Source organism: Ostrinia furnacalis, unplaced genomic scaffold (genome assembly GCF_004193835.3).
Source record: "Ostrinia furnacalis isolate ACB-3 unplaced genomic scaffold, ASM419383v2 OfSCF1848, whole genome shotgun sequence".
NCBI classification, from domain to species: Eukaryota; Metazoa; Arthropoda; class Insecta; order Lepidoptera; family Crambidae; genus Ostrinia; species Ostrinia furnacalis.
Window position 1 is genome coordinate 6,456 of NW_021132087.1, and position 144,179 is coordinate 150,634.

The 144,179-nt window shown below is 38.8% G+C and overlaps 8 protein-coding genes across 9 annotated transcripts in view; 4 read left to right on the plus strand and 4 right to left on the minus strand.

Annotated features, from left to right (window-relative positions):
* Positions 1-7,506, minus strand: part of LOC114353849 (uncharacterized) — an 8,160-nt gene extending 654 nt beyond the window's left edge. The window contains exons 1-5 of the mRNA XM_028305973.1: positions 4,351-7,506; positions 4,201-4,263; positions 3,786-4,116; positions 2,499-3,152; positions 605-759 (exon numbers count right to left, since the gene is read on the minus strand). Coding sequence (XP_028161774.1) covers positions 605-759; positions 2,499-3,152; positions 3,786-4,116; positions 4,201-4,263; positions 4,351-7,031 — 3,884 coding nt within the window. The 5' untranslated portion in view covers positions 7,032-7,506. The remainder of the gene's footprint in view (positions 1-604; positions 760-2,498; positions 3,153-3,785; positions 4,117-4,200; positions 4,264-4,350) is intronic.
* Positions 7,507-10,534: 3,028 nt separating this feature from the next.
* On the plus strand, positions 10,535-12,035 carry LOC114353848 (dentin sialophosphoprotein-like). Its single transcript, XM_028305972.1, has 3 exons — positions 10,535-10,935; positions 11,018-11,408; positions 11,760-12,035. The coding sequence occupies exons 1-3, from the start codon at positions 10,818-10,820 to the stop codon at positions 11,962-11,964; spliced, it is 714 nt and encodes a 237-aa protein (XP_028161773.1). The 5' UTR covers positions 10,535-10,817; the 3' UTR covers positions 11,965-12,035.
* An 11,641-nt stretch (positions 12,036-23,676) lies between these two features.
* On the plus strand, positions 23,677-78,739 carry LOC114353858 (protein I'm not dead yet-like). The gene is made up of 7 exons (XM_028305983.1): positions 23,677-23,960; positions 72,655-72,782; positions 74,039-74,186; positions 74,956-75,105; positions 76,329-76,444; positions 77,467-77,581; positions 78,644-78,739. The coding sequence occupies exons 2-7, from the start codon at positions 72,736-72,738 to the stop codon at positions 78,737-78,739; spliced, it is 672 nt and encodes a 223-aa protein (XP_028161784.1). The 5' UTR covers positions 23,677-23,960; positions 72,655-72,735.
* Positions 78,740-83,114: 4,375 nt separating this feature from the next.
* On the minus strand, positions 83,115-107,624 carry LOC114353847 (dipeptidase 1-like). The gene is made up of 4 exons (XM_028305971.1): positions 107,604-107,624; positions 107,131-107,307; positions 105,102-105,186; positions 83,115-83,194 (listed from the first exon to the last, which is right to left on the minus strand). The coding sequence occupies exons 1-4, from the start codon at positions 107,622-107,624 to the stop codon at positions 83,115-83,117; spliced, it is 363 nt and encodes a 120-aa protein (XP_028161772.1).
* Positions 107,625-112,321: 4,697 nt separating this feature from the next.
* Positions 112,322-118,490, minus strand: LOC114353866 (phenoloxidase-activating factor 2-like). Its single transcript, XM_028305994.1, has 9 exons — positions 118,438-118,490; positions 117,548-117,610; positions 117,119-117,239; positions 116,465-116,540; positions 115,536-115,663; positions 115,127-115,332; positions 113,933-114,114; positions 113,050-113,217; positions 112,322-112,541 (listed from the first exon to the last, which is right to left on the minus strand). Exons 2-9 carry the CDS (start codon positions 117,606-117,608, stop codon positions 112,389-112,391), a joined length of 1,095 nt encoding a protein of 364 aa, XP_028161795.1. The 5' UTR covers positions 117,609-117,610; positions 118,438-118,490; the 3' UTR covers positions 112,322-112,388.
* Positions 118,491-119,779: 1,289 nt separating this feature from the next.
* LOC114353865 (phenoloxidase-activating factor 2-like) lies at positions 119,780-129,418 on the plus strand. 2 transcript variants are annotated; one of them, XM_028305993.1, is made up of 9 exons: positions 119,780-119,874; positions 120,238-120,337; positions 121,015-121,138; positions 121,677-121,824; positions 123,752-123,855; positions 124,394-124,605; positions 124,816-124,994; positions 126,703-126,864; positions 129,233-129,418. In XM_028305993.1, exons 1-9 carry the CDS (start codon positions 119,863-119,865, stop codon positions 129,386-129,388), a joined length of 1,197 nt encoding a protein of 398 aa, XP_028161794.1. In that variant the 5' UTR covers positions 119,780-119,862; the 3' UTR covers positions 129,389-129,418. The 2 variants fall into 2 exon arrangements, with proteins under 2 accessions (XP_028161794.1, XP_028161793.1); XM_028305992.1 differs by lacking the exon at positions 129,233-129,418 and adding an exon at positions 127,751-127,933.
* Positions 129,419-130,631: 1,213 nt separating this feature from the next.
* Positions 130,632-134,309, plus strand: LOC114353860 (phenoloxidase-activating factor 2-like). Its single transcript, XM_028305985.1, has 3 exons — positions 130,632-130,873; positions 133,079-133,240; positions 134,127-134,309. The coding sequence occupies exons 1-3, from the start codon at positions 130,853-130,855 to the stop codon at positions 134,280-134,282; spliced, it is 339 nt and encodes a 112-aa protein (XP_028161786.1). The 5' UTR covers positions 130,632-130,852; the 3' UTR covers positions 134,283-134,309.
* Positions 134,310-135,429: 1,120 nt separating this feature from the next.
* LOC114353859 (phenoloxidase-activating factor 2-like) overlaps positions 135,430-144,179 on the minus strand; it is a 9,960-nt gene continuing 1,210 nt past the window's right edge. The window contains exons 2-8 of the mRNA XM_028305984.1: positions 144,009-144,132; positions 141,973-142,007; positions 141,540-141,634; positions 139,606-139,811; positions 138,784-138,968; positions 136,278-136,439; positions 135,430-135,691 (exon numbers count right to left, since the gene is read on the minus strand). Of these exons, the coding sequence (XP_028161785.1) occupies positions 135,524-135,691; positions 136,278-136,439; positions 138,784-138,968; positions 139,606-139,811; positions 141,540-141,634; positions 141,973-142,007; positions 144,009-144,132 (975 nt within the window). The 3' untranslated portion in view covers positions 135,430-135,523. The remainder of the gene's footprint in view (positions 135,692-136,277; positions 136,440-138,783; positions 138,969-139,605; positions 139,812-141,539; positions 141,635-141,972; positions 142,008-144,008; positions 144,133-144,179) is intronic.

Consider the following 144,179-nt stretch of genomic DNA (forward strand, 5'->3'; position numbering starts at 1 on the left):
GACAGTTTTAAAAAGTACGTCAATTGATTGGTAGTGTCAACATGTCTATAGTTCCAAAATACTGGACTGTCCTGTCGATGACATTGACAGTGGGGCGCCACCGTCAATACCGGATCGCTGGTTCAGATTTTTGCCATGTTGGAAACCATATAGTTGAACGATGGTAGCGCCCCCCTGTCATTGAGTTTGGCGGGACAGTTAAGCGTGGGTCATCTATATTTGTGGGATCTTCTGTCAGCCATGGTTTGCTCATAAACTCCCAGAATTGTTTTGGTCCTGAGTACCTAAAAGCCACTGGAGCTTTTTCAGTCATACCTGGGGCTTTCTGGTGAGTACCCCAAAACTTTTTGGTCTACCGAATATTTTGCATTGGAGCATACATTGTCAACCACTGGAGCTCTTTCAACTATATTACCTAAGTTTTTAATTTTCATACAAATCGGATTTTATTTATTTTGTATGAAAATTAAAAACTAAATTTTATTCTGACTTCACCATACCATTTATACGACTATGTTAACATGGGCTAGTGTCGGCTCATATACCCATTTACCTAACACCCTGTATAGTAGGATATAGTAGTATAATAAGGATAAATAAATACCTGAGCCCCTGGAACTGCTTGTCCTGCAGATGCCGCAGGCTGTCCACGACGTAGGCTTCCACGCCGAACACTTCCCCGGTGCGCGCCATGCCGCCCAAGTTGGGTAGCTTGTCGATCAGAGACGCCACAACTATCAGCCGGCTGGGGCTCTCTTTCTGGAATTATTTACATTGTGATTTTAATAGTGAATCGTGTTTCTACATATAACGAAAGTAGTATGTAGTTTTTTCCAACTAATGGTTTTTTTACAAACATTTATTTATTTATTTTAAACTTGTATGTGTTACAGGAAATGTATGAATTCTAGGAATTGTATACTATTCCTAGGAAATGTATACAATAGGCTAGTTGCCTTAAAAAATTTTTGTAGTCCGTAATGTTTAATATCAAAAAATATTGGACACATATATTTTTATTTGTCAATCTAACAAATAATTACAAAGTTATGGTGCGTTGAAGTTGCGCACGACGTCACAACGTGCGGCATTTTTAAGCAAGCGTTGACGTCACGGGCCTCTTCTTATGAACTTTGGGGCGCTTTATCTCTTTAAATTTTCATTAGTTTGAAAAAGTGAAAAATACGTGTAGAGTATTTTTTGATAAGTTAACTGACGGACTAATTAAAACTCTTGCTTTTTGACCCAGGCAACATCCCCATTCCGAAGCTATTTAGGAAATGTATAAAATATTGCTTCAGAGATTTTTTAATACGCACATATCCTAGGAAATGTATACTTTTCCTAGGAATTTTATAGAATTCCAATATTGTATTAGGAAATGTATAAAACAAAGCGGCATAAGCGCGGTCGCGTGGGCCGATAGGTACTTTTAACTCATAATTATTATTGTTTAGCCTGACAGTTGTTTTCGCACTATTCTGGATAACAAAGTCTCGGTTAAGTTAGGTTAGACTTGCGACCTTACTACATCGCTGCCGCGGCGCGGTAGCGCCATTTAAGTTTCGGAGAAAAAAAAGTGGCGTGATAAAAATATTTTTGTGTAAAATTTTAGGCTTAAAATTGATGCCCTAAACAATCCAAACCTATGCCTGCTGCTGCCCAGTGAAGCTTAAAAGATAAGTCTTTTAAAATTTAAAAGAGAGTTCGATGCTTACCAATTTAATAGATTCAGCTCAAAGATTTATTTATTTATTTATTTATATTAGGGAAACAAACAATTTTGATATACAGACAAATAATCACACAAAAAAATAGGACAGAAATCAGCAAAGTTTCCACAGTTAAAATTAATACAGAGTGCAGACTAAAAATTAATTAAATAGTAATAAATTATACATTAATTTCTAAATGTCAAATAAATACAATGTCAATTTTATAAAATGTCAAACAGTTAAATTTAATAAAAATTATAAGATGTCAAAAAGTTAAATATTAATAAAATTATATAAATTAAAAACACAATAATTATGTAGGTCAAAATTAAAATCAAGTTATATATTCAAACATTCTCTCAATTGTTTTTTATAAGATGGTAAGGAAGAATTAAAAATGTCAATCGTGTTAAACCTATTATTATATTCCTTACAAGATCTAGGTACAAAACTGTTGCTAGCATAATTAGTCCTAGTGAGAGAAATAGAGAAAAGTTTTGTAGAACGCGAACTCGTCCGAGGGCACCTAAAACTAATATTACTTAACAAAAAAGAGGAGTCAACATGGTTATTTAAAACTTTGTAGAGAAAGACTTGGTCTTTCTCAATGCGACGGTCTAAAAGAGATGGTACATTAGGAAGTGTTCCGCCTTGGTCTTTTTCAATGCGACGGTCTAAAAGAGATGGTACATTAGTAAGTGTTCCGCCAAACTTATCAGCTAGATAAGATAGACGATTTTACGAAAGATCGCAAGTAAATTATAATTAATTTTATCGTCTCACCTTCTTTCCAGATTCATACACGTTCACGTCGCTCATATTTTTCCATGGAATATATTTTTTCTGTATCGTCCCCGACGCTTCGATGTCGTCACTAACTTTGCCCTTGGTGTCTTTCGCTATACTAATCCCAAATATTTCTTCATCAGATCTTTTCCTATAATTCTTGAAAAAGTCGCATTTGGAAATATTTTCATTAATAACTTTCATAGTATCCCTAATATAAGCGACATCAACATTTTCGTTGTTATTTATTTCGCAGTACCGTGGCAAGAAATAATAAAGGAAGAGTGGAGTGAAATCATTCACAATGTCAAATGCATTGACGAAATAGTCCTGCTGTAACTTCAAGAAGTTTTTGTCTTTAGCGCTTTCCAGAAATGTTCTTTCAATTACTTGTATAGTATAAGCGTATTTCATTGAACTGTCTGTATAAATACCATGAAGCATGACAGCTAAGTACTGGGCGTGTAGTCGGATATTGAACATTTGACCCATAGTGTGGGACAGTAAAATTTCCATTACAAACTCATATTCTTCATTTGGACACTGCTTGGTGAGAATTTTATGTTTGATAGTCCAGTACAAAATCATGAATTGTGAAGTAAGTGGTATGTTTTTCAGGTACCCCAGAATTTCTTCATTTATGGCTGCTTTCTGAAAACAAGTTTATTTTTCTTAGATATAAAATTTTACAGATATTAGTTAGTCACGCCAAGATATTCAAAGGTTTGGTACCCTAATCGATTCGCCAAGATATCACCAGAGGGTGTTACTCAGGACGGGATATTACTAAAAATGGCACCGTATTTTCGCTCATAAGTAGTTAAATAGTATAAGATAGTGGCTCAGAAGCGGTAGGAGGGCTCACATTTGCATTTGCCAGGCAATTGCTATTGGCACTTGCCACTGGAGTCAACTATAGTCTGGTCTGTGAGCACATAGAATTCTGTCCAATGAGCCCAAGATACCCATCCTTATCGCTCGCGCGTAATCATATTGCTGTCGCGACTGTGCGACTGGCACCCGCAGTGAGTGTACGACCGCGATAGCAACATAATTACGCGCGAGCGATAAGGATGGGTATCTTGGGCTCATTGGACAGAATTCTATGTGCTCACAGACCAGACTATAGTTGACTCCAGTGGCAAGTGCCAATAGAAACGACAGAACCTTAATCGCCAGTGGCGCCATCTTGTGAGCGCAGAACTCATTAGCAAGAAATATCGAATGGACCTAAACGCAAGTGAAGTCCTTTGAGGACAAATAAAACAAGTATCAAAGTATTACCTTCAAAAAGATGTGCAGAGCAATGTACCATTCCAGACAAATTCTCACGCTGGGTTGATGGGGCAGCCTTCCCAGCAACTCGACGCACCAGTCTGCATTCTTCTCACCAGCACCAGGCTTCAGCACAGATATTAGCAGCAAATGCTGCAGAGCAGTCAGCATCAGTCTATGGGCCTGGGAGTGGCCATGATACCTCTGTTTATTTCTGAAAGCCTCATCCACTTTGTGCCTTATCATTGCCTCAATATTTTCAAGAATATCACTGTCTTGAATTTTGCTCAGGACCAATAGGGACAGGCATTGAATTTGATAGTCGAAGTGAATGTCAACACTGAAAGCAAATGATACAAAGTGATGTTACATGGTACTTTTTTTTTTAATTTTCCTAAATTATTTGATAAAATATAAAACTCACTTCAGCTTATCAAATCCATATTCAGGCTGCTGTAATATTTCAACAACAAGGTTCTCTGCAATCCTGCAATGAGAAATAAATTATTCAAAATACGTAAGTTTTTTTTGTAAGTAAGGCTTTTGATTTTGAGTGCTAAGCACTCACTCTTACCTTTGATCCTTCCTGGGTACTGGAGAGTGGAGTAAAACCGCACATAGAATGTATATAATTTGGCCATAGCTTTCATTAATTATAAGACTATTGAGTTTCTTTACTAAGTAGAACATAGGTGTTGTTTTTGCAGCACCATTTTCTATGATTCTACTGCAGTATAAAATAATAACATTGTTGTACATTGGCCTTTTCAGTAAAACATCTTGAGTGATCAAGTTCACAAACTCCTCAATGCATGGATTATACTGATTATTTGATTTAAGCTCTTCTATTTCCTTCCACATCCTGGATATAAAATGGGTAACATCAAATGTCCTCTTCTCTCCTTTAAGAAGGCATGGTAATATGATATTCATGATCTTAAGGCACCATCTCAAGCAACCATAACCACCACATTCTATTACTTTTTCTATATACTCTGCTATGTCTTTTGCATATCTATCTAAAGTTGATTCTTCACATAGTAAAGAATATAATGTTTCACAAGATTTCTCATAAAACGTGTTTCTAAGTCTGCCAATACTGTTCTTGTTATCAAGGTCAGAAGTAAATATATTCATGTCTTTCAGACCAATCATCTCATGTTTATGATTTGCAAGTAGTATTGGGTTACTTGATAAAACATTAATTATAAACATGCTTAAGATCTTACTCTCCAAAATAGTGTTTTTATCATTGACAAATAGTACAGATGTTTTATACAATTGTAATAGAATATCCTTGACTTCTAAATCGGTAATTGAAGTGCTCATGGAACTGAAACCATTTGATAGAATGCTCATTTCCTCAATGGACAGTATGGTGTTGTTAGATAATAGACTGAGCATATAGTGTAATATAGTCTTATATTCTCTGGCTACCATCATATTTATATGTTCTATTAAATTACTAGTTTTTTTATAGAGATGTGTTAAGTAAACAACATCCTTCAGACACTCTGCTTTATCCGAGTACTGTCTTGAAACTATATCCTGAGTCTTTTTTATTTTACATAGTAGTACATCATTGAACACTGCCATATCTCCAGGGTGTTGTTGTAAGTATAGTAAACAGAAGTCAATATGAAAATATTCAATTAGTTGAAAGAATTCCACCTTCTCTTCATCTTTTACAGTCAATTTAGCAATCAATGAATTCAATGGGCTATTTAAATCAGATTCTTTTAACTCAGTTTGAAGAATGCAATATATGCTCAAATGATCTTTCCAGTGTAAGCCATAACAATTGTTGCTAATGAAGTGGGTAACATTTATAAAAATTGCTTTTCTTATGGCAACAATATTGCATGGCAATTTTAAAATTTCTATTAGCAGTTTTGTCATATCTATATCATTTATTTCAGACATAAAATCTTTGAAAATGTGTCCTGATATTACATTGCTAATGTGGTACAATGGTACAGGAGACCATTTTACCAGAGGTATTGCAGTGAACATATTGATAAATATTTGTTTATCAGATAAAAATGCACTAAGTCTTTTCTTCAAATCTTCACATTCAGAAACATTGTCATAAATGTTGATATCATTTAAGGCCTCCAACAGGACTGCTGCTTCAGCTTGGCTCTTTATCTTAGTTTCCAGTCTGTACTGTATGCATTTAAGTCGGACTTGTGTATTATCATGTTTGAGACCAATATTGAAAGCACAGTCTAACCAATGCCTTAGGGACTTCAGAGATTCAAATAACTTTAATGATGGCAAAACAATATTGCTCTGTTTTTCTTCCAGACTATCCATCAGTATAAAGAAGTTATCCCATAATGTTCTTTCATTGTTTCTTTTTGAGTGATCCCATGTAAATATAATATCATTTGCATTTTTGACACAAATATCTTTTTTCAAAGCCATAACACAGTCTAATGCTCTTTTAGCTAGATAAATTGATATTCTTCTCATTGATGGATCAGTTGATGATAAACCATACAGTATATTGTACCAGAGCTCATATTTGTATATAATTTCCGACTGATATAACACCTCATTTTTACCATCATTAACAGGCAAATAAAAGCCAGATAGAACACTTAGAACTTTGAGAGTTACTTCTCTTTTATCATTTTCAAGTTGCTTTATAAAGTCCCAAATTTGGTCCAACACACTGAAACCTGACACCCCTTCAAACAACTTTGGAACTGTACTGGTCAAAAAGTGAATTTTAAGTTGTTCATTTGTGCCCAGTAACAAACTCTCATATGGCAGTTCTAAAAATGGTAGTATACATCTATCTTTGCTTGCTATAACAGCTTCAAGTATGCTATCTGATACTCTAAAGTTTAGTAAGTCTTTGTTGGGTTCAGGCGAATCAGAATTTTCTCTGATTTCTGTCGGCGAATCTGTAGCGGATAGGAACTGCTGAAGTATGTGTTCAGATTTCATTACAATGCTTGAAGTATCCAATGAAAGGACACAAGCTACTATTTTACATACATTGTCTACGTTTTCTTTACTTACTTCTTTGATAAGTTTCACCGCAAAGTCGTACTCCACTTCATTGTCGCAACAATCATCGTCTTGAGTATTTATCAAAAGTTTATATCTGAGAAGGTGAATCACATTTGAAAGGTGCTTATTAGTAAGTTTATGCTTAGCCATTAAAGATCTTAATCGTTCATCTACAACAGATTCTTCTAAATCTAGAAAATCCATGAAGGACAGAACATCTTCGTGAGAATTCATTTTCTTGCAGATAAAATGTGTTGTCAACACAAATCTGTGTACTAGACAACTTTGTTAAATGTTTACAATTCTTCACAAACAATATACGGAGTTATTTACATGATACACTATGCAGAAACACACAATTCTTTTATTTTTATTTGAATTTATAGATTATTTACTTTCTGCGAACACGCGACCATTATTTGACATTGACGTGGTCGACTCATTGACATGTGTCAATTTATCAGCTGATGCGTTTTGTTCTTTAAAAAATATATATGGCAACACTACGATACAGCCTGGCCGGAGTATGAGTATTCTTTGGCCTGGCCGTTCGGTCGGTCTTCCTAAGTTCTCCTGCTGTTGGTGCTATCCAAAGTGCTTTTGTTTTCCGAGACAGAACGCACATGTGTCTGTCAGAAACACAAATCTTTGCTTGTGTCCTTCAGACCAAGAATAAAATTGTGTCCTCACTCAACCATGCACTCAACACGGTAATCACTTACCATAGAGAAAAGTAATACATAGGAAATAGAGAACCCTCTCTGTCAAATTTTTGAGCCTACTAATTGACAGCCTGGTGTTAAATTCGCTGTACTTAACCTACGTACGTAACGCTCACATACACACATAGTACACGCACACATACATACATAAAGTCCACGCACACATACACACAGTTCACGCACACATAGGCCCTCATAACCTTCAAAGAATTATTGTTTTTTTGATGTACAATGTAGAATTTTTTCAAATCCATTATTTTGAAAGTATTTATCTTTATGGTGTACGTATTGTATTATTTTCAAAACAATGGATTTGGAAAAATTCTACATTGCACATGGAAATGCAAATAAACAAAAACTTTTCAATTTAATAATTTTACTTTATTTATGAACACACATAATATTATACACCAAAAGCGTCTTTTCGCAAAGTTTTCAACAACACTAAAAAAGCATTTGCACTTTGAGAAAACTCAGATCACTTGTTAACATAACAGAAAGTTTCTTCGCGATTCACGAAGGAACGAACAAAACTCCGATGAACCAGAACAGCAGCAGGTACGAAGGAATGAACTTGAATTTGACTCGACTCTTCAATACTTTAATAGGGCCACAGAACTCATAAACGATGGCTAAGAAAACAAGAATGCATTCAACCTAACAAAAACAACACCGGCCATTTTGGAGGAAAAACAAAGTTGCCATATGTTAAATAGTAATTTCTACTACTCTATTAAGTAAATTATAACAAAAAATGTCACCGTTCAGTTTTAAATTAAAACAAATTAATTTCATTTTAAAAAAAGTTTTCACATTGTAATTAACAATATTCTGAAATATATTTTAATTAAGAAAAAAATGAAAATATGAAGGAAACAGGAGCAGCGACATGCGTTTTAGGGTAGTTAAAAAGTATTGCTTCCTCATTGTTTGTTATAGCATTGCTGCAAAATCTGAAAAGCTTTTAAATATTTTAAGATGTGTTTCTGGAGTCTGGTGGGGTGCTCACCCAGCGTCATTAAGACTTTTATACAATGCTATTATAAGAAGTGTACTTGACTATGGCAGTTTCTATCTAGAGCCTTGTAATTTAGTTGGTTTAAGTAAATTGGATGCGATTCAATCTAAAGCGCTAAGGATTATAGCTGGTGCTATGAAATCGAGTCCAATTAATGCCTTGCAAGCTGAATGTGTTGAGCCCCCAGTGAAATTACGCCGCCAATATTTATGTGACAAGTATCTTTTCCGTGTACTTCAATTTGCTGACCATCATAAATATAGCAAACTCAACAGACTTAATGATTTAATTGATACTTCCTCTTATTGGTCACGTAAATCTCCTCCTTGTGTGATTATTAGTTTTCGTAAATTTATATCAATCCAAGCCCCAGTCTACAGAACCTCCTTTCTTCCGATCATCATCAACAGCCCTTTACAGTCCACTGCTGGACTATGAGCCTCCTCCACTATGGTGGAGGGATTTGCCATAATCTCCACGCTTGGCAGGCGGGTTGGAGATCGCAGTTTAAAAGATTGATGTTTTTCAGAGAGCGCTGCTGCCCATTCTCTGTTTGTTGTGTAGTCCCTAAGTCGCCTCTTACGACACCCGCGGGAAGAGTAGGGGTTGGTGACAAATGTATTCTACTCTGCCGTCACCACACGGCGATTCTTCCGATATTTTCTGTTGAATCCCTTATTCTTACTCCGACAATTCATTTCAACCTAGACATACATAAGGATGACTACAATGCTAACATTAAGTTCAATCAGATCGTAGACGAACACTGGGGCGATTGGCATCATATCTATTGCGATGCATCTAAGCACTCTCCAACGGGTCATGTTGGCGTTGGCGCATACCATAAACAATATCATATTGTCCAGAAAATAAAACTCCCTCCAGAATCATCAGTCTTTACAGGAGAATGTTTTGGACTGTTTAAGGCTTTAGAGTATGCTCTCCTTATGAAATTAAACAAAACTGTAAATTTTGTGACTCTAAAAGTGCTTTGCAGGCATTACATAAATTTCCATTTAAGAACAATACTAATTATCCTATTATTACAGAATGCAGGAAATTACTTCACAAATGTAGTCTTAACAGTCATTTAATTAATTTTGCGTGGATTCCTAGTCATACCAATATTCCAGGAAATAATAAAGCTGATAAGCTGGCCAATGAAGCGGTTGAGTGTGGAGATATACATCCGTACACAAATTATTGCCATGACTTAACGGCAGCCCTTCCCAAAGCTTATCTCAAATCTGCCTGGGATGAGAATTGGGAGTTCACTAGCCAATCTAAGGGGAAACATTACAAGCTCATTCAACCATCCATCCTTTGTAAACCATGGTTTGTTAAAATGAATCTTTCCAAAACAGTTACTACCATTTTAACTAGAATGCGACTTGGTCACGTGTAGAGATGGGTTTCCACCCGGGTAAAAACCCACATGAGGGTAAAAACCCAATAAAAACCTGTTTCATTCCACCCGTGGGTGTTTACACCGGGTGAAAACAAATAATTTTATAATTATTTCAATTGATATCTTTTCTTTATTTTTATTGAATTTTTCTCATTTAAGTTTATTGATTAATAAGTAATAAATCAAATTTAACACTAATATGCATTTATATCGTGGCCAAATCGTAAAATTGATCACGTTATGATGATGTGACCAATTATTTTATAAAATGGTGTTATTTTAAGAATCGNCGTAGTATGGAAGTTTCCGTACCCTGTCACTTACCATCAGGTGATCCGTTTGCTCGTTTGCCTCCTATCACATAAAAAAAAAAAAAAAAAACCCACCTCAACCTCAACTCTTGTTGCATCGTTGCATGAACTATAAAACGGGCTGTGGCATTTCTTGTTATTAAATGATATTAATTTGGCCATTTAAGAAATACAGCCAATCTTTTGGGAATTATATTTTAGTAAATCAAAAACATAATTAAACTTTTGAAATAAAATGAGCATTTAAAACTTAATTTAAAAATATACCGTGCTAAACGTAGGCACTAGGCACTAGGCTAGCTAGGCAGGCCTAAGAGCATAGGGCCTAGGGCCTAAGACCAAAAACTAGGCAGGCAGTTTGATAAAAAATATGGCAACATTTTTTAACCTGCCAAATTTCATCACAAAAATCTGTAAAAATAAAAATTCTTCTTCGCAAAGCAAATCTTCATTTTTGCCTAGTTAGTCGTAAATTCTTATCGTAAGTAAATCAATTTTTTTAGTTAAATAACGCTGCATTGCTCTCGTTACTTTTTCGTCCCGGAGTAGGTTTTTACTACAATGGAAGATAATAGTTCGAGTGATGATGATATCAAAGACTCTCCTGTGAGCCCTAAAATGGGAGGAAAGAAGTTTAAATTCAACGATGGGAGCTCCCAAGAAAGTTTTAAAGAGGCTGGTAAGTGTTCAAAGCAAGTTTCTGGCCCTGAAAAAAAATGTGACGTAAATTATTTTCGGGTACGTTTTGGTTGTTTTTATAGTGGCATCTTCGAGTAAAGATGAGAATGTGGACAGCGGAGTGTCAGCTGATAAATCTGAGAGTACCAGTAGCGATGATCGGGCCGCTAGGACCTCGGGTGGTCCATCAAATGAGGTTATAAATGCTGCGCCTTCGAGCAGCAACGTGCGGGCGATTCTGCTGAACATACGTCGTCCAAAGCGTGCTAGGAACTACAGAAAGCGTAAAACGCCTGACAGAGACTCCGATAGTAATGAGTCATCTAGGGATTCAGATGATCTGTCCCCCGAAGAGAGCCCCGTAGAAGTGAGCATGAATAGGAGAAACAGTAAAGACAATAACAGCAACTCTGAGCCTGAGAGTGATGATTTGCAGAGGTTCATGGCTTCTTTATCAGAGGCATCTGGCACTGGGTGAGTATCATGTAAAAATTAAATTTACAAATTTAAAAAAAAATCCTATTTGGCTATAATACTTCATATTATGCTCTGTAACAGACTGTGTTATAACTGTCTTGCTCAGGCAATCTTAAGAAGGTAGTTGGATGAAAAATGGGGAGAATATCTATGCAGATATAAAATCACTCATACCTATTTATTATATCTTTTCTAAATATTGTTATATGAGACAAAAAATATATAAATAGTAATTAATTTAGTACAATGTATTTGAATGACCGACAGGAAATAAAATTAATTGAGATATTATGTTGGCTCTAATTTCTCCATAACTTAATTTATAATTTTCCATGATAAAACCTACAGATCAAGTTCATCGGACAGTAATGACACATCCGGCACTGATGACATGGTCCACATCCAGACTGACGACAGCGAGACAGACGATGACGAGCCATGGGGTGATCGGAATAATGCTCAAAACGAAGAAGAAGAAGACCGAGGAACCCCACCAACTGCACTTCTTAAAGCAAGACCTACACATAATTATTTTATGTTAAGAGGTAAATAATCAACTAAGAAGAAAGTTAATTTTTTGATAAATCAGTCAGAATTTTTTTAAACTGTTATTGGTAGGTATAGATGACCCACGCTGAACTGTCCCGCCAAACTCAATGACAGGGGGGCGCTACCATCGTTCAACTTTATGGTTTCCAACATGGCAAAAATCGGAACCAGCGATTCGATATTGACGGTGGCGCCCCGCTGTCAATGTCATCGATAGGACAGTTCAGTATTTTGGAACTATAAATATGCCTACTAGATGTTTCTTTCAATAACAACTTTTTTAATGACAAATTCATGTAATAACTCTATACTTGACTTCTAAACTTCTAACAATGACAAATTAGCATAAGGTCATCTTGTAACAATGTCAATTTCTTATAATGATACATTCCATGATGACAACTCTGCATAATACTCTCACAAGCTAATTTAAATGTTAGCATAAAACATTAAAATACACAATATAAAACATTTGTAACGGAAATTTTTTGAAAAAATAAAAATCTGCATGTAAAAACAATACAACAATAATTCTCCTGCTGGGTTATAAATGTGGCCCCATTTTTTTGCATGTCACACAAATAGGAGCAATATTCTTTATTATATCTTGTATTATGTGATATTATGATGAAGTTTGGGACTTCATTCAAGCATAACTCTTACAACCCCAGGCTTGAATGTATTGCTCATTACAACTGAACTTTGAACCGACAGTTTTATTATCATTAAGAGACATAGCTGAAGAATGAGGTAAAAAAATATATTTATTTTTATAGTTCTTACTTAATTTATTCATCGGAAGTTAGTGAGGTAACACTTGCGCTATTACCTATCGTTTTTATTTAGCTGGCATCAGGTTAGCCACTATAAAATCAACTAGATGCCGCCCGCGACTTCATACGCGTGGACCGCGTTTTATCCCCTCTGGAGTTTCGAAAAATCTGTTCTTAGTGGTTAAGGTTTTTTTTTTTTTTTTTTTTTNACTATGAGAGGACAGCAAGGCGGTGTCATCAGCGTATGTCGCTGTAATCGTTTGGTCATCTGTTGGAACATCTGCAGTGAAGATGAGGTACAGGACAGGTCCTAATAAAATCAAAATCAAAATTATCTTTATTTGTTTAGACTAATTAAATTAGTTCTTGCAAATCGTCAAATGCTCTTAAGGAGCCTATACATGTCTCATTCTTTTTTTGCCCTACCAGCGCTTCGAGACAAACATTTGGCAAGTGCTGAGAAGAAGCGCCGCAACAAACTCAGTCACCACTGTCTGCCGGTTTAAAAATAAAAAAGTAGGAAGTTACATACATTATGTATGTTATTATTTAATTTATTAATTACATACATATAATATGCTACCTTGGGGGACGCCCGAGTTGATTTCGTAGAGCTCAGAGCTGTCATCGTTGCATTTTACTTGGAAGCTTCTCTTGTCAAGGTATGATTTTAGTATCTGAAGAAAACAGTGCGGCAGTGAGTTTTTGATTTTGAAGATAAGGCCCTCATGCCATACCTTGTCGAAAGCCTGGCTGACGTCTAAAAATACTGCAGAGCAGTATAATTTGTTCTCTAAGCATCTACTGATAATGTCAACAATACGGTGAACCTGTTCAATAGTCCCATGGCTTTCACGGAATCCAAATTGGTGCTGTGGTAGAACGGTATTTAAGTGTACTTTTATTCTGTTGAGGAGTATCCGTTCAAACATTTTTCCAATTACTGGCAGCAGGCTGATGGGTCTGTATGAGTTTGTTTGTTCTAAAGGTTTACCAGGCTTGGGAATCATTATTACCTGTGCTATCTTCCACTGTCCGGGAAAGTGTTCCAATCTTAGGCAAGCATTAAATATGTGGACAAGTTTCATTACTGCCTTGAACGGAAATTTCTTTATAAGTGTTGCATCTATATGATCATACCCGGGCGCTTTTCCTTCCTTCAGATTCTTAATCTCTTGGACAATTTCTTTAGGGCTAGTACTTCGCAATGGTAAGCACATTTGGTTTGGTGATTCTAAGTAGATTTTTATTTCTTCTGTATGTTCAGGACAGCTATCTGGGTGTGGATTAAATACGTTGCTCAAGTGTTCCGCGAATGTTGTCGCTCTCTCTAGGTCAGACCTTGCCCATCCTCCTTTATTATTATTGATGACAGGTATGTGTGTTTTTGGGCGCTTCATGTTTTTGGTGACCTTCCATAGCGAGTAGTTTGTATCAGCTGTCGGATCGAGGTTTGAGAGCATGTTTTGGATTTTGTCATTCTCTACCTTGTTGATGAGATTTTTAAGCTCGTCAGAGAACTTATTGAATGCAGTTTTATCTTTTGGGTATCCCGTATTTTGCCAGATCTTTCTAAGTTGCNAGGTGGTAGTAAATAATATTTATTTCCTTTATTAATTTTCTTTCTTATTTTTAATTTTTTCTTTTTACAATGTAATTATCAAAAAATAAAAATACATTATAAAAACAAAAATCTTAAAAATAGTTAACTAACTTTATTTTATTATTAAAATTGAATATTTTGATATTGATAAAATTGAATATATCTTTCGATTCAAATACCGAATATTTTTCAATCGATAATAATTATCGAGAATTGTTAATAATATTCAATTAAAAGTTGTTCAATCCCTAGTCATGCATAGACTAAGACGGTAACCATGGAGATAGTTAGTTTGGTAAGTCACGTGTTAAATGTCAAGAGTGGAAAGTAAACATAGGATTCATGTTATAGGAACGCCGAGCTATTTCCAAAACCCGTCCAATATTATAATACAATTTGGCTGCGACAACTACAATACAGAACATCTCCCAAATCGATGTGCATAAAATAATATAATACAATACTAGTAAGTAAGAGGTTATGATAACAATATTGCTATCAATAAGTTTATAGAATTGGTCCGCCAGGAATAATGGACAACACGCATAAGTTGTAATATTAAGTTAAATTATGACTTAATTTAAAGTTTAGATCACACACATTACACTAGTTTTTATTTCACCTCAATCCATCCAGTATTACCAAAGATAGAGCCTCGAGAAGTTTACGGACTTTTTAAAATTTTCAAAAATTTCCAATATTCGCGCGTGACGTCACAACATGATTTTGCAGCCCCCGCACGTTAACCCATTTACCACTTTTTGTCTTTTTCCAACTAAAATAAAATTTTACCAAACTGACAACTGTTGGTAGTTGTCATCATTCAATCACATTTCAAACTAGGCGCTAAAAAGTAACCATTATTATGCCACCTATTGCCAATTTTGTGCACTATGAAGCCATTTTTACATTTATGCACTTAAATATACATTTTCTGGAAAAATAACCAAGTTTGTGTCTTTGTGCTCAATAACAAGTAAATAGTCCAGTTATTTNCTCTCTAGGTCAGACCTTGCCCATCCTCCTTTATTATTATTGATGACAGGTATGTGTGTTTTTGGGCGCTTCATGTTTTTGGTGACCTTCCATAGCGAGTAGTTTGTATCAGCTGTCGGATCGAGGTTTGAGAGCATGTTTTGGATTTTGTCATTCTCTACCTTGTTGATGAGATTTTTAAGCTCGTCAGAGAACTTATTGAATGCAGTTTTATCTTTTGGGTATCCCGTATTTTGCCAGATCTTTCTAAGTTGCCNAATAATGAACCTCGACAGTAACAGAATTGATAATGCCAAAACTCAACATCTATTTCAACAAACAAACCCAAAAAAGACCTATGCTGAAATGGCTAAAACAAGACCACAAACTATACCTGCACAAAGGAATAACGATTTAAATAACACGACAAACAACGATTTCAATAACTTCACTAATACTATGGAGACTATGCTGGAAAAACTACAACATACAATGATTACAATAGTGGAAAAAATGATGGACAAAATGATGGACCGAATGGTCCAGTTAGTCAGCAGTCTTATTAAAAAATGATCCTGAACCTCCGAGTAGTTACTTGGAACGCCAACGGCTTGACAGACAGACGTCAAGAATTAGAAACTTTCCTTGAAATGGAGAAGATTGACATAGCACTAGTCTCTGAAACTAGACTCACATCTAAGTCTCACATCGCTTTTAATTACTACAAAATCTATACTACAAACCATCCCTCCGGATTTTTTAAATTAACACAAAATATAATCATCCAATATTATATCCTCGTTTATGCATGGCATTTTTTTTTATTAGTACAAAATATAATAAATTAATCAACAAATATAAAATCCAGCGGTTAGGAAGCTTCTTAGTCTAATTATTGTTGCCACTTTTGTGGGCCCATTCATACTTGTCAGATGTTCCCGCTTTACGGAGCAACTCTTTTTGGGACTTCACGTACTTGTAAAACTCAATGCATGTCATCTTGTAGTTGTATATGCACTGAATTATACTCTCAACTGTCCCCACAGCGAGCTGGTTCCTCTCTTTAGTCCACTGCGAGGTTATCAATGAAAATACCCGCTCCACATGTGCATTATGGCCAGGGATTGCAAAGAGATATTGGCACACTTTGAGTAAATTAGTTTTTCTTTCTCTTTCATCTGTCATTTGAAAAAAAAATATCCATCTATCTTGTACGTTTTCACATTTCCATTCATCAGACATTTCAGTTTGTAGGAACGATTGTAAGTACATAAATTCCTCATACATAGAATCACTAATTTGTATAGATTTCTCGTTTAAATAACTTGTCATTTCTTCAATTTGTTGCCACTGTGGAATCTCGTTCAACATCATCCAATCAAAAATCTCGAATTTTTTCATAGGCTCAGACCACTGTTCGAGATATTCAATAGCAGCGTGGAAATAATCACTTGTGTCTTTGTCAAATGTCTCTGTTTGCTGTGCACCAAGAGTACCTTCATTCTTGAGTTTTGTATATAATTGTTTTGTTTGATTACCTAAGTAGCTATTTATTGACCGGTCGTTCAGTTGTTTCGTTGTATCATTTAAAACATTTTTCACTTCAATAACAGTAATCATTGATTTTTCTATCCTTTTAATTTGCTTCTCAATTAAAGCTGATTGACTGTGCACAAAAAGAGTGTACAATTCAGATAAAGGGTTCTCAAAAAAATCGGTTATTGCTTTCGGGGCTCTTGCTTCAGCTGCGAAAAAATCTTTCAATGGCACCCAAAGCTTTAATATGCGTTCTACAGCTGGAAGAAGTGACAGCCATCGTGTTCTCGAGTGTGACAGTATGTTATTATATGTTACTTCTGCTAGCTCACAAAATTCCTTGAGGCGCTCAACTCTCACAGTAAATATTGAAAAATATTTGTAAATTTTTAGTACCATGGACTCCACATCGATGGACATTACATCAGCGGCAGTGGAGGCTGTATTATGAAGAATGTGCGCAGGGCAACCGATTCCTTCCAACTCTTTGTTCAAAATGTCTTTTAATTTAAAGTACACATTATTTGTCCCGTGCCTTTCTCTTCCTCCAAAGTTGGTGTTTGTATTATCCGCGCTAAAAGCCACCATGTTTTCCGTCGGTATATTCAGATTTTGCAATGTTTTTAGGCAAAATGAAGTTATGGTATCGGATGTTTCATTCGGTAATATGTCTAACTTGAGAAGTTTGATTTGTAATCCCTCTTTTTCACTGAAATACTGTATCAGCAGGGGAAACATCTTGTCAGATTTATGGTTGCTGGAATCTGTGGACACGCCGTAGAAAGGCACATTTTCAATTTCTGCTTTGACTTGCTCAATGGAGTGTGGAGCTAAAACATTTTTTATAATAGCGGTGGCCTTTGTTCTCGCTGTGGATTGTTTTGACGCTATATTTGAGTCAGGATACATTACAGAATTCAGTTTTGTGGTGCAGTCTAAAGAGTTGAATGATTCGTGATGCTTCACAACTCGATACGCAGTGGTTAGCTCAGCAGCGCGTATCAATATATCTTCGGGGGTTTCTTGTTTGATCATGAATGTTGAAATATCTTTTGATGTCGAAGCAACCGTTAATTTCGTCGCATGAACTCCCGTTCGAATATGGTCCTTCACAGCTGACTTACCCCCATTTCCAATAGATAAGTACAATCCACAAACTGAACAGAAAGCTTCCTTATCATGCCTACCTCTTTTAATAAACGACCACTCTTTTGTATAGTCGTCCGAAAACGAACATTTCCTTTTTCCCATATTGTATTATCACAATTTCGAATTACTTGAAGAACTAGGTACCTTATAAACTGCATTAATCATTGATAAAAGTTAAACTAATAATTGTTTGAATTACCATTAATCATTAATGGTAATTCAAACAATTATTAGTTTAACTTTTAAACACAACGACGTTGAAACACCAAACAGAAAGCGCGCCAAAGCGAAGCCGCGCGCGGCACGCATAAAACAAGTTTATTTCGTTTATTCACTTGGTTTGAATTATCTGTCCAAACCTCAAAATACACGCACAGCACAACATAGAAAATAACTGCCAACGTTCAGATAGAAAACATGCTTTTTCTACGAAATATATTATAACGCAGCTTAGATAAACTTAAGAGCACAACTTAACTTGTAGAATGTTTTTTCTATAAAAAATAAACACTTCAAAAATCGGACGTGTGACGGCTCATGTCAAACTGAGAGTGTTCCATTTCAACAATTTTTCACTTCGCTCACAAAACGCTTACAGATTAAAGAAATATCACAGATATCGCTAAATTTATCAACGTTGATGTCAAAAATAGCAAATCTCCATACATGTAAAGGAACACGCCCAAATTGACATAGGCGTTTATTTCTACGTAGGTATATTACTGTTTACCAAATCCAGCCCTCTATTAAATAACTATGATTTTTAAACGGGGACAAATTGCTTATCGGCCGGGACGCCAGGACACCATGCTTCAAACGGGGACATGTCCCGGCGTACGGGGACGTATGGCAACCCTAGTCTAAAGTCTAAATATGGCGGATCGGCTTTCTCAATGGATCCACACCGATGTTTTAGCATGAAATTATATCTAATCCAAGTATAGATTGGACCACCTATTTAGAAAAAGACGATGTCTATTTCGTTCGTTTCAGCCAAATGACGTCCACTGCTGGACAGAGGTCTCCCCCAAGGATTTCCATAGCGGCTGGTACTGCACTGCCTGCATCCAGGTTCTTCGAGTGACCTTCACCAGATCGTCGGTCCACCTAGTGGGCCTGCCCACGCAACGCCACGTTCCTGTCCTCTAATGAGGAGTTATTATTAGTTCTAACTGAAATTCGTCTACTGCTGGATTAAGTCCTTCCTGGATTTCCACAACGAACAGTCCTGTGTGTTTACCATGAGTTTACGTTAAGTGTGCTCGATAGCGACTGCGTAAAAAAATGACATTAAATGTATGACATATTGTGCAGCGCCCCTAGAGGCTACTTTCAAGAAATAAAATCTTCATAGATTTTTTTGACGTACGAGCACACCTAGCGTAAACTCATGGTAAGCACACTGTTCTGTCTGATTCCAAGCGCTTCAAGCGACCCTTTTCGGTGCGAGTAGAAGTTACCTACACTTCTTTTTGGTCTGTGATTTCAAATCAATAGTCATCAAGATTTGCGCGCTATGTGTCTCGCCAACTGCTACTTAAGTTTGGCAATTCTTCTGACTATGTTAACCACTTTAGTTAGGGGACGATGGTATATGATGTACCTAAGTATAGCCCAAGTTAATATCCCTGGGATGAGTCCTATGAGACTGCTTGGAAAATGCATAGAGCATAATTTTGTTATTTTTTCATGCAGACATTGTTTTATAGTAGTTAAGAAATAAGTAATATATTTTTATTTAACTAATTCAAATTCAAGGCTCATATTTCCGTTAACGTATACTTGTTGCTTAGAAACTGATGTCAAAGATCAATGTTGTTGTATTTCTACATATACTCATGTGTTTCTAAACTACTCAAGGATATAAATACATAGGTGGCTGAATTTCAAAGGCCTGTAGATTGAAACGTTCTTTTTCCTTTTTACGAAATGGCAAATAAGAAAAATGAAAGATTTGGAACGACCAACCCAAGAACTGTCTCGCCGTCTTATAACAGTAGCCACAGTAGGGCAGACACTAAAATGAAATAGGAAAAGTCATAGAAAAAGAAGACGAAATTGAATGAAAAATTAGATTAGATAGCAGAGTGCATTGTCTAGTTAGTTTAAGGTTTCAATTTGATCTTCTTCTTGTCGTGTCGATAACAAACCTACTCAGTGTCAGCCCGAAACTGCTACAAGAGTGGCAGTGGCATTGTCAGTAGCATTCATTAAATCTTCCTGCGAGCAGTTGTTGTTTGATAATACATATAACATGCGACCAAAACCTTCAGTAAACTATTTGGTTACATAAAAAAACAGTTATGTTTTAAGTATTTGATTCTGGTTTTAAAAAAAGTCTAGATAAAATGTACATCGTGAATTTGCACAAATTAATATGTATCAGCTAAGTCGATTTTATTGCAACTGTGTAGCTCATAGTCGTGTAGAAGAGACACTTGATAAGTAAGCTTAAGCTACACAACACAGCTGTATGTGTTAAGGTCTCTAATAAAAAGAAATTCTATGACTAAAGCACAGTAGATAAAGGTCGTCTGTGAATTTAAGGCTAAAGAGTCACCTGACAAGAGACTCAAGAGTATCACTGAGAGGGAACTAAAAGAAGGGGTTTCACTGCAAACAATTAATAGGGGTGATAATGTAGAGACCCATTTCTGCAGCACAGATGGAACATGGAAGTAGAGACACAGTATTAATTTACCTATGTAATTGCAAAACGGTCACCCATCTACATTCACGCCGATCTCAAGGTACCTTCAACATTGTAGAGCTGTACCAGTGTTTACAATAAACAAAAATAAATATTTGAGAGTGAAATACCAATGGTTGTGCGTTACAGAGTGGCTACTCCGAAGCCAGGTTTACGTAGTTTCGTTTCTCTCTGTCACCGTCTTTCATGCTGGCATTTCGCTTTGCGTGACAGGGATGGCAACATTCGAAACTTCGGATAACGTTTTTCGGAGTAACCCCGCTGAGTGGCCAGCATAAAAACGAGTGTCAATGTCAACCGCCGACGTAAACTTCCGCGTTTGACGTGACATTGCGCTCATTATGCCTATCTACTGGGATTAAAATTCAACTATAGTTCCAAAATACTGAACTGTCCTATCGATGACATTGACAGCGGGGCGCCACCGTCAATACCGAATCGCTGGTTCCGATTTTTGCCATATTGGAAACCATTAAGTTGAACGATGGTAGCGCCCCCCTGTCATTGAGTTTGGCGGGACAGTTCAGCGTGGGTCATCTATAAACTCTAATTTCAGCAGTTTTGTTTTAATTTGAGCCTTCCGCCACTTCTCAGCACCAGCCTATCGCCCGTATTCACAAACATTACAATTTCAATGTATCGCTATTGGTTTCTATAAATAAATAAATAAATAAATTACTATGAGATCTCACAGTGCGCGTGGACGCACAGAGTGACATACGAGTATGAACCAATCACAGAGCTCTATTCCACGCTGTGCGTTCGATTTGCTGCTTCACATAGGCAAGCATCGTTTGTGAATACGGGCGTAAATGTTGTCTCGAAATGATGGTAGAGCAAGCTATATTTGGGAGGTGTATAAGTGCCCTGAAAAGGGCTAAAAAACTATTAAAGAATTTAAGATCAGAATAAGAATCAGTTTCAGTATAAGAAGTTGAAGTTTATTTGACAGATTTTAAAAGGCTTTCAGCGAATCAACAAGCGAAACGGGACGGCAAAAAATAACGTGGTCAAATAACGTTTTCTCAATACGCTTATATGTATTTGAATGTGCTCAGCAAATGGTTCACTATGCTCCAGCGATCACAATGGCATACCTACGGTAAAGTTTAACTGGTATTAAAAAAATTAAATACTGAATTTTACCATTTTTTATTCTAAAACATTTCGCAGCCAGCAAGCGCAAACGCGTCATAGCTTGACGTAGTAAAGTACAAAGGTGCTGAGGACACGACAAACCGCGATTGTCGAAGTGTTATCGACACTGCCATTGTCAACACCTTCCGCGTCAAAACCACAACTATAGATTATAGTGCAGTGGTTGTTTAATTTAAAAAAATACTTTTCATCATCGTCATCTTCATCAGCCATATAGGACGTCTACTACTGAACATAGGCCTCCCCCAATGACTTCCACAATGGATCCAGTCTTCCTGCTATCTTTAAGAGGTCGTCAGTGCTATGGACAGGGCTATCTATGCTCGGTGTTCCTTTACAAGGTCGAAACAGAAATGAGGAGATCCGTAAACTAACTAAAAGTCGCTGACATAGCCCGACGGATTTTAATTTTATTTTATTGGATTAGCAAGCTGAAGTGGCAATGGGCAGGGCACATAGTACGCAGAAAATACTTTTAATACCAACCCCTCTGGATGGTGTAGTTTTTTTTCAAATCGAAGCGATTTCCGAAGTTTTTGTAAACAAACAGGTACCTATATGACGCTCAATGACGCGATTTCGTAGTTGAATCTGTCACGAAGGTAGGTAGGGTCATCTTCAACAATATCTTCAAATCTTAAAAAAAAAAATATTGCTTTTGCATAGCAGATATTCGGTATATGGAACCATTATTTCAATGGTTATAGATTTTGTATTTCTATGGCAAAATACGTATTTTCATCATGATTCATCAGAAGAATAAGTCTCCATATTTACTATCATTATAAACACAAAATTATGTATAATTCTGACAGATTATAAATCGACAGCATCAATTTCACTGCTGGCTTTGCCGGTTATCTTTCTACCGTACCTAATAGGCGCAGGCGCAGTAAGATTGGAAAAAAGTTACTTTACATGTGGAACTTAAAAATCAGAGCGGGAGTTGATAAAGTCGTATGTAAGTTCTGTGCATGGTCCTTCGAGCCTTCCTTCCTTTTTATTGCAGCAACAAAAAGGAGCTGTTTTAAACAGAACATCAGCTCTTAAAGTGTGCCCAGTCATCATGACGACATCTTCTCAAGAGGTATACAGGGCTACTGCAAGCGTTTTGGAGTATTTTCAGCTCTATCTGACACCGTCGCTCCTTCTGGCATCTCGCTTTGCGTGAGAGGGATGGCAACATTCGAAACTTCGGATAACGTTTTTAGGAGTAAACCCAGTGGACCCACTGCATCTACTTTTATTATAATTCTACTAACCCATTATCGTAACGGTGACCGACGAAGGTCATGCGTGGCTAACGGCGTGATATCAGGCTCTGTGGGCTACTGATACTGATTTCGGACACCCTGTATTTCCCCGAAGTGTTCATTGTTTCTTGGAAGATCCAGGAGCTGATTGGAAGTTTAATTTGCTTTAATATTGGGGGCTTTTCGAAGTGTTGTTGTAGAATTTCGTTTTTCTGAAATATGGAGAGACCCATCACTAAATGCTTTATGGACATTTCTGCAAGAGCACCTCTTTAACGCGTTGCCAAGCTTTCTATGGGTTTAAGTTTTATTTATTCTATACAATAATTCTTTACCTACACGATAAGATATTTGAGAGTAAACACCTAAATAAAGCTCCTTTATCACATGAGGATATATGTTATAGAGTCAGTAAGACGAGGGATTAAGCGATTGAGGTTACTCCAACAGCGCAATCCGCGGCGCATCTGTTGACTCTACCAGTGTTCTGTTAACCTCCCTAGGCGCGAATCACGCTACCTGCACCACCACAGATAAAAAAGCACACACCAACCTGCCGCCATCACGTGGCCTTATCTCCGCACTGGCAGGTTCACGCACTTTGACAGGAATTTAAAATAAGAACGGCACGCGACGCGCTTGATTCGCCGCCACACACCTTCGTACTGGTGAAGGAAAACGCGCGCGACCGGTCAGTCGGTGCGCAACAACGAACACGGTCGGACGTGCGCCCGGCGGTCTCCGCCCGCCAAAACATTTCGTGTGTACATAAACGTGTGTGTTATTTTCGACACCGGTGACTGTACCTCCTTGTGAAGATACAAAGGATTTGCTTCCATACCGGTACGTGGCTTGCAACTTTTCAGTAAATGTGTTTGTATGTTTACGTTTTGAATCTGAAGGAGAAAATATTTTCAGCTTGGCCAAATGGGGCTACGACAAATTTACACGTTACCACGTGTTACAAAACATTATCAGAAATTTTCACATTATTAAATTCAGGTCTTAAATAACGGAACATAAGTTCTAATTTCCAAAGTAAGTATTGTCTAAAAAAACTTACGCAAGTTTGTTAGCAAGAAAGAATTGCAAAACAAAATTTCTCGAAGTTAATTTCGTATCAAACGCACTGCCCATATCTCTGCATTTCTAAAATTGCAAGAATGTTTGTGGCTATAAAGCAGCTAGAAACAATCATTAATATCTGTCTGAATCTGAATGAAATTATAGACTCGTTTATAATCTAGCCTACCATCTAGGATATAGTTTCAAACAACCAGGCAACCAGTATAATCATAGTATAGAAATACATAAATGTTGCAGCTATTTTAGTAAACAAAATTTAAGTACGAAATCCATTTTCCCGGAACAGATAGTCATTTATATTTTTCCAATTACGCTTTCAAAAAGCTCTCTTACAAGAAAAAATCCTTATCAAAATCTGTCAAACTCCATACAAAAAACACCGGTTATCGTTAAAGTTACGGTCAAAGGTAGGTGGTGCAACTCAGCCTAAGAAATCCCAGAAAAATTGACCAATAAGAAATGAGTAAAAATTGTGCACGCAGCAATTGATTACCAATCTAGTAATAAATAAACCACACTACCTACCTGTGTGTAAAAATTTTCATCACCATCTTCCGCTAGAAATTTACACAAAGACTAAAAACGTAACCGACCGTAATTTGGCTCGTCTCCGTTTCGTTCGCGTACATCATCTCCAAAACTGAGTAGTTGACAGTACACCATTCAAATAACTAGGAAAATTTTCTTTAAAAACAATCTATTTCAGGCCAACACAATTACTTTTCATTCGCTGTAAAATTAGATTCAGTTGCTTTGAAATTGAAATAGTGAACTGAGCGGGCATAACTGTTGTCATAGATTCCTATTGCTATGCAGTCTACAGGGTAGAAACGATAAGTGATTTCACTCGATTATTTCCTAACTGTACAAGATATCGAAAAACTGTTTACTGATCCTGAAAGTGCTTCACGAGCTCTATCAAACGGTATCAATAAGTACAAAATAAACTGGATCTATCCAAAAATTCAATGCTTCTACCCTGTTCTAACTAAACTCTCTTTAATTTAGATTCTGCTGCGCAATAATTCTGTCCCCGTGTCTAGAAAGAATTCATGAAATGTTCACGAAATTAAAAAAAAAGAACTAAAATAAGTAGTTACCTATACTGTTTTTGTCTCGTTTCAGCAAATCAATAATTATCAGAAAGTGATTGCTTAAAATTTTGTAGCACTGTTTTGATTATTTAAAAAAATAAAAGGGTACATGTTAAACCAAAACCTATCTTGAAACCATGAATCGATAAGTTTCAAAAGAATGCAACCAAGTAATGATATCTACGAGCTTAAAGAAACCAATGAACCAAAGCTAGCGTCTAATGAATCTGACATATAGCAAGTTATATAAGTTAAGTATCACAGCTACTTTACATACAATGACTTCATGATTCTGATGACTTTTATTTTTACCTTCTGAAAGCAGACGTCACTCTTTTGTATTCTGAAAGGTTAAAGTATCAACGATTTCAGCGGTGTTAATGGATAATGTGTGTTCTAAGACTCAAAAAGATATGTTCCATGGAGTAGACAATAAAATTGTAGCCTAACACCTGTATGAGATCGAAGAAGAATTTTGGGAACAGTTCTAAGAGGGCGTGCATCTCTGAAAAATATTACTCTAATGTAACATGAACATTAGAATTCGTATATTCTATTTTAAATTGCATAAAATCCAGCGTTATTACAAATTCTACGAATCATAGAACAGCTAGGCCATGTCAGTTTAACTTGTGAATTACACGTTTCTTTAAAAAACGGACATATTAGAAAACCTACTGGAATAGTGAACGAAGACTATTATTAAAAGTGATATATGGATAATAATGGTGATAAACCTTTACCTACTTTCAACGTGATATAATTTAACACTTAATTACGTCATTGAGTGTCTTAGAGTGACTAACGACTGCACTTTCGTACTACATAATTGCTTGTTAAAACTACCCTTGCCGTGTCCAGTTCATCTTGACACAGTAATTAGGCACGTGCCTTTTATTGTCACTTAAACCAACGAAGCATTAATCGCTTTTGAATTAAGCTTGATTCAGTTTTTCTCACAATAGGAACCACTTAATTGCTTCTTTCAGCGATCTTCAATTATAGTTTTTCCACTATCAAGGATTTTATCGCGGAGCTTGTAGTCAATAATTTTACGGTAGAGTAGTTGTGTAATATTGTGTAACTTCTCTACTAGATTTTTATTTAAACATGGTATTAATGTTAGTGTCGAATGATATTTCTGTTGTTTGAGAAACCTGTATTTGGTAAACGACATTTTTGTTTTAAAAGCGATCTTTAGAGGTTCATTTCGAACCCCTTGGGCCCACCAGCCCAAATATTGTTGTTATTACTGGCTAACATTAAAAAATGTTTTCAAATCTGCAACATCGGATATTTAAACTGCATGACGCATAACGCCTTTCGTTTCAAACATGCCCGACAGGTTGTAAACTGAGCTGATCGTAAACATTCTTATCTTGAAGACTTAAATGGCATTTTGGCAACATGACATGTTTAGATTTCTTACTGCTGCAGTTTTTGAATCCTGTCAGTCTGGGAAAACAGATCGATGATTGATAGGTGCTATCATTATGCATAATGACTTCATGATGATACTGCGTAATCTAGAGTTGATAACGGTTATGATAGATAACCTTTTTTGTCCACGGACCCTTGGGAAATCAAGCACAATTTTAAGGACCCCTTTAAAAAAGCAGCAATAAATTTCGTTCACGAGACTTTTGATTAACTTACGATTGTTAAATGGTCCATAGATAAGACTGCGGACCCCCATACACATATGTATATGCCCGTGGACCCCCAGGGGTTCGCGGACCACAGTTTAAGAAACACTGGTTTAGAGGATAAATCTGACTACTTCAAGTCAGGAAAGTGTTAATAACTGATTTCGGGGGTCCTCCAAGGCTCATACTTAGATCCAGTTCGGACTTTTGAATAACTTGGATAACCTTTTGAAGGGGAACAATAAACTGTTTATGCATGAAGTTGCAAGTCACTGAACTTCCTGAAAACAAACTATTTGTCCATTAACCTATTTTTATACTTGTTTTCCCCAAGTTAGGAAAGGGGAAGAAAACAAAGAATACATACATATTATGAGTTGTTTTGGAAGTGGCTTTAGTAAATAGTCCAATTCTTCCTTTTCTTGTTTGTGTAAAGATGTGTTGTTCGTTGTTGGTAGATCTTTGTCAATAAATAAATTTGCATGTGGCAAATTGTGGAGGGTGGTGCTCTAGTAGTGTAGCCTAAATGACCTGATGATGATGAAAATGATAAAATAATAAAAAATCCTGATTTTATGGCACTTATGGAGGAACCGATCGGTTTATGGCATCTATGGTGTAAATAACTCACAAATATGGCACCAACTTTACAATCTTCGATCACGGATGATGTAGGAATTGTTTTGCAATATAGGCTTTAATAAAATTGACGTACATCGACTATCGATAAATTAAGAGGCAAACAATTTGATCACTGGCCTGATAAACACAATGAAATGCCTGAATGAACGATGTAGTAGATAGGTAGTTTGTACGCACACAAAACAATTGAAGGTTCATCGACTTCAGAAAGTTTCATTGGTTTATTATTCAAATCTATGCGATAATTACTCGTTGATTGGTAACTTTAAAGTTTGTCCGCCTGAGAAGATGACCCAAATATTCTTGATCGTTGTCTTCAACAAGTTTCAAGAATATTGAGCGACTTAGACTAATACAATGCATTCCATTCAGACTAATTTTAAATTATGTTCATTTTCTTTTCAATCCGAAATAAAGACGATTCGTTACGTTTTTATATTGCTGAAAAATAAATCATGAAAACAGTACTGTTACTAATTAGCACTTTTTGTATAATTATGCTTGCAACAATGAAAAAACATACATATTTAAATTGGAATTAAAAACTTAACACGAAGGAAGATAACCTAAGTCTATCACAAAGCCTAAATTAACATTTAGACTTCAAATCGAAACATACTCTTACTTGTTTTAAGTTTAAAACTACTCTTCCTAGGTTGTCTGGAAGAGATTGCTTTATAGCGATAATACCGCTTAAATTCTATCTCTTTTCCCTTTTGTGTATTTCCTTCTTTCTTGTTTTGTGTGGGGTACAATAAATTGTTTATTATTACTATTAAAACAAGTGCAAACATAATCCTTCTATCTGCAGTCGGTTAAAAAATGACAAGGTTGTACAATTACGTTCAGTCATAGACGCCTCTGTAACGAGGTGCGCCCGCGCAGTGGGTGTGTCAAGTTGGACAAAGGTCAATGAGGAACGTTGCTCTCGTTTCAATGCATTTATAATGCACTTTTGTTTTGAGTCTATTACGTTGATGGTAGAAAATGAAAGTGAAAAACAGGTGCCAATCGTTTACTTGTAATTTTGTTCGGTTTTAAGTAAGTGGACTTAGAATGTCCTCGACAAAAGGTCTGGTATTGTCGCTTACGCTATTTTGATAGATATACTTAAAAAATAGCTTGTAATAAAATAAGATGAAGCGTCAGTTGACGCTTAGGTAGATCCTATAATATCTAACACTAAAGGTACCTTGGTAGGTAGCGACCTATCCTACTGTGTACGATCGGAAATATTGAAGATTATTATAGATACTAAAGATTGTGTAATTGAACAACTACACATGTACAACATGTTCTTTTAAGCTAGAAAAAACAATCAAGCCATAAAATTCAAGTTCAATATCGACGAAGGACATGTACAATGCTAATGACAAAAATGATGAGCCCTTTATGGGTCCGGAACTATTAAAAAGGAAACAATAACAAACAGGTCGAGAGCCGAATTATGGCGTTAGAAGCAGGATAAAAGGTGGAGGTGACACCTGCAGCTGTCGAAAATGTCGAATTCCAAAGTCTTTATTATTGGATGCCTCAAGGGTCGTTATTGGGTCCGATTTTCTTCTTTTTTGGTCGGACTAATCGCTGGTAGATGTAGAAGGCTTTTGCGACTTAACCGCATAACAGATGACGGCACAGAACTCTCAACCTTAAGAGTTAAGCAATAAGACACTAGCTTATAGGCGCACCCCGAGTGAGGCTCAAAAGTATTTTCAATTAGTGACCGACCGAATATTCGTTTTCGTTTTCGTTTTCGGCCATTTTCGGCCAAAAAATGGACATTCGGCCATATTTTCGTTTTCGGCCAAAAACCAGCCGAAGCTTCGGCCAAACCGAATATCAGAAATACGTGAATAAGATGGTGACGTTAATCGTTCCGATATCTTCGGGAGTGAATCTGATGCACTCATGGTTCCAATCAGACTTGAACGCACGCGGTATTGTCACACTCTTTTGAAGTTTTGAAGTGAGGTTACGTTGTGAAGGGTGTCCAGCGAAAAATTTCCAAGTTCAAAATTGAATACAAATAAAACCAAAGAGTTTTCATTAAGTTTAATTGTTTCAAAATAGAGTCTAATGCGGATTTGAAATACGCCATGAGTCACTGGTCGGGAGCCTACAGAGCGTTCGCAGTTGAGCAATAAGTATTTGAAATGTATTGTCGAATGATCGATGAATGTCTGATACCACAACTGCAACTGCATCCCGGTCAACTACGTAACTCTATTTCAGCAAGAAGGTGTCTCACCACACACGGAGAGTACCTCGATGGAGACACTGAGGACTATTTTTTTTTTTTAAATAAATGATCAGCAAGTACAGGGACATACCCTAGCTGCCTCGGTCACCAGATCTCACACCATGCGACTTTTTCTTGTGGGGATATCTCAAGTCAAAAGTTTACAGCAAACAATCCTTAAATAATTCAGGTTCTGTAAGAAAATATCCGCCGTGAAGTTGCAGGAAAATTATTAGCGCGATTTGCTCTCGCATAGTTGCGAATGTAAGGGTCCGGCTGTGAGAGTGCCTATAGTAAAACGGGCATCATTTAAAAGACATTGCCTATAAAAAAATAAATCCGCATTGTTAAACTCCAGTTTGCATTAGTAATAAATAATAAAAAATCATTAATTTATTTGTATGAATCATTTTTGAAGTTGAAAAATACCCACTGGACACTTAACTTTATTTCTTCTTCACTTCCCAATATTTCAATATACACCGGGAATAATATTCTACTAAGAATTCATAATTCAATTTTTTGTGTTTTAATGCCGGTTTTCTTTAATCAATCCTTATCAAAAACAACTGTCAAACGTCATTATATTTTTGGTCAAAACATTAAATATAAATAAATAAATATCCTTGGACATTTTACACTGCGCTTCTAGTCCCAAACTAAGCAAAGCTTGTACTATGGATACTAGACAACGGATATAGACATACTTAAATACTTTTTTTTTTGTAAATACATACATATTATACATAGAAAACACCCAGTCCAATACAAACAAATACGTTCATACACACAAATGTTTGTACTGTGCGGGAATGGAACCCGCAACCTCCGGAATAGTAGTCCGTTTCACATTAACGGTTTTCAAAGTTTTTACATAATTTCAGATTGAAATTTGAGAGTTGAAGGTCATTTTCGTTTTCGTTTTCGTTTTCGGCCGAAAATGAGACTGCAGCCGAAGCTTCGTTTTCGTTTCCGTTTTCGGCTGAAAATCCATATTCGGTCGGACACTATTTTCAATTAATGTAATGTTTATCCCGTATACATACACAATCGGTTAACATTATAATAATAGCCAATTAAGCCATTTCAAACTTCAAAAATAGAGTCAAGGTGTAGCCTGATAGAAAACTACTTATATTGAATTGTTATCATTAACAAGTTAGAAAAGTAGCTCACATACTTAATTGTTTAATTGTTATCATTACGCAGTTTCTTTCTAGAAAGACCTCTTCTTAGAAGTGGCTTTTACAATGGTAACTGTTTTGAAAACTGCACGCTGGGAAGTCATAACATGGAGTTTTTATCTGCAGGAATAATGCAGTTTGACTTTGTCGCACAGAAAACTTGTACAATGTATAGTAGAAAACATACACTTCAAGGTAATAAATAAATATCTAGTTAGTACCTTCAAGTTACTTAACTTGAAGGTACTAAACCTTCAAGTTAAGTACGACAAAGCGTTTAACTCAAGGTAACAACAATATACGATACGATACGATACGATACAGGATTAATTTTTAACCACTTTCCAATTAAGTTATGGTTCTACTCATAATTTTAGTATGAACAACTTTTACTATGGGACCAATGCAATGACGACAGAAATAATTCACTGTCACAGTGTCACCATTAGACATTGGTCATGCTGAAGTTAAAATTTGCTCTTCCGTGCATTTTGATTGAATCAAGGGCAGCTTTTGTATGGCATTGCAGATTATAATTGTCTTGACAGATGAGCTGGCAGGAATATTATTACCTTAAACAACTAGTTGAACAAAGATAAATTTGCCTTTTGTTCCATACAAAGAAATCTACAAAAAGACGGACAGTCAGCGTCAAATAGTTAGTGACATCCAAAGTAGCCAAAAAGTTCGCAACACGTCTTTGTTACAACTGGAATAAGGTTATTTTGTTTAGGTTAATAATGAGGAAATAACTAACAGTTAAACTAGCGAGTACCAACCCCGAATATTTCCTGATATTGCCTAATCCCGTTCACGAATATTTTGGTTAAAATATAACCTTGATCAGTTCAAAACAGGAAGATATGAAGTTTATTGTGGCACCATTTCAATTCAGTTGCGAATCCAGTTCCATCTGCGTTAAATATACCTTCTGATTCATTTTATGTATTCGCGAAGTAGGACGATGCCCTGACCAGGGACAAAAGCATTTGCATTGGGACAAAGATCTTGAAGGTTTTAGCCATGTTTGAAGAATGTGTAGGTATTATTTGGGAAATGGTGGGTGACCATCAGGATTCAACAGGATAGGACAGGTCAAACTAATCTTGGAAAAGTTTGATAAGGGGAATTCAGCTCTGGTGCGTACTTTTAGCACCTACTGTGGTTTGATCGAAAAAAAGGATTTCTGATATAAAGTATTAAACATTAATTAAAGAAAGAGTTAAGGAGCAATGCATAATTATAGCTCTACTATTCATTGTTCTAAGAAGATAAAACGAATATTTATCAGACACAAGTTTCAAATATTGTCTATGAAGACTTCATATTGAATAGCCTCTTCATATTACATACAATGTAAAACGTAATTCAATAGCAAACAGACACAATAAATAGGCAAACATTATATCAGCTTTGTGCAAATATTATCTTTCTATTAACATGTTGTTTTAAGTAGTTTTCAAGGCAAACAACTGGTTTTATACTATGTTGTTAATTGGATGTTGGAAATCTAGGACTTCAGGGTCTACCATTAGGACATAGTTCCCTTATTGATAACACTCATTTCATGAATACTACAGCCTATAATCCGGGAAAAACTTGACCTTCGCTAGCTATAGATCAGTGGTTCTTAACCGGTGGTCCGCGGACCACTGGTGGTCCCTGGAGGCATTCCAAGTGGTCCACGATGTGCACTTGCACACCTTGGTCAAAACCACTTTTAACTGATTTTTGCAGTCAAACCGGTTTTGACCGATTATGAGGTGGTCCCTGAAGAGACAGAAATTTGGTAAAATGGTCCCTCATGACTTAAAGGTTAAGAACCACTGCTATAGATCCTGGCTACACAGGAGTTGCAGTGGTGGGAACGAGAGGTGGGAATGGTCCCGTACCCTTTATACTAGCAAGCAATGGGTGATACAATAGGCCAATTCCACCATGCTACCATTTACATTATGACCTTTTATTTCTACCAGCTCAGAGAAGGTAAGATCACCCGAAAGAGTCTCACTATGATGAAAGTATACAGACATTGTTACAGTATTGAATGTCACTCTCAAAGGCATACTGATAAGAATGACGAGCGTGGGAACCGATACGGTGATGCGTGCTGATTGTGAACTGTGGCTAATGACTCGGCTTTCGACCTGATAAGTGACCTTAAGAGGAAGGCATCAAAGTTGGTTATTATAAATTCTTATAAAATGTATACTCACGAGCTATTGAAAAACCTAGCCTAGTAATAGTAGTAGGTCGCGGGAAGCACCTGGATGCGGACCGCACAGGACTGGTCGTTTGGAAATCTTAGGGAGGCATTTGTCCAGCAGTGGAGGTCTTTTGGCTGAAATGGACGAATGGGGCAAATGGGGTAGGATGAGTTCTGCTGACTCGGTAAGCGAAGTATAGGAGGTTGCCTTCCCGCTAGATGGAAGGGTAACTATAATTCTTATCGGGGAATCAACCTATGAACTGCTAATGCTGATGATCATGACAGTCCAGCAGCTGTATTGGCTACACAGGAGTTGCAGCGGTGAGAATGAGAGGTGGGAATAGTCCCGATAGTCCAGCAGTCGTAACGCCTTTCGAAGATCAAAGATAATATTTTTAATGCAGCAGAAAGATTACGTCACTTTTTGGTTTTTGTTTTCTTCTTCCATGAGAAATTTTCCAAAACAAAATGAGTAATATGTTACTCGTACTCCACTCCAATCCGATTCATCCTTAATTGTGAAATTCAAAATTTAAAAATACCCTCAATTTCTTAAAATAGTTTCAATAACATATCCAATTTTAAATTATACATGCGCAATTGCGCATCCATGTCGTGAACCAGTTCAAACCAGTTTCGCGCCATTATCTTTGACAGTTATTTTATCGGCCATGTTTATATGGGAATTAAGTATTATAACGATATTTAATCAGTTTAATGCTTGTCATCGTTTACGGATGAGTTTAATGATTACCAATTTTCATTAATGAAATGATGTTATCTTTATTATTATGGTTATTTTATAGGCCCACTATTACCATTTTAATAACTGAAGAAAATGAATGAATGATGAAATTAAAATAAGAGCATGTGCCTTAACAAATCACGCTGCTATTAAATAATTTAACGTTTAATTTGTAATGTCAAATGTCAATTAACACTTTCAAGAAACATCACCTGATAATTTTAATTAACGAATTATCTTGACTTTTGTTCAAGGTTTTGTAGAGATAAACTTTTAGGTTTATTTTATATTTTGAACTCACAGCGTTGTGCATTGACTTATTGTCATTATACAAAAGAAATAATGTTTTTTTTCTATCATTTTCATTTGCTTTGGTCGGATTTTGGAATTGTTCTGATTGACTCTACATTCAAGGTCATCCAATCAGCTGCAAGAATGGCCTCTAAAGTAGGTAACTTTTATACTAGCTACATTAAAAAAATAAGGAAAAAAATCGTGAAAAAGAAAAAATATGATAAAACAACAAAAATAAAAGAAAATACAGTCCCAATGAGCTCGAAAAGAAGTCGGTGAACTGTATTTTTAAACTTCCTCGTGGCGATTCTGCGCATAACATGCGCGCGCGTCGAAATAGATCATTCAGTGTGTCTCGGCCATTTTTATTTCTATCCCGTTGTCACCTTGACGACTTTATAATGTCCTTCAAAACATATAGCTGTCTCGACACATTGTCGGAAACTTATGGGATTTGAATATTTTTGTATTCATTGCTGTTTTTTGTTTGTATTTTATTTTGGAACAGGTTGATTTGGAAGTTTCTGTGACAGTAAAATCTTTTCTGAATGTACAGACGACGGCACATCAAAGTAACCACTTTAAAAGTTGTAATAAGTGCGATTTTGCTACAGAAATGTATATTATACTCTATGATCTATGTGCTGTCGCTCCTAATGCTGTACATAAAAATTTTCCATTAATTTTCCAAAAGTAAGTAGGTCCAACGCCTTCATTTTTGCTCTCGCCGCGCTCTCATTAAATCATTGGTTCCCAAACTTATTTGAGACGCACCCCCTTTCGACAATACAAAAAATTCCACGCCCCCCCTCCTCCAGTCAAGATTATTTATATCAGTCGTATCGAACAGTCTGGAATGCATTCTTTCAGCCAGCGGTCGCAGGTTTTTTATACTCAAGTACGTACATATTGCGCCCCCCTTTAAAGGTTTAACCTTTTATTTATCATTTAAAACCCCCACCACGCCATGCTGCAACACAGTTACATTTGCATCATAATATTGCACTTTAGAGTACAAAGGTGGCCTGGGTAAACAGGCATCCATTGTAAGTAAATATGCAGCTAGTAACGTAACGCTAACGCATGTTGCTCACGCGCATGCAATTGAGGAGCCACTTAAAAGGGCTGGAGTGCACTTTAGTACTTCTTCACGTGTCAATTTACTCGTATATCAGACATGCTTTTGATTTATATGATAAACATCAAAAGTATAGCATAAAAAGTCATGTGCGTAGTAACTAAATCATATCGGATCTTTCATAATTTTACTGCCAACATGAGTGATAGGACAGTGTAATCCAGTGATTTGGTAGTTTTACTACAAAACATATCAAAATTTGAATCATTACCAATTACCAATTATCAAAACTCCCGGAATTTTTTCTAGGTAACCATTATTTCGAACCAAAAGACTGGACTAGGGCAGAAAGTTGAAGTTGTATTAAAAAGACTTCCATATTCTAAAATTTAGTTTTATTAGTCCATCTCCATGATACTCATTACGAAATTAAGATTTTGACACTACAGCACAATATTTCACAAACGGTAATTTAAACAAGGCAAAAACTTATTGAAATCCCCTTTTATAGCCATATCTTCGTAACACCAAACCAATGTTTCCCTAATTGCATTTTAATATCTGATATTTGCAGGCCCATGTAATTAGGTACATGCAGTTGCAATGGCAATGAAATTGCATGTCTTTAAAAGCTTTCAATTACCACCCGTACATACAGAAATGATGCAATTTGAAGATGATTTTATATAAATTTCCTGATGCAAATAAAGGCGTCAAAATAGTCCATTGTAAAAATCTATAGTTTTTATAAAATTGGGTATATTTTATAAAAACTAAAGATTTTTACGGGTCTCAATTGGTTATGTCATGTTAGTTAGTCAATCTTCTACTATCGTCTGTAGCACCTCCAACCCCTCTGGCAAAGTTACAAACGTGTCTCTCTTTTTTAATTAAATTATTTTTTTTCTGCAGCTTGAAGCCATTTCTAAAATAAAACTGCCACTAAGTATCTTGGCCATCTCAGTACTTATTTGTTATAGCATTTCGTCTGTTCAAGTTTCTACTAACGTCACTCAAAGTGGCCAAAAAGTTGACAACACAACCTTATTCCACCTGTAACAAAAACGTGTTGCGAACATTTGTCTACTTTGGGTGTCACGAACTATTTGGCGCTGACTGTACGTTCCTAGTCTGTAAATAAAGTGCAATCTATGCACTTTAGCTAAGGTATAGGTAACCGGTGCAATACTGCATATACTTAGTAAGAATGCCCTATTCACCTGAAGCATGGGAAACTGGCGGCGGTCTTGTTCTCAGAGATTATCTTTGCAACGCGGAATATGTGCGTACGCGCTGCTAAATGTAGGTATAGTTTCAGCCTGGAAATAAACTGCAAGTCTATCTTAATATCGAAATAGAAACTGAATTGGTTGGGAACAGAGTTTCTGACTTTATTTTTCTGTATGTTCATTGGTTTTTGACTGTGACAACATATTATTTTTGATAGGTTCAAGATTGATAAAATCAAAATAGAAACTCAAAATTAGCTCTGCTGTGTGCCTACCATGAGTTTACGTTAGGTGAGCTCGCTAGCGAATACGTCAAAAGATTCTATGAAGATTTTATTTCTTGAAAGTAGCCGCTAGGGGCGCTGCACAATATGTCATACATTTAAATGTCATTTTTTTACGCAGTCGCTAGCGAGCACACCTAACGTAAACTCATGGTAGGCACACTGATAATAAGCAGAAAAAATACTAACGTTGTGAAGTCTTTTTTCTACCATGAAATTGAAAAACGAATTTAAAAGTAACCAGTCTCTTCTTACTTTATGTTCTTACCGCTGCAACTCCTGAGTAGCCAGGATTTAGGATTTACGAACAGCTCATAGAGCTGAAGGTTGAGTTAATCCAAGGAAAAGGTGTAAAGTTAATGTATATGACCATGAACAATTAAAAGCTAAAAATAATTCCTTTATTAAAAAATACGCATTCTGCAATCTAGAGCTGGTAGGCTGATAAACATAAGAGATCAAAAGAAAGAAACAACAAAACGAAATGACAAGGAAAAGAGAGGCTCGAGGACATACATAATGTCAGATTGGAATTGAATGTTAACGGTATGAACTAGGAAATGAAGGAACATTGCTGTTACTGTAATAGGGTCTCTGCAGGAAGTCTGAAATCTAATTTCAGATTTATCTTATTAATTTACAGAACAATCTTCGTGTCTCGACGACGTCATAAAGGTGAAATGAAGGCCCTGGACGCAGGCCGCTACCAACCGGTCATAATGGAAATAATTATAATTGGGGGAGGCCTATGTTCAGCAGTGGACGTCCTATGGCTGAAATGATAATGATGATGATTCGTGTCTCTTTTTAGCTTGATTTTAGGACGATTTGAGCACATACGTTTAATAGTGAGTAGTTTTAGAAGTTTTTGTCTGTGTGTGTATCTTGTGCCTATGTAAGCGTATATAATTTCTGGTCTATTCCACTTTGATCACCTGGCTTTGATCACCCAAGTGATCAAAGTGGACTTCCAGCGACAATTTAGTGTCCTTTGATCACCCACGCATACAATGCCTTGGGTGATCAAAATGGAATAGACCTAATTTCTATTCAGAAATCAACGTCATGCAGCAGTGGAAATTTAAAATTTGTTATACAGTTTTGAATACGATATACTGCGGGAACGTGTAAGACATAAAAAACCGATTTGCAAGTCATATTAACATACAAAACTATACGACTTGAATTTATTGTAACAAATACATAGTAACTTATTAGTATGTTGAGATACAAGTTGTCGAGTGACTATTTTATTTAGTGTTTGTAAACAAAAAACCGGTGCCTCAAAAACATAAAAAAAGCCTTCTAGTTTTCTTACATATTTCTTACATTCATTTTAAATTAGTAAAATATTTATGATCGCAAAATCGCCAGTTATGCATTGGTATTTTAAATCAAAAGGCTATTGTGATCTCAAAGACATCAAGATCCTAGTCTTCCCGAAGCTGCCGTAAAAGTAAGGGACAAACATGTGAACATCAGGTCTTCCCAACAAGTCTGGCCAGCGTAGGGGTGTAGGCCAAATGCTCCATTTGCACTGGTAAATTAGAGTGTAGTGCTCCTGTAGTGGAAACTAAATGATCTGATGATGAAGCTGCATAAACCACAACAGTTTTAACCCATTTGACAAGTTTACCGCCTGTTAAAACACTAAAATAACGTTTAATTACTTTCAATCCCAACTTGGAGTGCTCATCCGCATTGCAAGCCCATTAGCATGCGAACAAGACAAACAGAACGCCACGCATACTAAATGTGTAGACCACTAGACCAGGGATGGCGAACCTTTATGTATCGACGTGTCACTTTTCTAAAAAAAACTTAGCACTTAATGCTATCAATGAGGGGTACAAGTGGCGCCATTGGCGAGTCACATTTAGGCCTATATTTCACCGAGACACCATGGGCGGTGCAACCAGTCACCGCTACCAACAAAATGTATACAACTCTATAGAGAGTTACTCACCTGGTGTCCGTTTGGTTGCGCAAAGCTGTATACATTTTATTGGTAGCGGCGACTGGTTGCGCCGCCATGGTGTCCCGGTGAAATATAGCCCTTACGTGAGTACTTAGCCTAGGCGCAGACCACCGACTTAGTTGGCTGATAGTTGGGCCCGATTTTAATTATGAAGAATCGGCCGATACCAAGTCGGTGTAATGTGCGCACTCTCATACATCTCCATACTAATTGACAGCTCGACTCAACTATCGGCCAACTAAAAATCGGTGGCCTGCGCCAGAGGTACCACTCTAATGATTACAATTATGACAGTCTTCCTACGCATTCAGCGATCACCAGTTGACTTTATCGTCTTAGCCAGTAGCGATTGACAGGACCATACTCTACAGTGGCCCAACTGACTAGAGCAAATGCTATCGCATTTGCTCCTAACGTAGCCCCCATTCAATCAAAACACATTATTAACTATTTTATTTCAAAGTGAATTTTGTGATAATTGGTTGCGTACTAAATATTGTACCATTGATGACACGTGTGCCATTGGTTCGCCATCTCTGCACTAGACACTAGACGGTATGGCTAGACGTATATCGAAACTATAAATACGATTCAGGTTTCGACAATAATAATACGGCAAAAGTAACGCGCAATAAAGTAGAAAAACTAGAAATGGTAATGGATTTCAGTGTTTAAACTATGCAAGACAGGTTTTGATTATATCATAGCTAATTTAAATCTGGGGGCACGGCAGTGCCCCCACTAAGTCGAGCAAAATAGCGGCACGGCCGTACCATCCTTTTCTCGAAGCAATTCAGGCCATTTTCGACCGCCTGTAACTTCGTTGTGGATAAAACTAGAAGGCTGAATTTTCATTAGCTATGCAGGCATTGTAAAGACACGGTATATTTAAAATTTCATTCAATTTGAACCAGTAGTTTAAGAATTATAACGGGTCAAAGTTACTTAATTTTGTCACTCACTGACTGACTCACTGACTCACTGACAATTGCAAGCTAAATAAAAGCTTGTAATAAAGTCGGGTTTGTTCAAATTTCGAGAACGACTGAACCGACAAAAGCATTAGAAAATTTACAAAAAATAAAATAAAATTTTATCCCGCACAAAATGTTCATGGATTTTGTTATTTTTATTAAATACCTTTACGCCTGAGTTAAATCACACCGACATCAAGGTTCATCAATTTAAGTTTAAAATAATAGGCAGTAATGTATGAAGAAAGAGCTTCTATTCTGTATCTGCCTATGCCCGTGTATTTTTGATCGGTGTCAAATCGGAGTTTTTGGTGCGGGGTGCGCGGGTGTTGCTCGCGGCGTGAAGGTCAAACGCCCAAGGTTATTGAGGACTCTAATCGCCTTAAGTCTGCTATAGTTCCAATATACTAAACTGTCCTATCCATGACATTGACAGCGGGGCGCCACCGTCAATACCAGATCGCTGTACAGTTGAACAATATGGTAGCGCCCCCCTGTCATTGAGTTTGGTGGGACAGTTCAGCGTGGGTCATCTATATGACCTTCATGCGCCGCCCATTTGCTTCTGTCTTGAACGTCTAGTCTTGTTCATGGAGTCCCAAGACTTTAATGTCCTTTTGAACATGCGTCAATCGTGGTTTGTTAAGAATTCTTTCGTTAATTTCTTTAAGAATTGATACGATAAAATTGCATGTTCCTTCAAAGGGTACTATTGCTAAAACTAGTTTCATACGTTACACTTTCAATACTGTGATTGGTTGGATCAACAAACCTAACATTTAGAAACCAATCAGCCTTGTTGGAACTGGTTTAGTAGTTTTCAGTGCACTAAATGAATCAATTACTAAATACTAGACTGATTGTAGTAAACTTCAAGTTAGAGATTCCTGTCTGTGATTAGTTTATTATCGAAGAACTTGTCTTCTTAGCTATAATTATTAGAATGCTTGTCAGTTTTCTGGTAAACGTACATACTTCGTTTGCCAGAATTGGCAAAACGGTCGAAATTACGAAAAATCTACGTTTTTGAATGTCAAAATTCAGCTAATTCGCTAGATTCGCAACCAGATTTTATCATATCTAGAGACAGAAATCTTCAAGACATTAAAATAGGAGACTAAAATGTTGTTCAAATTGCATACAGTTTTAATTTAAAATGTTCTCATAACTCCAGAAATGTTTGTCTTTAGAAAATACGAAGAGGAATTCCAGGCCAATAACCTAACAATGCTTATTCCTAACAATTAACAGCACATCACACTATACATTATTGTCACAAAATAGCCTCTATCACCACTGGATAAGACTGTTTAGCTTCACATGCCGTACCTTGAGGAAAGAAGAAAGTTTATAAAGGATCAAGTAGTCAACGACACAATGATCAAAGAGGATGCAGATAAGAATGGTCTGTGTGTCTGACCATTATTTAATTTGCCCCAATCTGTCTTGCTGAGTGACATGAGACTATCTTTTCCTACAGTGCAATGTGCATACCACAGATTGACAAAGCCTAGATAGATAGTAAGCGCACGAAATGTAAGGCGACTTTTAGTGCAACATTGTGGTCCATCTGAAACTTGAAACTTTTTTGTTTTAAAAAAGTCGCCATAATTTTAACATTTTTAACACCGTTCTGACAGTAATGACAAAAAATCTGACGGCATATAACATTTTTGCCTCACTTTTGACAAAGCCTTTGTATGAAGACTAATCCATCTAGGCTTTAATAAAATCTTAGGCATATGAATGATTTTGATTGTTGATCTCGAAAACTCTATTTTCGTTAGATACGAAAACGAAAGGAGTTGTCCCAAAATGTATGGAGCCTAGGCCCACAACCTGTACACCTACCAAAAAGAAGGGCTTTTAAATGTACAACAGTTTCTTATTATTCAATTTCTTTTAAATAGCTTAGTTTATTCGCTTAAAACAAAAGATTGTTAAGAAAATAGCAATACTCAACCACAAAAACCATCATGGTGGACGAATGTCATTTTGATGACATCTGTCACTTTTGACATCAAGTCGTATCTTGGTGGAGAGTGACAGATGAAATCTGATAGTCTATGGTTCATCTTTTTTTTTATCTGACGCCATACGCCATCTTGTGTATGCATTTGAGAATGATAATTCATGAATAGTTTTTGATTTTGAGCGGCTAAATTATATGCTAGATATAGTTATTTATATTTTTCCCTTAATAAGTAGATTTTTCTTGATTTTTGATATGGCGTACAACCTCCGGGCCGAAATTGGGACAACTCCTTTCTACTTTTGAGGAATCTCACGACTATAATTTGCACATATTATCACCTCTTACCCTATGCTTATAATTATAATTTATCTCTGTCAGAGTTCCGACTGACTATGACCAGATGAATCATGATTATGATTTAATAATTGCTTCCAAGGGAAAGCTCATAAATGGGAAATGTGGACAGGTTTGATATGGAATAATATTAGCAAAGGACAGTGGTAGTGGTCAAACCGGAGCATGGACCAAGACTTTTCACTTATACTATGCTTCAAATGGCATTCAAACTCGGGAGTCGGGATATTTGTCCATAATTCGTTGGATTTAATATTTAGGCCTCCTCAAACTGGGAGTGTAGACAAATTCCTCCATTTGCCTATAGTAAATTAAAGAGAGTTGTGCTCCTGCAGTAAAGACTAAATAATAGTCTGATCATGATGATGAAATATTTAGTCCACGTAGATACGTCATTCATTACTTTAAATTGAACCCAAGCTTGTTGTGGCCATCGTCACATTCTGACAAAAGTAAAAAAAACCTCACTGAAAATGTTGAAGCTATCGCCTAAAAACTGTTTCAGATTACCTAAAAACTGCTCGTATTTTGTATCTATTCTGGACCGTCTTTTAATAAAACGACCTACGGACTCTGGACTCTTTTAAATAATATGTTTTCAGGAAGACGTCAGTCGTGCGTGCATGCTATTTGTAATGTTTATTTCGATGCAGAATTTTATTTTACTGTCTATTTTTATAGCTTTGTGGTATATGCACATACCAGTGTCAATTAGGTATCAAGTAAGAAAGCGTCTTTAGAATTAAGGTTTGCCACACTGAATGCATTCTGCGGTCTGAGTTCAGAATGTTCAGATCAGGCCTAAGTGAACGCAGAAATCATGTATGAACAACATTGTAGGTCTCTATACATTTTAATTAATTTCAAACTTTCGCGTTGCATAATTGAATTAATTTAAACAGGCTTAAACGCGATACGGGGATAGGTAACATTGAAATATTACCTGTATTTGCCTGAAGTTTCGACCGAGTTGCACCGGCCGTGGTCACAGGCTGACTGAAGCGTATACCTACATTTTGTATTAATGCGATCTGACATTGCGGGCACGAGCAAAGAACGCCAACTGACAGATGCGGACTGCGTTTACTTTGACCGCAGAACGCATACAGTGTGACAAATGTTTTAAGTTAAAAATCACATGGAGCAAGTTATTAATGATCTTACTATCTCTATCAGCTTGGATCGATTAACAGTCGCCATGTTGCCAACCAAGTCGAAATTAGACGTAGACGTTCCAAGACTTGGATTGGAATGCAGAGGACATCGACATCTAGCGTTTAACTCAGTGTCTGAGGTATGGAAACAGCATGGGAGGATATTTTTGTAACGTAAACGTTAGCGAGACAACAGATCTCTTTTATCCACAACGAGGAAGCTCTTGGCCTGTATCTCACCTGATGGTAAGTGACGATCAGGCCGAAGGTGGAAGCGAGCTTCACCCGGAATCCTCAACCACGGAGGAACTGGCTATCTTACCTCTAACTGCCGGAACACAACAATTCTTTTAACATTGTTCTTTTTCAGATTTATATGTTCTATCACGTCATAATATATCAATGTCACCCCTCCCGTGCCGCTCCCATGCCTCAGGCATTGACTGGATAAAGCACTAGACAGACCTATAGCATCAAATGCGTCGGTGCAATAGCGATTCAAATAACCCTAGTAATGCCGTAGAATTTCAAAAGATTGCAACTGCCAATACGTTACAATGTCTGCCAATTTTCTGAGCACATGGTAACTGGTGCTTTTTATAAATGCGATTAAATAAGGATCGTAAATCAAGGTTTTAAGATCCAAAATTGAATATCACTTGGTGAATTGCTGTGATCATTGATATACAACTCTGAAAGTGCTTATTGGCACGAGTATAGATCAGCCCAGGCGCACTTGTTTACAAACAGAAATGACGGCTATAGTGCGTACCTATACCTACAATAAAGCTATAGAAAGTGTAATTACATACATCCCAACTAATCCCAACTAATATTATAAATGCGAAAGTAACTCTGTCTGTCTGTCTGTTACGCTTTCCCGCTTAAACCTCGCAACCGATTTTGATGAAATTTGGCATAGAGATAGTTTGAGTCCCGGGAAAGAACATAGGATAGTTTTTATCCCGGTTTTTGAAACAGGGACGCGCGCGATAAAGTTTTTCTGTGACAGACAAAAATCCACGCGGGCGAAGCCGCGGGCGGAAAGCTAGTAGAATTATAAGTCGCGTAGCAATTATTATTATTTTTATCTTGTTGATGGATTTAGTCTTCAATGAAGGAGCACTATCCTCTCTATTTTGACACACACAGGCAAATGGAGGGTTTAGCGTCTTTCCTCTTAAGGGCTACCTTCTTTATTTTTTTAACATTCATAAGTGCCAAATCTTGTCCAAAATCTAATAAAGATCTGTCGGGCTAGGATACGCGTCGTGATATTCTTTATCGACTTCAAAATGTATGGACAAAATCGATAAAATGGCGTGATACCGCTTATCGCGGCGCGCATCCTAGGCCTTCTTGGGAGGCATATTTGTCCGTTGGTCGCCTTTTCCGATATCCATAGAAAAACAGTTTTACTCTGAACGGAACCAGGAAACGCGAGTAAATTACGTAATTTATGCCATCAAATTCATTAAAGCGTATAGTCGCCAAGATGAGCGTGAAAATGACTCAATCGTCATAGTGACTGAGACCTTGATTCCGTTGTATTTCGGTTTCGCTGCTACGTCTGGCGCCAACGTCACTACTTATAGCAAATACTAGTTCTTGCACGCAGTTTTTCCCGCGCTATAGAGCCGTCTTAACCTGCTTGGGGCAAAAAAAGAGGATTTTGCAAAGTTATAGAACTTTCAACACAAAAAAACATTAGAGCAAACGCGACGAGATTTTTGCCTCCCCGATCTTTCTGACCCTGGGCACGTGCCTAGAGTGCCACTATGGGAAAAGGTTTGGTCGTTAGGCTGCTTTTCCATCAAGCGTTGTATTATGTACATTCTTCTGTAACATGTAAATTGTAGACAGAGCAGTAGTTTCCAAATAAATTAGCGTTGCGAGAGAGTTTGTCAATATTCATTTACTTTGCTCAGTGTGTCATTTCTTTAATGAATATTTGTTTGTTTCAGGTAAGAACGATGTCGCTGAATTACAACTAAAATCGCCACAACGCTAAAAGGTTTTTCAATTGTGCCATAATATCCCTGAAAACTAGCCAAAGAACTCCTCTACCGCATTCTTGATAAGTAAACAAACCGTTTAGCAAGGTTTTCCGATATTATCGTAAGTATTACGCACTATGAAAAGCGAAAATACATTAACTTGATAAATCATTGCGGATAAATCCGTTTGTACTTTGTACATAACAAGCATTTGAAGCTTACATAGTGCGAACATTTCAAGTCTACATAGTGGGACCTATGTAGTTGTGATAAATATACTTTGAAACAGAAATGTAGAGCTTGACTGTTTATATTATGTACTATGCAAACTTATTCTATGGGTCTTATTTACTGGTTATATGCGTAATAGTAACCGGTTTACGCGTCATAATGGTACCTTCTATAATATCTATCTTACTACCTACGACTATCTTCTATAATATAAAAATGAATCGCAAAATGTGTTGCGCATAACTCAACAACGCCTGGACCAATTTTACCAATTCTTTTTTTTAAATGTTTGTTAAGCCCAAGGACGGTTTTTACGGCGAGAAAAATTCGAATAATTTCCGGAAAAATCTAGGGCGAAGCCGCGGGCGGAAAGCTAGTTGTAAATAAAAATATGTAGCATACATTGAAACCTTTCTTTCTAATGAATCTTTTACATTTCGCGACCGTTGTTGTCCAATTATATTGCGACAGTGGTAAAATTACAAGCGCATAACGCAGAATGTGCCTCCTACCTACTGAATTTGCTGTCATGTAACGATTTTATTAACAATGCTCAGGTATTGTAAACTGCACTAGAAAATGCGTGACATTATCGTTCGTTTCAGCCAAATGACGTCCCATGCTGGACAACGGCCTCCTCCAAGGATTTCCACAACGAAAGGCACCTCCCGCGACTTACACCAGATCATCGGTCCACCTAGTGGGGGGCCTGCCCACACTACGTCCTCCGGCCCGTGGTTGCCATTCGAGAAATATTCTGTCCCAGCGGCCATCAGCTCTGCGAGCTATGTGCGCCGTCCACTACCACTTGATTTTAGAAATTCTGCGTGACATTATATTGTAACTTAATTTTGGTAACAATGGCACCTCATTTCCTCATAGATAAGATCGTTTTAAAATAAACCACTAACGATTCGAATTTAACAAGCAGCAGCTAACTAAACAGGTAGTAAAGGATGTTTGTATATTTTATATTTACGTCACATCACACTACGAAATTTACTAAAACATGAAGTGTCAAGGATTTGTTGTTTTTTCCTATTTTTCTTTTTTTTAACCTACTTTTGATAAAAAAAACCAGCAATGGCATCATCAAGTCATTTAATTTTACTCTTCACTGCAGGAGGATAGTAGGGACTATCCTAGGCAGGGGCCTAGGCAGAGGCAAAAGGAGGATTTGACATTGAGGAATCTACACTCCCCACGCTAGCCAGGCGGGTAGGGGAGGCCTGATCAGGGTTCGAAAATATCCGATATCCCAACTAATATTATAAATGCGAAAGTAACTCTGTCTGTCTGTCTGTCTGTCTGTCTGTCTGTTACGCTTTCCCGCTTAAACCTCGCAACCGATTTTGATGAAAAGACAATGCCGGAAATTGGCGTCTTTTTTTTTTCGCGCGGCCATCGACCAAACTTTGTTTTTTGANATTCGATTCAGGAGCAGTTCACTGAATTTACCATACATTCTTGTATGGTGTATCTTATAAGAATGGGTATACAAGATTGCGTGGTATATTAAACAAGGTAGTGACGTGCTAATATCTAGACTTACATATTAAGATACTAGTAGAAATGACTCGCATACATAAATTTGAATAACTTGGATTGACCAGTCCCCGAAAGCAGCGCCTGTTCACAGACAACTAACTTGACCTTCACTGGTTGGTTTTTTATTGGCGGTCAAGCTGTAGATCCTGGCTACACAGGAGTTGCAGCGGTGGGGACGAGAGATGGGAATAGTCCCGTGCCACTACATAATATCCTGAATAAAACTTTTCCTGAATTTTTTTTTTACAAAGTGTCCAGTGCCCTATTTCTCCATTTTATCTTTTTTTTTTTTATGCATAACAAGGCAGGTATTTGACCACAATCGCACCTGATGTTAAGTGGGATGCGGTCTAGGATGGTACATATCTGCCCTGATCTATATTATCCTATTAAACTTTATCAAAAGGTGTCGAGGCATAATATAGAAACAAACAAGACAGGCAGGTAAAATTTTTCGTATTTTGTATATTAGAAGGAATTATATTGACTACTGTAATTTCAATTTCATAGATAATGTAGGCTTAGACCGTTAAAACTTAACGACTTATTTTCTAATTGTAGAGACATAATTAACAACAATGTGTGTGAAATAAATAGAGCACATGCTTAAAATCGTTTGGCAAGATATGGGATCAATAACCAGCTGAAGGTGATGCAACTATGTATTTATTATCGTCATAGCAATGCACTAGAGGTTACTACGATGAAACATGCCACTTTTACTTGAAACTGCATTTTCAACATCCGGCGTGAATGAATTAAACAAACATTGTGTTTACTTAGTGACAATGTAAGCAATGAATGCGATTAAATAATTTTAAAGGTTAATGTAATGACCCAGATTATCATCATAAGAACTGCACTTCTTCAGGAATTCTTCTTCTACGCGGTACGCGGGGTCGGCTTTACCAATCAAGGACGTCGTACATTTATCAACCCGGGATCGTAACCGTATCAACTCGAGGCGGTCAGTATTCTTTGTATGAAACTCCATACTGCAACGCACTTATATCCTCACCGTAACGTAAACGCCTCGCCTCGCGGTTGACAGCGCGCGAAAGGCGATGACAGCTCGCGAACGGCGATACGGTGTTGATCCCTTTCCGAGTTGTTAAGTCTGCTATAGTTCCAATATACTAAACTGTCCTATCCATGACATTGACAGCGGGGCGCCACCGTCAATACCGGATCGCTGGTTCCGATTTTTGCCATGTTGGAAACCATATAGTTGAACAATATGGTAGCGCCCCCCTGTCATTGAGTTTGGTGGGACAGTTCAGCGTGGGTCATCTATATGACCTTCATGCGCCGCCCATTTGCTTCTGTCTTGAACGTCTAGTCTTGTTCATGGAGTCCCAATACTTTAATGTCCTTTTGAACATCAATCGTGGTTTATTAAGAATTCTTTCGTTAATTTCTTTAAGAATTGATACGATAAAATTGCATGTTCCTTCAAAGGGTACTATTGCTAAAACTAGTTTCATACGTTACACTTTCAATACTGTGATTGGTTGGATCAACAAACCTAACATTTAGAAACCAATCAGCCTTGTTGGAACTGGTTTAGTAGTTTTCAGTGCACTAAATGAATGAGTACTAATACTAGACTTTAATTTATCGTACGGACGTATCTTTCTTTACGATACTTAAAAGTAAACTCCAACTTAAGATTCATGATGGTGATCAGTCTGATTCCGAGGCTTTAAAATTTCTTGTTCTCATTAAATTGGACTACCTTAATACCTATAACTATTGACACAAATCGTCAAGACGGTAAATAGGAAACTAATAGACGTTGTTATCTTCAAATTGCATACAGATTTAATTTAAAATGTTCCCATAACTCCAAAAATGTTTGTCTTTAGAAAATACGAAGAGGAATTCCAGGCCAATAACCTAACAATGCTTATTCCTTACAAACTACAGCACACACTATACATTATTGTCACAAAATAGCCCCTATCACAACTGGATAAGAGTGTTTAGCTTCACATGCTGCACTTTGAAGAAATAAGAAAGTTTATAAAGGATCAAGTAGTCAACGACACAATGATCAAAGAGGAAGCTGATACGAATGGTCTGTGTGTCTGACCATTGTTTAATTTGCCCCAATCTGTCTTGCTGAGTGACATGAGACTATCTTTTTCTACAGTGCAATGTGCATACAACAGATTGACAAAGCCTAGATAGATAGTAAGCGCACGAAATGTGAGGCGACGTTTAGTGCACCATTCTGGTCCACTTGAAACTTTTTGTTTTAAAAAAATCGCCATAATTTAAACATTTTAACAACGTTTTGACAGTAATGACATAAAATCTGACGGCATATAAAATTTTTGCCTCACCTTTGACGAAGCCTTTGTATGAATCTGTCCATCTATGAATGATTTCGATTGTTGATCAGGAAAACGATTTTCGTTAGATACGAAAACAAAATTTTCTACTTTTGAAAAATCCCAGGACTAAATTAATTTGCACATATTATCACTTCTTACACTATGCCTATAATAAACTTCTTTTCATCGTTTGATAAAACGGGTCCTTCAAAATGTTGAAGCAGTAACAGAAATGCCAAACATTTCAATTTAATTCCCATCGTATGAATTTGCACTTTTGATAAAGCTGTAAGTTACTAAAAAGCTCATCCATCATCCTGGTTTTAAACATTTATTTACCTAAGCTCACCAGATCACCCACATTAAAATGATTCACGATAATAGTTCTGGATCTAAATATAAATCCTGAAAATGATGGAGACCGTAGAGCAACATTATAATTTATCCCTGTCAGAGTTCCGACTAACTATGACCAGATGAATCATGATTATGATTTAATAATTGCTTCCAAGGGAAAGCTCATAAATGGGAAATGTGGACAGGTTTGATATGGAATAACATTAGCAAAGGACAGTGGTAGTGGTCAAACCGGAGCATGGACCAAGACTTGTCACTTATATTATGCTTCAAATGGCATTCAAACTCGGGATATTTGTCCATAATTCGTTGGATTTCATATTTAGGCCTCCTCAAGCTGGGAGTGTAGACAAATTCCTCCATTTGCCTATAGTAAATTAAAGAGAGTTGTGCTCCTGCAGTAAAGACTAAATAATAGTCTGATCATGATGATGAAATATTTAGAGTCCACGTGGATACGTCATTATACTTTAGATTGAACCCAAGCTTGATGTCGTCGATTGTAACAAAAGTGGCATCTTACGAGTCGGGCTCGCCGAGATGGTCAACCCCAACGGTCAAAATTTTGAAGCTATCATCCAAACCAAAAACCGTTTCAGATTACCTAAAAACTGCTCGTATTTTGCATCTATTCTGGAGCGTCTTTTAATAAAACGACCTATGGACTCTGGACTCTTTTAAATAATATGTTTTCAGGAAGACGTCAGTCGTGCGTGCATGCTATTTGTAATGTTTATTTCGATGCAGAATTTTATTTTACTGTCTATTTTTATAGCTTTGTGGTATATGCACATACCAGTGTCAATTAGGTATCAAGTAAGAAAGCGTCTTTAGGATTAAGGTTTGCCACACTGAATGTATTCTGCGGTCTGCGTTCAGAATGTTCAGATCAGGCCAAAGTGAACGCAGAAATCATGTATGAACAACATTGTAGGTCTCTATACATTTTAATTAATTTCAAACTTTCGCGTTGCATAATTGAATTAATTTAAACAGGCTTAAACGCGATACGGGGATAGGTAACATTGAAATATTACCTGTATTTGCCTGACGTTTCGACCGAGTTGCACCGGCCGTGGTCACAGGCTGACTGAAGCGTATACCTACATTTTGTATTAATGCGATCTGACTGACATTGCGGGCACGAGCAAAGAACGCCAACTGACAGATGCGGGCTGCGTTTACTAGACCGCAGAACGTATGAAGTATGACAAATGTTTTAAGTTAAAAATCACATGGGGCAAGTTATTAATGAACTACTAACTCTATCAGCCTTAGATAGGCCCCCTTAATTGATGTTTATTGTCCGTGGTGCAAATCTTTTCATAAAGGTTACTAAACCTTTGTTTGTCACCTGTCATCCGCTTTGCAACAGAGGGAAGTCGAACCTTAACTTCGAACTCCTCCTATGTTCTTCTGATTAATTTCGTTGCGGGTCCAATGACAGTTTTACTTTAAACCGGGACAAACTTGACCTTCACTGGTCGGGTTTTTATTGGCGGTCAAGCTGTAGATCCTGGCTACACAGGAGTTGCAGCGGTGGGAAAAAGAGGTGGGAATAGTCCCGTATCTCTATCAGCCTGGATCGATTAATATCGGTTGCCATGTTGCCAACCAAGTCGAAATTAGACGTAGACGTTCCAAGACTTGGATTGGAATGCAGAGGACATCGACATCTAGCGTTTAACTCAGTCACTGTCTGAGGTATGGAAACGGCACGGGAGGATATTTTTGTAACGTCAAACGTTAGCGAGACAACAGATCTCTTTTATCCACAACGAGGAAGCTCTTGGCCTGTATCTCACCTGATGGTAAGTGACGATCAGGCCGAAGTGGAAGCGAGCTTCACCCGGAATCCTCAACCACGGAGGAACTGGCTATCTTACCTCTAACTGCCGGAACACAACAATTCTTTTAAGATTGTTCTTTTTCAGATTTATATGTTCTATCACGTCATAATATATCAATGTCACCCCTCCCGTGCCGCTCCCATGCCTCAGGCATTGACTGGATAAAGCACTAGACAGACCTATAGCATCAAATGAGTCGGTGCAATAGCGATTCAAATCACGCTAGCAATGCCGTAGAATTTCAAACGATTGCAACTGCCAATACGTTACAATGTCTGCCAATTTTCGGAGCACATGGTAACTGGTGCTGTTTATAAATGCGATTAAATAACGATCGTAAATCAGGGAATTAAGATCTAAAATCGAATATCACTTAGTGAATTGCTGTGATCATTGATATACAACTCTGAAAGTGCTTATTGGCACGAGTATAGATCAGCCCAGGCGCACTTGTTTACTAACAGAAATGACGGCTATAGTGCGTATCGTACCTATAATAGAGCTTTAAAAAGTGTGATTAATAATCAAATAAATCATGTAGCAATTATATTATTGATATCATCTGATGATCTAATGATGATGATGAATTTAGTCGTCCACTAAAAGAGCACGAACTCACACAGGATAATGGAGGGTTTGGCCTACCCTTTCCTCTTATTAAGGGCTACCTACTTTCTTTTTTTTTCTTTTTAATCTTGTCCAAAATCGAATAAACATCTGTTCTGTCGAGCTAAGATGCGCGTCGTGATATTCTTTATCGACTTAAATATGTATGGACAAAATCGATAAAATGGCGTGATACCGCTTATCGCGGCGCGCATCCTAGGCCTACTGGGAAGGCATATTTGTCCATTAGTCGCCTTTTCCGATATCTATAGAAAAACAGTTTTACTCTCACGGAACCAGGAAACGCGAGTAAATAACATAATTTGTGCCATCAAATTCATTAAAGCGTATAGTCGCCAAGATGAGCGTGAAATATGACTCAACCGTCATAGTGACTGAGACCTTGATTCCGTTGTATTTCGGTTTCGCTGCTACGTCTGGCGCCAACGTCACTACTTATAGCAAATACTAGTTCTTGCACGCAGTTTTTCCCGCGCTATAGAGCCGTCTTAACCTGCTTGGGGGAAAAAAAGAGGATTTTGCAAAGTTATAGAACTTTCAACACAAAAAAAATTAGAGCAAACGGGACGAGATTTTTGCCTCCCCGATCTTTCTGACCCTGGGCACGTGCCTAGAGTGCTACTATGGGAAAAGGTTTGGTCGTTAGGCTGCTTTTCCATCAAGCGTTGTATTACATTCTTCTGTAACATGTAAATTGTAGACAGAGCAGTAGTTTCCAAATAAATTAACGTTGCGAGAGATGTGTTTGTCTTTAATAAATATTTGTTTGTTTCAGGTAAGAACAATGTCGCTGAACTACAACTAAAATCCCTGGCCACAATATTTGGACACAACATTAAAAGGTTTTTCACTTGTGCCATATATCCCTAAAAACTAGCTAAAGAACTCTTCTACCGCATTCTTGATAAGTAAACAAACCGTTTAGCAAGATTTTCCGATTTTATCGCAAGTATTACGCACTTTGAAAAGCGAAAATACATAAACTTGATAAATCATTGCGGATAAATCCGTTTGTTATGTACGTTTGTACTTTGTACATTTCAAGCATTTGAAGGTTACATAGTGGGACCTTATGTGGTTGTGATAGGTTCTACATTGCAACGAAAATGTAGAGCTTGATATGCCGTCTATTGTTTACATTATGTACTTTGCAAATGACCACGGTTTTATTTATTGGTTACATGCGTAATAGTAACCGGTTTATGCGTGTTAATAGTACCTAGTCCTAGAGCCAAGCATCAGGGGGTGACACAAGTCGCGCAGATTAGTACTCACTGGCGCATCTGCATGNTATTGCGCTGATTCTGCTCCATACTGATGTCTGGAGCCTTTAATGGATGATATTGTTTGTTTACACATACAATCTCACTATTTTGTTGCAATTTTTTAGCAAACTTTGCGCGCAAAAAGCAAATCCAGTATGAAAATCATCCAACTTCTAATGCTCGTAACTCAGTTCAGACTGAGTTTAGCGGTATACATGTCATAGTAAGTTTGGTTTATTACACTATTTTGTAATCAAAAAACAAAGTTTGGTCGATGGCCGCGCGAAAAAAAAAGACGCCACTTTCCATACAAAATCTGGCATTGCCATTTGGCATAGAGATAGTTTGAGGCCCGGGAAAAAACATAGGATAGTTTTTATCCCGGTTTTTGAAACAGGGACGCGCGCGATAAAGTTTTTCTGTGACAGACGAAATTCCACGCGGGCGAAGCCGCGGGCGGAAAGCTAGTTTATTATAAATATCAAAATATCGGATATTTATGATATATATCCGATATATATCAACTTTGATATATATCAATTTTGTATGAAAGCCATAGTATTATTTTATTGTATTATTCATGAATACTATTGCATATGTGTTACATGAACATGTTTTTAATGTTTTTAAAACTTAAAATCAGACATATAAAGCAAAAACATTAAAATTTTTTTGAAATACGGCAAAATCAACTAAAAAAATAAAAATCTTATGTCAAAAAGTACAAATACAGTAACAAATTTTAAAAGTTGATATATATCATCAAAACCGGCTTGATATATATCGGATATATATCCGATATATATCTTGATATATATCCCTTGATATATATCCTCGAACCCTGGGCCTGATGTTCGCATATTTCTTCCTTAGTCGCCTCTTACGACATCCATGGGAAGGGTGAGGATGGTCCTATTCTACTCTGCCAGGACCACATGGTTTCACTGCAACATCTTATGTAGGTGCTAATTTGAACTTCGTTGAACTTGAATTCAAAAATAACATGTCACTCAAAGCACAAAAAAATCGAGTTGGCAACGAGAAATCACTATTCAACCATATTTTTAGAAAATCGACGTTTACACGAGCACCTAATGCAAAAATACTAGAGTCCTCATAACACTTACAAATACTTTTTAGTATTTTACTCCTAGACAAAATTCACCCGCCCTAAACTGCATCTCACTAAACACTAAACATCAGATACGAATGCGGTCTTGTTCTGCATTAAAAAAAACTGTTCAGAATAATACAGTTCTAAAAATCATATTATGTTCTTGTTGTGATAAAAAATATTTTGAAATCATATTTAAGCTGCAAAAGCCGCAACCAGAAGTGTATAAGTAAGTAGTGAATCTCAGAAAAACACTTTTCTCAAGTCTAGAAATTTTTAGCGCCACAACCACTAGTGAAGCGTCGACGTTTGCTGTCGTTTTCGTGTCAATCATTAGTTTTTTCTTGGCAAACAAAAGTTTGAACTTTGGACAATATGGTGTTAAAAATAAGAAAACAGGAAGAAAAAACTTGACATTAACATGGGCGTTGTCTGTTACGTTTTCACTCACGTGTTGGGGTTTTTTTCACGAACACTAATTTTGTATGGCGCCAGAGGCCCGAGGGTAGNTAGGGTAGGTAGGTAGTCCTTCGAAGAATGATAATTTATTTTTCTTAATTTAGCTATGACATGGTCGGTCGTGCGTGACATGAAAAGTCGAAATAGGTATGTTTTTTCTTTTTTTTTTCAAATAGGTTTCTGTTCATCAGTACAATTGTAAACAATAGAGCTGTAGCAATAGAGGAACTATCTTAATATGCAAAAGACACCAAACACTTAAGTTTCTCTCGTTTAGTGGCTTACTGTCTACATATTATACATAGTTCCCACTGTCTGGTAGACGGGTTTTCTATATTTACAAATTATTAAGTTTATCTACCTTTTCACTCATGCTCCTTAGCATTAAAGTAAAAAGATTTCAGTTTTAAAATCATCGTCCATAAAATATGCCATTGACGAAACTGTAGGAAACAGCTATCAGAATAAACAGGGCAATCTTGTCACTAAACAAAAATAATTAGTTCCAAATGTTCAATGTTTTCTAATTCTTTCTTGCCACATCTCAGGGTGATCCAAGATATTTTCGATGGGTGCCCTTGGCAAATCTTTCACGAAGGTTAAAGCCCGAATAATTTAGCATATCACGAGAACCAACTGGCAGACATGAGCAGCTGATTAGTGGAATAAATATAATAACAAATGCCCGGCCGAAGAATGTGTGGCTTTCGTGTTAGATCGTGGAGTATCTGGTTTTGGCTGCTTTTATCTGTTCGTTGTCTAAAAACGAGGATGAGAAAATCGAGTTCATCAGACTTTTTGTAACTTCTATCATTTGAGCTGTTGTAACAAAATATAAGGCGCTGGTGTCAGTAGTTTCTTATATACTTTTTCTAAGTTTGTTCCTATCATGTGGGCAACAACTTACGTCACAACATATTGGTGTCAGACTTTAGGAGCCACCATAGGCAATGTCTCAATGAGGCTTCATGTGCTTTTAAAGTAACCATATAACTCTATAGAGTCAATCAAGTTTGCAATATTCTAACCAAACTAGGAAAAAGCGATAAGGAAAACCAACATTTCTTGTCATAAACCATTGCATCTTACTTAGACTTAGAATGATGCAATTTGCCACTTAAGTATCTGATTCTGCAATCCAGTCTGTTGCTCTTAATTAAATAATATCTACGTTTAACTTTTAATTAGTGGCGTGGGGTCAATTGGAACCCAAGCGAATTACTTTGTTTTATATTTTTTTAACAATAGACTGCGTTTTTGTGGTCCCATCTTAAGAATTTCACTAGTCACGACCACAAAATAGATCTATTTTGTGCCACGACATTAAACACACGTGCCTAAATTAAATACGATAGTTGCTCTTATACTGATCATAAAGCGTCCCGAATCCCACCACAACATTTGATATGATTACAACTATAGGATCTACAATAATCATGTAAACTACCATAGCAGCCGCGGCTAATTCCCCTCGTTATGCGTTTGCGCAACCAATCATTAATAGGCTATTTAATTGTTCACGCTAAATTATGCAGCCTTCAGCAAACTGACTAGAATGAACCAGTACTTCAGACTGCGCATAAATCAGTCAGAGAATATAAAGATAAATGGGCGTCATTTGTATGAAATATGGTTTAAAGTATGACAAGGTAGGTAGCAAGAATGATGAGGATGGAAATCATGAAACATCTGAAAGAATGAATGAAATTACGAAGCGAGGTTCTGCTTAATTCGACGAAGTGCACACAGAGATCCTGTTTTCTGATCTTCAGTCGACTCAGGCCTGCATAAGAGGTTTCAAAGAGTTATATTTGGCGAAAAGAATCCCTCATAACTTGCTATAGTCCGTACTACAGCAGTTTGCGTAACTCATTTCTTGCGCAAATAAAAAGGCACTGCCTATTTGCCGAAAGGCACACGAGCCAGGCTTGAAATGATGACAAACACTGAAAATGTTATTAAACTGCGACACGGGTGATTAATAAGCAGCTGGTATGTTTTCATAACATTTAATTCAAACCTGAATATCACCTTTTAAATAATCCGACGCTAGCATATTCCATTTTTACATACAAATCGACCTTGCTCAAATTCCCGCCAACAAACGCTGGAAAACATCCACGGGAATAGATCAGAGTCACTTTTAGAATATCATGAAATTCAATTGAAAAACCGTTTGACGCAAAGCTCGGAGGCACGCCCCCCATATTGGTTGACGTCAGAGTTGCGTAACCTGATGGTTACATCCACAGTAGGGTTACAATCGGTAGACCCGCCCAAGATGCGGACATCTGGTTGACGATGTTGTTATAGGTAGTTTTGTTGATACTTAAGTGCTTTTCTGCTAAAATCATTAACATGCATTTGTCCAGGAATTCCTGAACAATGTAAAAGCAGGCATTTGATCCATTCTTAAAAGCTTTATGGTCATGAATTTTACGCTTAATAAACAAATAAACTCATAGTTGAGCTTACCGTAGCCGTGTGCAAGAAATCTTTGATGCATTTCAATTTAAAAATTATATTTACAGACTTGGCATAAGAAATGAAAGTTTCCAGTCTTCATAAAATTTTCACGTGACGTAGTTCTACTGGACATACGTGTATAATCATGTGGACATTATGTTTGTGGACTAGGCGATCACCTTGCTCGTTCAATAGGATTTATGGGATCCACAGTTTTACGATCCCCCATTGTTTCACGTTTCCTATGGACTCATGGAGTTAGTTTGCTTAGGGCCTCGTTGTGGGTGTGCTATTTCAGAATGTGTTGTTGTTAGGTAGAATGCTAGGCAGCTTACATTCTAGTCATGTAAGGGTCTTAATAGTTTATTATTCATCATATTTTCAGCCACAGCACGTCCACTGCTGGACATAGGCTTCTCCCAATGATTTTCACATCGCCCGGTTGGTAGCGGCCTGCATCCAGCGCCTTCCTGCTACCTATAAGAGCTTATCGGTCCATCTTGGTATGTCGGTCAATCACTATAGTTTATTATTATGAAATGATAAATTAGTGACTTCTTATAATAAGCTTTCGTCTTCTATCTTCATTTATGATAAGATTAGTGGACCCTGTTCTTCCATCGAGGGTTGGAATCCCCCAAAACATTAAGTCTACTAGAATTCGGAACTGTTTGCAAAATAAAGTCTACTCTTTATAACCGACTTTTCAAAAAAAGAGGAGGTTCTGAATTCCAAAGTTTTTTTTATATTTGTCACCTCATTTTAGGAGATTACTCTTTGCATATTGTGTTTAAAGAAAATGTATCCTCGTGCCAGAAGTTAAAATATGAAATCCATCTCTCCCTTTTTCTACACGAGCCTGACCCGTTTGAACTCATAAATGCCATTGTATCTATTACAGTGAAACAATCGCAACCTCATCAATTGGATCAAATTCCCCACAATCGAAGTGTCCTCGCGTCGCTTCACTTAATCGCAATCTGATAGCCAATTAAAGTGCGGGCGCCTGTGTAGTGACGTCATTGGCATGATGGAAGCAGAGGTAGAAGGATTGCTAGTCAATGGTCTCTATAATACTTCGAACTCCTCCTATGTTCTGGTTAATTTCGTTGCGGGTCTAATGACAGTTTAACTTTTTCCCAGGAAAAAATGACTTGGTTGGGTTTTTATTGGCGGTCAAGCTGTAGATCCTGGCTACACAGGAGTTGCAGTGGTGGGAACGAGTGGTGGGAATAGTCCCGTGATTTATGTCTCTAAATTAGATAAGAATGAACGTAAATATCGCCAGACATTTCTATCGATGGACGCAGAGATAGAAGGTTGCTAGTCACTCGTTGTGTTGAGCGAAGATCAGAAGATTATGAAGAGCCACTCACACACATGAGGGACTCTGAGGGAATTATCGAAGATAATTTTAGCCTGATGGCNTGGGTCCAAAGACAGTTAACTTTCCCCCAGGAAAAAATGACTTGGTTGGGTTTTTATTGGCGGTCAAGCTGTAGATCCTGGCTACACAGAAGTTGCAGCGGTGGGAACGAGTGGTGGGAATAGTCCCGTGATTTATTTCTCTAAATTAGATAAGAATGAACGTAAATATCGCCAGACATTTTTATCGATGGACGCAGAGATAGAAGGTTGCTAGTCACTCGTTGTGTTGAGCGAAGATCAGAAGATTATGAAGAGCCACTCACACACATGAGGGACTCTGAGGGAATGATCGAAGATAATTTTAGCCTGAGGGCTCACGGCTATGCTTATCAATAGCAGTAGTAGCCTGCCTTAGACGTAGACTTATATGATGGACTTATTAACTGAGCATTTTTGGCAGTCATTTGTAAGGATCTAGGTACCATCAACCATTTTTGACAGTCATTTGTAAGCTGTACCATCAGAAAATTTGTATTCAGTCCACAGATCTAACCCTACTGCCAATTTAATCTCCATTGCATTAGTGTAGCCTTGAAATAGGCGGGAAGGGCATCATGATGGATTAACTGCATAGTTTGATGGACTATCATAATTATGCAGAGCGTTTTGTAATTGAAATGCCTGGAAAAGTTTTCCATTAACTAGGTATGAGATATTGAAAAAATACGGCTTGTAATCAATATTATGTACTTACGTACAAATAATCTAAGATCGACAAAGTAATATGTTTGCATAATATGCAACATGAATAAGTCCGTTACTTAGCGATATTTTTCTCAAGGAACAATTCGCTATTATCAGCAACTCTCAGTGCTTTTTCTTTTGCTGAAAAGATGTTTTAGAAAAGTAGCAGTGAACACTTATACTCGTAGTGATGAACTCTTTGCCTTATCACTGAATATGCTTATCCTGCGGGTTATGTTAAAGAAGCAAGAGAAATTAGACAGGCACATCATGATTTGGTAGATAGAATGTTCCCGCAAAAAATACATCCACGAGTGCAAAGAATGCCAGCCAGCTGATATTTTGATCTATTTTATGAATGTTTGGAAGAACGGAAACATGCAGTGTTTAAATCAATTCAGGGATATTTTCGTCTTCTAGATTCGAGAAATCGGATAGCTATTCGCGGCGATTTCATATTTCCATTACGACTACTTGTTCATGTTATTTGCATTCGAAATAGATCGACTATGAAAAATATGAAAAACGTTCGCATAACGTGACAAACCCATTCTTATACTGAAGTCTTCAGTGGCTATTTGATATAGATAAATAAAGTGCGGGCGTCATATGCTATGACGTCACTGGAGCCTTGAAACGAGCGGCAAGGTTGAGAATGTATGACGTCATAAGATGATCCATAGTAAAAATAGCTACTTATCAAGATCAGAAAACAATGCTCCAGTACGAATCTCTCATTCAAGGATTCAAACGTACAACTGATCTAAAATGAAGCTTGAACAGAGTTTTGAGTAGGTTAGAGATAAATGAGTCCACTAGGTGGACGGACGATCTGGTGAAGGTCGCGGGAAGAGCCTGGATGCGGGTCAGGTATTTGCCGCAATCGTACCTGATGTTTAGTGAGTTGCAGTCAAGGATAGTGAGTGTTAATAAACTAAACAACAAAATGGGACAATATTCGATCCGATCTCTTGACTAAAGGTCAAGAGTGACTGGAGGCCGCTGACCTATCTCAACTAGTGAGAGGTGTGGCGACCAGTTATCAAACTACCGGGTTTTAGATAGATTGCTTTTATCTGACAGTTAAGTCTGATAGTTCCGCATTAGTTCGGAAGTAATATAGTCCTAAATATATTTCATACTAGCTGTTCCCCGCGGTAAAAAGTAGCCTATGTGTTAATCCAGGATGTCAGCTAACTCCATACTACATTTTATTAAAATCACTCCAGCCGTTTAGACGTGAAGAAGTAACAAACATACACACTCACAAACTTTCGCCTTAATAACGCAACATTTTTCATTGATGCTCTGCTCCTATTGGTCTTAGCGTGATGGTGATAAATGGGCTATCCAACATAAAAATATTTTTTCCTGAGATTAGCAGGTTTATGTTTTAAAAAACTGAACAATGAGGGCTATCGTTTTTATACTTAAAAGTTGGCACCCCTGGCGATTGAAAGGACCTTAGGTACTCAAATTATGACTATGCAAATGCGATAGTCCTCCTGCCACTTTAGCGCTCACAAGTTGGTGCCACTGTCTTCGCTACTAGCAACTGTCAACTTGCTAGTAGCAAGTGACAGGACCTTACTCTACAGTGGCGCTAACTGGTGAGCGCTAAAACGATAGCCCTCATTAAACTCTTCAGCTTTTTCATATTAATACAGATTACAAAAACATGTTTGTTTGGAACATGAGATTATTTACTCGTGACAAAAAATAGAGTATGAGTGACATTATGACAGTATTAAGAGAGCCAGTGTGACCCAGTTTCATGTTGCTTAATTTGACGATGTGTGCATAAGATTGGATCGTCGTAAAATGTTTGAAAAACATGTTTACAACGTTTACAAACCAACACCATCACGATACCTTCATATCTAACGCGAAACGAGAAAAGCGAAAGTTTTTGAATTATTTTTACATTTATAAGGAAGGAAATTCTTAATTTTATTTATAAGGAAATTTCATGCGAAATACATAATTGGTTGATGGTTGTTTTGTTTATTTTTGTTTCACTGCATTATTTACCGGTTAAAATGAATAAAAATTTCGTTTAGTTTAGTTCGTACAAGTAGGTACTTATTATTATTCTGTGGTACAACGTACAACCCTCTGATAATTTACGCGAGGATTAGGCTACACTCCATGTGGTTCCGCCAGAGATTATGACCACTCTCTAAGTGTGATCGGCAACTGAGAGCTTTTTGTATTAACAGGCAGATGCCAATCGACACTCGCTAGTGATCTTATTTTGTCTCGATTCTCTGGTTGAAACCCTTTTCCACGAGTTAAAGTAGCATTTCTACCATAGTTCTTACTCCCACAACATTGAAAGAACGAGGATGTCTTTAATGTCTATCGTTTGTTGTATTAGCGAATGACTATGACTAATTCTCTATAATTTAAACATCGTTAATAACACAGCACGCACGCGCCTTGCTACCTTATTGTCCAAACTGACTTGAGTTAGCCACACCTGACACTTAGCCAAACAATGGGCAACCAAATGTTTTGGATAACCAACCGTAACAGTTCAGTTCCATTTGATATTGTGTAACACAAGTCCGTAACAGTTCGATCAACTTTTGACAAGTCGTTTTTAAACTTGTTCGTAGCAAACACACGAGTGCACATGCGATCTGATCTATACTAGACTAATATTATAAATGCGAAAGTTACTCTCTGTCTGTCTGTCTTGCTTTCACGCCTAAACCACTGAAGCGATTTTGATGAAATTTGGCATAGAGATATTAGTTTGAGTCTCGGGTAAGGACATAGGATAGTTTTTATCTCGGTTTTGAAACAGGGACGCGCGCGATATGTTTTTCTGTGACAGACAAAATTCCACGCGGGCGAAGCCGCAGGCGGAAAGCTAGTTTCTTATAAGATTTTAATAACGCATCTATTACCACTATTACTTAGTTTATCAGTTTGAAGACCTGCAGAATACAATTTTTTTAACGGCCGACAGTATGGTCGGCTTCTAAGTTCTAATTTGCGTGAGGAATCGGCAGATTAACAGCCCGAACAAATTATCGGCCGACATAAAGTCTGCAGTGAGCGGGGACTCTAAAAACCCTCCGTCTAGCGCAGTCGGGTAAAAAGAGAGTGACTTTAGACCCAGAGCAGTGATGTCCAAGAGGTCGACCGCGGTCCACCGGTGGACCGCGAAGACGATCTTGGTATCTCGCGAGAATTAAATAAACTGAACAGAATGATTGAAAATGAAAAATTCACTCTTCTAAACTCTACCTTGCAGTCGACTGCAAGAAATATTTTCGAGCATAAGTAGACCTCACAGGTCAAAAGTTTGGCCGCCCCTGGTCTACTAGAGTCTAGACAAAGTGCACATTATAATCGCAAACCAGTCGAAAAGTGGTCGAAAGGCCTTTTTTTGTATGGAGTTTTGACGGATTTGATTCTCGATTCGAACAAAAAGTGCAACTTGTCTAGGGGACAGGTTCGATTCCCGACGGGATCATTTTGTGTATAAGACGCCAGGATTTGACTTGTGCTATCGTCAACAATGTTAAATACTATTAATATCTTTGGTTATCGTTCGTAAATATGCAATGCACCTTGCCCATTTAAAAGATATGTAGGTACACACGTGAATACCGCAAACACGTGCCAATCTATTACAAACAATTGAAAGCCATATAAACAACTACAAACTAATCTACGGTAATGATGGTCAACTTACGCTAACTATTAAATAACTACTTTACTTTGAATGCTATTTAAATCAACATTTATTATGTGAATGTCGGAAGAACCACCTGTTTGTAGAATCCTTGCAAGTGCATTTGCACGAGGCGGCACATATGCCAGGTGGCATAGGGCTGCCAACAAACTAAGAAATTCACAGATTTTTTTTATAAAAACTTAAGTGGTTTTCGCCAATTAGCGATAGAGATAGCCAGCAGTTAAACATAGACTAATTCACTGATTCACCATGTACCCTGGTGATCAAAACAAATTTAACAATGAAAGTATACTACAAACAAAGTAAAGTACAGTTGAAGATTAAATTAGTCTTTTTTTGTTAATATTTCATATACATTTTCATAAGCTTACAGTCACATTAATGACTGGTCTTCTTCAAGACAATGTCTTGCCAACCCTAGCCCACACGGTCAGTTCCAGATTGTTTGCATAACTGCAGCCATGCATGTTTGAACAATGCTGTATTATCAATTGCAGTTGTAGTTAAACCTGTTCTGATTTGCATTACAATGAGGTCATTTTGTTGACAACTAAGATTAACAGCGGACTTCCGTTTACTGTGACAGTGAGTGAGAAGTTATTATAGTGTACTTCAGCGACTTGACAGGAAGTTAGAATGTGTGTATAAGTGGTACGAATATTACTGGTAGTGGTATTTACTGTCATAATACAGCATTTGTCTCGAAGCGCTGGTAGGGCCCAAAAGATAAGAAGACATGTAAAGTGCCCCATAAGGGCTAGTTTTTTTTTTTACTATATTTTGACATTCGTAAGTGCCACCTATGGGCATAATTGAATTTTGATTTTGCATTGAAAAAAATCCATAGCAAAAAGTTTAGATAAAAGTGGCTGGTTGGAACTTAGTTTCAATTAATTATTAATTAATTCTCATCATTAGTCTTAGCTAGCATTAGTAGTCTTATATTTAGTAAACATAAAACTTCTTGCATATAATCTTATTGGTTGAAATCCTATTAGATAAACAACTGATCACTGCATCAATTGTGAGTGCTGTATTGATGTTTTGTACCTACATTTTAATTTTCCAATGAGTGTATTATTGCATTCACTTAACCCTTAACCACTGACGTACGTACGTGGTACGTCGGTCGAACGGTTTTTCGTTCAAAACTTCATTTTGTGCGGGAATTTTTGCGTCTCCTTTTTGGTAGTTTCCTAGTAGCCAGAGATGCGTGTACGACGGGAGAAAATAGATGGGTAGCACGTCCCTAAGTAGGAGAGCTGGACCACCCGACGTATGTGGTACGTAACGTCAGTGTTAGTGTAACTTTTTCAACGTCGCTTTTGTATGTTGGTCCATAGATGAAATTAATTGTTAGCAGTCTAATTTATTTACTTGGCCGTCTATATATAAAAAACCTTATTTACGCCAAACATTATTACAAATGACGAAGAAATTAGCAAAAAATCCAGTAGATGAAATTTTTTATATTAGTTGCGGTTTTCGAGGACAATCATCATGATGGTGAAGGAGCTTTAGTTCGTGGCTTTGGATTTGACTTCTTCTGAAGATTGTATACCATATTTTCATATTTTCTAGCTAGTTTGAAGCACGGCAAACTGGTGACCAGGTCATCAAACAAAGAAAGACTATAGAAAATAGCCTTCCTAAATGAATTGTATTAAAAAGTGACTTAATTTGTGAATTATTCCTATTGTGATTTTTTCCTGATTAAAACTGTTATTAATCTTTAATATGGCCAAAATAGAAGTTTCTAGTGTTATCGAATATTTTTGTGTTGATTTTTAAAAAATGCATGTCTAACTTTTATTACATCTGGAGGATTTCACCAATATCATACTATTCTATTAATGTTATTATGTTTTTTTACTATCTCTGTTTAATATAAACATGTGTTAATAATTTAAATTAAAATTTCACCAAAGTTACACACTATTGATACATCAGGAGGTCTTCAAAGTTACGTACGTATGCCGTACGTACGTCAGTGTTAGTGTAACAAAATGACACGTCAGTGGTTAAGGGTTAATGTTAATATAATAAAATGATTCTCTCATGACACAAATGAACTGATTTGATGATATGATACTCTTGTCAATCACACGCAGCTACACTTCACCAATTTGAAAGATTCATTTCTTAGGATTGTGTAATGGAATATAGCTAAATATACACTAAAATACTTGATCTTCTAATACTGACACCTACACAAAGTGTTGTTTGATCGATTGGTTGATTGTTTGTAAGCCAAATTAAATTATTATTCTGTGGTATAACTAAGATATTATCAACTTCATAAAAATTAGAAAACTTTACAGATAATGATAAGTAAAAAAAACTATTAATGCTTATTTTTTAAGTTACAATGTATTTATATGCCAAACCCTAGATTTACAGTGTTGAAGAGGTAAAAACATAACCTCAAAATAACACAAAATTTTAGCGTTTTTCAAACACTTTCAATACCTGTTTCAGCTTTTATAGCCACTAATTGATTTAAACATATTTATCAAATGATCAGATAGCCCTGATAACGAAAAGGAACCATAAAATTAGTTATAATTTAACTTACCTTCGGACTCCGACTTCGGTTGTTGTTCAGTCATTGCGCACAGCACTTATTCACTGTCCGTATTAATGTTTATATTCTTTCTTTATGTAATTATAATAAAATAGAACTAGTACCATTAAATAATTAAGATAAATGTTGATTTTTCAATCGTAAAATAAATAATTGAGTACAGATGTACAGATTGTTTTGTTTTGACAATTTTGACACATGTCATGTCACATTTATTCATGTGGCACTATGGANTTTTTGTCTATATCAAATAATCTTCAAAATAATTATGTTATGGTACTTATTTTTATTCATTTGTAGTCAAAGGATGGAAACTATTTAAAGGCACTTGATGTTCAAAGATTTATTTTTTATTAAAAAAGCATACTTAACACGTTCACACTGCGTTATCGGGTCGAATTGACCTTAGGTGCTGGATGCGTTGGTGTGGGATGGATATATTATTCGGTCTTTTCAGTAGCACAGTGTTTTAGAAACCCTCAAAATCGGACATGATTAAGTTAATGCCATGAGTCGATAGCGTCTTACGTTTCAATCACAAGAGTGAAACTCACGTGTGCTCATTTTACTTGGTTTTTGAGAAAAAAATTGTGAAAGTTGGCCGTTTTTAACAATCCTAAAAATAAAAAAAAATTTTTTTTAATAATTANCGGGTCTAATGACAGTTTAACTTTTTCCCAGGAAAAAATGACTTGGTTGGGTTTTTATTGGCGGTCAAGCTGTAGATCCTGGCTACACAGGAGTTGCAGTGGTGGGAACGAGTGGTGGGAATAGTCCCGTGATTTATGTCTCTAAATTAGATAAGAATGAACGTAAATATCGCCAGACATTTCTATCGATGGACGCAGAGATAGAAGGTTGCTAGTCACTCGTTGTGTTGAGCGAAGATCAGAAGATTATGAAGAGCCACTCACACACATGAGGGACTCTGAGGGAATTATCGAAGATAATTTTAGCCTGATGGCTCACGGACTAGGCTTATCAATAGCAGTAGTAGCCTGCCTTAGACGTAGACTTATATGATGGACTTATTAACTGAGCATTTTTGGCAGTCATTTGTAAGGATCTAGGTACCATCAACCATTTTTGACAGTCATTTGTAAGCTGTACCATCAGAAAATTTGTATTCAGTCCACAGATCTAACCCTACTGCCAATTTAATCTCCATTGCATTAGTGTAGCCTTGAAATAGGCGGGAAGGGCATCATGATGGATTAACTGCATAGTTTGATGGACTATCATAATTATGCAGAGCGTTTTTTAATTGTAATGCCTGGAAAAGTTTTCCATTAACTATTCAATGAATCAGTAGAATGTTCCCGCAAAACATATGCAAGGAAAAAGCTATCTACCAGATATTTTGATCTTGAAAGATCGGAAACATGCAGTGTTTAAATCAATTCAGGGATATTTTCGTCTTCTAGATTCGAGAAATCGGATAGCTATTCGCGGCGATTTCATATTTCCATTACGACTACTTGTTCATGTTATTTGCATTCGAAATAGATCGACTATGAAAACGTTCGTGTAACGTGACAAATCCATTCTTATACTGAAGTCTTCAGTGGCTATTTGATATAGATAAATAAAGTGCGGGCGTCATGTGCTATGACGTCACTGGAGCCTTGAAACGAGCGGCAAGGTTGAGAATGTATGACGTCATAAGATGATCCATAGTAAAAATAGCTACTTATCAAGATCAGAAAACAATGCTCCAGTACGAATCTTCATTTAAGGATAGATTCAAACGTAACTGATCTAAAATGAAGCTTGAACAGTTTTGAGTAGGGTAGAGATAAATGAGTCCACTAGGTGGACGGATGATCTGGTGAAGGTCGCGGGAAGAGCCTGGATGCGGGTCAGGTATTTGCCGCAATCACAACCGATGTTAAGTGAGATGCAGTCTAGGATAGTGAGTGTTAATAAACTAAATAATAATAAAACAATCAAAATGGGACAATATTCGATCCGATCTCTTGACAAAAGATCAAGAGTGACTGGAGGCCGCTGACCTATCTCAACTAGTGAGAGTTGTGGCGAGTGGCGACCAGTTACCAAACTACCGGGTTTTAGATAGATTGCTTTTATCTGACAGTTAAGTCTAATAGTTCCGCATTAGTTCGGAAGTAATATAGTCCTAAATATATTTCATACTAGCTGTTCCCCGCGGTGTTACCCGCGGTAAAAAGTAGCATTATGTGTTAATCCAGGATGTCAGCTAACTCCATACTACATTTTATTAAAATCACTCCAGCCGTTTAGACGTGAAGAAGTAACAAACATACACACTCACAAACTTTCGCCTTAATAACGCAACATTTTTCATTGATGCTCTGCTCCTATTGGTCTTAGCGTGATGGTGATAAATGGGCTATCCAACATAAAAATATTTTTTCCTGAGATTAGCAGGTTTATGTTTTAAAAAACTGAACAATGAGGGCCATCGTTTTTATACTTAACAGTTGGCACCCCTGGCGATTGAAAGGACCTTAGGTACTCAAATTATGACTGCAAATGCGATAGTCCTCCTGCCACTTTAGCGCTCACAAGTTGGTGCCACTGTCTTCGCTACTAGCAAGTGACAGGACCTTACTCTACAGTGGCGCTAACTGGTGAGCGCTAAAACGATAGCCCTCATTAAACTCTTCAGCTTTTTCATATTAATACAGATTACAAAAACATGTTTGTTTGGAACATGAGATTATTTACTCGTGACAAAAAATAGAGTATGAGTGACATTATGACAGTATTAAGAGAGCCAGTGTGACCCAGTTTCATGTTGCTTAATTTGACGATGTGTGCATAAGATTGGATCGTCGTAAAATGTTTGAAAAACATGTTTACAACGTTTACTAAGCACACCATCACGATACCTTCATATCTAAAGCGATACGAGGAAAGCGAAAGTTTTGGAATTATTTTTATAGGTACTTTTAAGGAAGGAAATTCTTAATTTTATTTATAAGGAAATTTCATGCGAAATACATAATTGGTTGATGGTTGTTTTGTTAATTTTTGTTTCACTGCATTATTTACTGGTTAAAATTAATTAAAATTTCGTTTAGTTTAGTTCGTACAACGTACAACCCTCTATAATTTACTCGAGGATTAGGCTACACTCCATGTGGTTCCGCCAAAGTATAGGACCACTCTCTAAGTGTGATCGACAACTGAGAGCTTTTTGTATAAATAACAGGCAGATGCCAATCGACACTCGCTAGTGATTTTATTTTGTCTCGATTCGCTAGTTGAAACCCTTTTCCACGAGTTAAAGTAGCATTTCTACCATAGTTCTTACTCCCACAACATTGAAAGAACGAGGATGTCTTTAATGTCCATCGTTTGTTGTATTAGCGAATAGCTATGACTAATTCTCTAAAATTTAAACATCGTTAATAATACACAGCACGCGCCTTGCTATTTTATTGTCCAAACCGACTCCAGTTAGCAACACCTGACACTTGGCCAAACAATGGGCAACCAAATGTTTTGGATAACCAACCGTAACAGTTCAGTTCCATTTGATATTGTGTAACACAAGTCCGTAACAGTTCGATCAACTTTTGACAAGTCGTTTGTTATTTGTAAACTCGTTTGTGGCAAACACACTAGTACACATGCACTCTGATTTCTTATAAGATTTTTATATATTACTAGCTTTTGCATTTAGTTTCGTCATAAATTAATAGCCGTATATGTTATTCTGGGTTATAAACAATAATACTGTAAAGTTTCATCAAAATCCGTTCAGTAGTTTCTGCGTGAAAGAGTAACAAACATCCACACATCTAAACATCCAAACTTTCGCATTAGTACGATTAGTACGATACCTACGTTTATTTTGGTCTAAGATACCTCTATCAGCTATTTGCTCGACTTTAGCTATAAGAACGAGGAATCGGCCGATACCAAATCTGTGTTGTGAGTACTTAGGTATTGACAATACTTGTTCCCACTGATTAACAGCCTGACCAAACTATAGGCCGACATAAAGTCTGCAGTGAGCGAGGACTCGTAACAAGGGAGTGTTGGTTCGATTCCCGGGTCAATTTGTGAATAAGATGCCAGAGTTTACCTTGATGTGCTATCGTTAACGATGTTAGTTAATTAACGTTGGTTGTCGTTCGAATTCGTATATGCGATGCACCTTGCATTTTCCTAACATATTAAAATATGCACACACGTGAATACCGCAGACACGTGCCAATCTATTACAAACAATTGAAAGCCATATAAATAACTACAAACTAATCTACGATAATAATGATGGTCAACTTACGCTAACTATTAAATAACTACTTACTTTGAATGCTATTTAAATCAACGTTTATTATGTGAATGACGGAAGAACCACCTGTTTGTAGAATCCTTGCAAGTGCAGTTGCACGAGGCGGCACATATGCCAGGTGGCATAGGGCTGCCAATAAGCCTAGAAATTCACGGATTTTATTATAACTTTAGGTGGTATTCGCAAATTTGCAAAAACCGACTTTAAATACGAAATATTGAGTTTCTATAACATGGAGTAGGTACTCCATTGGTTCTCCCTGACTAGTGAGTATGCAATTTAATGCATTTTCTGACAAAAAAATATGTAGTGCCTTTTGTACGTAGAATTTTTCGCTGGTAATAACGCCCGCCCTAATAGCCATTTGGTAGAAGGTTAGATGGCATAATTCGATAGACAAGAGTAGGTAACTTGTCATCATATCAATGTCTGCATAAGCTGCAAGCAAGCTCTTGGTTGGACCCACAACTAATCTTAGTATATTATAGTTTTTGAGCTTCATAACAATTAGGTAGATGATAAAATTTTTATTAATTTAAGGTATACCTTACCTTGTTTGTAGTATATTTTCATTGTAAAACAGTTGAAGATTAGCCTTTTCTTCATAAGCACATTGAATAAAGTTTCATAAGCAAGTGTACAGTCACATTAATGACTGGTCTTCTTCAAGACGATATCTTGCCAACCCTAGCCCACACGGTCAGTTCCAGATTGTTTGCATAACTGCAGCCATGCATGTTTGAACAATGCTGTATTATCAGTTGCAGTTGTACTTAAACCTGTTCTGATTTGCATTATAATGCGGTCATTTTGCTGACAACTAAGATTAACAGCGGACTTCCGTTTACTGTGACAGTGAGTGAGAAGTTATTATTGTGTACTTCAGCGACTTTACAGGAAGTTAGATTATTGCACCAGTATGTACGGCACAGTGGAACAAATATTATGTATTTACTGTCAATACAACATTGAAAAAATATTCCATTGCAAAAAGTTTTGTTAAAAGTATCTGGTTGAAACTTAAGTTTCAAATAATTGATTCTCATCATTAGTCTTAGCACTTAGATTTTGTAAGCAAATGTTAAAATGATTTCAAATTATCTTGTTGGTTGTCCAATTAAATAAATAAACTCTGATCACTGCATCAGCAATTGTGCTGAATTCTTGATTTGTACTTTATCATTAACCAATCAAATAATCAATAAACCAGTGCTTTATTGCAATCAGCCAACATTCATTTAATAAAATTATTTCTTATGCCATAAATCTATCATCTGTGAAAAGATTTTTTAAAATGAAAATAAAATGGTTTATTCGGCGACACAAAACAACATCAAGAATAACAAAACTAAAAAAAATAATGAATTTACTTGCAGCCACTCTTCATCACTTTGCAGTGTCATTTCTTAAGATTGTTTAATGGAATATAGCTAAATATCTGATTCTAATACTGACACATGCACAGTGTTGGTTGATCCAAATGATTTTTATCTCAAAATTTTTAACAAATTGTTTGCAAGCCAAAGTAGACAGCAGACAGGTAGTGATTATGATGCTATCAACTTTATAAAGATTAGAAAACTTTACTGACTATGGTATGTAAAAAAAAACTATTAATCCCTATTTTTTAAGTCACAAAGTTATACCAAATCGTAGATTAGTCAGTGTTGAAGAGGTAAAAAATAACCTCAAAAGAACATTAAATTTTAGCGTTTTTTAAACACTTTCAATACTTGTTTCAGCTTTTATAACCACTAATTGGTTTAAACATATTTATCAAATGATCAGATAGCCCTGATAACGAAAAGGAACCATAAAATTAGTTATAATTTAACTTACCTTCGGACTCCGACTTCGGTTGCTGTTCAGTCATTGCGCACAGCACTTATTCACTGTCCGTATTAATGTTTATGTTCTTTCTTTATGTAATTACAGTAAAATATAACTAGTACCATTAAATAATTAAGATAAATGTTGATTTTTCAATCGTAAATTAATTTGAGTACAGATTGTTTTGTTTTGACAATTTTGACATATGTCATATCAAAGTGATAGTGATGTATGTGGTATAATGGTGGCTGCATTGGAAGCGTTTAGTTTTTCCTTAATTACCGATAAGAAGTGTGAACTCAATAGAGCTCACTGACTTGACTTGATGTTTTATCGATATATCTTATTCAGTTATTTTAAACTAAAAGAAAGAGAGAATAAATGGAACCGGAATTGTCATCACTTTTGTTTTCATAAATGTCAAAATCAGACAAATGTCAATAAATTGTTTTGAATTTACTCGCGGTGTTTTGCTTTGAATTGTCTTTTTAATAATTTGGTAATTAATTCGCCTGAAAACGTAAAAAATACACGACGAGATGATAGAACCTAAATTGTTCATCATTGAGAAATTAAATATTATTTTTTGTTTGTTCCAGACGAAGAAGAGAATGTGAAGAATCAAGAATACTCAACTTCATTTAGTTTTTGGTGAAAAATACATCAAATAATCTTCAAAAATGTCTAATGCGGTGGAAAACGGCGTTCCCGTGAACGATGAGATTCGGTAATTATTGAATTTGGTTTATATTAGGTAATATACGATATTTTATACTACCCTACAAAAAGCAATACTACTCAGCTATAATGAATAAATCAAAAGGATTTTTCATACACAACAATTAATTACACGACTNCCCCTTTACCCAAAAATTACCTATTGGCACATATCACATACACAGGATGTTATAAAAATAAACTTATCTACTTCTATAATGTTTTTTCCAGAGTTTTAGGAGATATTTGATAAAAGAGTAAATACACATAAAAAATACCTGTGTAGCCCGGTACTAACCGTTTGTAAGTGCCTCAGCTGATGCTATGTTTGTTCACGTATGTCCAGCATGGCACTGCATGATTATAAAATTGATTTACTTAAAAATAACATGCTTATTATTACTATAGTATTTTTTTCTGTAGTGTACAGTTCAGTGTTTCAATAGCATGTTTTAGACTTCTTCAACAATTTAAAATTAATATAATTTATGATGTAAATATGACATTACATTCATGAGTTGTCTCACTATGTCTATAATTAATTTATTTGTAGTATTGCACATTCTGTTTTCGGTTCTTCATTCTTCAGTTTTATCCATTGCAACTTTATTTTCAATACAAACACATAATTCACACAAACGTAACTTATTCTTCAACCATTTTTATCATTACCTACCTTTACTTTTGAACTTTTTTATCTTATTGAATTTTTTATTTATCACCTTTTGCATTATATTGTGATACATAAAATTGCCAGAGAATTAATAAAAGAAAAAATGAAACTTGACTTAATTCAGTCATCTCTGAAGCTGACTTAATTTTTTATAAATAACAAATAATGATTACAATCATCATCATCATCATCATGTCAGCCATAGGACGTCCACTGCTGAACATAGGCCTCCCCTAATGCTTTCCACATTGATCGATTGGTAGCGGCCTGCATCCAGCGCTTCCCTGCTACCTTTACGATGTCGTCGGTCCACCTTGTAGGTGGACGTCCCACGCTGCGCCTTCCGGTACGCGTCCTCCATTCCAGAACCTTGCTGCCCCATCGGCCGTCAGTTCTGCGTCAATGATTACAATAGTGTTCTTATTATTAAAAATCAGTTTAAATGGAAATCTCATCACAATACAATGCAATGGTACTTACATGGAATGTGAATGTTTTCATTTAATAATTTTGCTTTTTTTATTTACAGTGCACTAACATCGCACCGGGTACAAACAGGTCGTTATAATATGTGTGTTTGTTCTTTTTTCCAGCGGAACCACCTATTTTTTTTCCAGAAGTAGGTCGAGCGCTTCGCTATGGCAACGGATAAGTCTATTCTTGTCCATCTACTGGAAGTCGCTGATAGTGGTGCTGACACCACTGATACTGTTGCCCATTCCGATCATGAACCATGCCCCAGTAAGTCTTTAAAGATGATTTTTATTTAATTTTACTCTTTTATTAGTTGTAAATAAAAAAGTAAGTTCCAATCACTCTTTTAAGATTGTAATTAGTAGATTAATATCATCTTATATTTTTTCATTTTTTTGGCAGTTTATAAAGCATAGAATATACTACACATGCATTCATTAAAAAAAGATGTAGTAAAAATAAATGCTTACAGGCTTTTTTAGCATACGCCACCGTGAATAAATGTAAAAAAATAAAAAAGAACAAAAAAGCAAGTTTTTTTCTCATAAGAACAAGCAGTTAAAATCCGTTTTGTTTTTTAAAGAAAAAATACTGTACTTTTAATTTAACCTTGCAGAACTGCAGACTAGCAATAAAACTTACAGAAGTTGATTTCATCAAGCTGTCACCACTGTGTAAATCTGGCAGAAGTTGCCACAGCTATTTATACAGTGGTAAACAGCTTGCGAGTTTTATTGCTAAAGCCCGGTCTGTGAGCACGTAGAATTTTGTCCATTGACCCCAAGCTACCCATCCTTATCGCTCGTGCGTAAATATTGCTGTCGCGACTGTGCGACGGGCGGCCGCAGTGGGTGTGCGAGCGCAACAGCAACATAATTATGCGCGAGCGAGAAGGATGGGTAGCTTGGGGTCATTGGACGAAATTCTACGTGCTCACAGACCGCGCTTTATTTATATGTACAGTGGTAAACAGCTTGCGAGTTTTATTGCTAGTCTAATAAACCTCTCTTGAAATTCGTTCTCGTATTTCTTCCAGGCTTACAGATGCATGTACGTGGTGCTCATCATGGCGATATTCTGGGTGTTGGAGCTGCTGCCTCTGCCGGTCACCTCCATGCTGCCGATCGTCCTGTTCCCCACCATGGGAATACTGAACTCGGACCAGACCTGTGCTGCTTATATGAAGGTAATTTCAGCCACAGGAGCAGGACATACAGGGTGTTAGGTAAATCAAACTGCTAGGGGAGGTAACTCTACTAATGTACTACCCCTAAAAATATGAAAAAAAAGCGTATAAAGAAACAAAAAAAAAACATTTTTTTTTAAAGTGAAAATAAATCAGCTTTGCCTAAGTATCTGGCTATAATTGCTGTGTTAGGAGTTTATTTGTACTTTTTTCTAACTAACATTAATTTTACATGATCGCTTTGTTTATCTGTAAACAAACTTTTGAAAATAATGACTAGATTTAGAGTTTAGAGCACTTTATTAAAAAAAAATCCGAACCTAATTTTTTTTTTCATATTTTTAGGCATAGTACATTAGTAGAGCTACCTCCCCTAGCAGTTTGATTCACCCATTCTGGGACACCCTGTATAGGCTTCCCCCAATGATTTCCATATGATGATGGAATGTTGTTACTCTTTCACGCAAGAAATAAGTTTAGAAGCCACGATCGCCGAACGGTGAAGGGGTCGACTCGTGATCCGGGGAACGCGGATTCGGTCCCCGCCGCCGTTCGACTATTGTGGTGAGCTCACTCGTGATACAAGCATATTTAGCTTAGTACGAGGGGCTAACGCGGGAGTATTATTAATTTGTGAAATAACAAATTCAAATTACTAATTATCATTAAAAAAAAGCTAATGAACGAATTTTGAATGAAAACTGCAGTATCAAATATAACATATTGCAATTTCCACACAAATTGTAATTATCGAAAAGGAATTTGACATCCAATATTGTTTAGTACCCATAGTACAAGTTTTTCTTAGTTTGGGACTAGAGGCGTATTGGAAATACCCAAGGATATTTATTGAATGTCTTTTTGAGACTTTAATGTTGATTCCCTTATTTAAAACTAGATTTCATTAGAGAATCAACCTTTTTGTTTGAACACATACCAAAGAAACACCTTGTATAAAACCCGGTCTGTGAGCACGTAGAATTTTGTCCAATGACCCCAAGCTACCCATCCTTATCGCTCGCGCGTAATTATATTGCTGTCGCGACTGTGCGACGCGCGCCCGCAGTGAGTGTGCGAGCGCGACAGCAACATAATTACGCGCGAGCGATAAGGATGGGTAGCTTGGGGTCATTGGACGAAATTCTACGTGCTCACAGACCGGGCTTTTGATCTGTTTTGTACCTCTTTTCATGCAGTAAATAACTTTGATTTTGTATTTGCAGGAGACAAACATGATGTTCATGGGAGGGCTGATGATAGCGGCTGGCGTCCAGCATTCCAAGCTTCCGAAGCGAGTGGCGCTGTGGACTGTCCAGGTGGTGGGCTGCTCGCATAGGAGGTTCGTTTTCTTTAACCCTTTATAAGAAAAAAGATAGTGGGAATATATTGTAACTAGCCGCCCGCGAATTCGTACGCGTAGATCCCGTTTTACCCCCTTAGGGGTGGAGTTTCGTAAAATTCTTTCTTAGCGGATGCCTGCGTCCAAATTTCAGCCCGATCTGTCCAGTTGTTTGGGCTGTGCGTTGATAGATCACTATGTCAGTCAGTCACCTTTGAGTTATATGTATTTAGATATGTCGGCCGTTTGATGTAGTGGTTCGGAACGGACTACTATGCCGAGAGGTCCCGGGTTCGATTCCCGGCCGGGTAGAAATTGAAATGATGAATTTTAATTTCTGTAATGGGTAGTACCCATAGTACTTTGCTTAGTTTGGGACTAGAAGCGTAGTGTAAAATGTCCAAGGATATTTATTTTTTTATTTATTTCCCACCGCTGCAACTTCTAGTAGCCAGGATCTACAGCTTGACCGCCAATAAAAACACAACCAGTGGAGGTTAAATTATAACGCAGTGGGAATATAGTTCCCATCATATTTTGAACTTTATTCCCTTCTATTAAGGTCCTAAAATACTGAAATATTTGGACTTGTTATATAAAAAAGGGAACGGGGAAAATATTATAAACAACTTAGTATACCTTCACTGAGAAACACAAATTTCCTGCAAACCTAGATATTACGATAATACCTACCAGGAGTGTCACAGTCCTGACACTCCTGGCATGTGACGTCATGTGAAAGCTTTATGATTTTCAATGTGGTGCCCCTTACAAATCATGTATTTTCAAAACTAAATAAATCGACGTCGGACTATGGGTTTTTGCCACTGGATTTTGAACTTTACTGAAATGAAACAAGTTTAAGAAATATTTTTCTCTACACTCTCTAAAGAGTCCCAATTTTTCTCATTGCAAGCTAAACATCGGTATCATGTTCACGACGATGTTCGATGTGGGTTTTTGCCACTGAGTTTTGAACTTTACAGATATGAAAGAAGGTTGATTTAGCTTTCTCATTGCAGACTAAACTTCGGGCTGACCTTCGTGACGATGTTCATATCGATGTGGGTGTCCAACGCCGCCGCTACAACTATGATGGTGCCCATTGTTGAAGCCATCTTGGAAGTCTTAGAACAGGTAAGTCATATCAGTAGAATAGAACAGGTGTCCATTCTCACTCTTCGCGTAGATAAAACATCAGCTGGCGTATAGATGACCCACCTGAACTGTCCCACCAAACTCAATGACAGGGGGGCGCTACCATCGTTCAACTATATGGTTTCCAACATGGCAAAAATCGGAACCAGCGATCCGGTATTGACGGTGGCGCCCCACTGTCAATGTCATGGATAGGACAGTTCAGTATTTTGGAACTATAGTGTGAGTTTACGTCAAACGCATTCGATGTCGACTGCGTAAAAAAGTGACATTAAATGTATGACGGATTGTACAGCGCCCCTAGCGGAAACTATCAAGAACTAAAATCTTTATATATTTTTTAACGCAGTTGATATCGAATGCGTTTGATATAACCTCACACTACGCCCACAGGCCTCTCCAAGCTGTGAGGAGTGTAGGACAAATCCTCCATTTGCCTCTGATATATGGCTATCATATATGGGTCATACCAGGCCGGTTCATCTCCGCGAGTTTACATCGAAAACAAAACAAGCACGATGGCACCCTACAGGATACTATTCGACAAGGCCTCACATACGAGCGAGCATTGACTCACGCACGCGTATTCTTGTGTATGATGGAAAAAAATAAAGAAAATGGTGTACTAAATACTGTGCAGTATTTAACTGCCTAAATAATAATAAAAACACAGAATGTACTTTTTTAAGTTGCCTGAAGACACTGAGAGGTAAATAAGTGATTAATATTATTCATGATAATTCATGCTTATTCATGTATTTCCTCCGCCATTTTCTGCAGTTTGGCACCTCACGTCACACATAATTTTATCGAAGTCAGCCCTATGGCTTCGGCGCAGTACCGATCACTGACGTTTGTCAATAAAATGGTGCTTGACTCTTGAGACAAGCTAAATTACACCATATTGTTATGGACATTGAGCATACATTTTTTTAAATACCTTCTGTACGTAGTACTTATTATTATTCTGTGGTCATACTCCTAGATGACATGATGGCGATGATGAAAGTTAGTTTATGTATTATTTTTTCGTTATTCCAGCAAGGACTGGGTGACGTTTATATCAACAGGAAGAAGAACGCTCTCCCAGAGAACGGGAAAGACGTGAAACCTGCAAAGGACTCTGAAGAAGAGTGAGTATTTAGTCAATTGACGTAATTATAGACTAAGAGCTAGTGAACGCCAGACCTACGTCATTTTATAAAAGCTGAAAGTTTTCCAGCGTATGCTCCCAATATAGGATATAATGTTGGTGAATTATAAAGTTTGAGTGATGGTGGCTTTGGGAGCTACCCTAAAAAAACTGTCTGGCAAGGAGTTGGAACTGTCAAAACTGTCTGGCTGTGGGGAAAATACTTCTAATTATTGCCCAAATCTATATTATATGTATAAAGCTCGATTATTATACATAAAGTTTCATAAGTAGTTTTTTATATTGACATTTAAAATCCTAAATAAGACGCTACCTCACTAGCTTTATATTTGATAATATCGAGAATGTCTCCGTAGCTCAGTGAAGAGATGAGCAGTCACCCGACAAGCAAGAAGACTTGGTTTTAAGTCCCAATAAACCCAGTCATAAAACATAATAGACAATTTGACACCATTCCCTAATAATTCGAAATCACAACTTTTTTAAAAAGACACTTCATTTTGATCTTAAAAACTTAATCAATTTTAAATTATCTGTTAATTACGATTTTTGGTCGCGTTGTAATTGATAAAAAGTAGTTTAATTGAGTTGACCAAATAGTGACTTCACTTGCTTGTATTAGAGATGGGTTATACTAGGTAAATTTGATACTGGGGTGCGATGGTGAGGGACCTCCACGTGGTGCACCCCGGGCAACGTCCGCGTGTTCTGTCACGCGGGCGGCTGACTTCTCACCTGCGCGGCAGGTTGCGTCAACTCGGCAGGCCTGTCGGGCGACCCGTAACCCACAATGGAGTGGGCCGGGGGCTGTCGGGGTATCTGCCCGGGCCGCGATGCAGGGGACATCTCATAAACCCCCCCAATCCCAAGGTCAGCAGGGGCCAAGGGGATGCGTTGTCGTAGGGAGTACGGCAGTTACCCTGACTGAGAGAGGGTGTGGGCAGCTGCGCCCGTAAGTAGCTAAATTATGACATGGACACAAGTAAAACTAAAGTACCCCAGGGAGGTACCGGCAAGGCCGGAGAATCCTCTGCCGCTACGGCGGTCACGGCCCACGTATCTGGGGGGGCCGCACCGTGTTCTGTGTCTTCGCCGGCGAATGCGCCGAAATCTTGCAAGGTAGAATTGACCAGCTTTGACCGAGGGCTTCGCAATATGTTCGGAGCTAAACAAAAAATCGACCACGTCGCAAAAAAGGCAGCTGAGACTGCCGTGGGTACATCCCGCGGTGTGACTCCCGCCCCAATACGCGACTCCCAGACAGAGAGTAAATCGGACTTGACGACGGCAAAGGGAGTGGTTGAGACTGCCCCGGTTCTACCCGGGGATCTGACTCCCACAACCCGCAGCCGCTCCCGGATCAATAGTGAGGACTCCGTCACCCGGGCTGCCACCAAGCGGCGGATCGAGGAGTCGGAAGAATCACAATACTCAGACTTGGAAACAGATCACTCTGAAAAGGTTGATCGTTTTATTGAGAGATGCTTCGCAGCTGATACGGACGACTCGTGCATGTCGACCGAATCGGCTCCATCAATGAAACAGACATCAGGCCGAACATCGCGTGGCAGTAAAAAACCTCGCGGCCGAGGTAGACCCTCAACTAGCGGAGAGTACATAGGCTTAAGGCAGAAGTTTGCTGAAGAAAGATTGCTTGCTAAGGAGCAATTGGAAGACTCCGAAGAGTTAGCGTTACGGCTAAGTAACAAAATGAAGACGGCACGCCTTCGCGCACAGGATAACTCCAATGCACTCACCGCAGAGGAGCTGATGCAGACCATCCGCACCAGTGCCCAGGCGGTTTTCAATTGCGCGGGAAAGTGCACCAAAATCAGAGGTACTGAACAGGGTGCCTTCAAAGAAGCTGCCTTGACTATCGAGGCGGCAGTAATGGCACTCGCTAATCGGCCTCCTGATGAAGAAATTCATAGGCTGAACGTTGCCAACTCCCTCCTTAAAAAGGAGTTGGAGGAGCTTCGTCAGGAGGTCCGCAACCTTAAAGAGGAACGGAGCAAAGTTACTCCAGCTAAGATCACTGCTCCTCTCCCTACCAGTTCTACTCAGGCGGGAGATATCGAGAGAGATATAATGGTCCGGGTGGGAACCATGGTTGACGCCAAACTGAAAGGCATAGAAGACAGACTACTCCCAGAGAAGCGTCTTAGGCCGTCTTTGGCAGCAGATAAAGCGAGAGAACTGGACTCAGTCAATGACTCAACCGCTCTCCCAATAGGAAAACATGCCGGTCCAAATACTCGGGCAACGGCTAAAAGGGGCACCCCAGCACCCTTGGTAGAAACTGTACCAGCCACCCCCGCCAAAGCTGCATCAGCCGCAGCCCCTCAGGTGCACACCGGCCCGAAGGCGGCGCCTTCACAGCCACCACCCATGGTGACCCTGGTGTCAGCGCCGTCTTCTAAGAGCCGCGTACGAAAAACAAAAAAGGGCAAATCTCAACCTGCCCCCCGCACCTACCCGTCCAGAGCCACGCCCTTTTCCCCCAGCCCCCCAGTCTATGGATGCTGGGTGGACTGAGGTTGTAAAGCGTGGCAAGAGTAAGAAGAAGGGGAGTCAAGCCCCATCAAACAGCGTTAAACCGGCTAGCCAACAAAAGGCTGGGCCAGGTAGAGAAAAGGGCAAAGCCCGTAGGGTTCGTGTCCCAAGAACGGCTGCAATTTCAGTAGTGTTTACGCCGGAGGCCGCTCGCCAGGATCCACCTTGTGATTTCCAATGGTTCATGCACATTGCAAAACAACAGGTGGATCTCGCCCAACTGGGCATAACAGAAGGACTTCGTTTTAAGCCAGGTCAGACGGCAGCAAAGCTCCTCGTCCTTTCCGGTCCAGAAGCGGAGGAGAAAGCGGATAGGCTGGCCGCTGCCCTTCGTGCTGTCCCTGCTTTTCCAGCGGAAGTGGTTGCAATAAGGCGACCAATTAAAAGTGAAGATATCCGACTGTCCGGTTTGGATGAATCCATCGAACAGTTGGACATTGCGACGGCAATCTCCACCAAAACCGGGTGCCCACCAGAGCAAATAAAGGTGGGCAAAATAAGCAGAACCCGGGACACCCGCAGTGTCATCGCGCGGGTACCGTCGAAAACGGCGAAACAGCTGGCAGGTATCCGCCGGCTTCTTATTGGATGGGCCTCGGTACAAATTACACTGCTTAAACCGAGGCCTTTGAGGTGTGTGTCATGTTGGGGCGACGGGCATGTCGCCCACAAATGTGCTGCCAACGTCAGCGACCGCAGCGAACTCTGCTTCCGATGCGGTCAGTCTGGGCACCAGAGAAAGGAGTGTCCCGCCAAAGAACCCCGCTGCCTACTTTGTGCAGCGGTAGGAAAGGCAGCGGACCACATGCTGGGGACGAAAGATTGCCCTCAGCCACAGCAGATGCCTAAGCCGGCGCTATCCGAGCCCGGCCGAACAGCTAGCCTCATGGAGGTGGACTCGGGGGCGGCGTCCGCTTCCTAACACTGAGGCCCGAAGTGCGCGCGGAGTCCCCGCGCGCTTTGGAGAGAGGACCCCACTGAAGGTGTCTATAGAGAGAGGCTGCGGCTGTTGCGTGGGGGCAGACGCGCGAACGATTCTTCGACTCGTATACTGCCCCACTAAGCGCGACCAGAGGGACCCGACTGGTTTTTAGTGGGTAGGCCTTGCCCTTCAGGCGAGGAGAGCCCCACATAACTCATCGGCTCCCCCGGGCTGGTGAGTATGCAGTTTCATGCATTTTCCAGTCGAAAAAAAAAAAAAAAAAAAAAAAAGGTTGGTTATGTGCATGTTTCATGTTATAGGTAAATTAGTAAACATAACCAAATTGAAGATTATTAACCAAATTGTATAAGGTGTGAGCAAGGGGTTTTCTAAAATAACATGTAGCATTTTTACCAAAGGGTTCTAGTTTCGTGTGCTTACAAAGAGACCTTTATATGGATCTTGAACTATTTAGAGACTAAGTATATTATACTCGTACGAGTAATATCGAAGGCCTATGGTATTGTGCCTCTAAATTATTTGCTAACAAGCACACCTATTATTTAGGGTTTGCTATGGCTTTGTACGAAGCAAACAGACTAGTGTTGTATGCCGTCAATATTGAAGCTGTGTTCAGTCGATAAATTCAAGATAAATGCGTAAATCTTTAGTTTTTCAATATATTTTCATTAAAATTAACCCTTAGCCCTAATCGAATAAGAGGTTTCAGTGGTCATTAGATTGTAGAGTCAACAGCACATTCGACTATTTTTTGTTACAAAATAGGACTTATTACGACTGCATAGATGCGTTATTATCTTATGAGCAGACAACAGCACGTCAGACTATACATATTACTTTACATACTAATACAAGATATATTATTACCTGTTCACGCCGTCGAAGTCGCCGCCAATGCCGACATAGTCAGCGCCAATCATCCGCTTCACATAGTGGAAATGTTCTGAAAATAATAATTCAAATTATTATCACATTTGCAAAACCCTAGAAGAAGAATACTGAAGATTGAGCTCAGTAGCGTGTATTGCCTGTTTAGCATTACTTTTGTCGCATTGTTTTTTTGTGCGAAATATTCAGAAATTTTAGTTTGTTGGAAACAAATTACCATTGCGTCTTTATGTCACTTTAGAGTTGCTGATAATTCATCATGTACAAGTTGCAATGTTGGTATGGGTTTCATAAGGGCGAGTTAAAATTCGTAGAATATAAAGGATTCAGTTAGGTATAGGTATAACACTTAGGTACAACATTACATAATATTTTACTTTGTATTGTGCACAAAATCGAGTAGGTTGGTATTGTCTTTATTTATATAGAATAGTGTTTTGTTTTGTATTGTGCCCAAATAGCAGTCTTAAAATGGGTTTTCGAAGTATCTAAAATAATAGGCAATTATAAACTGCCTTTCGGGTTAACGCTTTGTTTTCATTGAATTTAATAATGTTCAGTCGGTTTATATCCACTTTAGTTAAGGTGCCCTTGCCATTTGAATGTAAATGAACCACTAAGTGTTTAGGTTTAAAAATATTTCAATAAAGAGTGCTATTCTTAGTAGGTACCTAGATTCCTCGTTTTTCTATGTAATAACTGAGGGCAGAAACAAGGTTTCTGTCTGCTGGTCATCATAACCAAATTCGGAACCGTTATACAAAGTGATTTCCATTTATTTGTACCACCTGTGTTCCGATCAAATGTCTATAGTGAACATTTGTGGTCCTCTTGGACATTCCATTAACAAGAGATGTAAGTATACGGGCGAAATACTGGGTGGATTTTTTTTCTATCTACATATTATTAATACTTCCCTTCAGGTGGCATAATAAAATTCCACCCTGTGTAGTGTAAAATAACTTTTTGGAGGCAAACTGCAACAAACTCGCCCGCTTGTTCATTTCAGAGCATTCACGCGGGTCGTGTTAAAAGTGCGCTAAATCGCAGTTAATAGAGATGGCCTGTTTGTTTTCCCTTTCCACGAAACCTAGCTGTGTTGTATTTTCGCTAAACTGTTAACAGTTTTATTTGTAAAACATTTTGTTGATTGGTCTATGATGAAAGTTATATACATTGGTCTGCTTAGCTGGTCTGTAATAGGTATTTCATAGAAAAAGAAAAATAGTAAATTAATCTTCCCGATAATATTTCTAAATAAGTAAGATAATGGATGTCCACGTGGAAAATTACAACAAAGCTTAGCTTAAATATCAACTAAGTACCAACCATTCATATTATTTAATTTCATTGCTAAGAAGAAGCAATAACAATCAAGTATAATTATTCTACGAATCAGCTCGTTGCAGCGTTTATTTACGGTGAAACCTGTTGTTTTTGTTTAAGCGTCAACACGCTACCGTGGCGCTGCTCAATATGTCCTCAGCAAAATTTTCGTTAAGAGCAAAATTCAATAAACCCAAACGAGGTGAATATAATACCTTGTACAGTCAGCACCAAGCGATTATATTCTTGTCTATCTTATGCGGTAATACTCGTAGGTACCAAATTGCTTTGAAATTGTAGTCTAATGTACTGTCGACTGTACGGAAACAGATATTAAAATGTCTCCCTACATAACTTAGTAATCAAGGATCTGTTTATTCACTTTACCAAACAAAAAGGCTGTTTTGTGTATTAATCCTAGCCTAAATTCCATATTTTTCAATTAACTGTAACTTTAGTTGCTTGAAAACCAAAAATAAAGACGAGTTATCAAGAATGTGGCATTATAAGTTTGTATTGCCATACAAAATGTATGTAACAATTGATTTATCATAGCTCTCTCAACTGATGACATACTATTGTTTTGGCAAATTGACGTGGGTTTCATGACGACCTGTGCACACCTTCATTATATTGTGTTTATCGTGATACACAGAGACCAATGGCAGGCAAATAATTTAATGGACATACCTGATGATAATCAAAATCATTCATACTCATACATAATCAATACAGACAAACCGTATTTAATTTATTACTGTATTTTACTTTAATTAAATCAAATAAATTGCTATTGAAATCAAGTTCTCTTTCGGTTAACCATTTAATTATCATAATTATCATTATCCATTTCCTAGAATTGTGACCAATATTTTAATTGTATGCTTGTAAAGTGAGAGAGATTTGAATAGTGTGGAATTCGCCAGCTAGCTGTGGTCAGTGATGGACGAAACCAATTTATTCCAGAAAATAAAAACTATTCCAAATGGTTTTACATTTATTCTGTAATCCAAAAACTCGACTAATGGCATTCACGTTTTATTATACCATATTAAGCATACAATGGAAAATATTTGCTTCGTATATTTTCGGATTCAGCGTGAAATTCCAGCAAGTTATAAGCGCAGTTCCAATTTGTCTTTTTATAATATCTTTTATAAAATATTGTTTGGTAGGATTTATAGCCCGTTAGTTACCCATAGTATCTTTTCATGTTACATTTTTGCTTTGTTAATATGTTTTTATGAGTCATGCTAAGCATATTATTAAGGCATGTATTTAAATGATCTTTTTAAATTAGCAAAAACGGCAAATAAAAAAATCTAAATGGTCATCTATTTTAATGATTGATCCTCTTTCTTTGAGACATAAAATAAATGAAATCGATCGATATTTTAACCTCTTTTGAACTACGCAAAAAAAATTTGAGATGTAAAAATTATATCTGATCGTTACTTGTTGGTCCTCAAAAATAAAAGAAATGAGCACCAAATATTTAATATTGTGATACTTTTTTAAATAATTCGATTTGTATAAATNAAATCGTGTTTCCATCCGTTAATAGCCCTAGAAAATATCCTCAACTATGCCCAATAAAAATCTTAGCCTTTAATTTTACTGTTTAGTACCTCAAAAATGAAAAATGAAAACCTCATTTTCGCCATTTTCTCTGCTACCCGGCCTTAAATAGTGTTCCATTTCTCCAAACCGTTTTTACCTACGCAAATCATGTCTTACTTCCGCGGTACTCCTGCCCACGTATTCAATCCGCACGTGAACTCCATGTCACGATGTCGCCACTAATTAAGGCGCACACGACACGGGAGCGCGTCATGAACCGACACGGGATCATGACATCATGACTGCTGCAGCAAATGAGAGCTATTAGTACACGCCACGCGGAACCAAGGAAGGGTTTGCCATCGTCTTGGGACGCAGCGAGAGACGCGCTTTAGCGGGAGCGTAGAGCGGGTACAGTAAACAAACTTGGCTAACTCGACTATATCAAGGCGCACACGACACGAGAGCGCGTCATGAGCCGACACGGGATCATGACATCATGACTGCTGCAGCAAATGAGAGCTATTAGTACACGCCACTCGGAACCCAGGAAGGGTTTGCCATCGTCTTGGGAAGCAGCGAGGGACGCGCTGTAGCGGGAGCGGAGAGCGGGCACAGTAAACAATCTTGGCTATATTAAGCATAGGCGCACACGACACGAGATTGCGTCATGAGCTGAAACGAAATCATGACATTATTATTGATACAGTAAATGAGAGCTATTAGAACCAGTAGGTGAAATACCAGATACAAACAAGATGTGATACCAGGCTCCTGATAAAAAACCAAGCTTCGGTGATCGAATGAGTGAAAGCAAAATAGTTTTATGGAAATTCATACTCTTCTTGACAAAACGCTCAGTAGTTACCTGGATATTGTTATTTTATAAAGATAATTTTAAGGTATAAATACCTAATGATAGAGGAAATAAGAATCCGCTACCTCTTATGTTCCACAGACGTTGCTAGCCGTAACATGGGAGATCTCGCAATTTGTTACATAGTCTCACCAGGTAACTGTTGTGAAAACACAATTATATTTACACCATAATCGGGGTATAGTCGTCTGTCTAAACGTAATTAAATACATTATTTTGATTATCTTGGTAACAACTAATTAAAGCTTGTAAAGCAGCAAATTAAATACAAATAAAATATTTGCGACATGAAAATATTCCTCTTCTATAATAACTTCTTCTTTTTCTTCTTTTCTTTTTCAGCCAAATGACGTCCACTGCTGGACAAAGGCCTCCCCCAAGGTTTTCCACAACGAACGGTCCTGCGCTGCCCGCATCCAGGCTCTTCCCGCGACCTTTACCAGATCGTCGGTCCACCTAGTAGGAGGCCTGCCCACGCTACGTCTTCCAGCCCGTGGTCGCCACTCGAGAACTTTCCTGCCCCAACGGCCATAGTCTCTGCGAGCTATGTGCCCCGCCCACTGCCACTTGATTTTAGCAATTCTGCGAGCTATGTCGGTTACTTTGGTTCTCCTGCGGATCTCCTCATTTCTGATTCGATCACGCAGGGAAACTCCGAGCATAGCCCGCTCCATCGCCCTTTGGGTGACCTTGAGCCTTCTTATGAGGCCCATAGTAAGCGACCACGTCTCATCAGGTCCTTACGACCCGATGTCGCACTAAAAGTAAACAAATATCGTTTAGTGCTTTTATCGTGTCTAATCAACCCGTTGACAGATGACTTTATGGTCACTGATCACGGTCGAGATCGGTATACTAAGAGAAAATCAATCTTGCGATTTGAAAACAAAATAAAGAGGTAAAAATTATGATGTCGGGTTCAGGGATGTCAGAAGTAAGAAATTATTTTACATAGCGCCTCTAGTCCCAAACTAAGCAAAGCTAGCAATTTAAACAAACATGGCAATGTACCATTCTGCTTGCTTATTGGCCGCTAAGCCCTTGGCCAACTCAGTGACCAATGACGGACGATTGTCACTCAACCACAAAGTACCGAGTAAATTAAATATTAACCAATAATATTTTTAGTTAGATCAAATATATTTTAAAGTTAAGTTATACATAGATCGAAATGTATTTATTAGGTGATCAATATTAAAAGGCAAACTTGATATAAAAATCATCAAATTAACAAAATTAAAGATCAATAACTAAAAAAGAGGATCAAATATTATTTTTGTTTACCAAATATTAAAAGAGTATGTTAAACATAAATATTATGTCACCTTAAATGAAGACCATTTATAATTTATCCGTAGATCAACTAATATAGACCCAATAATTAATATAAAGATAAAATATAATAAAATACATCATTTATATTTAAAAGTGCACATACAAAAAAGATCAATTAGTTTTTAGAGGATCAAATAATATTGTCCCTATTATTAAAGCCAGTCCGGCGCGCTCTTTGTACTGAATATGTTGTATCTTTTACACAATTAACTCCGTAATTTGAAAAAATTGAAGCAAATGTTTATGAAATTAGAGGCCGTGCCGTGAATGTGTGTGAGATACCTAACCCTTAGGCTGAGTTGCACCACCTAACTTTAACCGTAGCTATAGGTAGGATAACCGGTGCTTTTTTTGTATGGAGTTTGACAGATTTTTGACGTTTTTTAAAGATAAAGTAAGATGGTGCAACCCAGCCGTAAACTGCGGGCAAACAGCAGGCGTGAGTTTGACGTGCTGTGTCTGCTGTTTGACAGGCACTGCTCTACTACGTTCATAGAGCTGCTGTATTATCTAGCACCAATTTATTTATTTATTTGTAATAGGTATACAAACAGTTTACAGTCTAGGCTTCATTATTACGATATTAAGTTCCCCCAAGCTTCTCCAACCTGTCTGTGCCAGCGTGCCTCTATTAGCCTCTGGTAAATTAGAGGGCCGTGCTCCTACAGTCGAGACAAAATGGATGGTTACTACTATATGTAAAGGTTACTGATTAGTACACGTAAATTATTTGCCATCTATTTGTTCAATCAATTGAGTCAGTTTATTAAAGCATTTGCCTTTAAACTGCCTGAACTCTTATAATGAAAATTAATGTAACTATGTCATGCCAAAATATGACGAAGAGCTCGCAAACTAATAGGAATTGATTATGCTAATAAACTCCCATCTTAATTCTAAAACTAAATCTTGTCCGTCGTCCCTCCAAGTTCTGGTTGAATAAAACCACTAAGTAGTGGCTGTCAACTATTGTGCCAAACCGAAGTGTGGTGGTGCCCTAACAACACTCGATTGAGCACTTAAACGCTTACGTAACCGAATCAGTTTGAGGTAGAGTTTAAACACCGAATCAGGTTTTCCGTGAAGTTCCGTTATCAGTACAACGTTACCCGATGACTGCCGAATGCTAGCAATCTCCATTAGCTGCGGCTTGCATTGTTAACTGAAGTTAGCGAGCGCTGGTGAAACTTGCCTTGCATATATTCACTAAACTGGGATTTATGATCCGAACTGCTAACGATTAAACTCAAACTGATCTCTCTTTTGTTGGTGGTGTCTTTTTCTACATTATATCTGTTCGTGCGCTTTGTTCTTGTGAACTATCACTTTAGTTAGATTTCATCAGAAACCAACCATTCAAAACTAGTAAATATATTTTAGGAAATACATTGTATGTAGGTAGGGTACACGCATATATTTTACCTATATTTTAAACTATTGAAAAACCTAGCATAAAGGACAGCGAACTGCCATTGACCGGAGAAGACTATTTGAGACGCAAGGAATGGCGAACGTATGCGAATGAACACGAGCAACATTTGGCTCGCGAGCAACCGTTTATGATCAGTGACAGACTGTTTTATCTGCAACTTGCATTATTATCCGACTGCGCGACGCAAAGGAGTAGTATTGTGTTTAACAGCCTAGGTATGTAATAATGTTCCTTTGAAGCATTGAATGGCATTATACATAGAGACAAAACGCCTGGGCCGATTTTTATGATCCGCACGTCAATCGATTTCTCTTAGTCCGGCGAGTGTCACTAAATACAATTATGACGTTAGTTAAAATTCAAACCATTTTGAATGGCGTCCACGCCATTATGTGAAAATGAAAAAAAAAAGTCAACAAACTATGGCATGTGGGGTATCGTTAGATTCGTCTAAGAGTAGGCGCACACCGTTGATTTTTCGTCGGCCGATAGTTTAGTCGGGCAGTTGATCAGTATGGGCATGTATGGGAGTGCGCACACTACGCCGATTCGATTTGGCCGATTCTTCATACAATTTAAAATCGGGCACAACTATCGGCCAACTAAAAATCAACGGTGTGCGCCTACTCTTAGTAGTTTGAGAGTGACAAAGGGTATATCAAAATTTGAAAATATTAAAACGACCGACTTTTGGCGGCATAATGTCTTAAAAAATATTTCTCAAAACCTATCGAGTGGCGTATTAAGACTTTTCTATATAGCTTGCAAAAATTTATATGTTTTAACTAAAAAGATAAAATAAAAATATTATTGTTGATCTTTAACATAAGTCGTTGGTGGAGAGGGTTAGAATGAAAAGATTAATATTTTAAGTAATATAAGTCATGTCTAGTAGAGAAAGTATTTTATCTAAGTATAAGTAATTTTACATGACACACAGATGGATTATAAAGCAGCCAACGTCGCGGAACTAATGCCAAGTCCCAGCACACCACAATTACTTATTACGACATATTATTATCTAGTGGCAGGTTCAGCGAAAACTACTCAGCCAATGTAGAGACAATTCATGTGGCTTCCTGAAGACACGGCTTCGTGGAACAAGGCCGTCGCGGGACATATTATTCGCTCCTTAGCGAATACACGTCCGCATTCTCAGGCTTAAAGCTTTTTGTTTCTGAGAAAGCGACTTGATATCACAAATGACTTACTTCAATGTGTTCAGATGTGTGTCGACTTACAATTCAAGTAATTGGAGTCTTCTATTAATTTTAGAACACAAAATTCACGTTAAGTTAACTATACAGCGCTATAAATTCATTAATAGATAATAGAAAATGTTATGTAGGTATTCTCTATGAGTATTTTCATTAATCATCAATATTATGTTATGTAAGTAAGGCATTATCCGTGATATTTGCCTACCAGAGTAAATACGCATAGCCATTATTGATAATATGAAAGCTGTGTTCATCAATTACAATAGCTCTCTAATACGGAATTTGGAGGAAATTATTATTAGTACCGGTGAAGTCCAATACAATTTCATGTTGCTGTATGTGATGCAATGCGTTAATAATATTGGTGTATGCCGATATACCTACTTCTTATTCTACTTTAATCATTGACGAATATCGACTCCATCACTTTTTGGTTACACGCACGTCACGGTGTTGGAATGGCATGCTTTAGCGAGCATATGAATTCGCATCGCGTTTTGGCCAGCAAATCTCATTTGGAGCTGATGAAAAGCAGCTTGACAGCGACAAGCGTTTTGTGTGAGGTGTGGAGTGGCCACTTGTGACAGATCAGTGCATCTAATTTCCGAAACCATATTGAATGAACTAGGCTTGGGGTCGTCAACCTTTTGAACTGGAAAAGTCAAAGTATCAATTTTCATAACGCGCTAATTTTATATGTAGAGTCATTCGTTATTGCCATTTTTTATATTACAACTAACGTGATCGTGGTGGAAAATTGCTTATTTTGTAAGGCTTTTGATTGAAATTTTGATTGATTGAATTTGAAATGTAAAATGAAGAGTCGCAACTTCGAAAGATATTTTGTGACTCATGAGCCACTGGTTGCCGACCCCTGGCTTATGGCACAATCTCTCTGCTATGTCGCTTAGTGAATGACTTGTCAATAGGGTTTACACACGAGTAACCTATTAGTGTAGAACACATCAACTCGTCAATACCGAGGTATAAACCTGTTACCTATACCACGTGTTCATATCGTTGAACAATTACACTTTTTACGAAGTAAATAAAACAGCAATATTTTTGAAATAACAAATATTTAACGAGTGAAAATAACAAAATTGTATACATGTCAGACCTACCATCACCTAAAATGGATATAATTTTTTGGCTTTTCAATATCGAGTGTATAGTAGTATTGTGTATTTAATGGGAATATTTGACTTAAAATATTGTAGGTCAAATCAAACAAGAAAATAACTGTCAAATCTGAAAAAGTGCGTCAAAAGATGGAACCCGGCGATAAATCATATCTACCTACTTGGTAGTGCTTCCGCTATGTCGAGCGCAAAGCAAACGGTGCTCCTAACACACTTTCTGGAAGAATTCAGCGAGCGTTTACACTGTATACGATGGCAAGACAGTTTTAGGACGAAGTAGTCCTAGTATGTTGTTGGGATTTTATGGAGTAACAAGACTTTAAAGAAACTTCGGTCGTTGTTGAACTCATTTTAACTAAAGTTGTGTTAAATCATGAAATATCAGTCTAAAAACACTGGTCACACTTACTGTTAAAAGTATTGAAAAATATTTTGTATGTCGTTTAATATCTGTTTATTTAAATAAAATATTATTACCTTTTATTTGCGTCTCACGCTTAGCGCCTGTGATATGAATGCGCTGTAAGATTTGGCTCTTTATAAGATTTTGTAGGATTTACGAAGTGCTTGAATTCAAATTCGAATAGGTACGAATTTTCTCCAATCATAGAGGGATTCGTAAACGATTCGTGCGATTTCAGATGTGAAGTTGGAATTCAAACGTTTCAAAAAATACGTATCTAATTTTCCAAATTGTCTCAATCGAGACTTGGCACGTTTTTCAGGATTATTTTAGTTAGGTTATGCATTGCTGTGAAAATGTATTCCTTACTTTGCTTTTTGACTTCACATACATATGTATATAATTAGACTTATGGTCCATCCATCTTTATTTCTGGCCACTGCCCAATAAAAGGAAAGCGGAACAAATTTCTTTTTTGACAGCAGTTGGGACTTTACGATAGACATTAAAAATTAAAGTTAATTGAGAATATAGGTAGGAGCGGCTTGCCACATTCACTTGTTTTGTGTCTGACAAAACAAATGAATTTCCTAAAGAATTGTTACTTCATAAGAGTGACTGCAATAACAATATCAATAAAGCTGCATGCACACCAGCAAGATCTTAAACTACCTATTGATATACTTGTGGTGTGTGTTTAACTGGCAGAACGCTTTGCAATAGTGCGGGATGCGGATGCGGGATCATTTGCATGCGCTAAGCGTCCCGGCAACGTGCCAGCGATTACTGAAGACGGTCTGAGAACAAACCTTTCAAAATGCCAACTATTTAAAACTCTCACCTCATTGAGGGTAACTGAATAAGCTGCCAACGTTTATCTGCTTATTCAGATAAATAGATAAATACTAATTGTAGTGTGGATTGCGGTTGCATGCTGTACATCACGATGGCACGCAATTATTTGAAGTATTTAATTGAAATAGACCACAATTCAAAAGCATTCACAGTGCATTCGTCTATGTTAATTCATTTTAGCGAAAGATACAAGCATTTATGGGCTTTTTAGAGTATCTCAAATATGTTAAGTAGGTTGGTATTTTGTTACACATATAAATGGCACTGTAGGCGACAGCAAGACGTGGTGGTAACATACCATAGTACCACATTATGTTCGCGAGCATAAGTTCTGTTAGATTTAAAGATTGTGTCATTCTTAGGCGAACCGACCACTATTTTCCCGAAAATTAATATGATAAGAAGGCAAGCCCGATTATCTCAGTCAATAATTATAACAATATTAATTTAAATTTGAATCTGATCATTGGTTTGGTTGGTTCATTGGTTTAGGTCTGAAAGCGTGATAGACAGACAGAGTTATTTCTGCATTTACAATATGTATAGGGATGGATGCAATATCAGTTTCAGAGCCAAGATCGATGAAATTATAATAAACAAAGTTAATGAACCTGTTGTTTATGATCAGGCATATTTAGCGTTCTAATTTAAAACTAGTGGTGCAAAAAATGCAGCCTTCGCGTAATAAAACCCGGAGTAAAATGCTTTCGAGCATTAACTAGGACAACACAAGGGTTTCAATAGTCTGGTGGTATTATCCAGTATTTTTTGTTATTAAAGGATTACCTAACCACTTGAGCGTAATAACTAGTGCATTATTCATTAAAGCAGTACCTCAAAAGCTTTTTCATCAGGACGTTGCGTTGCATTGTAATGCCACATTTGCCATAACGTATTCAAATCTTCTGATGATCATTCATCGAGTTATTAGTCTCCACTTTAGTTGGGGCGAAGCCTTATGTTCGCATATTAGCTCTTTAGCCGCCTTTTAAGATATCCTCGGTAAGGGGGGTGGTCTTTAATAACTCTATCGAAATCACACGGCTCGCGTATTAACACATTTAGAGTCACTAAATTCAGAATATTAATTACGATGATTTGAGGTAACGTAATGCAGGTGGCTTTAGCAACTTTACTATCATTATATTTGACGTCATAATACCATTACAAGACGTTTTACCAGTCGCGTAACTTTCCTGCAATTACATATGCATCCTATGTGTTAGTTTCTCGCCTGTAACTGTAGATTGAATTGTTGGTGTTTACCCAACAGCATCCGAAGCAATTATGCGGGATGCGCCGGCGGAATCCGCCCCGTCTCTTAGCGACGAGCATTTGCATACGCTAAAAAGGCTGCCAAAGACTCAAGATTGTTTCGAATTAAGCATGCAACTAATCGAGCTGACTATCTCGACGTTAATCGATGTTGTGACCTGGATGCATGCAAACGACCGTTTTGTGTGCAGTCTTCTTTTATTAATGCATCCGTCATTAAATGAAAACCTCCTCATTTTGTTGAATTCGATTAAAAAGAAAATGTCAAGTATGTAATTAATGTCATCATCATCACATCGTTTCAGCCATAGGACGTCCTACTGTCCCACTGCTGAACATAGGCCTCCCCTAATGCTTTCCATGTTAATCGATTGGTAGCGGCCTGCATCCAGCGCTTCCCTGCTACCTTTACGATGTCGTCGGTCCATTTTGTAGGTGGACGTCCCACGCTGCGTTTTACGGTACGCGGTGTAAAAAAATAATGTATTTATTGACTTTCCCCAGACTCTTCACGTAGCAAGTTGCAGTGTCAAGGATAAAGATTTTCATCAAATAAATGACTAATAAATTCAATTTTGAAAGACTTCTAAGGACGGTTTGAATTGTAATTTCAATATGTTATAAGAAATAGTGTATTTGAATTGTATTGCTACTCAAATAAATTGGTATTCAAATACGAGTACATAAATTGCTTTCAGACTTTTTTAAGGATTTCAACGAATTTAACTTTTGATTTTGTCTAAATTAATGTGAGTATGAATAGCAATAAAAATAACAGTTTGTATGTTCATTAGCTATAAAAATTATACAGTGAAAAAAAAATGTGACAAACTGAATTTCACGCGAAGCCGCGGGCAAAAGCTGTGTAAATATTTCAGCCGCAGCTTATGTGACAGGCCCCGTGACTTGGGGTTTATTGCATTTGTGTCTGTGTGCGTTCTGTATCTTGTTGTTGTATTTATTAATATTAAATCTCGCTTTGCAGTGAAGCAAGTTGATAATAAAGTTTGGAGTTCGCGGACTGTTGATTAATTTCGTAGCTCGCTTGGGACTCACAACATGTTGCCTTAAGACATCAAACGAAGGTGCAAATTCTGTAGCCAGAACCATTTCTAGTAATACGAGTAATGGTAATGTAACGTAATAGGTAATCACTTTTTGTACACTACGAGTAATATCCAGTACATTAAAAGATTTTTGTTTAAAAGTTCAATCTAAAATATAAGTTTCATTTGGGCCCGTATTACTAAAAACATTTTCCAATATCAAACATAAGTAATATCTGTCGTGTGATTGGTGTGGGTAAAAAATTGTTTTAATCAAGGGCTGGAATCTATAATCTGCCTGGTAATTTGGTTGTTTATTAAAAGAATACTGATAATTTAAATAATATAGTTAGTGTCATTTAAAATAATAACATTTTAAATCGGTCTTTAAAATATAACACTGCGGAACAAAAAAAATAAAAAAATCTGCGGCATCTATTTTGTTAATGGATTTAGTAAATACTTGTATTAGACATAAATGGTGTGCATTTACTTTCTTTGGATTGACTCTGGTTCTTGAGATAAACGAGACACAAGAAATCAATGAAAAAAATTAAACGACCCTCCCTAAACTTATATTAATTTGATTATACCCATTAAGTTTTATTTTCTACTCATGTATTAGTGTAGTTGTAGTTACAACAATTTAGTAATTAGCTACTAGACCTTGACATTAACAGTTTGTGTCTTTTAAATTAATTTTTAAAGAGCTTTTTTGTCTCAAAAATATGAGTTCATTATGAAAACCTTGCTTTTACAATCCCAACAGTTTTTGTTAATATTTGGCTTCTAAACTTACAAAAGCAAAGAAATAAGATCACGGAGGTAGTGATAAATACCTACCAAGCATACTTTCTTATAAAACTTCCATAAAATAATAAATATTGGAGGTCCAATATCGTCTGCAAGACTCGTGAATACTCTTTGCCATACTGGAGTCAAGCTGGACGTAAAGGACTTCAATTTGGAAGGCCAAAGATATGAACTGAGCTTTCTAATCACTTACGTCCTGAAACGTCCGTTTGAATATGGAAAAAATAAATTCGATTGACCGCAAATCCGTACTCTTATTAAGACACTGTATTTGTAAACCACATAACACAAATTGAATCTGAAGCATGGCTAAGCTTTGTTTTAGTAGTCAAACAATATTTGGGGAGTCATAGAGCACCAGACTTTTCAGAATTGGTTGCTAAATTGTTTTAAAAATTTAACACATTAGTATCTAATTAGAGTATTAATTATTTTTTTTACAAAAGTCATTTGGACAGGTTCTCCCATAATCTGGGTGATTACAGTGAGGAATAAGCAGAACGGTTCTACCAGAACATCAGGATAGTGGAAGAATGATATCTACGGTCAATGGGACCGCCAGATGATGGCTGATTACTGTTGCCATAATTATGGAATTTTCCTGACCAAAACCATAACATAAAAGCTTACAGAAAAAGCTTTTTGTAGTTTTTTTTTCTATTATTTGATGAAAAGCAAATATATTTTTAATTTTTATATCGTTCTTAAATAGGATCTTAGTGTAAATATTTTTTTTATACAGATTGGTGTTTTTATTTTGGTTTTTTTCATATAAATAGTTAATAGTATTTATCTCAAGATCTAGAGTCAATTTGTCAAATCTAATATTTTTCTAGAATGTGTAATGGGTAAAGGCGTTCAAATTGTACAGTGTACTACACCCCATACCAGTTGAATCGGAATAAAGGGGTAGCCCAAGGCCGTAATCCGATGCTGGTATGATGTGTGCTCCCCGTGAAGACTTGCAGTGCAAACACCGGGCCCCAAACAAAGGGCGTATTTCACGCTATAATAGAAACTAGGGAATGGAAGTTTGCACACCTGCGCTATTTTGTACCATGGTTTGGTTGAACGCGCTAATCTCAGGAACAACAGGGTCGATATGAAAAAATATTTTGTGTTGGATAGTCCATTGATTGAGGAAAGCTTTAAGCCTATATAATATCACGCCACGATCAATAAGAGTGGAGCATCAATGAACAATGTTACAAAAATGTGGAAATTTTTTGAAACTTATTGTCCACATACTTCAACTAGCCTTTCAGTTAAGAGGCAGTTATGGTATCCAAAGCATTAGTATGCACGAAAACCACTTAAAATATCGTCAAATTAGAGGTTAGCGGCCACTTGAATATTATGAGCCTCAGCCAGTCTACTTAAGAGCCCTTCTCAGATACCTAATTTTAGAAGCAACTGCTTATTTCTTCATTTATATTTTACATCACGAAAGCAATGACAATTTACTAAGAAACAGGGCATTAATATATCTAGTTTATTATCGTAAATATTTTATTAACAACATTATTTAGCTCTATTTCACAGCCATTACTTGCCTTTGTATAATAAATCTAGTCTTGGCTTCTAAATAAAAAAATCAAAAACTGATCAATAAAAATTATTTAATTCCTACATTACCGGTAAGTCCTGCCTACAATATAAACCACAGCAAATAACCTCATTAGCATTAAATCCTAAAGTTAAATAAGCAATTTTTAATTAATTTATTCTTTGAATTGATCATATTCAGCATTGACCGCAATGTAACATTTAGATTTGGTATAGTTATTTGAACTATTCGGTTTACGTTCCAACCGCATTATTATAACCAGCAAATATTCGTTAAATTCAAACCATGACGTGTGGTATGGTACACACATTGCTAGCTTTACCACTTACCATCGCATTTTACCGGCTAGGCTGGTGCTAAGAAGATGTGGAAGAAACAGGCACATTACTGAGTATGTTTGTCCAAAGAGATTTTATTTATTTAAGAGTAGAAGCCCTCCTGTAAAACGATATTATACCTACATTCAAAATTAAATAATGTTTCTGTCCTGACTTCGGAAACCGAAATACTAATATTTGAATTTGAATATCATAATAAAATGATATTTACATTAATTTATAAAACTACGAGCACGTGTGAAAGCCAAAATGTGAATCAATTTAGTGGCTGTAGAATTAATGTTAAATTATCCAACAACATACGTCGATGAAATTATTTTCATTTGGTGGTAATCAAATTAATTGCGCTATGAACGTCATAATGAATAAACAATAACACTACTACAATAGAATAAAGTGTAGATGACGTAATACCAAAGTTTATTAATATTTTTTGCTAAAATAGCATTTATGGCGGCCGGATATTCACTGTCGAGTTTTTATAATTCTGCGTGTATGTTAATTTAATTATAATAGAGTATATTAAGCACAATGATCATCTTTCAAACAATAAGGAAATGCCGAAGTAAGGGAAACTATTTGAACTACTAGACCAAACCAATTTAAAAACACAGAACATAATTCCATTGAAAGGGTGCCTGAATTAAGACTAGTCGAGCGAGCGACTAAGGTGAGAATCGCTATTGAAGTTGTCTAGCGGGAATCTATAATAATAATAATAATAATAACTTTATTTGTCCAAAACACAATCGTGATGTTAAATAAGGTACATGTTAAAAATTTATGTAGTACATTGGTAGGCGAGATTGACAACTACCCTCCGCGCTAGTAATAAAACTGTGTTGCGGCAGAGTAGTGACAGCACGTCGTCCATGATAGCCACATAGCACAATCAAAACAGACAGTACACATTCGCTAGGTTTACTCGAATGTGTAATATTTATAAACAAATTAGTTATTGTGATAAAATAAAATATTGTGTCAACCAAATGATGCAGTTTATGAGCAAAAGGATATAATGATAATATAATTTAGGGTCTATGTATAGTATTTTTATCTAATTAAAATATTTGTAAGACGAAATAAATGCATATTATTTATTATATTTGAGTACGCCAAAGTAAAATACTTTTTTTTAGTATGATATTTTAATACTTAATAATATGATAACGTAATAATATACCTACCTACAAAATCGCCATTTTAAATCATAGCGTACATAGAATAATTAATAAAGTTTTATATAATGTAGATAATATAAAATATATAGTCAGTAATATGCCTCATATTTTCAATAATTTCTCTGTAGCTTCATAATCTAGTTTTAATAGTAGGGTTGTTATAATTTTTTTGCATGTTATGTACGTTACATCCCGAATAGAAGTAAAAGCAGAATTAATTTTGTTATACAGCCAAGGGCCCAGATAGGGTAAAAAATCGCGTGCGAACAAAGTTTCTTCGAGGCCTGATGCTTGCGCGGCGACCGCATCTACCGCGCGCTCACAGACTACATCACCGTCACCATGGGCGAGGAGTACATCACGCCGCCCGTCATCAGGTCGGTGCCCCAACAGGCCTGCCGCGACCCCCTGCGGCCTTCGAGGCCTGATGCTTGCGCGGCGACCGCATCTACCGCGCGCTCACAGACTACATCACCGTCACCATGGGCGAGGAGTACATCACGCCGCCCGTCATCAGGTCGGTACCTCTTGAGAATAGAGTTGAAATCTAAAAAAATATAATTCAAAGGTGACTGAACGACTGACTGACTGACTGACTGACATACTTAGTTGTAGGCGATGTAGGTCGATGGGTGAACGATGATGATAAATGAAATGAAAGTCCAGGTAGGTACGTTGAAAATGAAGGCGCGTCCGGGTGTGCGCACTAGTACGTTCGCAGATCACGAGAGTTCGACGACGACTGGCGGCTCNCTGCTAACTTTTGGCGCTTGGGAAGGAAGAGGATTGAGATTTTTGTGAGCCTTTACATGAATGTAACAACATGGCCTGATATGTAAAAGATTTCACAATAAAAAGCTCTTTGCAATTCAACCTAGGTACGCAACCTATTCCTGATATTGAGTTAGGTCATGCAATAATGCATGGTTCCGTACTCCCATACGTTGTTGTAGGCGATGTAGGTCGATGGGTGAATGATGATGATAGGTGAAATGAAAGTCCAGGTAGGTACGTTGAAAATGAAGGCGCGTCCGGGTGTGCGCACTAGTACGTTCGCAGAGGGTGAGAGTTCGACGACGACTGGCGGCTCTCGGCCGCGTGTGCGGCGCGGTGAGCCGCTAGAAGCTTCTCACCATAAAAGGCGAGAGGCCTCCGGCCAATCAGCGGGCCGCATTGCTAACGGCTAGCTCGGAATGTTCTAGGCGCGCGATAATATTATTACCTACGCGCGCACCCAGATTCGCTTACTTATTTAATTATCCAAAATCACATACACACAGTGTAAGTTCGACATGTTCAATTTACAGTTGACATAGTTAAATATATTATTATTACGGTGCAAATATACCTATTCATTGATAGGTACATAGGTACACACACATAGATACATAGTTGGTGGCCATCGTCAACATCCTCCCCCCTAGTGTCGCTTTGCGACACTCATAACCAAGGTTAAAACTACGCGCGTCACTCACTGGTCACTTCTTCGCAGCCATAGCTGTTGGTCCCAGACCTTAGTTCCAGTTGGCTCAAGCACGGTTAGCGTTGCGCGGTTCCAACAAGTTTCCAATATGTAGGTATTGGGATAGGACGATGTCGTAAAAAAAAAAAACGGTAAAGTAGGTATAAACAAAGTAACATTTTCAAAAGCACACAGGTAAATAACATTAACAATTAATATTTATGTGAAATAAGTCAACCTTTACAAAATAATTACGACCTGGAAAATATCTTTCAAAACACAGATTTCAATACAAACAGGTATTTTGATAAGAGTCCGGCAAATTAGTGACGTCATGACTCATGACTCATGAGNCCCAAGTGGGGCCTGTTCGCACGCAACGAGTGCGAGCGGGACCGCGCTACCGGCCAGCGCGTCGGTATTATTACAACAGGCAGCGGCGACGTTTTGAGTTGGTTCACGGGATTCATAACACAAGTTTGTGGTAAAGCAAACAGATGACTTATTTACCTTTTTCGTTGTCCCGTGCACGCACCATCCTAGGCTCGTTTTCGTCATGTATGGCTCACCTGGATTTCCCCTTATGCACTCAATAGGAGCGATTAAGTCGCAATTGTCTTGCCCGATTAGTAACATAGGCTGGGCATTACACTTACACAAATCAATGTTTACACATTCATATTTACAAAAATCAACATTAACTACACTTTGCATTGGCAAATTGAGTTTGGAAATCTTTCTAGCTTGTAAACTAAAACGCTTATTGTCCCTATTCGCGATTTCAAAGTTCACTATCTCCGTCTCACATGATAGTTCATTGTCCCATGCACCACGAGCGCGCATGGTATGAGGCGCTCCGTGCAGTCCAACCTCATCCGCGAGTCGCGACGCGATTAACGAAACGGTCGAACCGTCGTCTAGCAAGGCGTGCGTGTGCATACTGCCTTTCGGACCGTACACTGTAACCGGCACTATTTTCAGTAGTACTTGGGACTCGTCGTTGCACTGAAGCGCGGTGGTATGGTTTACGGTTTCGCAGTCACTCTCACTGAGATGCTGTTCGTCGCGTTCTAATGCCGTCTGCTGCTGGGGTCGCGGGTTCGACCAATGTAGAAGGCGGTGGTGGCCGAGTCCGCAACCTTCGACGTCACACTCGGGGGCTGTGCACGTAGTATCGGCGTGTCGTGGTAGTAGGCATTGAAAACACAGTTTCTCTGTACGTGCGAAGCGCCAGCGATCCTTGCGTAGGGCTCGCTTGAACTTTAGGCATTGTTCAAGTGAGTGTGTTTGTGTTTTACAAAAGTTACACTTGTCGTTGTTCTGCTCGTCGTTCGTAAAGACAGGTACATTGTTGTGTGAGCTTTTGATGTACTCTGGCTTACGTCTGGCTTCGTGTTGGTTGTGTACGAACGAAGCTAACACCGGCCGCGGCTACTTTTTGTGCTTCTAGGTATAGAAAGTCTGATAAGCACTCTAACTTAGGTTTCTCGTGTAACTCGCGGTTGGTGTAAGCGTAGTCAGCCCACTTGGTCACGAGTAGTGTAGGTAACTTTGACACGATGATGTTTACGAGTTCGGGGCTCAGTAGGTACTCGCGTTGCTTTATCGCTCGGGCGGCTGCTACGTGGTTTTTGATGTTGATTGCGAAATGCACTAATTCGGTGTGGTAACTTTCAGGTAGTGGTTGTATCTTCTTGAGTTGTGACACTATCTTGTTCATGATGATTTCAGGTCGGCCAAACCGAAGCTCTAACATGTCGATTATTTCATTAGGTGACGTGCAATCGATGAGTAGCGAAGATACTGCGTCTTTAGCTTCGCCTCGTAGGCATTTACGAAGGCGCCACATGTTCTCGGTGTCGGTGTATTTACAGATCTCGGTGGACTCGAAGTATGCGTTCCGGAACTGTAACCAGTTGAGGGGGTCACCGAAGTAAATGGGTAGGTCTTTAGAGGTGGCCAATCTTGACAACAGTTGGTCGTTTTGGTTCATTGCAGCGGCGTTGGAGATCGCAACTGTGAGTGCAGCCGCCAGCTCTTGTATTTCAGTACGCTGCTGGGGCGCGGTGCAAGTGACTTTCTCCTCCCGATGTGTCGTTGCAATGTGTGATGTGTCAAGCCAAGCTTCCACTTTCTCAGACGATGATCTCACACTCCTCCCCTCCGAGCCCAGCTCGGCAAGGTCGGCGTTCTATGTCAAGTAACGATTTACGAATCGCCGCCTTCTTCGCGGCGGCTTCCGCGGCGGCTTTCGCGGCGGATTTTGCGGCTGCTTCTGCGGCTTCGATCGCTTCGATCTCAATTTCCGCCCTCTTGCGTGCAGCTTCAATAGTGAGTCGCCGTGCTGCAGACGATGTGCGCGTGGACTGGCTGCCCTCACTCTTCAACACTTCACTAGCGACTTTCACTTTGTTTGTCTTGTCTTCGTCCATCATTTGTCGGCGTGTTTTAACAGCGGCGCCGCGGGGGGAGCGAAGCAAAGACATTTTGGCGGATCACTGTGTGTTCACTATCGTAAATTCGGCTCGTAGGACCACTTTGTAGGCGATGTAGGTCGATGGGTGAACGTAGGTGATAGATGAAAATGAAAGTCCAGGTAGGTACGTTGAAAATGAAGGCGCGTCCGGGTGTGCGCACTAGTACGTTCGCAGAGGGTGAGAGTTCGACGACGACTGGCGGCTCTCGGCCGCGTGTGTGGCGCGGTGAGCCGCTAGAAGCTTCTCACCATAAAAGGCGAGAGGCCTCCGGCCAATCAGCGGGCCGCATTGCTAACGGCTAGCTCGGAATGTTCTAGGCGCGCGATAATATTATTACCTACGCGCGCACCCAGATTCGCTTACTTATTTAATTATCCAAAATCACATACACACAGTGTAAGTTCGACATGTTCAATTTACAGTTGACATAGTTAAATATATTATTATTACGGTGCAAATATACCTATTCATTGATAGGTACATAGGTACACACACATAGATACATAGTTAGTTTCAGGTTAAAGGCAAATTAGATTCATAAGTAACTACATTTACATAATTAACAATATGTAGGTCTATCAACTACCTACTTCTGGTGGCCATCGTCAACAGTTGTAATATCCGAATAGAATCCATGGATACTGGATCCAATCGGGTTTCCAATCATGGAATCCGTCTTTGTACGCACTATCATGCGACTGTTCCGTTCGGAACAATAGACGTTGTGGCCGGTGGGGTACAAATGTGCAATGTGGTACAATCGGTCACCGATTCCAGCCGTGCCCGGTTAACTTTGCGGGCAAATGATTTAACGATACCTTTTGTTGGCCCATTGATTTTGCATTATTGTCCTCAGATATTTAATCCTAACTGAATGGATGTTTATAACAGCTCTTTCATGCAAAAGCTGCTGAATGTATGAAAGCTAGTTTTTTATTAGTGTTAGTAAACATTATAAACAACATAAAGATTACATGATGCAGATTCAGTTTCATTTTCTATTAGCACCAAAGGAGCATTTTGTATATGAATTTGCCTTTTGAAACAAAAACACCGCGACAGCGAGGATATTTACTTAAAATGAAGGATGACATTGCAAAGTAGGAGATAAATCTAATTACATCTCGCATTTCCGCGACACCGTTAAGGTATCTAGATATTTTAAGAAAACAAGATGAATGTAATCACGCTTTACGGCTGCTTTTCCTGTAGAGAAGTGCGAGGTAATGGGGCGGAGTGCCAGCTGTGACAGCTGACGCTGTGTGCTTCGTGTAGTTAAAAGCTTGCTTGAGAAACGAATAGGGACTTATCTTACTCATAACTCTCGATTGCTTTGAAGTTCAAAAGAGTTTAAAAGAATCGTTTATCTACCTACCTTTTATTTCTAGCTTTGTATCTCGCCCAGCTCTCATGAACACACAACCTTAACCGACCTATTGACTGTAATTTTATCACGATTGTTTGAAATCACGACTCCCTATAAAAAGGGTCATAAATGTGTTGTCTTGGTTTTCATACGCTTCAGTACTTAGGTACTTTTGTAAAGTTATAGTAGTAGCAGTATGTAGTATCGTAGATGTAAAGCTTTCACTAGTTAACTAAAGTTATCCTGCGATTTACTTAATTTAGGTAGTAAATTGAATAATGACTTACCAGCCACATCAGAAAGAGTCGCGTTCGGAGCACACTTGACGAAGTCCGGGAAGAAGTTGATCATGATGATGCCGCCATTCTCCTTCTGCAAATGAATTACTGTTATATTCATGCCTTTTTCATAATATATAAAAATGGAAAAGGAAAGCAGAATATTAACATTTGCTGGTGGACGTAAACACTAAAAAAGGCTCGTACATTAAGCTCTGTACCAACTAATGGAGTTGTAAAAGGTATCTTTTTTTTTGCAAAAATGCTGGCTCAGACTGTATAAAATACTCAATATTTATTTTTAAAATGATACAGGGTTTTCGACTTTAAATTGTAAGTAATTTTGTAATACATCATGCGATATATTTATTATTATGCCTTGATGTATTACCAAGTAAAATACTTATTTAAAAATATTACAATAACTCATTTTCCCGCCAACAACGTTCTGTTCTTGCAAACAGATTGTCCATTCTGATTGAAATTTTATAGCGACAACAATTACCGGAAAATTCATTTGTGCAATTGTTTCAACTGTGCAGCAGCAGGTTTATTTTCGTTTTACTATTCATTAGTAATTTTATGCTCCATGGGTAAATTTCCATTTAACATTAGCAGTTAAATGATAAAGTAATGGATTTTGTCACAATGATAAAAGAACATTGTTCATTATTAAGAAGGAACATGTAAATTAAAAATATTTTTCACTAAAACATTACATAGTTGGAAACTAAATAACAATTCTGTTTAACGCTTCTGGCTAGCTGCTAATAAATTGGTTTCAGTTTTGTTCAGTCCAAAAATGAATAAAATTAAAATTTTTTTTGAATCGCAAATCAGTTTTAATAGAAAAGGTATCACAAATAAAAAATTGTATAAGCAAGTTCTAGTACATAATAAGTACCTCCTATTGATATAAAAAATCTATCTTGTAGTATCTTGCAGGCTTGTAACATAATAACACAATCTCGATAAAAATATAATGTCAACATCTCGCACATAATTATTAATTTTAATGGAGAGATATCGTGTTACATAAAATAAAAGGTACCAGGAGTTTTTGAAGTTGGCTAAAGTTACGTTGAATTTCACTGTAATATTTGTTCTGATACTGTGAAAAATATTACGACCCAAGATCGATGAAGTTTTATCTTATTTAATGCTATTAAAGTTTCTGAATGCCTAAAACCAGAAAGTTTGTATAGTCAAGATTTATTTGTCAAAATAACTTTGTGATATGCATAAACGAGTACCACAAAACCGCGTTCTAGCTTTATTCAAATTGCTTTAACATTGTCAACTTCTGCACGACGACATAGTGACTAAGCTCGTTCCCCGATAACAGTCTTATTTCGTAAAACTTGGAACATTTTCTGTTCGCAAAAATTCAGCAGAATAATTTAAGGTGCCGCTTTAGAATTCCAGTACGTTAAAGGGAAAATATGCACCACTTTATAACGTGGAGAAAATTTTTCGAAAGTCGTCGCTGTAAGAAATTGTAAGAAGGAATTTTATTATATTTCCCGGGACGTTGTTAGTCAGAATTAATTTTGAAATGGAGGGAGTAGAGGTGACGCAAATGCATTGAAAAGGCCTCCCGTGGACCATCCTTTGAATATTAGCGGCAGTATCGGTAAGTAATCACTTCACGGGAGTCACAATATCCCATTACATCCAATTATGTTTATGGTGCAGCGTTGAAACTTACAAGAAGATAGCTAGTAAATGTAATTTTCTTTCGTTGCTTTTCGGTTCAGACCTTGAAAATATCAAATGTTATAATAACAAATTATGCTCATAGAAATTGTTGATATTCGAATCAGATACTGTAATCAACAAGCACGTTTCGATTACGTGCGCAGAGGCTGATAGAGCTAAGAGCGTGAAGATGTCAAGTGGGTACCCTACTACAAATTACAAGTATACGAACCAAGGTGATTCAGGATATCATGAAGCACGTTGCGCTTGTGGGGGCGAAGTCTATAGACCAACGAGGGGACCAACTTGTCGGAAATCACTATGGAATACGGATAATTACCAGAGACTGGATGATGTCATCAGGCACATTGCGCTTGTGGGCGCAGAGGCTGTAGACCGACGAGTGGCTGAAGATGACCGGAGCCCGTGACACCCTGATGGCAGCTCGGGTGCTGTTCTCTCCCACGTGGGACAGGTCTACCAGCATGCCCAGCCGGTTCATCTCCTTGATCACTTTCTGTTGGCAATGCACCGGTGAAATACATGTTTTAACAGGTTTATGGAAATACACATAGAAGCACTAGCAAGACACATTTATGAACTCCGATTCAATAGATTTTGGAAATTTTGCACATAAGACCAGGTAAAAATCTCGTAAGGAGATTAAAATTTTAACTCAGTTTGTTTTTCGTACGTCAACCAAATTATGGTTAATTCATTTCACTACATATAAGATTATTCCATATCTTTTATCAATCTTTAGCTTTATTTGCAACATTTTACCAATTTCTGTTCGAATATAGTACTACATACTGTTGACTGTCTTAAATCCATTTAGATATTGGTTTATCGTGAAATCGCCCAGCAATATTCTAGTCTAGAATCTCAAGCACCAAATATACTATTCCTGGCATGAATATCTAATATCACCTAAGTGACAATGGCCTGATTGTTTGCTAAACCAACCGAAACAGCCACAATTCTGTAGAATACTTGTCTATGGCACAATTAGGAGATTCCAAACATAGACTCGATTCCTTTGATATATTGAAACCGGCGGTGTCGATAATTAAATATACATAGAATTAAATATTAATTGTTGTTAGAGAATTTATGTCATAAAAGAGTTAACGCTTAAAAATATCATTTGGTCTCGTCAAACTGTTATGAACTTTTTGCATCGTACTCGTAATACAAGTGTTGACTAGTTACAAACCGAATTAATAAAATTAAATTAATTATCCTGTGTGCACAAAACTGCCGTGTAGCCGTTTTAAAAGTTGATTTAAAACGCAGTTTTATAAACTGTTTTTACTAAAGAACGAATAGCATGTAATAATATGAGTTATAATAATGTAGTTGAAGCGAGTACACCGTGTTAAGGCTAACTATCTTTGGATTGCACCAAGTTTAATTTGCCGAGAACTACGAGTGGATTAAATTTCTTGTTCAGTACAAGATCGTTTCCTAAACAATTTTCATATCATTCGAGCTGAATTTGCCGATGTGATTGACTACCTATGTTACATTCAAATACCAATACATGTACATGAATATTATACATTTGAAATAAAGATGAGGATTTATTTGTGTTATTCTGTAGTTGAAAGGAAGAAAAAAGCGCCAAGAGTTATTTTACAAAAGGTAGGTAGGTACGCCGTTTTCGATTTTATACTGTATGCTTTGTTTGTTATCTCGATTTGAGTCTTATTTTGTTTCGTTGACTGTCATTCCTATTTGGGTCGTTTGATTAGAACAGTTCCACAAAGAGGGAACTTAGTTAGCCCGTTTGCAGTCTAGAAAAACTATTTCAATAAATAGCGGGAACACTTTAGTTGCTAAGTAAAATTAAACACTATGACATGTATGTAATACAAAACAAACGCACGGAATTTTTAACTAGCACCACATTGAATTCAATTGAATTTAAATTGCGTAAAAAGACAGTATTTTCCAGAAAAGATAAATTTGCTGGCAAATACACGTTTTATTCATATTTGTCAGCGGATTTATTTAAGATTTAGGCGCGTATGATTAACTTATTCACTGCCCACAATGTCGATTCAGAATATTCTAATTCTAAGGGAATAATTTACCTGTGGGAGACGTTTCTGAGAGCTGAAACCCAAGAGAGATTTACCGCCTTATGTGATATTCCATGAAAATAGCAATTTCATACTGCTCCGAGCGTGAACCGTGACTTCGATTGAAAGTTATCTAAGATTCCAAGATTTGTATTTCTCGGATAGTAATTCCTTGAATAATTTCCTAAGCCTAAATCTTGGATCCCCGAGGGTTAAATGTTGTAACGAGACAATTTACTAGTAGGAATTATAACCGAGCTCTTTGCACAATTAATTATTTTTCAACTCATTGCACACTGCTCTAAAATGCTCGCTGTAACGTTAACCTTATGAAGTTTAATAAATTGGTTTTGTAAAGTTACTATTTTAAGCACTTTGATTTTAAAACTATGCTTAGTTTTATTTACTTTTCAGTGTTAATTTTCAGAAATACGAGTAGGGGAGAGTTCGGTATATTCATAGCTGGGCACCGTTAATCAAATAGTTAACTTCGTTAATCGTTAAACCGTTAATAAAAAAATTAACTTCGTTAAACGTTAAAACGTTACATTTCGCAAGATTTAACGCAAGTTAACGTTAATCGTTAATCCGTTAACACATGATAAATAATGATAATAAAACGAAAAAAAATAACTGTATCCAAGGTTCAAATAATTTCGAAAGCTTGTAGCGCGCATGGAATTTATTTATTCCACTTTTATGTTTGCGCTACAAGCTTTCGAAATTATTTGAACCTTGCATAAGTACAATTATTTTTTTCGTTTTAGTACAACTGCATTTCAGAATAAAAGCTTGTTTTTAAAAAAGTTTTTAATTATTATAATTTTATTCTACTTTTTACTCAATCTCAGAGCCTTGTTTCAATTACAATACAATTTAGCACCAAAGTGCTCGAAAAGACAAATCCAGCAAACCCAAACTCGATAAGTTTCCACCGTTTCGTTTAGGAATTCCTATGGCCACCTCCTGACTCCATCATCAGGACCCTGGACATCATCCAGTACTAAATAATAATAATAATTATACAAAATCGAATAGTACCATTCACAAGGCAGTTATACAATCAGACGAAAACTTTACCCCACTTAACCTCTTGGATACAGATAAGATCTATCAGACAGCACAGCAGGTAGAGCAGGAAAAAATAGAGACATGGCGAAAGAAACAATTACATGGCAGACACATACACGAACTAGAGCAACCTCATGTAGACACTGAGGCTTCCAAAAAATGGCTTAAAATTGGTTATTTGTTCCTTGAGACTGAAGGCTTTTTGATAAGCCCCAACGCACAGGATGATCGCTGCCGAAAATGCCATAGATACCCGGAAACCATTCAACACATTATAAATGCATGCCCATTATTAACCCAAAATGATTACACACACCGGCATAACCAAATCGCTCACTATGTTCACCAGAAATTAGCTATTAAACACAAACTAATTTCCGAAAAATCTAAACTATATTATCAATATGAACCGAAGACTGCTGGAGAGTCCCAGTTACAGAATGTACTTTGACTGAGCCATCTTGACAGACCGCACCATTCATTGCAATAGACTCGACATCACCTTGGTAGACAAAGTTAATAAGATTGCATATCTAATAGATGTAGCAGTACCTAACACCCACAACATCAAAAATACTATTTCGGAAAAAATACATAAATACTCAGAATTAAAAGAAGAGATACTCAGAATTTGGAAGCTTAACAAAGTTTACATTGTGTCACTGGTGCTCTCCAGCACTGGAGTCATACCTAATCATCTGCTTAATAGCCTTAAAGTTATAGATCTCCACGAAAATTGTTATATCACGATGCAGAAAGCGGCAATACTGAACACCTGCCGTATCGTTAGGCGGTTCCTACAGGATGAACCAACTATTAATGGAAGCAGCCTCACGGCAAATATTTGATAATTCTATGGATCAGATACTTGGCTTGGCCCGTATCTGGTCTAACTTTAACAGCATTAATGCTGAGATATAATATATCACATAAAATAATAATAATAATAAATACTCATTATTGCACACCAGATAAAAAAAACAGAAAGAAAAGGAACACATAAGGTATAATTAGGCGGTCTTATCGCTATGAAGCGATCTCTTCCAGACAACCTATGGAGAGAACAGTGGAGAACCTATGGAGACTAAAGTGCTCGAAAAGACAAAACCAACGAACCCAAATTCGATGCGATGCCGCCGTTTCATTTAGGAGTTCCTATGGCCACCTCATGACTCCCATCATCAGACCAGCTCAATGGTACCATAACATTGCATTGTCATCGTACTTACATAAGTATACCAAAGGATGATGGGCACTTTTCTATGGAATCTGGGCGTAAAACCAACAGAAATGTAACTACTATTAAATTTGTTAGGACTTAATATAAGAAATATATTTTCATATAAATAACTACCAAAAACTCCCGGGTTTGCTTGGAAATTGACATAATGTGTAATAGTAATAGGTGCTTTATTGCGCAAACGAAAAATATTATTAATTAATATACTTATCTACTTACATTTTAAATACATTAAGTTATTTATTCATTATTATGTCCAACGGCTCAGGAGTGGGGCCAACAAATGGTATACAGTGTGAGTCACGTTAAAGTGTACATATGAAAATAGATGAAACTAGACCTATTTTTATCGACAAAAAAGAGGTCAAAAAATTTTTGAGATTTTTTTTTAATTTTTTATATAATTTTTTTTTTCAAATTACTNTGTACTGGATTAACGATTAACGGACTTAGGATAATTTAACGGAAGTTAACGAGTCCGTTAACATTTTTTAAAGTTAACTTAAAAGTTAATCCGTTAATAGAAATCTTAACTTCGTTAATTAACGATTAACGGATTAACGAGTTAATGCCCAGCTATGATTAAATTACACTAAGCAGAATAAAAAGTTGGGGTACAGATAATACTAAACTTCACAGGACTGTAACAGCTCGTACTTCGGAAAAAGCAAAGGCTTGAACGTACAGACCTTTAAAACTGCGTTCTGAGCTCTCTCTAACACAATCAAATTTTGATGCCAAGCTGTAGATCCTGGCTGTGTAGCCAGGTAGCTTTTTTTAGACTCTCTTTTCCATCATAGCAACTCCTACACAGGAGTTGCAATGATTTAAAAGAGAGTCCCGTTTTTGGTCAGTGTTTCAGCCAAATGACGTCCACTGCTGTACAAAGGCCTGCCCCAAGGATTTCCTCAACGACCGGTCCTGCGCTGTTCGCATCCAGGTGCTTACGCGGTCTTCATCAGATCCAGTCCAGCCTAGTAGGCCACCTTTAGTTTTTTCATCATCATCATCATCATTCAGCCATAGGACGTCCACTGCTGAACATAGGCCTCCCCCAATGATTTCCATGTTAATCGATTGGTAACGGCCTGTGGCTTTTAAGTTTTTGTTATACCTACATTATTACCAGTTAAATAAAACACAATATTGCAGAGACATATTTTTTATTTAATATGGCAATACCTGTAGGCTGTAATGTTAGTATCAGTTAATATAAAAACTTCTGTTAGCCAACTGCTGATCTATCCAAGAGCGGACCTTGGAGACGTCGGCAAAGACGGTTGGGGACCCATTGATGCCGCACCCAGAAGTCACCCAGGTGACTATCCCGATCTGAACGTAGCGCTCCGGATAGTCCTGGAAGAATAATAAAAAATAAATATTTTTTCTAATTTACGCCCGAGTGGAGTGGAGACCCCGCAATAACACCCGCGGCAGAGGAAGACCGCCTAAAAGGTGGACAGATGACATCCGGCAACAAGCTGGAATAAACTGGATGCAAGTGACCGGGGACAGAAGTCGGTGGAAGGTTGAAGAGGATGCCTATGTTCGAATAACAAGCGCCATGAGAGAGCTAGCACTGCAGTAGCTAAACTATGTAAGTAGATTTAACCGCCTCTGTGGTCTAGTGGTAAGACCAGGTGTTCCAGGTTCGATTCCCAGTGGGTGCAGATTTTTCTGCTTAGATGATTAGATTAGATAGAACAACAATGTTAACAGCATTTTGTGTTCCGGCAGTTGGAGGTAAATTTCTCTGTGGTGAGGATACCGAGTGAAGCTCGGTTCCACCTTCAACCTGATCATCACTTCCCATCATTGTGAGAATAGGCCAAGAGTTTTCGCTGTGGATAAAAAAAATACTTACCTCCATCGGGCACGCTAAGGGTGAACCTCCCCCTCCCCCGCAGATGTCGCGCCCCACCTCCCCCCCTGCACAAGTGAGGGAGTCTAGCAGCCTGAATCCAGGTCCCAGACTTGGGTCCTGCTGGAGTCTCTGCTCGCACGCTCCGTGAGCCATCATTGGAACATCAGTCTGTGGATCAGAAGCGAAGATTAGGCCCGGTTTCCACCAAGGAACAGTGTGGAGCGGAGCAAAGAAGTTTTTTGAATGACCAATCAGATTATATTATTCCACTTCGGTGGAAATGGATCGAGCGGAGAGGTGTCGGGCGCACTTGTTTTTCTACAGAATTTGACAGCGGCGGTGCGGTGCGGAGAAGAGCGGAGATGTGCGGAGCGGTTTGGTGATCCATAGATAGCAATACTCGTAGGCTGACAGCTGACAGCTCGCGCAGCTCACAGATCTCCTCTAGTCTCCGCTCCACCTTTGTGGAAACAGGACCTTATGGTTATTTTGTGGACCGAGAGGTGGGAATAGTCCCGTAATTAAATTACAACCCGCTCGAGTTAACTGCGCAGTACTGCGCACCTGGCACCCGTGACGTCACGTCGCTCTGGTACGCATGGGGCAAACGAAACGGTGAGTGCGAGAGAGAGTCGCTATCAAGCAAATCGTCAAATAGCCAATAGGAGCAACCCAACCAGTGAAGGTCGAGTTTGTCCCAGGGAAAGTTAAACTGTCATAGGACCCGCAACGAAACAAAATTCGTCAGAAGAACATAGGAGTTCGAAAGGTTCGAAGACGGATGGACGTTTTTAACGAATGGATTTTGAAGTATTAATATTAATAATTATTTATACTAGACCTTACTAAGGAAACTTACCTTTTTCTTAAGTTAGTTACATACCTTGACCAATTGTTGCTGATTAATCAAGTTCGAGTCCACCCCCCATCCAGAAAAGATACAGCGCGTCCCAGCTGTGGGCACGTAGCCCGCAGGGGGTAGACACACAGTCCCAACATGAGGCAGTCCGTCCGCTAGAGCTGATTTTCTCAGGAAGGCTAGTGCATAGTTGTAATCACCATTACCTGTAAATAAGATTTTTTCCTCCAGTTTCATAATGTTCCTTCTCAGAGACAGGCTAGAGTACCATCTATTATAATAGTAAGACACGGGTCTTAACGCGACGTTTATTAATGAGTTACATTATGTACTCACGGCTTGACGTTTCGGCTGCGATGCTGCAGCCGTGGTCACAAGCAGACTATTTTAATTGCAATGGAACGCGAAAGTTTAAAATCTTACATCCCTATATTGTTGACATTCCACCAGCTCGCACTAACGTTTCGCTAACTCTTTCATAATGCGAACAGCTAGGGACTGAAATTCGTTGCCTGCTGATGTCTTTACAGAACACTATAATCCGGGCCTTTTCAAGGCGTAAATAGGCACTTTTATAGGGAAGGTACCATTTTTTTAACATCGGGAAATGCTTTGCGCATACCACACTGTTCGATGGGAATGCGCCAGTGGGTTATGTGGGACTCTCCCCGGCTGCTGCTGCACTAAAGGCGGGGCCTACCCACTAAAACCCGACGGTGTCTACCGTAGCCCAATGAAACGGAGCCGCGAGTTATTGTCCTAGATCGGACATACGTCCGCAGCTCCGCCTCAGGCTAGAGGCTCGCTGAGCGAGCAACTCCGGCTTCGAGGGAACCCCCAATCCCCTCCTCCAGTTAAAGCAGGTACCAGCCTGGACTGCGTTACACTTAACCTGCGGATTGCGGTCAAATACCTGCCTTGTTCTGCATTAAAAAATCTACTTAGATTGGGCAGTTTGGGACTAAAGCCCGGTCTGCGAGCACGTAGAATTTTGTCCAATGACCCCAAGCTACCCATCCTTATCGCTCGCGTGTATAATTATATTGCTGTCGCGACTGTGCGACGGGCGGCAGTGAGTGTGCGATATAATTACGCGCGAGCGATAAGGATGGGTAGCTTGAGGTCATTGGACAAAACTCTACGTGCTCGCAGACCAGACTATACATGGTGCTATGTAAATTGTCCAAGGATATTTATATTTATTTTATTATAACTTACCTCTATTAAATTGAGGGTGAATGACCACTTCCGTGACTACCTTTCCTTTCTTCTTCATCACAGCCTTCTCCTGGTCGTGGTCTCCGGTGATGACCAGCAAAAGATTTGTGTCTTTTCCATACACAATGTGGGCCGCTGTTAAGACTACGCGCGTGTGGATCAGAGAGCCAGTGCCAGCATACTGGTATACTTTATCTATAGATCTCCTGAAAATCAAAGCTTTTATTAGTCAAAATAAGCTTTTTAACGGGAATTCCCACCTCTCGTTCCCACCGCTGCAACTCCTGTGTAGCCAGGATCAACAGCTTTCCAATGTTGCTTGCAATTCCGTTCGGCTATCGTGGCTTCTATCAAATATATTGGTTGGTAACTCTCATAAGCATCGAACTGCGAACTATCTTATACTTACATCATCAAGTCTACAACCCAGGGAAACTCGCCAGGGTCGGCCTCGTTGGTCCTTTGCTTGACATAGCCAGGGATGTCTACACGCCTTTGGACGCCACAACAAGTGCTTGAATTGGTACAGAGGTCCTCCTTGAACAGAAAGAATTTTTTATTGGACAGGGGGCAAATGAGTAGACGAATACTATAGTACGGTCGCCGAGCACGTAGAATTTCGTCCAATGACCCCAAGCTACCCATACTTATCTCTCGCGCGTAATTATATTGCTGTCGCGACTGTGCGACGGGCGGCCGCAGTGAGTGTGCGAGCTTGGGATCTTGGAGGATGGGTAGCTTGGGGTCATTGGACGAAATTCTACGTGCTAGGCGACCGGGCTTTAGATGGTAACGATTCGAAGACGAAAGTTGCTTGTGGTAGAGGTACTGGAAGCGTCTGGAAGAGGGTAGCGCATTACCGGTCGTTATGGAGATCCTTGGGGTCCGAGGCCTTTGTCTAGCAGGGGACGTCATTTAGCTGAAACGCACGAAGTGTTTTCTTCTTCTTTGTCGCTAAACTCTTGCCAGAGTGGTCGTGATCGTCACATCCGGTCCAGTGGCAAGCCTCGCAATCCGTCGCCATTTCTCTCGCTGCACCCTTTCTTGTGCACTCGTGGAGTGGACCATTGAGTGCGGTTTTGACCTGGTCAGTCCAGCGCACGGGCGACCTGCCGCGCACTCTTGTGCCCTTAACCTTCCCCTGCACGACAAGTCGTTCAGAGACAGAAGCGACGTCTCCACGTGTATTATATGGCCAAAGAAAGTGAGAATACGACTTTGGACGATGGAAGAAAGACACTGTTTGATACTAAGTTCTTCGATGATTGAGACGTTGGTTCCATGTGTTTTACCCTCGTTTTAGCTTGTCTAATATAATTTAAGACCTGACAGACATACCTCGGTGGCAGCGCTTCGCATTTCGCTGCGCATATAGGCGCAGCACACTTGCGGCTGTGGGCATTTGATCACGTCCCTGTAAAACGAGAGAGGATTTAGAACGGCACCCCGGACGATGACTTGATTTGAAGATGATAACTCATGCATGAGCCATGATACTAATCGCGCCGTGTCATGGCATATCAGGGGTCAGGACCCCCTGAAAAAGAACCCAAGATACCATAGAAATATAGAGAGATGCCAACTAATGCGCTGAGTTCAAAACTCAGTGTTGCATTGGAAATTCATACACACAAAGTAATCAAAATAAAAACAATATGTCGCGAAGAGTGTGTCATGCACACATTAAATTCAGAGCTACTATTCGTAGGCACACGTTAAAAGTAATATACGTACCAGACCACTACATACGCAGTGACTTGTGATTGAATGAATTATGTTAGTGTGAATGTGCTCATTATCCACTGCGGTATCAGCACTCGACGTTCGAATAATCTTTATTACTACGCAAGCAATGTAAACTGTTTGACATTTGACATGTCGCGAGCAATGTGTTCTGTTTTTGGGCATATTGCTGTGACACCGGCCCCGCCCCCTTTTCACATCTCCCTTTAGTTTCTGTGATCTGTGGTCGTCACAGTTCGTAACACTTACCCATCATTCCGCGCGTTAATGATGTTGGAGCCGTCTTCAATGATGGTGTTGGTGTTTGGATCGCACTGCTCTGTCTCCACACAACCCCCCAACCCACCCCCTTCCAGGATACAGGGCGGACCTTGGAGAAAACAAGCAGAAGATTAGTTCCAAAACAATCTATACCTACTTACTGAAAAAGCTTTGTTTTTTGTTTGGTTGATAGCGCTAATCTCGGGAACTACTGGTCCGATTTGAACAACTCTTTATGTGTTGGATAGCCCATTTATCAAGGAAGGCTTTAGGCTATAAAATATCACCTTGCAGCCAATAGGGGCGGTAAAGAAAAATATCGTAAAAAGGGGAAATATTATTTAAACATTTTCACGCGTACGAAGTCGCGGGCGCAGCTGTTATACATAAAATTCTTAGAATAAAACAGTAACGTACTTGATTGAGCCCATATTATTTCGCTAGAACAGGCGACTAGCAGAATGGTGAGTGTCCACATTTCTGCAACAAGACAATTCAAGAACATTTAGTAAGAAATACAAAAACATAAAAAACTGTTAGGTACAAATTTATTTTTGCAGTTAGTAGCAGCTAGACAGAGTCTTAGGCTGAGTTGCACCACCTAACTATAATAGTAACTATGATGATAACCGGTGTTTTTGTATGGAGTTTAACAGACTTTTGACGTTTGTCAAAGTTAAAGTAAGATGGTGCAACCCAGCCGTACAATAGCAAAGTTATGTTTGATTAAAGGATCAGCCGGCGTGCAGCGAAGACGTCCAGCAGTGGACGTCTTCGCTGCACGCCGGTCTCCCCCAAGGATTTCCACAAAGACCGGTCCTGCGCCGATCGCATCCAGGCACCTCCCACGACCCTCACCAGATCGTCGGTCCACCTAATGGGAGGCCTGCCCACGCTACGTCTTCCGGCTCGTGGTCGCTACTCAAGAACTTTCCTGCCCCAGCGGCCATCAGCTCTACGAGCTATGTGCCCCTCCCACAAGTCAAGTGGCAGCGGGCCTACGTAAATATGGCCGATTAATAACTTTAGTAGGTATTTATAAAACTCTCAAAGTGACAATTTAATTATTTCAATTTTTAATAATATCTTTTCCTACAGATAAAAGTTGCAAATGTTTTTGAGTTTTTCGTTTCCAGTTCGTTTTTCTTATCACTTATATTAAAATAAATTGTGAAATGTGACGTCACGAAATTTAGGGCCCCTCCCGCTCCCACACTTCGTCGACCCCCTTAAAGTATGACGTAATTTTATTTTATGGATGGCCCCTTAAAAGGAAAGTTTAACAAATATTTCAATAGGTTACATACCGCCTCGCTTATCGTCCTCCGACTAAACTGGGAATATTAATTTAATATTATGGGTAATAATATGATTTATGCTATATTAATTAAATGTAAACAATTTTATCAGTATGGGTTAACCCAAGACTTGGTAAACAAAACTGAGTCAGCTTATGATGTCCAAGTAAATCTACAGGATGGAATTTTGTAATGCCACCTGGAGGGAAAGTACTCCTTATATTGTAGATAGAAAATTTTTCTCAAAGAAAACATTCCTTTATATTTGAAAAGGAATAGAACTGCATTCAAAGATTTCAAAAAATTTGCTTGCCACACCCGGGAATGGAACCAACTAAAATCTGTTATAAATTACACCCTGTATTTTTATTGCATCGATCATTAGGGTTCAGTATAAGGATGAAATCTCTCTAATAAATCAAACCATGAAATCTTAAATTATTTTAATTACCTATGTACCTATAGAAAATTTTATGGTATTATAGTGAGTAATTGTCGAAAACAAATCGAAAATCTTTAAATGCAGTTGTCTTTCTTTAAAAAAATAAAGGAATGTTTTCTTTCAGTAAAATTTTCTATCTACAGTATTAATACTTTCCCTCCTGGTGGCATTACATTAAATTCTACCCGTATACTAATACTAGCTTTTGCCCGCGGCTCCACCCGCGTGAAATTTAGTTTGTCACAGATTGTCATAAATTATAGCCTATATTGTTAATCTGAGTTAAACAATAATACTGTAAAGTTTCTTCAAAATCCGTTCAGTAGTTTTTGCGTAAAAGAGTGACAAACATCCAGACATCCATACATCCAAACTTTCGCATTTATAATATTAGTAGGATAGATTTTTGAACACTCTGTGTCACCCTGTCAGTTACGGGAAAATACTATTAATTAATACCAGGAATGTTATGGATATCCGTAACCGTAACCGAAACTTTCGGATATCCGAAATAAAAAAATATCCGTAACCGTAACCTTAAGCGATTCAAAGGTTTCGGATGTAGGCAGAGTCAAGCAAGTCCCTGCGCTCATTTAATGATTGCATTTTGAAGTACATGAGTTTTTTCCCATAAGTTAAAAGCTTTTTTGTGAGACCAAAAGAAGGTGACAGATGCCAAAGAAATCTTTTCTGTACCCATTCTATTCGTAAGGCATGAACTGTGTTGTACAACTATTGATATTTGCATTCTATACTTAGCACAGATATCCCTAACCGTAACTTTCGGATATCCGAAATAAAAAATATCCGTAACCGTAACCGAAACCGGTATAATATTATTCCAATATCCGTAACCGTATCCATAACATCCCTGTTAATACTATTTATTTATAAAGGTTACGTACCTACTTCACCTCGTTATCTCATTGGACTTTATGCTATTATATTCAAGTTATTTGCTATAGTTTAGAAGCTCTCGGTGAATTGCAACCATGAATTTAAACGTGAGTATGTTGTAAAATTTCTAAATCCGCTTTGAAAGAAAGAAAGAAAGAAAGAAAAAATGTTTATTTGGCACCAAATTAACTTTGCACTGGAAACTCGAGCTCTAGCTTCGAACTCCTCCTATGTTCTTCTGATTAATTTCGTTGCGAGTCCAATGACAGTTTAACTTTCCCCCGGAACAAACTTGGCCTTCACTGGTTGGGTTTTAGCGGTCAAGCTGTAGATCCTGGCTACACAGGAGTTGCAGCGGTGGGAACGAGAGGGAATAGTCCCGTAAATGTTTCTTAGGTAACTAGTGACCTCACAGCTTCACATGGGTACAAAAATGTTGTTTTAATTTTTGATTATGATCTGTGTTTCAGATGAATATGTTATTGGTACTTGCAATATACGTATGTGCGGCGTATGGACAGAGTAACCCGGAGGACGACATATTTGACGATTCTGGACCTACTGTTTATAGTAAGTATTAATTTTTTTATCGTTACCTTATTATGGGCCTCATAAGAAGGCTCACGGTCACAAACGCGATAGAGCGTGCTATGCTCGGAGTTTCCCTGCGTGATCGAATCAGAAATGAGGAGATCCGCAGGAGAACCAAAGTGACTGACATAGCCCGCAAAATTGCTAGAATCAAATGCTCGCAGAGCTGATGGCCGCTGGGGCAGAAAAGTTCTCGAGTGACGACCACAGGCCGGAAGATGTAGTGTGGCCTGGATGCGGGCGGCGCAGGACCGGTCCTTGTAGGAAATCCTTGGGGGAGGCCTTTGTCCAGCAGTGGACATTATTTGGCTAAAACGATTATCATTACCGTCATCATCATCTATAACATAGCCCGACGGATCATCAAGCTGAAGTGGCATGAACTGACGGCCGATGGGCTAGCAAGTTTCTGGAGTGGAGATCACGTGAGACGTGGACACAAGGTGGACAGACGTCACATAAAAAAAAAGTAGCAGGAGGGCGTTTACGTTACAGTGCAGTGGCTGACAGACTAAGCGCTCCTGCACACGACGCCGCCACCGCGCCGCCGCCGCGCCGCCACCGCACTGCCACCNCCGCCATCGCGCCACCGCGGTGCAGGAGCGCTAAAGAACGAATCCAGTATGGAATATCCTTAAATCATTATCATCTTCCAGCGACAGTACCACCATCACCAGCAGCGCCCTCTGACTGCACACTGGCCGATAAACAGCAGGGGTCCTGTGTGGCGCCGTCCTCATGCAAGACACCAAACCATGGCGAAAACCGAGTGCATTTCAGGTAACGGGACTACTCGTACTTCCACCTCTCGTTCCCACCGCTACAACTCCTATGTAGCCAGGATCTACAGCTTGACCGCCAATAAAAATCCAACCAATGAAGGTCAAGTTTGGTGTCTGCTCATTATACAGGGTGTCCCAAAAAGTAAAAAGTACCCGAGAGGTAGAGCATTACTAGGGCTACCCAAATCACCGTGACTTTTGACGTTTTCGAGTTATGGTTATTTTTCAACACACAGGATTTTAGTTTACATTTGTGTTATGGATGTAAATACTTCGGAATCAGCTAGGCCTAGTGTTCATCTATTAATAATAAAAAAATCAGGCATTTAACTTGTCTATTCGCGCCACAGTGACCAAAAAAGTGCTTAAGCACGGAAATTTAAAACAATCATAACTCGAAAACTATAAAAAATTGCGGGGTGATTTGAATAGCCCAGGTGATGCTCTATCTCTGGGCTTCGGGTTGACACTACTTTTTGGGACACCCTGTATAAATTAGACAATATTGCCATTTCACATTATTATTGTGTTTACAGGCAAAACAATTGTCCAGAGAACACAATGTGCTGTGTTCTATCAGACATCATATCTGTCACAAGTCGACACCAAACCCCGACACCTCCCATTGAAGCCACCACTCCCACAGTCGCTCCTAATATTGGTGGTACTCAAGCACCTACTAAAGTAAGTTATCAATTATTTTTTTGTAGTATAAAACTATCCACTATACAGGGTGTTAGGTAAATGGGTATATGAGCCGACACTAGCCCATGTTAACATGGGCATATAAATGGTATAGTGAAGTCAGAAAATTGATATCTTCATTTTAATTATTTTATTTTTCATACAAATCGGTCTTTATAAAATTAATTTTGTACGTAAATTTAAAAAAAATAAAATGATGATATCAAATTTCTGACTTCACCATACCATTTATATGCCCATGTTAACATGAGCTAGTGTCGGCTCATATACCCATTTACCTAACACCCTGTATAGCCACGATAGCCGAACGGTGAAGGGGTCGGAGTGGGCGACTCGAAATCCGAGGAACGCGGATTCGAATCCCACCGCCGCTAGACTATTGTGGTGAGCCCACTCGTAACACAAGCTTATTTAGCTTACCACGAGGGGCTAACGGGACTATTTGTAATTTGTGCAATACAAATTGCTAATAATCTTTTTAAAGAAAAAAAACAGGGGTCTCCAAACTACGGCCCGCGGGCCATTTCTGGCCTGCAACTACCATCAATCCAGCCCGCGACAGCTTAATACTAAGCCTATGTTTGCATAGGTGGGCAGAAAAATTAAAATTGTTATGGCCCTTGCAATATACCCAAAAAAATATTATGGCCCCAAGGCTTCAAAGTTTGGAGACCCCTGGTCTTAAGGTCAACCCGGAAACGGATCGTAACCGTAACCGTATCAACTCGAGGCGGTCAGTTCTTTGTATGAAATTCCGGACTGCAACGCACACACAAGGTCGAAGCACACTTATCAACCCGGAAACGGATCGTAACCGTATCAACTTGAGGCGGTCAGTAGGTATTCTTTGTATGAAACTCTGTACTGCGAGTACTGCAACACACTTATCCGCACCGTTACGTAAACGCTTCGCCTCTGTTGACCGCGCGGCGAAAGGCAATACGATGTTGATTCCTTTCCGGGTTGATAAAATAACGCCCGCTTGCTTATGCCTTGATCACACGTACCGTGAGTGTTTACTCGGGCGAGCCAGTAAAATTTTTCCTCGGCCGAGACAGTTGGGTGAGCGAGTCACATACTCGAGCGCTCGGCCGAGCACTCGGCTTAATGTTCATACATACCGAGTACTCGGCCGAGAGCACTGTCTCGCCCGTTTGCTCGGTATGTGTGATCAAGGCTTTAAGTGAAGTAGCAAATCGAACGCATTAAATAGAGCTCTGTGATTGGTTCGCAATCGCATGTCATCCTGTGCGTACACGCTCACGTGAGACCTCATAGTAATCTTTGAATACAGGCGTAAGTGTGATTAGGGTGACCTTTATAGGCCTCTGGTCACCGGTAACCTCGATGTTGCTAGCTTTTTGGCCTCAGGGCCAGTTAGGTAACCAAGGGCCCTGGGGCAAATAAAAAAATGGGGCCCCACTGAAATCTAAACTGGTTAGGTTTTATTAAGTTTATTGACATTAAGCTTACTTACTCCTGATACAGTTTAAATTTATTTAACAGTTCTCTTATCTTCTCTTCACAACAAAACTATTATACTTTATTTTATTTTATTATTATTAGCTGTGTACTATTGTAAATATAAAAAAAACGCACATCGATGAATAATAAAACGCATATATCGCTATCCGTTAAATTTAAACTACTGCCAACCCACAGAAATAATTTAGGGGAATTCCCTAAGTATAAATATCGAATTTCTCTCTATTTATTTTGAAAATGGGAGAAATTATCAAAAGTTCATTTCAATTGAGATTTTCTGGTAAGGATTCGGGGGCCCCCTGAACTTAGGGGCCCCGGGGCAATTCCCCGCCTAGCCCCTTAATAGGCGTAGCCCCTGCTCAGGGCCCCAAGGTCCCAGCGTTTCCAAAACAAAATCCTTTAAATTACGTTAATTTTATAGGGTTGTGGCGTACGGAACCGTAACGGTGGTGGTGGATTCAAGATTAAAGACAAAATCCAAAGAGCCATGTTTGGTGAATTCCCATGGACCGTTGCAGTATACGAGTAAGTAATTTGTTTCATCATCATCATTTCAGCCACAGGATATATGCCTCCCCTTATGATTTCCATAATGATCTTTGGGTAGTTTGGTGGCCTGCATCCAGCGCCTTCCTGCTACCTTTATGAGGTCAACGGTCCACCTTGTGGGTGGACGTCCTACGCTGCGCTTTCCCACGCATTTCCACTTTTGTTTGTTTACTTACACTAAATTATCATCATCATCATAATCTTCACTACTGTTATCATCATCACCAGGTCATTCAGCCTCCATTGTAAGAGTACGATCCTCAAATTTACCAGAGGCAAACGGAGGATTTGGCTTAAGCTGCCCACGCTGGCCAGACGGGTTGGGAAGGCCTGATGTTCGCATATTTCTCGGGGAGTTTCTATACTTCCTGCCACTGCAGAACGATAGCCCTCTCTTTTAGAGAAGATGTTGGTTCATAGTATTAACTCATGAATTATGATACTAATCGGGCCAGTACCCCCCTTAAAAACAACCCAATGAGAAGCTGGTCAATCATCCCTTTTTAAATTTCAGAGTCAAACCCGACGGTAGCCTAAGCTATACATGTGTGGGCTCCCTAATCCACCCACGCGTGGTGCTGACGGTAGCGAACCGCTTCCTTGAAGAGGACGTCACGTGGAAGGTCAGAGCCGGCGTCTTGGACTTGGAGAACAAAAGAAGGGCGCGATACCTTGATCAGTTGAGAGATGTGGTGTCGGCAGTCACTCACGACTCATTTGACTCTGGTATGTCATAGTCACAGTCACAGTCACAGTCACAGTCACGCACACACACACACACACACTCACACACACCACAAACACTCACACTCATAGTCATTTATTTTAGTGTGTCGGCAACAGTGCCGAAATATCGAAAACTCAAAATTAAGGTACATGGTAGCAATCCCGTCAGAAATAATAATAATGATTTATCTTTCTATCTATCTCTCACAGGTATCGGGATATACGACGTCGGCCTCCTGTTCCTAGATTCAGATATTCTTCAAGACGTCCACATCGACTACACCTGCCTGCCTGAACCGAGCGTGGTCACTGCTCCCGCCACTAAATGCGTCGTCAGCGGATGGGGCAGTGCTGAGTATATGGGGCCTATGGAAAACGTACAGAAGGAGGTGGGTACAGGCAGAGTAAATACAAATGAGTAGGTCATCTTCATAGAAACGCACCGAGCGCACCTCCCCGCTAATCCCCGCTAAATTTTGTCAGTGTGTGCGAGCGCGCCGCATAGGTGTTGGCGCGCTCACATACAAACCGCGCCCGTGCGTTTCTATGAAGATGACCTACTCATTTGTATTTACTCTGGTACAGGTCATAGCACACTTATCAACTAGGAAAGAGAATATACAGCATCGCCTTTCGCCGCGCGGTCAACCGCATTTATGGTACATGCGGATAAGTGTGCATTGCAGTACGGAGTTACATTCAAAGAATACTGACCGTAAGGCCCAAACTGCAACTGCTAGTTACTTTTGAGTTGCATCTAAGTTTCTGCCATAGCGTCCGTTGACCACACAGTTTCATTCATCAGAATCAACAGAAAGTTGCAGTTTCGTTGCATTGCGTTTCACCGTATGTTCTGGGCCTAACGGTTACGATCCGTTTCCGGGTAGATAAAGTGTGCTTATTTCTTATGAGTAGGTAGTTAAACATTATCAAGTCATTTCTTAATGATAAGTCATCCTGGGAGTAGGATTATGGTCCTCCATGCTCGCACTAAAAAGAATTAAAATGAAAAGTAATGTATAAACTAATAATAATTTCTCAAATGTTGTAGTGTCATGCTTCTCAATCTGGACTGTTACTTAGCTTTATTATTAGTTTTTTTTCAAAGAGATAACTTGGAATTGTCATTCTCACTAAAATGTCTCTGGGGTGGTGGCGTAGTGAGGCGGGTCGTTACATTCCCTCTAATATGGTCGAGTGAAGCGATGGCTGGTTCACTCGTCATGTCTGTGAACAGGCGCTGCTTTTGGGGACTGGTCAATCCAAGTTATTCAAATTTATGTATGCGAGTCATTTCTACTAGTATCTTAATATGTAAGTCTAGATATTAGCACGTCACTACCTTGTTTAATATACCACGCAATCTTGTATACCCATTCTTATAAGATACACCATACAAGAATGCATGGTAAATTCAGTGAACTGCTCCTGAATCGAATGTACCTACTACTACTATTTCTATTTATTTATATTAACCGGCAGACAGTGGTGACTGAGTTTGTTGCGGCGCTTCTTCTCAGCACTTGCCAAATGTTGGTCTCGAAGCGCTGGTAGGGTAAAAAGATTATGAGACATGTAGAGGCTCCTTAAGAGCAAAATGACGATTTGTAAGAACTATTTATTAGTCCAAACAAATAAAGAAATTTTGANACCGAAAAAGCGCCTTTTCGGGGGCCCCCACCACTTAAGCACAACTCCGTCGAAGTCGAAAACCTAGGAGAGTCTTTATGGGCAACTAATGAAGCCATTAAAGCACTAAAATCTTTAGTAGGAATTATTTCCGATTTAATTCATTTTTGTGTTTAATTCTACTGGCCTAAAAAGAATCAATAGGTTCGTTATAAACACATCCCCCGTGGCCCCGCTACGCATCCTCGCATATCTCTGGTGGAAACGCAGCCTTTATGGCTATGTACACCCCGGGACAAACTTGACCTTCATTGGTTGGGCTTTTATGGCGGTCAAGCTGTAGATCCTGGCTACACAGGAGTTGCAGTGGTGGAAACGAGAGGTGGGAATAGTCCCGTTATGGCTATGTTTCCCTGGTAATTTTTATTCACCGTAGTAAATGAAAAACTCAACAATTTCTCCCCACAGATGAACTTGCCCGTGGTGGACCGTCAGACCTGTCAGACCAGTCTCAGGGCAGCACTGAATAACCCGCAGTATGACGTGGATCCCACTCTTATCTGCGCTGGCGGGAACGGCAAGGATACTTGTACGGGAGACGGTGGCGCTCCCTTGGTGTGCCCATACCCGGTAATTTGATATAAAATATTGCTATTCCTTAATAATAATATGAAATTCAATTTGATTTCACTCCATTTCATTTAATTCTACTTCATTCTGCTTCTTTCCATTTTATTTTACTTCATTCCATTTCATTCTGCTTTATTCCATTTCATTCTACTTCATTCCATTTCATTCTGCTACATTCCATTTCATTCTGCTTCATTCCATTTCATTTCGTTCTATTCCATTCCATTCCGTTCTGTCCCATTCCATTCCGTTCCATTGCATTCCACCGTTCCACCCCACACCATAATACTTCATCATCTCATCATTATTATCTCAGTCATTGGACATCCACTGCTAAACATAGGCCTCCCCCAATGCTTTCCATGTTGCCCGGTTGGTAGCGGCCTGCGTCCAGCACCTTCCGATGTCATCGGTCCTCCTTTTGGGTGGACATCCCACGCTGCTTAATTATACTTAACTAGCGGCCGCCCGCGACTTCGTACGCGTGGATCCCGTTTTACCCCCTTAGGGGTGGAGTTTCGTAAAATTCTTTCTTAGCGGATGCCTACGTCAAAACATCTACTTGCATGCCAAATTTCAGCCCGATCCGTCCAGTGGTTTGGGCTGTGCGTTGATAGATCACTATGTCAGTCAGTCAGTCAGTCCTTTGAGTTATTATATTGATTAAGTTTGTTCCGGCGTTTCTTCTCAGCACTTGCCGTATGTTTGTCTCGAAGCGCTGGTAGGGCCCAAAGGAGACGTAAAGTGCCCCATAAGGGCTACCTTTTCTTTTTTTATTATTTACTATATTTTGACGTTCATAAGTGCCACTGGTGGTCTAAACTAAATAATATTTTTGATTTTGATTGTGGACAAAATGTGAAGTATCTGTACCTAATATTCACAGGACGGGCGCTTCTACCAAGCCGGGATCACATCTTGGGGCCACCAGTGCAACGAAAAGGAAGTTCCAGGAGTGTACGTAGACGTGGCGTCTGTGAGGCCGTGGATCGACGAGCAAGTCAGGGCCAAGGGATACGATACCAGCTATTATACTCATTAAATGAGAGAAACTAATAAAGTATGCAAACCCATACCAATGTTTTTTTCTTCTTAGTACCCGATATCACCTACTTTTTCATTATCATCATCATCTCAGCCATAGGACGTCTGCTGCTGAACATAGGCCTCCCCCAATGCTTTCCATGTTGCCTAGTTGGTAAGGTAGTGGCCTGCATCCTGCGCCTTCCTGCTACCTTTATGATAATACCTTTATCTACCTACTTTTTAATGTATTGTTAAATTAACTGAGCTTTAATTTGTCATTATGACCTCATAAAGCTGTTGGATACTAGCACATAGTACGCAGAACTGACGGCCGATGGGGCAGCAAGGTTCTGGAGTGGAGGCCGCTTACCGGAAAACGCAGCGTGTGACGTCCACCCACAAGGTGGACCGACGACATCATAAAGGTAGCAGGAAAGCACTGGACGCAGGCCGCTACCAACCGGGCAAGCGGGGAGGTAAAATAAACGTGTACGTTACTCCAGCTGGAAAGTAGCTCCTAGAGTGATATGAGTAGAACGTATAATTAGTTCCCAACATGGTGTAAATGTGCACCGAATTAGAGATTAGTGCGTGCTGTCGTTTTGGTACAAAACGAAAAAAACGATTCCTGCTGGAGTAACGGAGTTTTCAGTGAGCTTGTATGTTTTGTTATTCAGGCGCTACACGATTTTTTCGGATTTTGAAGAAAGCTCGATTACTTGATATTTATAAATATTTTCATACTTCATCATCTCATCATTATTATTTCAGTCATTGGACATCCACTGCTAAACATAGGCCTCCCCCAATGCTTTCCATGTTGCCCGGTTGGTAGCGGCCTGCGTCCAGCACCTTCCGATGTCATCGGTCCTCCTTGTGGGTGGACATCCCACGCTGCTTAATTATACTTAACTAGCGGCCGCCCGCGACTTCGTACGCGTGGATCCCGTTTTACCCCCTTAGGGGTGGAGTTTCGTAAAATTCTTTCTTAGCGGATGCCTACGTCAAAACATCTACTTGCATGCCAAATTTCAGCCCGATCCGTCCAGTGGTTTGGGCTGTGCGTTGATAGATCACTATGTCAGTCAGTCAGTCAGTCCTTTGAGTTATTATATTGATTAAGTTTGTTCCGGCGTTTCTTCTCAGCACTTGCCGTATGTTTGTCTCGAAGCGCTGGTAGGGCCCAAAGGAGACGTAAAGTGCCCCATAAGGGCTACCTTTTCTTTTTTTATTATTTACTATATTTTGACGTTCATAAGTGCCACTTGTGGTCTAAACTGAATAAATATTTTTGATTTTGATTGTGGACAAAATGTAAAGTATCTGTACCTAATATTCACAGGACGGGCGCTTCTACCAAGCCGGGATCACATCCTGGGGATACTTGTGCTACCAAAAGGATGTTCCAGGAGTGTACGTAGACGTGGCGTCTGTGAGGCCGTGGATCGACGAGCAAGTCAAGGCCAAGGGATACGATACCAGCTATTATACTCATTAAATGAGAGAAACTAATAAATTATGCAAATTATACTAGTGTTTTTCTTCTTAGTACCCGATATCTCATCATCATCATCATCTCAGCTATAGGACGTCTGCTGCTGAACATAGGCCTCCCCCAATGCTTTCCATGTTGCCCAGTTTGTAGGGTAGCGGCCTGCGTCCAGCGCTTTCCTGCTACCTTTATCTATCTACTAATTTGTCATCACGCTGTATCATCATCATAAAGCTGTTGGATACTAGCACATAGTACGCAGAACTGACGGCCGATGGGGCAGCAAGGTTCTGGAGTGGAGGCCGCTTACCGGAAAACGCAGCGTGGGACGTCCACCAAGACATCCACCCACAAGGTGGACCGACGACATCATAAAGGTAGCAGGAAAGCACTGGACGCAGGCCGCTACCAACCGGGCAAGCGGGGAGGTAAAATAAACAATATTTTTGATGAAAACATTTTTTTTATTAATACATATTATTATCTCCACACTTTAAATTAATAAGATCTTTTATTCTTAAAAAACCTGTCACCAATCTAAGGGGTATAATACTCGGTGGTGTAGCCTCCAGCGGCCATAGTGTCGGTGATCCATTGCCGAAGAGCAGCCACGTTGGAATATACTCCAGGAACCCCCTTCAAGCCGCAGTTGTTGCCCCACGAAACGATTCCAGCTTGAAAGTATTGGTTTTCGATCTTCGGGTTCTGCAAAATAAGTATAAATGTTAGTAATAAGGTCTTAGAAACTATTTCTTTAAAAAGATTATTTCGATTATTATACATAAAAATTACTAATACTCCCGTTAAATAGCCCCTCGTACCAAGCTAAATATGCTTGGGTCACGAATGAGCTCAGTGAGCTCACCAGAATAGTCGAGCGGCGGCGGGGACCTAACACGCGTTCCCCGGACCACGAGTCGGCCAGTCGTCGGACTGGTGAGTCGCCGACGGTGAAGGGGTCGCCCTTCACCGTTCGGCTATCGTGGCTTCTAAAACTGTGTTCATAAATTACACTATAAATGGTATGGTAGCTAGTCAGGTGGACTTAGAACAAGAAAGAACTACCATCAACCAAACCGAGCAGAAAATATTGTCCCCCTTAGGAATCGAACCCGGGACCTCGGGATTCAGCATTCATGAGAAGGGAGGGAGTGCTCCTATTCCATTCCATTCCATTCCACTCCACTCCACTCCACTCCACTCCACTCCACTCAACTCCACTCCACTNATCGGAAACTCAAAATTAAGGTACATGGTAGCAATCCCGTCAGTAATAATAATAATGATTTATCTATCTATCTATCTTTCACAGGTATCGGGATATACGACGTCGGCCTCCTGTTCCTAGATTCAGATATTCTTCAAGACGTGCACATCGACTACACCTGCCTGCCTGAACCGAGCGTGGTCACTGCTCCCGCCACTAAATGCGTCGTCAGCGGCTGGGGCAGTGCTGAGTACAAGGGCCCTATGGAAAACGTACAGAAGGAGGTAAGCAGAGTAAATACAAATGAGTAGGTCATCTTCATAGAAACGCACCGAGCGCGGTTTGTATGTGAGCGCGCCAATATACGTATGCGGCGCGCACGCACACACTTACAGGTCATAGCACACTTATCAACTAGGAAAGGGATCAATACTGCATCGCCTTTCGCCGCATTTATGGTACAGTGCGGATAAGTGTGCGTTGCAGTACGGAGTTACATACAAAGAATACTGACCGTAACGGTTACGATCCGTTTCCGGGTAGATAAAGTGTGCTTATTTCTTATGATGAGTAGTTAAACATTATGAAGTCATATCCACTACAGAAGCTCAATGGGCTCAAAAACAACTGAAAATAGCTCCTTTAGGCTGCATTTCCACCAGAGAGTGCGAGGATGCGTAGCGAGGGATGTGTTATCGCCTCGGTAAATGAAGCGATTAAAAAGAAAAAGCTTCGGTAAATAGGCCAGTAGAATTAGATTTTAAATCGGATATAATTCCTACAAAAGATTTTATTGCTTTAATGGCTTCATTGGTTGCCCATTAAGACTCTCCTAGGTTTTCGACTTCGACGGAGTTGTGCATAAGTGGTGTGGGCCCCCGAAAGGGGCGCTTTTTAGGTTTTCCGGTTATACCGCGTAAAGGACTTACCCTATCGAAAAGTGGTCTTCCTGACGGTTGAAGGGCATTTAATCCTGCATTAAATAAGACCAAATTCATATGTTTCGGACAAACCGTTCTCGTGCAAATGTTCGGCACAGTAGAAAATATGTGTATAATTAATAACCCTCTCCACGTCCAATAGCTCGTCACCCGTAAGCTCCCAAGCCTTGTAAAGGGTCGCCTTAACCAGTGTATCCCTGTCAAGGCTCACGAGTTGGATTCGCTTATCCTTGTTCGTCCCAGCCGTTCCTTAACTGCGGTTGCTGCACCTCTTCCTGGCACTCTCCTGAACGATTTTGTGTTACCTAATGTGGCTGCCCCTCTTTCTTGTACCCTCCTGTACGATTGCATTGCTTAGCCATATGCCTGGTCCAAGGTTCGACGCCACAAAATCGACTTCGTACGCGTGAAAAGAGTTTAAATACTATTTTCCGTGCTTGCAACATTTTTCTTTACTGCTTCGCCTCTATTAGTCGTAGAGTGATTGTATATATCCTATAGCCTTCCTCAATTTATGAGCTATTCAACACAAAAATAATTATTTCAATCAAACTAGTAATTCTTGAGATTAGCGCGTTCAAACAAACAAACAAAAACCTCTTCAGCGTTTTAATATGAACTTGTTGTTGTTGATTTTTGGCGTCGAACCTTAGACCAGGCATACGGCTAGGCAACGTAGTCGTGCAGGAGGATACAAGGAAGAGGGACAGCCACAGAAGGTAACACAGAGTCGTTCAGTTGAGTGCCAGGAAGAGGTGCAGCAACCGCAGTTAAGGAACGGCTGGGACGAACAAGGATAGGCGCATCCAGCTCGTAAGCCTTGATAGGGTTACACTGGTTGAGGCGCTCCTTTTCAAGACTTGGAACCCTGCGGGTAACGAGCCATTGGACGTGGAGAGGGTCATTAATTATACACATATTTTCTACTTTGCCGAACATTTGCACGAGAACGATTTGTTCAAAACATATGAATTTGGTCTTATTTAATGCAGGATGAAATGCCCTTCAACCGTCAGGAAGATTAGCTAGATTAGGACTTACCCTATCGAAAAGACCACTTTTCGATAGGGTAAGTCCTTTACGCGGTATAGTAACCGGAAAACCGAAAAAGCGCCTTTTCGGGGGCCCCCACCACTTAAGCACAACTCCGTCGAAGTCGAAAACCTAGGAGAGTCTTTATGGGCAACTAATGAAGCCATTAAAGCACTAAAATCTTTAGTAGGAATTATTTCCGATTTAATTCATTTTTGTGTTTAATTCTACTGGCCTAAAAAGAATCAATAGGTTCGTTATAAACACATCCCCCGTGGCCCCGCTACGCATCCTCGCATATCTCTGGTGGAAACGCAGCCTTTATGGCTATGTACACCCCGGGACAAACTTGACCTTCATTGGTTGGGCTTTTATGGCGGTCAAGCTGTAGATCCTGGCTACACAGGAGTTGCAGTGGTGGAAACGAGAGGTGGGAATAGTCCCGTTATGGCTATGTTTCCCTGGTAATTTTTATTCACCGTAGTAAATGAAAAACTCAACAATTTCTCCCCACAGATGAACTTGCCCGTGGTGGACCGTCAGACCTGTCAGACCAGTCTCAGGGCAGCACTGAATAACCCGCAGTATGACGTGGATCCCACTCTTATCTGCGCTGGCGGGAACGGCAAGGATACTTGTACGGGAGACGGTGGCGCTCCCTTGGTGTGCCCATACCCGGTAATTTGATATAAAATATTGCTATTCCTTAATAATAATATGAAATTCAATTTGATTTCACTCCATTTCATTTAATTCTACTTCATTCTGCTTCTTTCCATTTTATTTTACTTCATTCCATTTCATTCTGCTTTATTCCATTTCATTCTACTTCATTCCATTTCATTCTGCTACATTCCATTTCATTCTGCTTCATTCCATTTCATTTCGTTCTATTCCATTCCATTCCGTTCTGTCCCATTCCATTCCGTTCCATTGCATTCCACCGTTCCACCCCACACCATAATACTTCATCATCTCATCATTATTATCTCAGTCATTGGACATCCACTGCTAAACATAGGCCTCCCCCAATGCTTTCCATGTTGCCCGGTTGGTAGCGGCCTGCGTCCAGCACCTTCCGATGTCATCGGTCCTCCTTTTGGGTGGACATCCCACGCTGCTTAATTATACTTAACTAGCGGCCGCCCGCGACTTCGTACGCGTGGATCCCGTTTTACCCCCTTAGGGGTGGAGTTTCGTAAAATTCTTTCTTAGCGGATGCCTACGTCAAAACATCTACTTGCATGCCAAATTTCAGCCCGATCCGTCCAGTGGTTTGGGCTGTGCGTTGATAGATCACTATGTCAGTCAGTCAGTCAGTCCTTTGAGTTATTATATTGATTAAGTTTGTTCCGGCGTTTCTTCTCAGCACTTGCCGTATGTTTGTCTCGAAGCGCTGGTAGGGCCCAAAGGAGACGTAAAGTGCCCCATAAGGGCTACCTTTTCTTTTTTTATTATTTACTATATTTTGACGTTCATAAGTGCCACTGGTGGTCTAAACTAAATAATATTTTTGATTTTGATTGTGGACAAAATGTGAAGTATCTGTACCTAATATTCACAGGACGGGCGCTTCTACCAAGCCGGGATCACATCTTGGGGCCACCAGTGCAACGAAAAGGAAGTTCCAGGAGTGTACGTAGACGTGGCGTCTGTGAGGCCGTGGATCGACGAGCAAGTCAGGGCCAAGGGATACGATACCAGCTATTATACTCATTAAATGAGAGAAACTAATAAAGTATGCAAACCCATACCAATGTTTTTTTCTTCTTAGTACCCGATATCACCTACTTTTTCATTATCATCATCATCTCAGCCATAGGACGTCTGCTGCTGAACATAGGCCTCCCCCAATGCTTTCCATGTTGCCTAGTTGGTAAGGTAGTGGCCTGCATCCTGCGCCTTCCTGCTACCTTTATGATAATACCTTTATCTACCTACTTTTTAATGTATTGTTAAATTAACTGAGCTTTAATTTGTCATTATGACCTCATAAAGCTGTTGGATACTAGCACATAGTACGCAGAACTGACGGCCGATGGGGCAGCAAGGTTCTGGAGTGGAGGCCGCTTACCGGAAAACGCAGCGTGTGACGTCCACCCACAAGGTGGACCGACGACATCATAAAGGTAGCAGGAAAGCACTGGACGCAGGCCGCTACCAACCGGGCAAGCGGGGAGGTAAAATAAACGTGTACGTTACTCCAGCTGGAAAGTAGCTCCTAGAGTGATATGAGTAGAACGTATAATTAGTTCCCAACATGGTGTAAATGTGCACCGAATTAGAGATTAGTGCGTGCTGTCGTTTTGGTACAAAACGAAAAAAACGATTCCTGCTGGAGTAACGGAGTTTTCAGTGAGCTTGTATGTTTTGTTATTCAGGCGCTACACGATTTTTTCGGATTTTGAAGAAAGCTCGATTACTTGATATTTATAAATATTTTCATAAACATGTTTCTTTCACATATACGCACAAATCAAGAGCTACTCGTGTGTGTTTATTCTATAGGCGCACATATAACGGTTATTGAGATAGAGCATTCTGCAAAACGTTACCCTGGCAGGAAATGCAATATCTCGAAAACCTGAAGACGCACAAATCACATTTTCAGCTCACATAATAGAACAAATATAAGCTATCTGCTCGTACACAGTTTTTCTCTTTCCGATCATTCGTTTAGAATTTTCCTGCTAGAACAACGTTACTCCAGCAGGAATCGTTTTTTTCGTTTTGTACCAAAACGACAGCACGCACTAATCTCTAATTCGGCGCACATTTACACCATGTTGGGAACTAATTATACGTTCTACTCATATCACTCTAGGAGCTACTTTCCAGCTGGAGTAACGTACACAAAATAAACAACATTTTTGATGAAAACATTTTTTTTATTAATACATATTATTATCTCCACACTTTAAATTAATAAGATCTTTTATTCTTAAAAAACCTGTCACCAATCTAAGGGGTATAATACTCGGTGGTGTAGCCTCCAGCGGCCATAGTGTCGTCGATCCACTGCCGAAGCGCAGCCACGTTGGAATACACTCCAGGAACCCCCTTCAAGCCGCAGTTGTTGCCCCACGAGACGATCCCAGCCTGAAAGTATTGATTTTCGACTTTCGGGTTCTGCGAAAAAAAAAAAGTCATTTAAGTTATATAAAAGTTAGTTATAAGGTCTTAGAAACTATTTCTTTTAAAATATTATTTCGATTATTATACATAAAAATTACTAATACTCCCGTTAGCCCCCCCTCATACTAAGCTAAATATGCTTGGGTCACGAGTAAACTCACTAAGAATAGTCGAGCGGCGGCGGGGACCTAACACGCGTTCCCCGGACCACGAGTCGGCCAGTCCGACCCCTTCACCGTTCGGCTATCGTGGCTTCTAAAACTGTGTTCATAAATTACACTATAAATGGTATGGTAGCTAGTCAGGTGGACTTAGAACAAGAAAGAACTACCATCAACCAAACCGAGCAGAAAATATTGTCCCCCTTAGGAATCGAACCCGGGACCTCAGGATTCAGCATTCATGAGAAGGGAGGGAGTGCTCCTATTCCATTCCATTCCATTCCATTCCATTCCATTCCATTCCATTCCATTCCATTCCATTCCATTCCATTCCATTCCATTCCATTCCATTCCATTCCATTCCATTCCATTCCATTCCAGTCCATTCCATTCCATTCTATTCCGGAAAAGTTAATTACCTTATACGGGCATACAAGCGGTCCTCCGCCGTCGCGTAGGCAGGCGTCTCTCCCCTCCTCCCCCCCTGCGCACATCCAAGTCTTGTGCAGGTTAAAGGCCGGTCCGATTTTGTCCCTGAAAACCGCTTGGCAATGGCTATCAGCAACTGCTGGAACCTCCACCTGGAAAGAAACAGGTCCCAATGTACACATTTTTAAAGATTTGTATTTCAAATTACTAATAGTCCCGTTAGCCCCTCGTACTAAGCTAAATTAATATGCTTGTTAACGAGTGAACTCACCATAACTCTTTTATAATGCGACCAGCTAGGGACTGCAATTCGCTGCCTGTTGCTGTCTTTCCTGGACACTATAATCCGAGCCTTTTCAAGGCGAGAGTGAATAGGCAATTACAGAGAAGACTGAAGNTATGTACCATCCTAGACTGCATCTCACAGGTGCGATTGCGGTCAAATACCTGCCTTGTATGCATAAAAAATACCGTACTCTTCCCACCTCTCGTTCCCACCACTGCAACTCCTGTGTTGCCAGGATTTACAGCTTGACCGGTAATAAAAACCACAATAGTCGAGCGTCGGCGAGGTTCAAACCCTTGTTCTTCGAATTGGCCAGTCCGTTCCATTTCACCTTTCAGCTACAATGGGTTCTCGGAAAGCGCAGCGTAGGACTTTCACCCACAAGGTGGACCGTCGACTTCATAAGGGTAGCAGGAAGGCGCTGGATGCAGGCTGCCACCAACCGGCCATTGTTGAAATCATTGGGGAATGCCTATAGACGTCATATCGGCTATCAACTAAAGCCTGGTCCGTGAGCACGTAGAATCCCGTCCAATGACCCCAAGTATCCCTATCGCTCGCGCGTAATTATGTTGCTGTCGCGACTGTGCGACGGGCGCCCGCAGTGAGTGTGCGAGCGCGACAGCAACATAATTACGCGCGAGCGATAGGGATGGGTAGCTTGGGGTCATTGGACGGGATTCTACGTGCTCACGGACCAGGCTTTAGGTGTTGGAATGACTCCCCCCCCCCTCTTAGACGCATTCACTGTAAGAACACTTAAATCAAAATTTAAAACAATTATACTTGATGCACAAAAGGAAATGACGCGGATTAAGTTGCCTAAAGCACTTGTGCCTGGGAGGCGGAGATAGCCTGTGATGGCTTGAGTGGATATGATTTCATTTATTAATTTTATTACTCATAAACATAAATGTAGGTATATCATTATCATACACCTGCACACTGAATGCCTCATTATTTTGTATTACTTATTAATGTTAAAATATTATATTATATTCATCGTCATCATCATTTCAGCCATGTAAATTATTGATATAAACCTTATAACTAATTTCTCCATTTACACTATTAAGTCTCATACTCCTATTCCATAGACAGATAGTATATATATGTATAAACCATATAAGAACAATAGTTATAATTATTATATTTCCCTAATTTCTGATATTTATGTAGGTTTACAATAGTACAACATTTTCACCACCTTATTCTCTACCATTCTCGTGCGTCTTCCTTCTTTTTTTCAAGCGAGAGCTGAAAATCAGTGTTCTGCTCATTTTAGAGCAGTGTCTTCTACACTGAGCTCTCTGCTGTTTTGCATCGCTGCGGCACACTTACATACCTTAGCGCAGGATTTTCTTTCTTACTCTTTGTAATGTACAGTCACGGAATGAAAAGGTTCGTCAGTTTTCAAATTGATTCCTTCAACGAATCGCGAGCAGTTATTACCTTTTGAAACTATGTTACAGAATAATCTCGAGTTAAGAGAAAATAATCTTTAACTGTTCGTCAGTAAAGTTCAAAATTATTCAGATCAAAGTTGTTTGACAATTTAACTTGTCAAGAAGATTATTATGATTGATAAACTAAAACCTTCTTGTTGGTTCAACCTGCCATTATCTATTAAATAAAAAAAACTACATTTTGTGACATTGCACTGATGGGATAGAAAAATAAACAAGCAAAACCTTATTCGTTAGCAAACGTCATATTTATTTAAATGTTAGCAGCAATGTTTCTTGCACGGTTATGTTGGCAGGTTTGACTCTTACAGTACCTAGTGCAAGCGAAAACCGACACTAAGGCCCAGTTTTTTGATTCATAGTTAAAATAACTAATTGTTAAATTTTGCTACTAATGGTTAAATATTAACAAAATGTTAACGAATAGTTAAAAAATGTACTAAAAGTCAAGCTTGTGTTCGAAAAACATTTTTTTCTGATATTTAACCACTTGTCATTTGACATCTGTCAAATTTGACTATTGGTTATTTTAACTACGAATCAAAAAACCGGGCCTAAGGTGACGAACCTTTTCATTCCGCGACTGTACCTACTATATCTTTCCTGCTACTCCTGTGTTTATTTATTAATCTTACTTTTTGCTTCTTGTGTGTCAATGTGTTTTGCAAATAAACCATATATCTATCTATCTATCATATGGCTGAAATGATGATGATGATGATCCACCCAATAGTATTCACATACCTTTTTCAAAACATGCGAGATCTCTCCATTCTTATCATAGGTCTCCATGCCCCAGCCGGTGACGTAGCAAGCGGTGTCGGCTGGGGTCATGGATAGGGCGGGCGGGAGACACGCGAACCCAACGTGTGGGGCGGGGTTCACCGGGGTTGAGAGAAACAACAGAGCGATGTCGTATTTGAGGGTCCCTGGAAAGAAGAAGTCTTTAGTTTTAAGGAGCACTTACAGGGCAGATATGTACTATCCTAGACTGCATCTCACTTAACACCAGCTGCGATTGCGGTCAAATACCTGCCTTGTCTAGCATAAAAAACAAAAAAAGCACACTTATCGACCCGGAAAGGGATCGTAACCGTATCAACTCGAGGCGGTCAATATAATTTGTATGAAACTCCAATTGCAACGCACACTTATCCGCACCAAAACGTAAATGCCTCGCCTCGCGGTTGACAGCGCGCGTAAGGCAATGACAGCTCGCGAAAGGCGATACGGTGTTGATCCCTTCCCGAGTTTATAAGTCTGCTATGAACTTAAAGTTACCTTTTCTGTCACACTGGCCGATTGGGATGGCCAGTGAGTGGGCTACTAACAACCCAATCGAGCTAACTGCGCACCTCGCCGCATTTGCCGGTGCGCAGTTAATTCAACCGAGTTGTATGTTGGATTCTCCCTGCCAGATGGGCGGGGCCTCATCTAAAAGGTGTCAAATGAAACGGAGCCGCGAGCTATTGTCCTTGGACAATGGACGTTCGTCCGCGTCTTCGTCTCAGAATTATGTCCTACACTGCAAGCGATGAAAAACCTTGGTATTTTAAAGAAACATACCCAGTTTGAATTTCGGGTGCAGTTTCACGCTGGAGACGTCCCGGACCTGATGCGGGTGTCTCTCCTTGGTGTGGCTGATGTCGTAGTCCCCAGCCTTGATGATGAGGTTCTTTTTAGCCGTGAAGTAGTGGGCGACAGTCATCACGACCTCTGGATGGATGAGGGAGCCCACGCAGACGTACTCTTCGGTGCCATTCCAGAGGACTCTAAAAAAATAAAGTTTTTTTAAGATTGTTTAGTAATTTGAGCAATAATAAATTACTAATAGTCCCGTTAGCCCCTTGTGTACTAAGCTAAATATGCTTGAGTCACTAGTGAGCTCACCACAATTATAGTCGAGCGGCGGAGACCGAACCCACGTTTCACAGATCACGAGTCGGCCAGTCCGATCCCTTCACCGTTCGGCTATCGTGGCTTTTCAATTGACATCTCATTTCAGCCACAGGATGTCAACTGATGAACATAGGCCTCAATGATTTCCAAATAGACCGGTTGGTAGCGGCCTGCGCCTTCCTGCTTCCTTTATGAGGTCGTCCATCATTCCTTGTGGAGACGACGCTGCGTTGTAAGCCCTTAGAAAGACCAAAGAGATCGAAATAGCCCGCAGCAGAATTGTCAAACTTTGGCGTTGGGGTAGAAATGTTCTCAAATGCCCACTGCCTGGAAGACGTAATTTAGACAGGCCCTACTCGGTGTACCAACGACCTGGTGAAAGTGCGGGAAAAGCCTGGATGCGGGTGGAGGACAGTTGTGGAAATCCTTGAGGAAAAACTGTAAAACGAGGAAGCTCTTGGTCGGATCATCACCTGATAGAAAATTATGATCAGGCCGAAGGTGGAAAGTGACACCTGGAATCCTTAACCACAGAGGAATTGGATATCTTATCTCCAACTGCCGGAATACAGCAATGCTGTGAACATTGTTGTAATGGCGACAGGCTTAGGTGATCGTTCCATCCACGAAGACTCACCATTCTTCTGCTAATGTTAAGAGTGTTGTCGGTACACGCTAAATTATCCATGAGTGCACACGCACACTACAATAATGACGCTCGGATTGCTCGCTTCCCTCGACCAAAAATTGGTGGGACGCGTCTTCGTGGATGGAACGATAGAAGACTAGCTACCACCAGGCCTGGCTCACTCCGCGCGGTACACCCGATAATTACCTACAGCGAAGCGCCCCGCCGGCGGGTATTATATCAGTCGAGTGTCACGCGCGCGCCCGTCAGGACGCTGGCGTGCGTTGTAGTATGATTATAATTCTAATGATCGAAGTATTATTTAAAAATGGACATACAGAGAAAGAAATATTGTGCGGCGTTCGGGTGTTTAAATTCGAAAAGAAATCTACCGGATTTATCTTTTTTTTTTCGCTTCCCAAAGATGCTGAAAGGTATGTTGGCCATGTAGGTAATCGATAATTCTTAGGATAGTATAGGAACCTAACCTACTATGACTACTGCTCAGAATGCGTTCGTTCGTTTCAGCCAAATGACGTCCACTGCTGGACAAAGGCCTCTCCCAAGGTTTTCCATAATGAATGCATACTTACCTACATACGTACCTCATTACAAATAAGTAACTAGATTAATTATTTTTTCACTAGACAGCAACCCTAACAGCGTAAGAAGAGTTCAGAGGCACGCGATAGAAAGAGACAAAACTTGTAGGTGAATAAAATTGTAGGTACGTAGTGCTGTGCGAGCTGAATTCCACTGTATCGCGTCGTAGCAAGACTCGCATTTATTTAAATCGTCTTGCGGAGTAATCCTTCTGTACCTGTACTATTACTTTTTCTGTGCTACCACTTAGCCAGGCGGACTTGGAACAAGCGTAGATTCTGGATGAAGCTCGGTTCCACCTTCGACCTGATCATCACTTTCCATCAGGTTAGGCAGGCCAAGAGCTTCCTTGTAGTGAAGAAAAACTTACTCCATGATCGGCACTACCCAGTTGAATTCAGTGAACAAAGCTTTCGTTGTACCACCGATTCGGAATTCGCCTTTATTGTGACGCACTCCACATTTCTGTAAATAATTTAAAATGTTAAATGAATAAAGAAATTCTTAATACCCTACCCTACTATTTTATTCAAATTCAAAGTCAAAATTTCTTTATTTGCATAGACCATTCAAATATGACGTATTTACAAGCGCGTTGTTGTCATTTGAGATGTATCCTCTCTTCTTGAAAGTTTGTAAGGTACAGGTACTGGGTACGCGGTTGTAACAACTCGAATTTTATCAAACAATGCTCGGTCTGTCCTGTACCTAGTATCATTCGTAAGGACTACTAGTATATTACATAGAAATGCTCTTTCTCTAAAAAATATAACATTGTCCTTTTTTTAAACTTTCGCACTTACCTGTTGGCCCGTAGAAGACTTCGGGACGATTGGTGCTGGAAATAAAAGAACGTTATAAACAGTAGTATTGAGTTACTCATGAAATAAATATGTAGGTACCTATCTAGCTACTAAGAAAGAAAGAAAGAAGAAAGAAAATGTTTTAACCAAAACAATTATTAAACTAATATTATCTTTATTCAAATTTATACAAAAAACAATTATGATGAACGTTGAATAGTAATAAGAAAAGGATGCCCTTATGGGACTTTGCAAATCTCTTTTGCCAACAGCTTATCGTCCGTGTGAATTTCAGTATATCAAAGAAATAACTACTATCTTTACTTTTGAAATGTACGTAAAACTATTTGCTATTTTTCCATGGGTCTCAAATAGGGTTTCTGCTCGAGCCTTCTCGAACTCGAGAAAACTCGAGAAATTTGGCTTCACTCGAGACGAGAAAAAAATTACCGGAGCTCGAGAATTCTCGAGTTTCGATTTTGAAGCTTTAATAGTCTTGAAAGCCTGTTTTCTTAGACAAAAGTAAGTTTTTAATTATTTAATAGGTTAACGTTGCTTTTAGACTGGCCTAGTCTTCCTTTTTTAACTGATTTTATTTGCAATTAATGATCTCAATCGAAACTAAGTAATAATGTTTACCTACGAGTATGCTATACCTATTTATTATGTATGTATGTTTAACTCTGACTGATTTAAAGACCGAAAAATTTATTAACTGTCTGTTAGGTTAGGTACTCGTGCCTCCTCGTAAAGTTTATTCAAGTCGTTATCCTAAAGAAATTTAAAAAAATATTAAAAAGTGTTTTTTTTTTGTTTATAAAAAAAAACTATTTATCGTAATTTTGCTATTTGGACTTGTGTCCTTTGGAAAACAAGTAATTCAATTGTAGCTCCAGATTTTTTATTGTTATTTAAACTTAAACTACACGCGACTTTATGACTTTTGTTCCTTTAGTTAATAACTAAGTTATGATTATTAGTTAATATTAATTATGGAAGAAGATTTCATTTTTTGTTTGTTTTCTTACCAAAATAAGTGGTACTAAATTCTAATATTGATTGTTGTGCATTAAAGTAGGTATATTAGATTAAAAAACTTGTGTTTTTATTAAATTTCAACCGATTTCAACAGTTTTAATTTAAAGACTCGAGACCCAAGAAAACTCGAGACTTTCGCCTCGAGAATTCCCGAAACTCGAGAAAAAAAATAGGTCGAGAAATCAGAAACCCTAGTCTCAAACTATTTCCCACCCCCCTTTTCACCCTTATGAACTGCATTCAAAAAATTCCGAAATAAAAAATCACCATCTTTCCATACCAATGTTTGTCATAAGTACATTACTGATAAAATTAAAATAATGTAAGATTTCATTGCTTTCCTTTCATTTCGTTTATCAAGTTTGTTAGAGAGATTGAGATTTCGTCCTTATACCCTACCGATCGATGCAATAAAATACAGGATGTCATTTTTAACACATTTTATTCGATTCGATTCCCGGGTGTGGCGAGAGAATTTTCGGAAATCTTTGAATGCAGTTCATTTTCTTTTAAGAAATGAAGGAATATTTTTTTGAGTAAATCTATCTACAATACTAACGCCTGTATTCACAAACGTTACTATGAGGTCTCACAGTGCGCGTGGACGCACAGGGTGACACACGAACCAATCACAGAGCTCTATTTAACGCCGTGCTTTCGATTTGCTGCTTCGCTTAATCAAGTATCGTTTGTGAATACGGGTGGCATTACAAAATTCTACCCCGTATACACTAGACCAGCGGTTCCCGAATGGTGGTCCGCGGAACCCTGGGGTTCCGTAGAAAGGCCGCAAGGGTTCCGTAAAAAATATTATCCCACGTTTCGTGACCGACGTTGTTCGCTCGCACCGACTTGTTTACGCACAAGGGAGGGGCAGGGCGTGCGGGCGAATTAGTACGGGGGTTCCGCTAGGAAAAGTATAATCAATTAGGGTTCCTTGGCAAAAAAAAATGGGAAATCCTGCACTAGACAGACTGATGTGCTCTCTTCAAACTTACCGATCTCAGTGATTTCATCATCCCTGAATATGTAATCCTCGTCCACCTGCTCATCTTCCATCGGAGCCTGAGCTCCTGGCTTGAAGAAGGCTTGGCAGCTCACCGCTAGAGCGAGCACCAGTATCTGAGGTGAACAACCGATGGTGATGATGAAAGAAGAAAGAAAGAAAG

Coding starts and splice junctions, on each gene's coding strand:
- LOC114353858 (XM_028305983.1), top strand. CDS start 72,736: ATGTCTAATGCGGTGGAAAACGGCGTTCCCGTGAACGATGAGATTCG. Junction 72,783..74,038: donor CCCGTGAACGATGAGATTCG/GTAATTATTGAA, acceptor TCTTTTTTCCAG/CGGAACCACCTATTTTTTTT. Junction 74,187..74,955: donor CGATCATGAACCATGCCCCA/GTAAGTCTTTAA, acceptor TATTTCTTCCAG/GCTTACAGATGCATGTACGT.
- LOC114353847 (XM_028305971.1), bottom strand. CDS start 107,624: ATGGATTTAAGACAGTCAACA. Junction 105,187..107,130: donor ATGACATCATCCAGTCTCTG/GTAATTATCCGT, acceptor ATTCATTTGCAG/AAGGAGAATGGCGGCATCAT. Junction 83,195..105,101: donor GACTCTTTCTGATGTGGCTG/GTAAGTCATTAT, acceptor TATTATTTTCAG/AACATTTCCACTATGTGAAG.
- LOC114353866 (XM_028305994.1), bottom strand. CDS start 117,608: ATGTGGACACTCACCATTCTGCTAGTCGCCTGTTCTAGCGAAATAATA. Junction 115,333..115,535: donor TGGGTTGTAGACTTGATGAT/GTAAGTATAAGA, acceptor TTTGATTTTCAG/GAGATCTATAGATAAAGTAT. Junction 114,115..115,126: donor TCACCCTCAATTTAATAGAG/GTAAGTTATAAT, acceptor TCTTATTTACAG/GTAATGGTGATTACAACTAT.
- LOC114353848 (XM_028305972.1), top strand. CDS start 10,818: ATGGAAGATAATAGTTCGAGTGATGATGATATCAAAGACTCTCCTGTG. Junction 10,936..11,017: donor AGAAAGTTTTAAAGAGGCTG/GTAAGTGTTCAA, acceptor TTGTTTTTATAG/TGGCATCTTCGAGTAAAGAT. Junction 11,409..11,759: donor TCAGAGGCATCTGGCACTGG/GTGAGTATCATG, acceptor TAAAACCTACAG/ATCAAGTTCATCGGACAGTA.
- LOC114353865 (XM_028305993.1), top strand. Junction 121,139..121,676: donor GAAAACCGAGTGCATTTCAG/GTAACGGGACTA, acceptor TTGTGTTTACAG/GCAAAACAATTGTCCAGAGA. Junction 121,825..123,751: donor GTACTCAAGCACCTACTAAA/GTAAGTTATCAA, acceptor TTAATTTTATAG/GGTTGTGGCGTACGGAACCG.
- LOC114353860 (XM_028305985.1), top strand. CDS start 130,853: ATGGAAAACGTACAGAAGGAG. Junction 130,874..133,078: donor TGGAAAACGTACAGAAGGAG/GTAAGCAGAGTA, acceptor TTCTCCCCACAG/ATGAACTTGCCCGTGGTGGA. Junction 133,241..134,126: donor CCTTGGTGTGCCCATACCCG/GTAATTTGATAT, acceptor TAATATTCACAG/GACGGGCGCTTCTACCAAGC.